This window comes from Oncorhynchus kisutch, linkage group LG23 (assembly GCF_002021735.2).
Source record: "Oncorhynchus kisutch isolate 150728-3 linkage group LG23, Okis_V2, whole genome shotgun sequence".
Lineage (NCBI taxonomy): Eukaryota > Metazoa > Chordata > Actinopteri > Salmoniformes > Salmonidae > Oncorhynchus > Oncorhynchus kisutch.
In genome coordinates this window covers 10,820,948-10,965,126 of record NC_034196.2, presented here as the reverse complement: position 1 = coordinate 10,965,126, position 144,179 = coordinate 10,820,948, and the positions used below count along the sequence as shown (strand labels likewise).

General features: G+C 41.8%; 7 protein-coding genes across 13 annotated transcripts; 4 read left to right on the top strand and 3 right to left on the bottom strand.

Moving 5' to 3' along the window:
- Nucleotides 1–81,945: 81,945 nt before the first annotated feature.
- On the bottom strand, nucleotides 81,946–95,630 carry gpat3 (glycerol-3-phosphate acyltransferase 3). Its single transcript, XM_020457370.2, is given in 14 exon segments — nucleotides 81,946–82,655; nucleotides 82,847–82,926; nucleotides 83,134–83,262; nucleotides 83,454–83,539; nucleotides 83,791–83,846; nucleotides 84,091–84,206; nucleotides 84,321–84,414; nucleotides 84,512–84,601; nucleotides 84,785–84,859; nucleotides 85,046–85,323; nucleotides 85,325–85,341; nucleotides 94,427–94,499; nucleotides 95,008–95,206; nucleotides 95,493–95,630. Coding segments are annotated over 13 exon segments (1,398 nt in total). The 5' UTR covers nucleotides 95,176–95,206; nucleotides 95,493–95,630; the 3' UTR covers nucleotides 81,946–82,519.
- Nucleotides 95,631–95,732: 102 nt separating this feature from the next.
- On the top strand, nucleotides 95,733–99,196 carry LOC109868184 (BRCA1-A complex subunit Abraxas 1). Its single transcript, XM_074933780.1, is given in 8 exon segments — nucleotides 95,733–95,819; nucleotides 97,632–97,799; nucleotides 97,801–97,829; nucleotides 97,957–98,076; nucleotides 98,202–98,286; nucleotides 98,409–98,514; nucleotides 98,621–98,734; nucleotides 98,737–99,196. Coding segments are annotated over 8 exon segments (1,128 nt in total). The 3' UTR covers nucleotides 99,156–99,196.
- Nucleotides 99,197–100,738: 1,542 nt separating this feature from the next.
- Nucleotides 100,739–106,877, bottom strand: mrps18c (mitochondrial ribosomal protein S18C). 5 transcript variants are annotated; one of them, XM_020457392.2, is made up of 7 exons: nucleotides 106,645–106,877; nucleotides 102,671–102,738; nucleotides 102,356–102,414; nucleotides 101,736–101,819; nucleotides 101,581–101,638; nucleotides 101,439–101,498; nucleotides 100,739–100,891 (listed from the first exon to the last, which is right to left on the bottom strand). In XM_020457392.2, the coding sequence occupies exons 2-7, from the start codon at nucleotides 102,729–102,731 to the stop codon at nucleotides 100,815–100,817; spliced, it is 399 nt and encodes a 132-aa protein (XP_020312981.1). In that variant the 5' UTR covers nucleotides 102,732–102,738; nucleotides 106,645–106,877; the 3' UTR covers nucleotides 100,739–100,814. The 5 variants fall into 5 exon arrangements, with proteins under 5 accessions (XP_020312981.1, XP_020312980.1, XP_020312982.1 ...); XM_020457391.2 differs by having other exon boundaries at nucleotides 106,348–106,845; XM_020457393.1 differs by having other exon boundaries at nucleotides 106,383–106,844.
- A 228-nt stretch (nucleotides 106,878–107,105) lies between these two features.
- Nucleotides 107,106–115,073, top strand: helq (helicase, POLQ like). Of its 2 annotated transcripts, XM_020457362.2 has the most exons (18): nucleotides 107,106–107,734; nucleotides 107,867–108,524; nucleotides 108,703–108,881; nucleotides 109,014–109,214; nucleotides 109,389–109,461; nucleotides 109,552–109,649; nucleotides 109,860–109,958; nucleotides 110,110–110,255; nucleotides 110,379–110,618; nucleotides 110,728–110,869; nucleotides 110,999–111,103; nucleotides 111,394–111,601; nucleotides 111,761–111,918; nucleotides 112,155–112,253; nucleotides 112,675–112,848; nucleotides 114,181–114,294; nucleotides 114,484–114,618; nucleotides 114,777–115,073. In XM_020457362.2, exons 1-18 carry the CDS (start codon nucleotides 107,552–107,554, stop codon nucleotides 114,858–114,860), a joined length of 3,096 nt encoding a protein of 1,031 aa, XP_020312951.1. In that variant the 5' UTR covers nucleotides 107,106–107,551; the 3' UTR covers nucleotides 114,861–115,073. The 2 variants fall into 2 exon arrangements, with proteins under 2 accessions (XP_020312951.1, XP_020312949.1); XM_020457360.2 differs by having other exon boundaries at nucleotides 107,107–107,734; nucleotides 108,703–109,214.
- Nucleotides 115,074–119,123: 4,050 nt separating this feature from the next.
- Nucleotides 119,124–128,569, top strand: hpse (heparanase). 2 transcript variants are annotated; one of them, XM_020457369.2, is made up of 12 exons: nucleotides 119,124–119,659; nucleotides 120,431–120,570; nucleotides 120,901–121,029; nucleotides 121,181–121,354; nucleotides 121,495–121,666; nucleotides 122,408–122,455; nucleotides 125,522–125,615; nucleotides 125,721–125,827; nucleotides 126,410–126,524; nucleotides 127,165–127,289; nucleotides 127,388–127,540; nucleotides 127,920–128,569. In XM_020457369.2, the coding sequence occupies exons 1-12, from the start codon at nucleotides 119,436–119,438 to the stop codon at nucleotides 128,077–128,079; spliced, it is 1,641 nt and encodes a 546-aa protein (XP_020312958.1). In that variant the 5' UTR covers nucleotides 119,124–119,435; the 3' UTR covers nucleotides 128,080–128,569. The 2 variants fall into 2 exon arrangements, with proteins under 2 accessions (XP_020312958.1, XP_031658932.1); XM_031803072.1 differs by having other exon boundaries at nucleotides 119,158–119,659; nucleotides 125,522–125,827.
- A 153-nt stretch (nucleotides 128,570–128,722) lies between these two features.
- LOC109868185 (myosin light chain 5-like) lies at nucleotides 128,723–133,888 on the bottom strand. Its single transcript, XM_020457628.1, is given in 5 exon segments — nucleotides 128,723–128,824; nucleotides 132,369–132,538; nucleotides 133,591–133,668; nucleotides 133,817–133,847; nucleotides 133,850–133,888. Coding segments are annotated over 5 exon segments (420 nt in total).
- Nucleotides 133,889–135,605: 1,717 nt separating this feature from the next.
- Nucleotides 135,606–142,143, top strand: btc (betacellulin, epidermal growth factor family member). The gene is made up of 6 exons (XM_020457386.2): nucleotides 135,606–135,858; nucleotides 136,725–136,829; nucleotides 138,580–138,706; nucleotides 139,296–139,442; nucleotides 139,969–140,120; nucleotides 140,840–142,143. Exons 1-5 carry the CDS (start codon nucleotides 135,819–135,821, stop codon nucleotides 140,114–140,116), a joined length of 567 nt encoding a protein of 188 aa, XP_020312975.1. The 5' UTR covers nucleotides 135,606–135,818; the 3' UTR covers nucleotides 140,117–140,120; nucleotides 140,840–142,143.
- The last annotated feature ends 2,036 nt before the right edge of the window (nucleotides 142,144–144,179 follow it).

Genomic DNA, 144,179 nt, shown 5'->3' with positions numbered 1-144,179 from the left:
GCTAACAGCTCCCTCAGTGGCAGCTTAGACTGCTAAAAGGCAATTCATCCCTGAGATTGAGAAATCTAATTAGGAGGAAATGCTTAGTGGAGAAATCCTTTCTGAGGATAATCCTGTTTGCTGGCATTAACATCCCAGCTGTGGCTGCTGTTTGCCCATTATGAGAGTGTGTGTGTGCATATGGGTGCATTTGAGTGTGTGTGTACGTGTATGTGTGTGCACTGATATGTCTTGTTTTTTTCAAGCAGCACTTGAATGCCTATGGGATGGATCCTCATCCCCAACACATCTGTTCACCTTATGGGTTCAGACACAGGCTAAGGCAGGAGGTGACCTCTACAGGACCAGGGTGTTCGTATCCCTAACAGCTATCTATCGCTGGTGTATTGACACAAGCAGGACATTCAAGAGTTTCAGGCCTGAACTTCACTTACGCTCTATGAGCTGCTGATATCATCTGTAAACATTGGAGGTGGGCCAAGTATGACTATAATTTGACCCAGAGTGGATATGAGAGGAGAAGAAGGGAAACGACAGGCTGGAACTTAGTGATATCTTGATATTGTTATTTTTGTCTTTGCCACATTCTCTCTACTCTAACCTGGATTTCATGCACATTGTCAAATATGATGAAAACAAAAACAGAAATATTACTGCTACATTACTCGAAGATATGTAACATGCTACTGCTACATTACTCAAGGATATGTAACATGCTACTGCTACATTATGCGAGGATATGTAACATGCTCCTGATACATTACTCGAGGATATGTAACATGCTCCTGATACATTACTCAAGATATATAACATGCTCCTGCTACATTACTTTAGGATATGTAACATACTACTGCTACATTACTTGAGGATATGTAACATGCTACTGCTACATTACTCGAGGATATGTAACATGCTACTGCTACATTACTTTAGGATATATAACATGCTGCTGTTACATTACTCAAGGATATGTAGCATGCTACTGATACATTACTCGAGGATATGTAACATGCTACTGATACATTACTATAGGATATGTAACATGCTACTGCTACAGTACATTACTTTAGGATATGTAACACATTACTGATACATTACTCAAGGATATGTAACATGCTACTGCTACATTACTCGAGGATATGTAACATGCTACTGCTACATTACTTTAGGATATATAACATGCTCCTGTTACATTACTCAAGGATATGTAACATGCTACTGATACATTACTCAAGGATATGTAACATGCTACTGCTACATTACTTTAGGATATCTAACATGCTACTGCTACATTACTCGAGGATATGTAACATGTTACTGCTACATTACTCGAGGATATGTAACATGCTACTGATACATTACTATAGGATATGTAACATGCTACTGCTACAGTACATTACTTTAGGATATGTAACACATTACCGATACATTACTCAAGGATATGTAACATGCTACTGCAACATTACTTGAGGATATGTAGCATGCTACTGATACATTACTCGAGGATATGTAACATGCTCCTGATACATTACTCAAGATATGTAACATGCTCCTGCTACATTACTCAAGGATATGTAGCATGCTACTGATACATTACTCAAGGATATGTAACATGCTTCAGATAGATTACTCGAGAAAATGTAGCATGCTACTGCTACATTACTCGAGGATATGTAACACGCTACTGCTACATTACTTTAGGATATGTAACACACTACTGCTACATTACTCAAGGATATGTAGCATGCTACTGATACATTACTCAAGATATTTAACATGCTACTGCTACATTACTATAGGATATGTAACATGTTACTGCTACATTACTTGAGGATATGTAGCATGCTACTGCTACATTACTCAAGGATATGTAACATGTTCCTGCTACATTACTTTAGGATATGTAACATGCTACTGCTACATTACTTTAGGATATGTAGCATGCTACTGCTACATTACTTGAGGGTATGTAACATGCTACTGCTACATTACTCAAGATATGTAACATGCTACTGCTACATTACTTTAGGATATGTAACATGCTCCTGATACATTACTCGAGAATATGTAGCATGCTACTGCTACATTACTCGAGGATATGTAACACGCTCCTGCTACATTACTTTAGGATATGTAACACGCTATTGCTACATTACTTTAGGATATGTAACACGCTAGTGATATATTACTTGAGGATATGTAACATGCTACTGATACATTACTTGAGGATATGTAACATGCTACTGATACATTACTCGAGGGTATGTAACATGCTACTGATACATTACTCGAGGATATGTAACATGCTACTGATACATTACTCGAGGATATGTAACATGCTACTGATACATTACTCAAGGATATGTAACATGCTTAAGCGTAACTTTGTGATATATATAAAAAAAGCTGTGGTATTATTGTGTTCACCATAAAACCAGGTGGCTAGTACCAGACCAGTTAGGGCAGACAGAGAGAGAGTATGTGTGTTGTGGCATGTGATGTGTGCAATGCCTCCCTGCCAGTAGCTTAGTGACACAGACATGCTCCCTACACACATGTTCAACAGCCTACAACAGCCTCTAAATGGCAGCCATTCATAAGCATCCCCAGGCTGGTCGGGAGAACATGGAGAAGTCTCACATTCACTTGAATGTGTGCTGAGCAGAGGGGGCTTATTGCAAAGTTACAGTCTGCTGTGCGTATGTGTGTGTGTGTGTGCGCCAGTAAATGTGTATGTTTTTTCCAGAAAAGGGGCAGCATGGGTAGAGGCAGAACCTCCCAAACTGAGACTTCTGGGAACCCCAGGCCCTATTCTCCCTATCCTCTCCATCTCTGTCAACATGGAGGACCCCTTACATAATTTCATTTACTACGTGAATGATTACATAGCTCATTGCCTGGCCATTGTCTCGCTGATGGATTTAATTAAGTTGGGATTATTCACGGCAGGTGATATTTAATGTTTGGGATGAGAGAGCAGGAAAGAGGGCCCATGGATGGGAGAAATCCACTGTAGTATCATCTACCGTCTAGCCAGTCAGAGGTTGCCGTTAAGATTAATGCACTTTGTGGACAGGGGTTGGAAAAGAAATGTCACCCCTGTTCTGGTTGTTAGCTTTTCCTTTTCTCTCTGAATTCTTTCCACATCATGGACTGCTGGTTCCCTTCCCATCCTGTCTGTTACTGTGTGGGGATGACTTATTTTAAGTTGGGAAGAAATAGATAGGTCAGAGGAAATAGAAGCCCTTTCACAGGTCCACATGGCACATGCTGCTCACACACCCACTGGAGCTAACCCACCGATCTTACCAGGTCACAATCAGATTGATCAGCTTCAGGCCTGGCTGGGCCCTCCACAACTGTATAGACGCGTTCAGGTTTGAACACAAACACAGTAGAGGTGGATCCCAGCTTTCTCTGCTCAGGGATTCCCTCGGCTTGTGCCTCATATGTTCCAAACACTACAGATCCTCCTCTGGGATGCCATCTTTGGCCTGGCAATGCTTCTGATTGTTATCTGGTAGAAAAAGCTTTGAATATGATTATCTGACCCGGGGCCTACTATCATTAACATTGTAATAGGGCATCTGTCAGTGTTGTGACCTGCTGCTCAGGGTTGGATGGCAGGCCCATGTCTTTCTCCCTGATTCTGGATTAGTTCATTAATTAACCCCGCTCCCCACGCTACACATTACACGCCACACGCCACACACGCGCAGAACTCATTACCTCCCCATTTGGAACCCCCAACACTGTCACCTGGAGCTCATAGCTCCAAATGTACAGAGGTGCAACCTGGCATAACCTGGCACAACCTGGTACAACCTGGTACAACCTGGTACAACTCGACACCGCGGCTTAATACAAGGCTGTACACCATAGGGGTATTGACCTTTTTTTATACCGTCCTCGCAACTAAATTAGTCAGCCATGTAAATCAGAAGAGTGCAATTCGAGCGACAACAAAACACCTGTCAGAGTCACGCATTCATTACCAGCCCTTTAATTGAAAGAGGTGGATCATAAAAGCACCTTATAATCAGCATAATAATTCACATTACGGGAAGTCATGAATATGCTGAGGGATAATGGTTTAACAGTGGCAGTAAGGATTATAATGAGGCAGCTTACACAAACTAGACTCTCACCCTCTCTCGTCTCTAGCGCCTGAGAACCAATGGCTATGTGCTGAATCACATGGCGGGATGGTGACGTGGCCTTCTGTTGACATAAGAGCTTTTTCCACAAATTAAATATTGTGTGTCAGTTGATTATATTCCCATATAAATAATTGGCGAGTCAGAAATGATCATTAAATCATTCTGGACTCTTTGTTGGTGTCCAAATGAGTTGTTTTCCATGGGCCATCTGTCAGTGCTATCACCTCTGTGACTAGCCTCTGACTCACAGAGACAACAACGCAGCATTGTAGACTCATGCAGTTTGGCACTACATCGAATCCCCCATCTCCATCACATATCACAACACAATTATACAGTGCCGTATGAAATATAGGTGATATAGGTGCTTTTTAATAGTCGTAAAGATACCATGTTTGTGGAGACAGGATATTCACATAGGCTATATGACCCGTTGCGAGTGATTGGCTTCTATTGTGCACAGCAAATTGGAAGGATACAGTGATTATATAAAACCTACTGTATATTGGCATAGTTATGCAGATGATGTTTTAACTAAGGGCTCTATTCAATCCGTATTGTGAAAGTTCAACGGTGGAGCGTGAATTACATTTTAAAGGCAAATGTTCTGCGTTAGCGGTGAACGTAGCGTACGTCGACTAAAATGGGAACTTGCCTTTCCATTTCTATCGCACTCCAGCGATACAGATTGAGCAGAGTCACTTCAACTGAGATGTTTCAGAATGTTTGAATCAAGTCAACACTGTTTTAACCTGACCAATGAGAAGAGGACAAAGAGAGGACATCCATTCCTAGTGTGTTTAAAGGAGGAACGGGACAGCGGACTGTCAACCGGACAGGCTGTGGAGAGAGAGAGAGCCAGGGCCAGGGGAGAGGAGAGGTGCCACACTGGATTACCTGAGAGATGGAACTTCAGTTAAGGTAAAGGGCAACAGAGAAAAAGTTCCCCTCACTGCACAAGAAAGAGAGTGGATACCAATTCCTGTTCCGGATTAATCTCAGAATAATTATTATGCATCTTGTATGTGAATAATTTTGAATGTGGAATAGGGGAGAGGAAGGATACATTTTGGGATTAATTCAGCCTCCAGGGCAGCCGACTGCATGCTGAGTTCCACGCCGGGGAGATGGAGGGAACCGGGAAACAGAGCATTTACAGAACAGTGGCTGAAAGATTAGAATATATGTGTGCATTTATATTGCCTTCTTTAGTGTCAGCTAAATTATTCATGTCATCCAGATCAATTCAGTCCCAATGTGTTTTCTGCCAGAGGTCATACATCTAACAGCGCTTTTCCTCTGCATTCATTTTATTTTAATATAGATCTCTTCCCTCCCTCCCGGCCGCCACCAGGCCAATAACGGGGAGCGGTATTTAAGCGACATACTGATGGCTTGACATTAATGTGTTGGTATACAGTATTTGTCATTGTTTTGCGGATCCACACGGTGATGTGTCGTTGGGTGGATGTAGACCTTAAGGGCTTTGAATTACCAGGGTATAGACATGATAATGTCAGATGTCAGGTAGGAGGTTGATTTACAAAAGGAAACATGGGAGGGGGGGGGGGGAGTATGTGATTTTTCTGGAGTGACTTTCCCTGGTGGGAAGACTGGCTGTTCATCCAGTGGGTGAGGTTTCACTAATGAGAAGCAGTAAAAGGTGTTGCAGAGGGAGACACATTTTCCAATGCACTTATAGTTACTGCTGCAGTTACATTATCCATGCTTAAATAGACAAACCATTAGAATACAATATCTTTGCAGAGCCAAAGCACCGTGGTAGCTCTATGTTTTATTCAGTTTATAAGAGACGCTTTGAGCTGTACCTTAAATGTCATCAATGATGTTATCATTAGACCATTGCAGTGGTAACTGTGCTGTGGCCTGATCCCTGGCCCATTCAGAGCAGGGATGCCTACCTTTACCTCTAAGCCTGTGCTTAACTATATGCCTTCAGATCTCCCTGGATGTGTTTGAATCAACTGTTAGTGTTGATTGAGCCTGCATCCCTCCCAACCTCCGACCCCTGTCCCACTCTCCCTACCCAGTCTATATCTCGGTGGACAGCCCATTCTGAGCCATACCCACACTCCTCTCTGGCCTAGACGTGCGTGCGTGGGTGTCCTCCAGGATGTGTCTGCTGACTGCTCTGTTCATTACTCTTGACCCCAGTTTGGTCATCAGTCACTTAGTAAAACAACCCAGGGATTGGACCTGACTGAGCTGCAACACGTCCAGGGCGCACATGCTTCACATCCAATCGACCCAGCACCGCTCCCAGGCAGACACCTGATAGAAAAACCTCCACAAATCACTCTCATCTGTCCACCTGACTTTACACCTGTTCCACCGCTTGATCTCTTTCTTTCTGTTCTTTTTCTGGGGCCCTTTTCCCTTTCCCTTCCACCTGTCTGAATCCCTCTACCTTGTCTTCTTTTTGTCTGTGTCTATGCAATGTTACTGGGTCCTATTGCACAACACCTAAACACTTAAACCTTTTTTTATTTTATTTTTATTTTTTTACCTTTATTTACAATGACGGCCAAGGAACAGTGTTAACTGCCTGTTAACTGTTAACTGCCTGTTAACTGTTAACTGCCTGTTAACTGTTAACTGCCTGTTCAGGGGCAGAACGACAGATTTGTACCTTGTCAGCTCGGGGGTTTGAACTTGCAACCTTCCGGTTACTAGTCCAACGCTCTAACCACTAGGCTACGCTGCCGCCCCAGCGTAGCCTAGTCAAACCTGTATCTTTACATGGTGTTATTACAGTGTAGGGACACATACACGTGACCCTGCATATTAAAAATGATAAATATCCAACTTGAAAAGTCCAAAGTAAACACGCGTGAATTATACCATTATGCTGTTTGTTGTGGTGTGAGCTGTTTATTTTAGGTCCTCTGGAGTTAGCCATGTAGCTAATACTGATCAGAAACAGAAACAGAAACAGGTTGAAAGGACACCTCATCGCGTCTCTTCTCTACACAAGAACAATTGTAAGACAAGAGGTTGTTTCTCTATAAATGCCTTTCCACTGTCTTATGCACAGTTCATTAAGGGGTTTAGTCAACCCAGAACGTTTGCCCTTTTACAGAATCACTCACTTCCAGGAAAGGATGTATTTTTTCTCCCCTCCCTCTTTCATCCAGATATCAAGGCCTCCAAGTGATAAATTCACAATTATTGATGGCTTCATATAAGCAGTGAACTTCTCCAATCGGCCCACATGGTAATTGTTACGGAAGTCATATGCATAAAATTAATTATACTGTGCAATAAGGGCCATAAATCAGTTCACTTTCAATTCACTGGAAAATGTTTCAAGGCACATGCTCTCCTCAGGGTTCAAGGTAAAATGAAAAGATCCCCCCCCCCCTTTTTTTAACCAAATCACGAAACTAATCTGGTTGAGAAGGATAAAAAGACTTGCCTTTTTTTTTACTGTGGTTTGTAATGGTGAAACACTTTAAAATAGCTTTTATCAGTAGAATTTATTTTTCTGTTATTGGGAAAATATGATTATATGATGCATTTTTCTCAGTATATTAAATGTTGTAGTCAGAACAGACGCCTCAGTACAAGTCTCTGTGGGCTTTTACCACACATAATACATCAATAATCTGAATGTAAACAAATGATACACTCGTGCTTTTTGTACCATAGATATTGCTATTAAAGGCAATTGTTATGTTTATTACGTTATGAACTGTGTGCACTATGTGTAATCTGGCATTCGCAGTATAATTATCATCCACGCTCTGTCAGAGTGTTTATTGATATTTAAGACAGGAGCATTTTCTCATATGAAGAGACTTCCTGCTCCCTGAGTCTCTTTATCTGAAGGGTCCTCAGTTCAAAAGGTTTCAAATAGGTGTGAGTGATGCGGGGCGCAGAGGGGAGGGGCGGGAGACTCCAGAGAGACTAATTTCAGTTAACAATTACACATGCTCAGTTCATTTATTTTTCATTGGATTATTATTTGATGTATTTATTTTAATGACACTGTGTAATTCAGTTCCTCTCAGTGCTCTAGCCGACTGCTAGCTCCAATTACCAGCCAGTCATTTATAACGCTGGGAGACTAACAGGGAGGTAATTGACCAGATGGAATGCCTAATGACTGGTTAGACAATTATTTCCCCAGCTAGTGAGATTTGTATTTTTGGTTACTTAATTAATTAAACAGCTTCCATTTCAACAGGTCTCTCATCTCAACCAGGAAGCTCGAGTTGATGGAGAAGTTGTGGGGTTATGACAAAGTCATCGTGGCATTGTGTTTGAACTGAAGTACATGCACACATCATTCTGACAAATAAATGAAACACAATTTATGTTTGTGTGGCTTTTATGAAAGCCTAGCCCTTTTAAAAATGAAAAATAAGTAGAACTTGAAAAACAATGTCATTCTAAGTGATTGTAAATGGATACACTCTAATGGTATAATGGTAAATTGTTATCAATTAAAATAGCCACTCATCACATAACAAAATACTTAGCTCCCAATATAAAGTCAAAAAGACCATTGCTATGGACACATTTCCTCCATGTAATGTATTTGCAACACGCAGGTCTCCCATCTGAGAAGTAAGAATATTGTTGTCTCTGTCTTTCATGTTTTACAATAATATTAGTTTAACTGGCTAAATGAGGCCATTAATGTGAGGCTTATCAGCTAACACAAACTCTAGAGTTTAGGCCTTCAGGACTGCAGCTGCTGGTATTTTAACGAGGTGTCAGAGTATGGAGTGCCTCAGCCCTGCTCCAAGTACAATTGAATTCAAAGAAATTCAACTGAGACATGAAACATACAGTATGAGTCTCAATCCTTTGACAAATATTTGACCAAAGGTCATCTCCTTGCCACTTCTTACTGAAGAATAGAGATGCCATTTTAAATAGTAGTTTGATTGTAACTCAAAGTTGACAGTATTTTGTTTGTATTTTTGTCATGAGATGTTACGTTGTTCCATTCTGTTCCATCCTTCCATTCTGGAATACTATTCTAATGCATTCTGGGAAATGTGTATTTAAAAAAAACTTTAATAACATGTAAGTGAATTATGAATTATTAACCTACAAAATAATATTTGTATGTTTCCAGACCACTGTAATAATTTAAAACTATTTTTAGGAGGATGAGTTAAAATGAGTTAAAAAGGATCAGATGTAGCCTATGGGGGGCTCCCGAGTTGCGCAGCGATCTAAGGCACTACATCTCAGTGCTAGAGGTGTCACTACAGACACCCTGGTTCAATTTCAGGCTGAATCATAACCGGCCGTGATTGGGAGTCCCATAGGGCAGCGCACAATTGGCCCAGCGTCACCCAGGTTTGGCGGGTATAGGCCGTCACCGTAAATTAAGTTCTTAACTGACTTCCCTATTTAAATCAAATGGGTTTTTTTAAAGAAAAAAAAAGAGATAAATTATCAATTAAAATTTCAGTGGTTTCATTGAATTCAATTAGACTTCCTTTAATTCAAATTCAATTCAAATACTGCTTCCTGTGGGGTGTGGCCAATTCATATTCAAGAATTGAATTAGCATTAAAGACCAATTCGCAGCTCAATACAGAATTGGTTCCAACCCTGGCAGAGACATTTAGAAGGTGCTTGAAGTTTAAATAGGGAACACACACACACACATATACATTATATATATATATATAGTACCAGTCAAAGGTTCCAGGGCTTTTCTTTATTTTTATTTTTTATTATTTTATTGTTGTATACATTGTAGAATAATAGTGAAGACAAATAACACATGGAATAATGTAGTAACCAAAAAAGTGTTAAACAAATCAAAATATATTTTATATTTGAGATTCTTTAAAAGTAGCCACACTTATCCTTGATGACAGCTTTTTACACTATTGGCATTCTCTAAACCAGCATCACAAGGTAGTCACCTGGAATGCATTTCAATTAACAGGTGTGCCTTGTAAAAAGTTAATTTGTTAGAATTTCTTTCCATCTTAATGTGTTTGAGCCAATCAGTTGTGTTGTTACAAGGTAAGGGTGGTATACAGAAGATAGCCCTATTTGGTAAAAGACCAAGTCCATATTATGTCAAGAACAGCTCAAATAATCAAAGATAAACAACAGTCCATCATTACTTCAAGACATGAAGGTCAGTCAATCCAGAACATTTCAACAACTTTGAATGTTTCTTCAAGTGCAGTCGCAAAAATCATCAAGAGCTAGGATGAAACTGGCTCTCATGAGGACCACCACAGGAAAGGAAGACCTAGAGTTACTTCTGCTGCAGAGGACAAGTTCATTAGAGTTACCAGCCTCAGAAATTGCAGCACAAATCAATGCTTCACAGAGTTCAAGTAACAGGCACATCTCAACATCAACTATTCAGAGGAGACTGCTTGAATCAGGCCTTCATGGTCAAATTGCTGCGAAGAAACCACGACTAAAGTACACCAACAATAAGAAGAGACTTGATTGGGCCAAGAAACATGAGCAAATACTCCGGTGGAAATCTGTCCTTTGGTCTGATGAGTCCAAATTTGAGATTTTTGGTTCCAACCGCCGTGTCTTTGTGAGACGCAAAGTAGGTGAACAGATGATCTCCGCATGTGTTGTCCCACGGTGAAGCATGGAGGAAGAGATGTGATGGTGTGGGGGTGCTTTGCTGGTGACACTGTCAGTGATTTATTTAGAATTCAAGGCACACTTTACCAGCATGGCTACTACAGCATTCTGCAGCGATACGCAATCCCATCTGGTTTGCGCTTAGTGGGACTACCATTTGTTTTTCAACAGGACAATGACCCAACACACCGTCAGGTTGTGTAAGGGCTATTTGACCAAGAAGGAGAGTGATGGAGTACTGCATAAGATGAACTGGCCTCCACATTCACCTGACCTCAACCCAATTGAGATAGTTTGGAATGAGTTGGACTGCAGAGTGACAGGAAAGCAGCTAACAAATGCTCAGCATATGTGGGAACTCCTTCAAGACTGTTGGAAATGCATTCCAGGTGAAGCTGGTTGATAGAATGCAAAGAGTGTGCAAAGCTTTCATCAAGGCAAAGGGTGGCTACTTTGAAGAATGTAACATATAAAATATACACTTTTTTGCTTACTAAAGGATAACATATGTCTAATTTAATAGTTTTGATGTCTTCACTATTATTCCAAAATGTAGAAAATAGTAAAAATTAAGAAAAACCCTGGAATGGGTAGGTGTTCTAAAACATTTGACCGGTAGTGTATATATACAGTTGAAGTTGAAAGTTTGCATACACTTAGATTAGAGTCATTAAAACTATTTTTTCAAACACTCCACAAATTTCTTGTTAACAAACTATAGTTTTGGCAAGTTGGTTAGGACATCTACTTTGTGCATGACACAAGTAATTTTTCCAACAATTGTTTATAGACAGATTATTTCCCTTATAATTCAATGTATCATAATTCCAGTGGGTCAGAAGTTTACATACACTAAGTTGACTGTGCCTTTAACAGCTTGGAAAATTCCAGAAAATTATGTCATGGCTTTAGAAGCTTCTGATAGGCTAATTGACATAATTTGAGTCAATTGGAGGTGTACATGTGGATGTATTTTAAGGCCTACCTTCAAACTCAGTGCCTCTTTGCTTGAAATCAAAATAAATCAGCCAAGACAATTCTAGACCTCCACAAGACTGGTTCATCCTTGGGAGCAATTTCCAAATGCCTGAAGGTACCACGTTCATCTGTACATCAGTCAGGAAGTTAAAGCGTGGTCGCAAATGTTTCTTCCAAATGGACAATGACCCCAAGCATACGTCCAACGTTGTGGCAAAATGGTATAAGGACAACAAAGTCAAGGTATTGGAGTGGCCATCACAAAGCCCTGACCTCAATCCCATAGAAAATGTGTGGACAGAACTGAAAAAGTGTGTGGGCACAAACCCACCGTCGCTGGACCAGACAGGACTGGCAAAAAGTGCTCTTCACTGATGAGTCGCGGTTTTGTCTCACCGGGGTGATGGTCAGATTTGCGTTTATTGTCGAAGGAATGAGCGTTACACCAAGGCCTGTACCCTGGAGCGGGATCGATTTGGAGGTGGAGAGTCCGTCATGGTCTGGGGCAGTGTGTCACAGCATCATCGGACTGAGCTTGTTGTCATTGCAGGCAATCTCAATGCTGTGCATTACAGGGAAGACATCCTCCTCCCTCATGTGATACCCTTCCTGCAGGCTCATCCTGACATGACCTTCCAGCATGACAATGCCACCAGCCATACTGCTCGTTTTGTGCGTGATTTTCTGCAAGAGAGGAATGTCAGTGTTCTACCATGGCCAGCAGAGAGCACGGATCTCAATCCCATTGAGCACGTCTGTGACCTGTTGGATCGGAGTGTGAGGGTTGGAGCCATTCCCCCCAGAAATGTTCGGGAACTTGTAGGGTGCCTTGGTAGAAGAGTGGGGTAACATCTCATAGCAAGAACTGGCAAATCTGGTGCAGTCCATGAGGAGGAGATGCACTGCAGTACTTAATGAAGCTGGTTGCCACACCAGATACTGACTGTTACTTTTGACTGACTGTTACCCCCCCTTTGTTCAGGGACACATTGTTCCATTTCTGTTAGTCACATGTCTGTGGAACCTGTTCAGTTTATGTCTCAGTTGTTGAATCTCGTTATGTTCATACAAATATTTACACGTTAAGTTTGTTGAAAATAAATGCAGTTGACAGTGAGAGGATGTTTTCTTTTTTTGCTCAGTTAATATATATTCTGTTTTTGCCATCCAATATGTAAAAAGTAGATAAATATTGTTTTGAGGGGCACTTTCACTGGGGGAGCACGTATGGGCAGGTGCTCTGACTTTTTGTAGATCCCTATCTGTGCACGCACCTGACTGACAGGCTTCCACGTATGGGAATCTCATAGGCCTCTATGGCTGCTCAGCTCTGAGAAAAGCAGGTGTTCAGGAATGGGATTTCTGAAGTTTAAAAAAAAATCTATTAATTGTTTGGAAGGGTAATTCAAGGTATCACTTAAGAAGGTGTTGTGATCATGAATAGCTTAACTACGGTAGGACATTTGCTCAGTGTGTGAAACTACATCCTATGACATCAACGGCATCATCCCCCCCCCCCCCCCCCCCCCCATCCATTATTAAACGTATTTATGGGCCACTTTGGATTAAATGTGTTGCCAACTTTGCTCCGTATGCTTCATAATCCTCTGACACAAGCATTTAAAGCTGGCTAAAGATCTTATAAACTCTTCCATTTTCTTAATGACACAATTTACCGGATTACTTCAAACCCTGTCATTCACTTCCCCTAGAAAGGAAACAAATGCCAAAGGATCTATAAAAGTACCCGTTTTTAAGGTGACACATTTCCGTCAAAATTGGATGATGCCTATCTAATGTAGATTGCCTAACAGAACGTGTGGCTCTGTTGTGTAGGGAGTGTGATTACGTGTTGGCCCTAAAGTGAGTCAAGTAAATCATGTCAATTCAAAAACTGCTTTGTTCCAATGATTCATGTGTGCCCTGATTTTATGGGGGATCTGTATGAAAAGTGAATGATGCCTTCTTTTATTATTGCATTCAAAATGTTTAGCATTTAACATGAATGTTAAAGCCGCTATTTAATCATACATGGCAGCTGTGTAATTTGTCATTTAATTCAGACACATGCAGGGCTGCTGTGTCAATACCACAGGGGCTGGGCTCCTACAAAAGGCATGAACACCTCATCACTTAAATGAAAACAACGAAATGAAGCAGCGATTTCTCCGAGTGATTGTCACATGGTTGATGTGGGCTGGTTGCACGGTGCAGCAACGAGGTGCACACCCTGTCAGGGACCCCCAATAACTGCAAGGTCTTCTAGAAGTTTTAGAAATGTAGACACGTTATATTGTTTGTCCTCAACTGAACAACATGTCTCTCTATCTGACGAAGACAGGCACATTGGATTAACCTGTCACACCACAGTCACTCAAATCTGGTGACTAATACTGTATGTGATGTCACACAAAACACAAAGCAAGCCAGAAAAATGTGTTTCTATGCAAACTACTGTGCTGAATAAGCAATAGGGATTTACCAGAAATGCAATTCAAAGAATGAGGATAAACTAGGGACCATTTAAGGGAATTGTGTGGATTGTGTGCGGTCTGCAAATCTGCACATCCATGCTGTGGTTATTACTACCGTCTTATATTGTTCTGAACCAAATGGCAACACTTGTTCCTATAAAACAGGCAGTTTTACACCATGTTGTCATAGTAAGCTTTTATTTGACTGCGATAACAGTGTTGGGAATTCATCAAAAGCATTTACAACTCTCAGTAACTCATGAATGTCTCTCGCCAGCTGCAGGGAAACCTGTTAAATAGTGCCCTGCTGTCAGCCAAGTTCCACTTCTCTAATATCGCAGGGTACAACACAACCATTTTGATCAAAGAGTTTTCTAAGTGGGAGAGGATAGGGCCGAGCTTCAATCCGATAGCGCTTTGTCTGTTATGCACCTTTTAAAGGGAATGTTACAGCATTAACGGAGACCGCATTCACGGTAAACTCTGCATATGTCGGCTCAATCGGAAATTACCTTTAAATGTCAAGCACTATAACGCGGATCTACCTCTAATCGGATTGAATCCTGGCCTAGGTCAGACACCATTCACAATAAAGACAGAGGAGAGAGCAGAGCAATAACAATAGATAAGAAATTACATCTAAAAACATTGTACGATTGTGGGAGGGTGATGCATAAGACAGGCTCAATGGTATGTGTACAATGATGCCTGACAGTAAATCTCAGTAAGATAAAAAATAATGTTTTTCCAAAAAAGGTCCGGTTGCCAGGACCACAAAAACAAATTCCATCTAGACACTGTTGCCCTAGAGCACACAAAACACTATACATACCTTGGCCTACACATCAGAGCGACAGGTAACTTCCACAAAGCTGTGAACGATCTGAGAGACATGACAAGAAGGGCCTTCTATGTCGTTGAAAGGAACACAAAATTCTACATACCAATTACGATCTGGCTAAAAATACTTGAATCACTTATAGAACCCATTGCCCTTTATGGTTATTACGGTCTGGGGTCCGCTCACCAACCAAAAATTCATACAATGGGACAAATACTAAATTGAGACCGCATGCAGCATAAACAACAAAAAACACCAAATAATGTAATAATATGCAGAGCAAAATTAGGCCAATACCATCTAATTATCAAAATCCATAAAAGAGATGTTAAATTCTACAACCACCTAAAAGGAAGTGATTCCCAAACCTTCCTTATCAAAGCCATCACCTACACAGAGAGTACACATTGGCAGAATACCTAACCACTGTGACACAAGAGAAAACAGGCTATGTGCACACTGCCCACAAAATGAGGTGGAAACTGAGCTGCACTTCCTAAACTTCTGGCAAATGTATGACCAAATTAGAGACACATATTCCCTCAGATTACACAGACCCACAACGAATTCGAAAACAAACCCAATTTTGATAAACTCACATATCTATTGGGTGAAATACCACATTGTGCCATGACAGCAGAAAGATTTGTGACCTGTTGCCAAGAGAAAAGGCCAACCAGTGAAGAATAAACATAATTGAAAATACAACCGATACTGTATTGACAGTGCCTTCGGAAAGTATTCAGACTCCTTGACTTTTTACACATTTTGTTATGTTTCAGCCTTGTTCTAAAATGTATTAAATAAATACAAATCCAGAGCAATCGACACACGATACCCCATAATGACAAAGCGAAAACAGAAATACCTTATTTACATAAGTATTCAGACTCTTTGCTATGAGACTCAAAATTTAGCTCAGGTGAATCCTGTTTCCATTGATCATCCTTGAGATGTTTCTACAACTTGATTGAAGTCCACCTGTGGTAAATCCAACTGATTGGACATGATTTGAAAAAGCACACACCTGTCTATATAAGGTCCCACAGTTGACAGTGCATGTCAGAGCAAATACCAAGCCATGAGGTCAAAGGAATTGTCCGTAGAGCTCCGAGAGAGGATTGCGTCGAGGCACAGCTCTGGGGAAGGGTATCAAAATTGTCTGCAGCATTAAAGGTCCCCAAGAACACAGTGGCCTCTATCATTCTTAAATTGAAGAAGTTTGGAACCACCAAAACTCTTCATTGAGCTGGCTCTCCAGCCAAACTGAGCAATCCGGGGAGAAGGGCCATGGTCAGGAAGGTGACCAAGAACCCGATGGTCACTCTGACAGAGCTCTAGATTTCCTTTGTGGGAGAAACTTCCAGAAGGACAACCATCTTTGCAGCACTCCACCAATCAGGCCTTTAAGGTGGATTGGCCAGACGGAAGGCACTCCTCAGTAAAAGGCACATGACAGCCCGCTTAGAGTTTGCCAAAAGGCACCTTAAGACTCTCAGACCATGAGAAACAAGATTCTCTGGTCTGATGAAACCAAGGTTGAACTCTTTGGCCTGAATGTCAAGCTTCACATCTGAAGGAAACCTGGCACCATCCCTACGGTGAAGCATGGTGGTAGCAGTATCATGCTGTGGGGAAGTTTTTCAGTGGCAGGGATTGGAAGACTAGTAAGGACCGAGGCATAGATGAATAGAGCAAAGTACAAAGAGATCCTTGATGAAAACCTGCTCCAGAGAGCTCAGGACCTCAGACTGGGGCAAAGGTTCACCTTCAAACAGGACAATGACTCTAAGCACACAGCTAAGACAACGTAGGAGTGGCTTCAGGACAAGTCTCTGAACGTCCTTGAGTGGCCCAGCCAGAGCCCGGACTTGAACCCGATCGAACATCTCTGGAGAGACCTGAAAATAGCTGTGCAGCAACGCTCCCCATCCAACCTGACAGAGCTTGAGAGGATCTGCAGAGAAGAATAAGTGAAACTCCCCAAATACAGGTGTGCCAAGCTTATAGCATCATACCCAAGAAGACTTAATGCTGTAATCGCTGCCAAAGGTGCTTCAACAAAGTACTGAGTAAAGGTTCTGAATACTTACGTAAATGTGATATTTAAATTTGTATTTGTAATAAATTTGCCAAATTGTATAAAAACATGTTTTTGCTTTGTCATTATAGGGTATTGTGTGTAGATTGATGAGAAAAAAAAACTATTTAATCAATTTTAGAATAAAGATGTAACGTAACAAAATGTTGAAAAAGCCAAGGGGTATAAATACTTTCAGATGGCACTGTGTGTTTATTTATTTTCCCTTTTGTACTTAAACTATTTGCACATAATATGACGTTTGAAATGTCTTTATTATTTTTGGAGTGTAATGCTTACTGTACATTTTCTATTGTTCATTTCACTTTTAATTGTCTATTTCACTTGCTTTGGCAAAGTAAACATATGTTTCCCATTTCAATAAACCCCTTAAATTTGAATGTAATTGAATTGAGAGAGAAATAAATAAATAAATATGTGGAGGTGGACATGCAGATGTCTTTACAGTATGGCTAATTTCCTTAATGAATGCCCTTGTCTCTGTGATCCGGTCATGGACCGCCCTCTCACCCTGTAACAGTGAATTGAGGGACCACCCAAGAGGACCTGCATGCAAGAGTCCAGGCGCGGTCCAAGGTTTCACAGGCAGGTACTGTACCCCTGTCAGGGGTTCAGAAGTTCATGCTCTGGCCAATAGTTAGCTAGCCATATTGACAGCTGGATATACTCTACTGGGGTGGCAGGGTAACCTAGTGGTTAGAGTGTTGGACTAATAACCAAAAGGTTGCATGTTCAAATCCCCGAGCTGACATGGTAGAAATCTGACGTTCTGCCCCTGAACAGGTAGTTAACCCACTGTTCCTAGGCCGTCATTGAAAATAAGAATTTGTTCTTAACTGACTTGCCTGGTAAAAAATAAACTGTCTGATCTGCTATCAACGCACTGTAACAATCTAAAAGGATGGATGGCAACAAGATGGGAAAATGATCAGTGAAGTAATACCTAATGCATGTTGTTTATGCCAAGAGTGTTTGCTTATTATTCTCATTTTGAAATTGTCAAGCTGCTAATGAGATGCAAGTTGGATGTTAACTGCTGTTATAAGCTGGAGATGGCGTACAATTCTGTGAAGAAAACATTTGCCTTTGTTTGTCTACACAAACAAACAGAATCATCTTGGAAAGAATAGTATATGATCAGATTATATATTCAGAGACTCAGACTCATTTGACACGTGGCCCTAATGTGACCCTTGGATTTTAATGGAGCATCAATGATTTGTCTAAATTATTCTGCCTCTTCCCAACACTCACAAATTGCCGAAACCAATGGAAATGATTGCCTGGCTGCCAGTACACAATGGCTTTTCTCTCTCGAAAAGGGAAGGAAACAGGCCAAATATGCACCAAAGCCAAGCTATTGGTGGAGCTACTCCAGAGGGCTATTAAAAACTTTTCAGTCAAATGCTGATTTGCCTGAGTGGATCACAACACCATAGAGAGCGGGGAAGAGAGAGAGAGGGAGAGAGAGAGAGAGCAAGAGCGAGTGAGAGGCAGGCAGCTTGGCCTCCCTGTTTGGCCACTCTAATTTCATGACTGGTTAACATTCATTACAGAGTGAATTCCCTTTCACTGATAGGATGGGGGCCAGGTGGGGGGTAATGTGGCAGAGGGAGGGACCGGCGGGGGGGGGGGGGGGGGGGGGGACAAAGGGGAAAAGGGTTTTATTAATGTGACCCTATTCATTACACAGTCTTAATTCAGCCAAAGAAATAACATACAATGTCTGAGAGCTCTAGAGACCAAGACTTCATTTAAAAGGCTACATCGATGGCCCTTGCTCATTCTACTGGTCTCTCTCTCTCTCTCTCTCTCTGTCTCTCTCTCTCTCTCTGTCTCTCTCTCTCTCTCTGTCTCTCTCTCTCTGTCTCTCTCTCTCTCTCTGTCTCTCTGTCTCTCTCTCTCTCTCTCTCTCTCTCTCTCTCTCTCGCTCTGTCTCTCGCTCTCTCTCTCTCTCTCTCTCTCTCTGTGTGTGTGTGTGCCTCACATTATGTGATTCTAATTTCATTATATAACCCCCCAGACGCAGTATAAATGCTGGAGGGTGTGTTTGTGTGTATGTGAGTAGGGAGTTAACTTGAGTGTGTGTGCGTGTGTGCATATGTGTGTGTATGCGTGTATGGATGTGTCCCCAGTCTCTGTGGGGGTGTGTCCAGTTGGAGGGGTGTCACAGGGGTACCCCGACATCTGCCTCTCCTTTGGACGACGGCGAACACAAAGGCCATCAAAGTGACAGAGGTTAAGTCAATCCACGACAGACCAGCTGCTCCCCCCCCCCCCCCACACACACAGCACACACACCATGCTTACCTATTCATACCCTGCCCACACACACACCCTCCTTAACCATTCATAGCCCTAAGCAGAACGCCCTCCAACCTGCTTGATGGATTGACCCTAATATCATTACCTTAAACATTTAACAAATTTTACAAAATCTCATTCCATCTACACACTTAAAATCATATACAGTAAGTCTCCTTGGCCTTAATTGATTTATCAAATTTGCTGCAATAGGATTTACATACAGTTCCATCTCACAAAGGAGGAGCCATGGATGAGAAAATCAATTATGCCCTAAACTGTTATCTGTTTAGTTAACCAAGGGGACGAGCCAAGCATGCATGTGTGTTAAATCAACTGCATGCAGGGGACATTGTAAATGGCAGGATAAGGAGAATAGAACTGGACTTTAACATGGACAAGCCCTCAGGGTTCTGACGCTCACCAACAGCATGTACTTTTAGAGGATTTATTCCCTATGAAGATGATGCTATATGCTGAAAATAAAATAACTACTATTCTTAAGCTTCTAGATTGTTTTATTAAAAGACTCCAACATTTAGATCACTCTCCAGATGATTTAAAAAATATTGTCTCTGCTGACAATGCTTTGTAGACATACCATATTAAAACAAATGACAGCATCCACTTGTAAATGAATCACAGTAAAGTAAGTTACAATATATTTCAGCCTACAGTACATACATTTTTTTTCCTCAGAACTATATATATTTTAAATGTTGTCTAATTAAAATAGCTTGAGGACTGTAGATTTCAGACTGAGTCTACAGTATAATCGCTATCTAACCTGTAATACCGCCACCTATGGGACACAGACATTCTCTTGTGAATGAGCATCCACTCCTCAATTATATTTATAGGATTTTTCTAGTAGTAACAACAGCATTAGATCTTCTTAAGTAATCAGAGTGGCAACATTTAATATCCTCCTGTTTTGTGTGAGTATCCGAAGCTCTATAAATAATTTGTGTTGCAGTTCACTTTACTTTACTGTCTCTCCTTGCCTAGAGAGAAACACCACATTAAATGAAAACTGGGAACATACACCCTGCTATATAAAAAATTACTGAATAACATTTAGATTTTTTTTTGTACAACAAATAGCTACGACAATTTTAGTCACAAATGATCAATCTGGCACTGCAGTTAACATATTCAACTCATTACTAGGTTTATCCCACAGTCGGCTCATCTAATGTGCATTTTAACCAGTGTCATACTATTGATTTATTGCACGTAATAAATTGTTTAAATTGATTTCAAATATCAAATGCTGTGTGCCACACACGCTCACTCATAGACTGAACGTTATACATTTTTTAGTTTTGGCACAGAAATTGTCATTGAAATATGAATTTAATAAAATGTCACATTTTGAGGAGAGAAAAATGAAGTGAATTTACAAGAACAATTGTCTATTAAAAGAATAATTGATTTTTGTCGCAACTTATCATTTGTCTAGAGATAATGTATCATGAGTCTGGAATCATACAAATATCAATCAGTGTTTTGCACAAAATCTATTACTGTTTGTCTCACTCTAAGAAGGTATTGTGTCCTCTCGTAATGTGAAATGCATCTGTGCCTGAATAGAATTCTACATTTATTTACCAGAGAAAGACAACACAAAAAAACATCATTATACTGTATATAGGATATAGGCTTTTTTGTCAACTCCCAAAAAAAACAAAGGCCGATAATTATAATTAACGAAGAATGAGACCAATGCCTCCTAAACACAAACATAACATTATACTGATTATGAATATCATTGGGATTTGTTTTCTATTGGCTAATGATGATGTGATTATGATATAGATTTTCCCTTCATTTAGGATCACTTTTATTGCGGCTCGTGTTTTACCTCTTTGCCAGATAATGGTGCTCGTTATTATAACACATGACCATCACCTACAGCAGGGTTCTGCAACTGCAAATGAAGTAACAGGGTTGATTTACTATAACAGGGTTGATGATTTCATCTTAAATCAGCCATGAATCCCCATGTGACAGGGGGAATGGAAGCTTGTTGTGTACAACAGGGAGTGGCAATCGAATGCAAGCTACAACAAAAACATGTCATTGTTAAAACCTTTGTAGCCTGTCTATCTATGAATAACAGGGTTGACCGTGTCATGCTCCACTCGCTTCGTTTCCCAACACAAAACACCGGAATACTGCCAAAAAGATGAGAACCAGCTCGTCCTGGTTTTACACTATGATTCGACGACCAGATGTTCAGTGTTTAAAAAAAAATATATATATATATTTTAAAAGGAATAGTTTCATCATATTAAATTGAGAGTTCAGTTCACATAACAAGGTTGACCTTCAAAATAAGTGGCAGACATCAATGAATCACCAATCACATTAAATAAATAATTGATGTTCAGGAATGACTTTGTCAAGGCAACAAAAATAACCAGGACATTACAATGATGGTTAAAACTTGGAGAAATGTTGGGGTTCAGTGGGTGCAAAGAGGGACGTGTAAAAATGTTGAATTTTGTCACTTTCGCAAGCCTCCATTCATTTAAAAAATCTGATGTATTAAATGATCCATGTGGTCTATATTAAAGAGCACTTCATTTCATGTAATATGCTTTTAAAATGCAATTTTGGTGCATAATATCTACTTAAAATGTCAAAGGGCACTATTTTCGTGGAATGACCATACTACTAGGGTACTACTAATATTTAGACCGACTACTACTCTAACGGTTGATAATAATAATCTGAAATGCAATCAAAACAATAGAATCATCCTTGTAATATAAATCATGCATAATACAATTAATACAATTAGATTTATCAATGAAGAAATCTCAGGCAGTTTATCACTCAAAGGCCAGGTTCACACAGTCAACTCATTTAACCTCTGTCACATATGAGATATTAGTTCCTTTAAATATTTGGTCACGCTCATAGATGACAGTAGTTTCCCGGTAACAAAGCGGTTCGTTGATGAGCTATCATTTAGCTGGCTGATCTGTAATCAGTCAGGAGCCACAACAACAACCTCGCTCACCAACCTCCCATTGGTTCTGTGAAGCTGGCAGGTGACACACAGGTCTCCATAGCAATGATCTTTATACCCAGAAAGTCATGAGATGACAGCATCTGACAGGATTGCATAATTGAAGGCCCGATCCATGGAAATCAATTAAGACGGAATGTCTAAATGGCCTATATGTTGACGTTCTTAACTCCTGTGGTCGTAATCGGGGTCTTTTCCCTTTTCTCAGATCTGGCTGTGTGACCCTATTGATAGGTCAAATCCTGTGACTGTATCTGTGACTGTTCCCACCAGGTCAACACTGTACGGTGGCTGTCTTCCACTGTTGACAATTGACATGCCATATTTCCCACATTAGCCATTCCAATAATGATTATAGGGACTGTTTCCTGGGAGTTGAAGAGCTGTCCATTAAATTAATATCACATGAGGGGAGGAGTATGTTGTGATACAGGCTGACCTCTGGAGATCGACTACAGTGGGTATCATAAGTATTCAACCCCCTTGATCTTTTCACATGTTGTTCTGTTAAAAAGTGAGATTGAAATAGTTTAAATTTAGATTTTTTTGTTGTTGTCATTTATACTTTATGTCAAATACTCCATAATGTCAAAATGAAAAGAACGTTCTAGATTTTTTTTAAACAAATGAATACAAATTCAATAACTAAAATATAGTTGTTGCATTAGTATTCACCCCCTTTGTTTAGGCAATGAAGCTTGTTGTGTACAACAGGGAGTGGCAATTGACAGCCTAGGAACAGTGGATTAACTGCCTGTTCAGGGGGAGAACTACAGATTTGTACCTTGTCAGCTCGGGGGGGTTTGAACTTGCAACCTTCCGGTTACTAGTCCAACACTCTAACCACTAGGCTACCCTGCCTCCCCATCTCTTTAAGCATGGCCACGTTTATAATTGTGCTGTGGATGATGCATTAAACCACCCAGACACATCAAAGATACAGTTGTCCTTGTAAACTGAGCTGCATGACAGGAAGGAAATTGCTCAGGAATGTCACCATGAGGGCATTGTTGCAACTCCACTAACATTGTAGTGATTCCACAATAATGACCTGAATGACAGAGTGAAAAGAAGATACAAATACACAGAAGAAAAGTATTCCAAAACATGCATCCTGTATGCATCAAGGCACTAAAGTAATACCGCAAAAAAAAACACAGCAAAGGTATACACTTTTTGGCCTAAATGCAAATCCCTATGTTTGGGGCAAAAAAATGCTTCACAGCGGCAAAGAATGGGGATAAAAAGACCTAAGGAAAAATCCTGAAGGAAAACCTGGTTATTTCTGCTTTCCACCAGTCTGCTTAACACGTTGCATTTCGAATCACATGACAGACAACTTTAGAATTTTAGCTAATTAGCAACTTTCTTGTTAGCTAACCCTAACCCCAACCTTAACCCTTTAACTACTTAACTTTAGCTAGCATGTTACCTAACCCTAACCTTAACCTTGCCCTAACCCCATAGTCACGGGAAGTAGTTTGGGGTTGGGGGTGCTGCAGCACCCCTACTCTCTGCGGCTATGCCTAACCCCAATCTTAATGTTAGCCACAACAAATTGGAATTCGTTATGAAGAAAATCATGTACTGGACACATGCGTTATGAAGAAAATCATGTACTGGACACAAATGCGTTATGAAGAAAATCATGTACTGGACACAAAATGCGATATGAAGAAAGTCGTGTGATGGACAAGAAAGAAATAGCTTTTTTGTGTGCCTGTCACAAATTTCAAATACTCTAAATAATTTGTGTCTATTTCATGATAATATGTGAATCTGTTGAGTCGATAGAATCAGACTATTTACCATCCTTCATGACATTCAGTATTTTCAGTAACCATGGCCAACTATGTCTGACCAGCAATACATGGATACAGTGTTAAACATTTACACTCATGGGAATTGGCCTATAAGGATAGGGATAAATGGAAATGTTTCTCGCATGAAAATGCATAAGCATGGTAGCAATTGAAAGGGAAACCTATTAGACCAAAGGTGAGGACACAACAGTTCACCTGACACTAAGACTGAATCCAAACATTACACTGTTGATGTTATGTGCATTTCACATTTACTGTACTTTTCTCAGAATTTGTTGATAACGATATCTGAAAATACTCTGGATACATTCAATAACATGATAAGAGTATTGCTGGAAAATGTGGGGTAGTTGCAAACATAAGACAAATAAATTACAAATATTTGAGTGAGATGTCTCACTGGTGTCTCCAAGTGGTCACACTATAAAAAGCTGTGCCGTTGAGGAACTAGAGCAAGGACACTTGTAGTTGTTTCGTTTGGAACACAGCCCGACAATCACACAATTATTGTTAAAATTATCAAATGCATTTGATTTGATGCGTTGCTGTTTACGCAAACAAAAATGGTCCATTATAAATCGCAATCTGGGTCAGGTGGGCATCATTTGAAAACCTGTTGTAGTGTCAACATGACTAGGTAATTTATAAAATACAATATTACAGTGTTAAGCTTTCACAAGGCAATTCAGAGAAACAGAGCCTGATGTTGCTGCTCATAGAAAGGAGTTATGGTTCAGGTGCGCGTGCTGCGGCGAAATTTCTTCAAAATAGACAAACACAGGCTCGTTCCATTCAGAACAACCCAGAGTATGACGCCATGTCATCTTGTAACTGTATATCAAACATAGTGATCCTAAACGTCGACACTGTATATGATGTGAGTTTTGTGATATGGAAATGTGAAGTATACATTTGGATTCAAGGGTCTTTGGCTTGCTTGTATGACATCAAAACGAAATCTATTCTAATCCTCAACGTCTCATTTTTTAAAATACATATTCCTCTTCATTTACAGCATTGCCTTTACTCAGACAGCAACCATAAAAATCATTATTTTACTAGGCAAGTCAGTTAGGAACTAATTCTTATTCACAATGACCACCTACACCAGCCAATTCTGGGCCAATTGTGCTCAGCCCTGTGGGACTCCCAATCACAGCCAGTTGTGATACAGTCTGGATTATGAACCAGGGTGCTTATTGTGCCATCTCTAACACTGAGATGCAGCGCCTTAGACTGCTGTGCCACTTGGGAGTGCAAATCGCCCATTTTCAAACCATATACAGGTACGAGTGTAAAGGGCTACCTGTTGCCCTAATATTGTTTTCTGTGCAGTAGATGTAATGTTGACTCATTCAGGGACAGATGTGATAATAAAACCACATCATGTTACACCAGGAAAAACATTTTTATCAGAGTTCCTTGAAATAAACAAAGTCCCCTCCATCGCCCCATGTCTACCTCCTTCTCTCCTCAGCAGCAGCCGATAGGCTGAGGAGAGTGAGCCGAAGAAAGTCACACTGAGTCTTCAAATATACTTCCCAAGCGGTTCCCTGACCACAGACACACTTTGATGTGGATGGATGTTCATCACGAGAGCATAGTCTAAAGCAAACACATCTGGCCAAACGAGACAAATAGAACAGGGCCCAGTTTCCCCAAAAGCATCTCAAGGCTAAGTTCACCGTTAGAACAATAGGATCCTAGGGTTTTTAGATGAACTTAGCCTTAAGAGGCTTTTGGGAAACTGGGCCAGGTCAACAACAAAGTTCATGGACAATTTTGTTATATAGAAAATAAATGGGGAGAAAACATTCCAATACTTATTTCATATTGGAAAACATTTTACACGTCTGAAGTTGTCCCTTCATCTTTCAAAGGCCTTTATAGTAAGCACGAAAGCCCAAGAGCTGGGCTCGCACCTGCCGCGCGTCATCCACAGTCATAGCCGTGGGAAGTAGGGGTGCTGAGGGTGCTGCAGCACCCCTTGAAAAATCTGATTTCAAATATATATATAAATAAATAGTTTATAAACATCTATACATATGTTCCTCACAAAAGTAGCACACTGGGTTTTTCCACTCAGTACCACCTACACTAAATAGGGGTGGCAGGTAGTCTAGTGGTTAGAGTGTTGGGACAGTAACTGAGAAGTTGCTGGATCGAATCCCTGAGCTGACAATGAAAAAATCTGTAATTTTACCCCTATGTAAGGTAGCTAACCCACTGTTCCCTGGGCGCTGAAGATGTGTGTGTGTGTGTGTGTGTGTGTGTGTGTGTGTGTGTGTGTGTGTGTGTGTGTGTGTGTGTGTGTGTGTGTGTGTGTGTGTGTGTGTGTGTGTGTGTGAGAGGGGGGGGTAGAAGACAATACAGTCTAGCTATAGGCAGGATGGGAGACCACTGTAGGTGGTTTGCATCCTTTTCCCTCCAGAGTGAAGTCAGTATGTCCAGCTACAGGTCAGATCTTTCATGAGGACGTTAATATCTCAGGGGGGTCACAGAAAACACTCGCTTGGAACACTTTCAAACAGAGGTCAGTCCTGCAATAATATTTTCCCCTTGTGACATTAGCCCATTCCCCGAGCGGAGAGGCCATCTGTAAGATGTAATTCCCAAGCTGAGTAAACTTCTCAGAAGAGAGAGGGGGAAAGTATGACGCGCAGAAAGAAAGGCTCTGATATCTTTCTCAATGTGGATAGCTGTGCTTGTGGTTGTGCAGTGTCACAGTTAGTCTGTATTTTTGTATAGCTTGATGTGTGTTAATACAGTGACATGCCATTTACATTTGTATTATAGTGCAACATGATACTGTAGCTAGGGGAATTAGTGTGTGTGTGTTTGTGGGTTTATCCACGGGCTCAGATTGTAGCTGAACTTGAGTGTCTGTTCAGCAGCCTCCTGATATTGTCCTCATCTCTCGTTTCTCAGCTGCTTGATCAAAACCCTCTGGTTTGGATGCTTGAGTAGAGATTAGCCCTCTCTCAGCAATGAGCTGCTCCTCAAGAGGCACACACTCATCACACACCCACAAACACACAGATTTTGAAACAGCCGACACATGGAGCCAAACCTTCTGCTTCAGTGGAACACATCAACTCTGTTATTCCTGCTTTTTATCTAAACATTTTTCATTGTAGGAATCAGTGTATCATTTGCCCTGAAACTGTTAACTCCACAAGCCAATAGCAGGAGAAGGAGTGAGGGGCTTTTAGAGAGGAATGTATCTGAAAGACTGACTTTTCCAGTGGAAGGAGGGGAGGGAGAGAGGGAGCAGCGAGCTGTGTGTTGTACGAGGGGTGTGAGAGAGTGTTTGATGTGGGAGGTCTCCCCCTCGTCCTGCTGGGCTGCTCCCTAAGACCTCTCATTAAGCGTGTCATCAAAGGCCCTCTAGCCAACCAATCATAACATTAGCGCTGACATTACCACACAGACACAAGTTTCCTCTGGGCTGTCCACAAACATGTCTGTGCTGAACGCTGAGTTGACCAAGTCATTCCTTCCTGCTGCAAGCGTAGGGGGCCATGCTATTCCTGCTATTCCCGCAGAACAGCAAGCCCTGGCCTGGCTGGTTCCCGGAGCTGCAGTCATATAAACACACTGACAGACATACACTATCACATGTACATTGAACTGACGCACCAGCTCACCACCAAACACACACAGTTATGCACGTGCTCATGCTGGCACACAAATGAGCTTAGATAGTCATCCATTCACAATGTACATACACCTGCACACACACATTTATAAATTGGGCTGTGTGGGCAGTGTTAGTGTGTTCTTTGCAGCATTGTCCTTGATTAAAGCAACAGTGACTGCACAGGGGATCAAGTGACAGGAGGAGTGCAGAGATGACTGTCCTCTCTCCTCCCCATATATTACCCTCCTCTCTCCATCGTCCTCTACCCCCCCCCCCCCCACCACCACACACTCCATCACGCGTGACCCCCATCTCCTGTCCCAAGGTCAATGGGTCTCCCGTGGCTACCTTGCTTTTAAGCCATCAGACACCCCCATGGGGCACATGAGGGAGATCTATCTGTGTCACCCTCCTCCAGGTGATCCCTGGGTAATGCACTGAAGGACATGAGTGCACCGATCAGCTCGGACCTACAAGGGGCTGCGCCACACTCCGACACACTCTCCACCCCCTTTTGGTGGGCAATTACAGGCAGGGCTCCCACCGCCATGGGAGAGGCAAACCAATTAGAGAGTGTATTTGCCGTTAAAGGACACTTCTACTGACAAACCTGGCCACAGGGTCGCATGTTTATTATGTCATCTGCTACCACACAGGGGCCATTATTACTGATAAGTGTCACCGTCTGGAGGTCATTGATGGAAATAGGATTCTGTTTTGGCCTCTGATTCTACATGCCCCCTGATTATGCCAATGGCTATCCTGAGTGGTTGATTAGGATCATTTGTCTGAGATTCATATTTGATTCTGGCCCATCACTTATCCCTTTAAAAGGGTATTAACAAATGTCCTGCAAACGTCATTGAAGGACGGACAGGAAAGACAAGAAAGGTCAGCGAGTGAGTGTTTTCCTCATAGTGTTCACATAAGCTCTTCACAGAAGATAGATAACATACATACATTAGAGTGTGTGGGTCTTGAAGGTATCTAGCTACACATCTCTGTCTTATCCCTCCAGGCTGTTGGCCAGAAGTCTATTTGAAAGACAAACCCAGTCTCAAAAGGGTTTGCGTTGTTTCCACACAGAACTCCCTGTGTGTGTGTGTGTGTGTGTGTGTGTGTTTGCGCTGCTCCAATGCACATTTAAAAGGTGATTAACCAGCAGGAGGTGTCCACCAGGGGAGCCATGAGTTTCACACCATTACCAGTCCTGTCTACATTAACTCTTTACTTACCAAAGATCTAATGATTATGAACTGCAGTTAATAGGAGTGAGGCATTCTTATTTTCTCTAGAGGATAGCAAGCAGTAATAACAGATTTGACTGCTTGTGGAAAATGCTGAACATTTGAGCCCAAACAGAGCAAGACACTTGGTCCTTTGGTTGGAAAGATTGGGAAGAAAGAGTTGGTTTAGAGCCACCAAATTAAGAGCATAGGGCCCTATTCACTGAGAGCAAAATTCAGACCTGAGTTACTCGAGTGTAAATTGAACTTTACTCCCTTTCTATGCACTTTTCTTTCCACTCCTATTCTGACCTTGAACTTAAGCATGGGGAGATGGCTAGTGCTCGTGAGGTACGGGTGTGTCTACAGATACGCTGTGTTCTGAAATCGACTTGATTCCCTAATAGTTCCACCACCTTTACGCGTGAGGAGACCATGAATAAGGTTGAGTGAACCTGCCGGTTCCAAGTGGAAAAAGCATCTACTTCATTTTTCCCTAAAGAAATAACAGCATTCTCCATGCAGTGTAGTTTACTAATTGATAAGAGCTACTGTAGGTTAATTAGTCCTTTGTTTAGAGAAGGGGATTGTAAATACACATAGCAATTGTTTTAGATGATTTGTCCTTATGATCCCTGGAGACGAATGTGAAACCAGTCACATGGAGCAAACTGAAAATGATATCAACATTACATGTATTGCGGCCCCTTTTCCACAGTGAAGTAGGCTATATAGTTGTGCCGTTATTCCGCATTTTAATTGAATGCCCTCATAATTTGAGGGGATGAAATTTGGAGACCCAAGCTATAGGCTTCTGTAGCGCTGAACCTGCTGAGTTGATTTAAAGTTTTAATTATATGCTCAGGCTTTTCTCAGTTTTATATTACAATTTGTATCATGTTAAATAATAGCCACTATCGGGAGCCACCGTCAGTAATAACCACATACATTTATAACTGTCACTTCAGTGTTAGTTTCCTTCCATTTCTAGCCTCCATTTTGCATTATCCATATTTTTCTTTCCTCTGTCACGACTGTGCTGTTGTTCCTGAGGGTCGATAGCCATACTGGATCATATTAGGCTGACATTAGGCTAACTTTTATTGCGTATCTGAATAGTTATGGAACTCAGATCACACATAGCACTTTAAACCTGGAGCCTGGCGCACGGTTCACGGTTCACGACCAGTGACGTCATTAGGCCTGGGCTTCCGGGGCTTCAGCAACATATCATTTTGGTCCAGTCCCAAGCCTTTTGATGGTCCAATAAATTTTTTCAGTCTTATATGTTTCCATAACCAACGACACTATATACTGCGCTGGTTAGATGTCTATGTCATCACTCAGCAAAATGCCTGTCACTCAAAGTCTGGAGCAAACCACAGAGCAAATATGGATATTCAGAACTTCTTCTGAAAGAGAGGCAAAAAAAGTGAGCAGGTTGAGCATGAGCAGGCAACAGTGAATGAGGTGGAGAGGGCAGAACAGCCAGAAAGTCAAAGTGCATCAGCAGCAGAGTTAGCCACAGGTTTGTGCAGGGTTGACAGCAGTGTAGGACGGCTCATAATAATTTCAGTAATGGAGTCAATAGAATGGTATCAAACACATTAAAGATGAAGTTTCCATGAGGTTGATACCATTCGATTGACTCTATTCCACCATTATAAGACGTCCTCCCCTCAGTAGCCTCCACTGGTTGACAGGTAGCTAACTTGCTAGTCTCCCTCAGCATAAAGGTTGGCTAACGCTAATACAGTTGCGTTAGCGCTCAACTTTCTTAAGCTATTGGGTGTCAGTCAGAGTTATTTAACAGTATATTTAGTGAATGGGCAAGCTATTGATGTTAAAATAAGTCAAGATACTAGGAAAAGTGTTTATTTCCAGCTAGTGTATTTGATGGGTTTCGTTTCTGTAGCTAGCTTGACTGACTAGCCACTTCGGTAGCTACTGGCTGGCTAGCTAGCTGAGAGATGAGAGAACATTTTCTGACTCAAGCACATAACTTCTTACAGTGACACAGTGCCCCCCAGTGGACTGAAGCTGAACTTTACTACAACTAGATATTTAAAAAATGAATCATAGCGGTCATAACCTATTCCATTCTACAGGTAAACATGTTTATTTCCATAGAGGCTATGTAGCTATTTGTAAAAAAAAATATTGGTGAAATTATTTAGTTGAGCTTTTATATATATTACTGTTTTTATTTACTTAGCTACTTACTTTTTCTATTGTTGTTGTTGTATTGTTGAAACTGGAAGTAAGCATCTCATTGCACTGTGTACTCCATGTACAGGTAACTGGCAAAATAAAGAAAACACCAACATAAAGTGTCTTAATAGGGCATTGGGCCTCTAGAACAGCTTCAATGAACCTTGGTATTGATTCTACATGTGCCTGGAACTCTTTTGGAGGGATGTGACACCATTCTTCCACAAGAAATTCCATAATTTGGTGTTTTGTTGATGGTGGTGGAAAACGCTGTCTCAGGCGCCGCTCCAGAATCTCCTATAAGTGTTCAATTGGGTTGAAATCTGGTGACTGAGACGGCCGTGGCATGTGGTTTTCAATAGTTTTCATGCTCATCAAACCATTCAGTGACCACTCATGCCCTGTGGATGGGGGCATAGCCATGGTAGCCAAAATAATGGCCTGCCCAACAGGGCAGCCCAATTGCTTAATTAATTCAGGAGCCACACCTGTGTGGAAGCATCTGCTTCCAATACACTTTGTATCCTTCATTCACTCAAGTGTTTCCATTATTTGGCAGTCACTGTTTTTTAATCATGTGTACAGTATATGACAAATAAACAAACTTGAAATTGAATTTAGAAGGGAAGGGTTAAATTGTAGGGGATTTTTTTTTGTTTGTTATTACAGTACATTGGCCCTTAAGTTATGTGTCCTCAAATGCTATGTAATCAAAAAATCGAATCAGATTCGCTGGTAGAACTGACTAAATTAAATTAATCAGAGGTCTTTATACTTATTATTTCTCATGTCTTTATATTCATATAGCCTAGGGGCTACGTTGCTTCTTATCTGTAATGCTTGGAGTTGGGTTGCTCTGTTATGCGGACACTTGAATCTTTCTTTAGGACACTTGAATTTTTCATTAGGACACTTGAATTTTTCTTTACAGATGAGTTGCCCTGGTCTTGTCAGTACTTTAAAATGAACTAATGACACGTTGCACCTGTACCTTGCTACCTTGCAGATGAGCCAAGGAGGAGGACAGATAAGAACAGTAGGCCAGTGGAGTACTTAGAACAGCAGCAGCCAGGGGCAACTGGTAGGGAAGAGGAGAAGGTTGATTTAGGTGACCCAGACACAGGCCCTACACAAGTATCCCCTTGGCCGTTTTGGATTGCAAAACTAAAGACAAACACCAGAATGTATTGTTACATACACCAGATAGGTACAGTGAAAAAGTTATGTTTTACAGTGTCAGCCATTGTTGTGCAGCACTTTAAAGTAAATTGCATTGCTCAAGGGCACATTAACACATTTTTCACCATTATCAACTGAGGTATTTGAACCAGCAACCTTCCAGTTAAAGGCCCAACATTGTAACCGCTAGGACACCTGCCACCCCAGTAGACAATGGAGAGAGACACCAGACAAGACACAAAGAAAGATGGAGCGAGAACAGAGGTGGCTTCAGAACACTGTAGACTGTATCACTTCAAGCTACTCTATAGATTCTAATAAGTTGTATTTATTTGCAGAAATTATAACAGGTGAATTACAGACAGTGAAAAAGTAAAACATGGTTTACAGGGGCCTAAGGCACAGCAGTCTAAGGCAGCAATGCATCGCAGTGCTTGAGGCGTCACTACATCGCAGTGCTTGAGGCGTCACTACAGACCTGGGTTTGATCCCAGGTTGTGTCGCCTGGGCCAATTGGAGGAGTGTTTGTCCGGGCGAGATGTTTTTGTGCCATTGTGCTCTAGCAACTCCTTGTGGCGGGCTGGGCGCATGCAAGCTGACTCTGGTCGCCAGCTGTACAGTGTTTCCTCCGACACATTGGTGTGGCTGGCTTCAGGGTTAAGAGAGCAGTGTGTTAAGAAGCAGTGCGACTTGGCATTTTAGTGTTTTGGAGGACGCATAGCTCTCGACCTTTGCCTCTCCGAGTCCATACGGGAGTTGCAGCGATGGGACAAGACTGTAACTACCAATTGGGGAGAAAAGTGGGTAAAAAGTATGACAACAAAAAACATGGCTTACAAAGAATTTGCAGGTGAGGTGAAAAAGCCTGTGAAATTATTATTATTATTTTTTTTTTACTTTTACACTTTTTACAACCAGGACAGGATAAGAGAGGAGGGTAGACAAGAGAGACAGCAACAGACAAGGGCAGACAAGAGAGACAGCAGCAGATGACACAGAGAAAGTGATGGAGAGAGGCAGAGGAGGGTTGAGAACACAGTAGACAGTATCAGTTAAAGCTGCTCTATAGATTCTAATTCAGTTTGGCTCATCGGACAGGTCAGAGTCTATGTTTGAATGTTGTTGAGAGTTTAAAGTCATGGTAGCTACTGTAATTGAGTACTGGCAGTGTCTGCTTTGGCAGGTGGGAAGGTGAAAGTTACATGAAAAATATCTAATCTCTCAATGTTCATCTCAAAGTGCACCAAATTCATGCATTTAGCCATTGAAATTCCTTTTTTTTCAGGGGGGTATGCCCCCGGACCCCCTTACTGGCTTTGGGCTAAGCCCCCAATGTCTTCAACTCCTAGAAACGCGCGTTGTTCACAATGACTGGACCATTATCATACAGTTCCATGATTAGTGAGGATTAGGGTAAATTTATAGCACTATTGTTCAACCCCTATTGTACACTTTTCCCCACCTTCCAATATCTCATGGATTGAACTTGAATACGACAACTTTCAGGATGAATCAAACCACTGTGTCACGCCCTGACCTGAGATATCTCTGTTTTCTTTATATTTTGGTTAGGTCAGGGTGTGACTAGGGTGGGTATGCTAGTTTTTGTATTGTCTAGGGTTTTTGTATATCTGAGTTTTTTGTAAATCTAGGTGAATTTGTATGTCTATGGTGGCCTGATATGGTTCCCAATCAGAGGCAGCTGTTTATCGTTGTCTCTGATTGGGGATCATATTTAGGTAGCCATTTCCCTTTTGTGTTTGTGGGATCTTGTCAATGTGTATTTGCCTGTCAGCACTCGTTTGTATAGCTTCACGGTTTGTTAGGTTGTTCAGTGTTTCATTCTTTTAAGAAATAAGAATGTACTCATACCACGCTGCAACTTGTTCCGATATTTATAACGGACATGACACATTGTATTTGTGATTCATCAATATATTTAGTATGCAAAGGCTGACCAAACCTTTTAATTTTTTTTATTCATACATACTTTCCTCACCAAATCAGCGTATTTTTCAATCTACCAGTTGGTGCTGAAAACAAAATGAATGTGCATATATTTAGATGGATTTCTGTATTCTGAACCCTCTCAATGTATTCTAGTGAGTCTGTCAACAAAATCCTAATTAAAGGTACACCATATTTGACTGAAAACTTCACAAGAAAATCTGTTGGCCAGCAAGTGGGACATTTTTCAGCCGTTGAATTAAATGCATTCAGTGCGTGCAAGTTAGCCACACCTGTAGAGCGTGCCTGCATTAGGTACAGGGCCTTTAATACATTGTAGAAGCACCTTTGGCAGCGACTACTTTGTGGGTAAGTCCACTATGACATTATGGGGTATTGTGCATAGGCCAGTGACAAAAAAAGATGAATGCAATCCATTTTAAATCAGGCTGTAACACAGAACAATGTGGAAAAAGTGAAGGGGTGTGAATACTTTCACTAAGTCTGAGTACCACCTATTGAAGTGCGTAGGAAAGGTGTGCATAAGAAAGGCATACATGTCCTCAGTCTGATACAGCCCCGGAGTGCATAGGCCCACTTACACTTACAGCACAGACTGTGTCTTTTAAATTCTCTGAACCACAGAATTATTACCTCACACATGGTTTCCTGTTTTGTCGGAAGTTGATGATCTGGGAGTTGTGAAGTGTACACATGGTTTATTTAGCTCCATTTTGCTCATGAGGCACAAAATACCCGTGGGGAGATGACAACTAGGACACACAAAACAGTAAAGGCTTTCACTATTGATCGTCAGAGACGAGCGCCTCGATTAAATACATAGTGCTGTTATAGCGCAATTGAAAATGCAAAGCTAATTTCCGATTGAGCTGACATATGCAGCGTCTACCATGAATGAGGTCTCCACATATGCGGGAACATACATTTCAATCGCACTATAGCGCAGATCTTCAGCGCTACGGATTGAACTGAGCCCTTAGTGCTATGGTTTCGCAAGTTCTAATATCCCAAAATACCTGAAATTGGTATTATTACTAACCCAGTTTTAGAAGGAACGGTCCCTCGTATCTCCAAGTGCAGGTTGTCCAGAGTGCAGAGGCTGGCTTCTTTCCTCCGTGGATTAGTATGTGTCTGAGGTAGGACAGACAGAGTGTGTAGGCTGGCTGACCCCCTGGCTGATCAGCATAAGGCCAGGACAACACTGCAGCTCTCTCCATTAGCATGCACTGACACCGCCACTGTTTAATGCACTCCTCCAGTTTATAAATGCCCAACGTGCGGTAAACATTTCTGCAGAGGAAGCACACAGGTCAGCCACACACAACTGCATGTCCCTCACATCGCCCTCCCTGGGAGGACAGGACGCATGCCCTGCCTTACTGCCCTGCCTTACTGCCCTGTCCTGCTGCCCTGTCCTGCCTGTCAAAGAAAACCAACCGGATGAAGCCAAGACCTATTGTTACTAGCATCTCAGCCCAGGCCTCAGACAGTTCTACAGGGTTTGTTGTGCAGTATTTGTTGATTTTTATGTTCAAGAACAGATTGATTATTACTTGTTTGATATGACCAACACCAATACCCCAGAGTCCTATATTGCCAAGGTTATTGGCTGGCTGGCTGGATGGAAACGTGCTAGTCTAATGGTTAAGAGCGTTGAGCCAGTAAACCAAAGGTTGCTGGTATGATTCCCCAAGCTGACTAGGTGAACAAATCTGTCAATGTGCTTTTGAGCAAGGCACTTAACCCTAAATGCTCCTGTAAGTTGCCCTGGATAAGAGCGTCTGGTAAAGATAAACGAATATGTGAACCGTAGTCTCATACACACTATGAGAGAGCTACACAGAGAAACATTCTTTATGTAGAAAGTGGGCAGTTTTTGGCGCTGGGAAGAACAATAACCAGGAGTGTTTTAACTCCATTAGTTCAACAGCATTTACTCTTTGATACAGCTACAAGCGCAACGGGCAGCTAATGGCTTTTTCATTGTAATCACCCCAAACGGAGCTAAGCACGTTGGGCCTGGAGAGCGACACATGAATCACCTAGCTAGTTCCTTTAGTCTGGGTAATTACAGCAAAGCAGGCAGCTTCATAACTGTTAGTGCCTTAGCAGCCTGGCTGGTAAATGATGCCTCAATTACAACCACAGATAGCCCCACTCTAAAGACAAGCCTGGTCCCAGTCCATGTTCGACTGCGAAGACATTACTTTCCCCAGTCTCACTTCTGTTGTACACATGATTTACAATGTGAGTAAATCCTTGTGTTATGAAAGGGGAGCGGGCGCTTTTTCATCTAATAACTGTAGCCTGCTTGTTAAAATTCACCACTTCCGTTATATATTAAAAACCCTGAACAAAAACCCTGAACTATTTAATGAATGAATCAATAGGTACTGTACAACAACACCCTCCTAACACCTAGTTTATCAACCCCCCTCCTACCAGCCCACTCCCATAGTCTCTAGTTGTGGCTGAGGGATGTCAGGGACATTGTCCCAGACTAATTTGTGCCTGTCAGAACCCGACCATATTTTATTCTACCCAATCAAAGAGAATATCATGAGGGACACTGGCAGACAACATGGTGGGAATGGAGGCTGGGGAAAAGCAATGCAATTTTCCACAGCATCTAAATCAAACACTGGACTCAGGTTATTCATCTCTATGGGAATGAAAACAAAATGGCCGCTGCCGGCACGGCTTTACACCGACGATTGTGCAGCCTCCCCTCACTGTTGAAAATTAGGCAAAGGACCAATTCAATCAAATCCACATTGCAGTATTTACACGGTACATCATAGATATATCCTCTTTCACTCTGTCAAATCAAATCTGAGAATGGTTCTGCAGGGAACTGTAAAAACAGTAAGCAATAGGATGACTTACTATGATGTTAAATAACTCATTTTGTTAATATTTTTCAATCGTGATTGAGAGATAGCACTGTAGACAGCCTTTCTGTGAAGTGAACCAAGCTCCAGCCTGCTGAATGAAATGAAATAACTACAAGAGAATGGCAACCTATGTTCAAAGCACTCTGTTAATGTAGCAGCCCAATCAATATCTGGAGAGCAATGAGAATACCAAGGTTGAGCCGAGCATGAGGTTTTTCATTTAACATCACTAAATGTATTTAGAGATGCAATTTCAACAATCAAAAAGGCATCGCTCGAAGTGATCTGTCAAGTCCATTTCAGCCTTGTCACTTTCACCTTTTCAGTAACGAAAAAAAAATGATTAAACACGAAATAAAGACACAATACATCCCTCTGTCTGGCATTCCTTTATTCGGTCTCTTATTCTCTCCTTTAAAGTAGACAGAGAACATCTCCACAAGGCTTTCTGTGTGATTAAGTGTTTCCAAAAATACACGCTGAAATATGGACAGTTTAAATGTCCTTGCTATTTGCTTCCTTTCAATGAAGGTGTCTGTCTGGAGCAGGCGGAGGTGCTGGGAGATTAATTGAGTCTTGGATGCCTTCTGTCCAATGTGGCTTCCAGGGTACACGGACCGAGGGGAGGCCCGGACGGGCCAAAGTAAAGAGGCTATCTCATTAATATATGATTAATAGGCCACTGGCCCGGTGATTAATTAGTGTTTGTGACAGTAAACTTTTAACAGGCCTCCATGTCTTCCCCTGGAATGCCCATTTGTCTATTTTAGTCACCCCCCCCCCCCTCATCCCCCTTCGACACACAGCCCTCCTGAAAGATCGAGCAACTTTGCATATTCTAGTCTTGTCCGATTTCATTCCGCTGCTCCCAGGAAGAACTAGCCAGGAATGAGGGCCCTCCTGCATGATTGATTGCTTAGCTTTTTTATTTGCAAGTTGGAAATCCTGGGAAGTTTTTTCAGCGCCTGCTTATTTCTTTACCCCTCTTCTTCTGTGTACTTGTTCCTCTCCGTCTTGAAGAGGTCCGGGGGCTCATTGATACAGGAATTTCTTCTGCCGCTGCTTTGGAATTGATTTGAGTCGCTGCTGTATAAGGTTGTACATTTTTCTCACAGTCCTCTTGTCCTGAATTTGCCTTACCCACGCTTACAGGCACAGAAGCAGGCATGCACGCAGGCACACGTACACACACACACACGCACGCTATTATGTGTTACGACGTGTTATAACTGTTATTACAAATCCCTGAGAGGAATGTTTATGCACAAATAGACATAGAAGGATCTGTTGAGTGAACGGTGTTGTGTGTGTCCTGTGCATGGTGATCTGTTTTTACTGTGATCTGTCACAGGGTAGCAGGACTGCTTGTGTGTGTGGAGACATATGGTCATTAACAGTTAATATTTCTCAGAGCAGAGAAAGCCACAGATGGCCTCCCTGTTTCACAATGCCTGGAACTTCCTCCTCTCCTCCATCCCTCATAAAAGTGACCCAAAAACACTGTTCTCTGCAGAGCCATAAAAACAAGTGTAAATGATTCACTTTGATTGCTGTTCACGCCAAATTAAGAGTTTGCCATTAACTGTGGCCACAGCGTCAGAGAAGCAGCTGCAGGCTTTACTCAGGCCAAAGCCATCTGACAATACTGCGGAGGGTTCTCAGACGTGCTCAAAGTCGCCCCAAACACTGCACAGTGTAGATACTATCCGTAGATAAACACTGAATCGTAACGTTCTGATCATAACATTTTTCTTTTCCAATTGAACTGATAATAGAAGGTTATCACAAACAAAGCTCTCTCTGTTTCTCTATTTCCCAAGACCAGAATATCTTTTGCCCCCTCTTTGGCTGGGAATATCAACGTTAGGAGAAGGTAGAATTAATCAGAATATATGGCTTTTAATATAAAAGCGTATCATCCCTTCTATCTTTGTTATTAAGTTTGCAGAGTGGAGAGATGCAGCAGGGGATCAGAGGGTGAGTGCACGGCCACCTGTATAGTCCGCCTTGCTGTAGCACTCCTATACAATATAAAGCCTTTTCTGGGAATTTGTTCAAAAAGACGCAGAGTTTTCATCATGGCCGTGGAGTGGAGTAACTTTTCCTTAGATTATCTTCATCGTTGATAATCTCTTTAACTACAGGGGTGAGCCGCTACACCTGAACTTCTCTATCCAGGGCTGTTGCAATATCGCTCGATAGCCAGGCCACTAATCCCATCATGCCTTGGGAGGACTTGGCGTGCTCTTCTGTCTGCTCTCTCTCCCCTCGTGCCTCGCCTCTACCTCTCCTCTGGTATTAAAACAGAAAGGGGAGGAAAACTGATTTAGAGTAGATCCATTTCATTTCAATAACCTGCATGATCCTAGCCCTTTTCCTTTCAGGGTTGACAGGTCAGAGATCAGAGTTCGCAGGGGAATTCTCAGGGATCGGAGGAGGATGCCATGTAATGGCCTAGCAATGCATAGAGTTACATTTTAGGCTCTTCAAAGAGAAAACTATAAGGTAGAGTATTCAGGTATTTCAAACAGCATAAGGGTATTCCCAGGCAAGGTGAATGTAATGCAGTCAATGCATACCAGGATGTTTATACTTCTTTCGAAAGGTGTACAGGAAATGAAAGTGGGATATTTTCTCATCATGCATCCTAAATAAGGGCTGGTAGAAAATAATGGGGAGTTAATCAGATCAGCAGCACTCTAATTCACTGGGTATCGATCAGTCTGATTCCTAATGGGACTTTAGACCTATTATGTGTGTGTGTGTGTGTGTGTGTGTGTGTGATTTCTAATTAAACCTATTTTGAATTACCCATGATCTTACTGGAGGAGGACATGTCCATTTTGTGCTTTCTATAACCACCACCATCCCAGCCTGTTTGTGTGTATCAAATCAAATGTTATTGGTCACATACACATGTTTAGCAGATGTTATTGCGGGTGTAGCGTAATTCTTGTGTTTCTAGCTCCAACAGTGCAGTAATATCTAACAATTCACAAGAATACACACAAACCTAAAAGTAAAAAAAATTGAATTAAGGAATATATAAATATTATAATGAGCAATGTTGGAGTGGCCACAAAGTATGTACAGTCGGAAGTTTACATGAACCTGAGCCAAATACATTTAAACTCAGTTTTTCACAATTCCTGACATTTAATCCTAGTAAAAAATCCCTGTGTTAGAATCACCACTTTATTTTAAGAATGTGAAATGTCATAATAATAGTAGAGAGAATTATTTATTTCAGCTTTTATTTATTTCATCACATTCCCAGTGGGTCAGACGTTTACATACACTCAATTAGTATTTGGTAGCATTGCCTTTAAATTATTTAACTTGTGTCAAACATTTCGAGCCTTCCACAAGCTTCCCACAAGTTGGGTGTAACTGAGTTAGGTTTGTAGGCCTCCTTGCTCGCACACACGTTCAGTTCTGCCCACAAATTTTCTATGGGATTGAGGTCAGGGATTGGTGATGGCCACTCCAATGCCTTGACTTTGTTGTCCTTAAGCCATTTTGCCACAACTTTGGAAATATGCTTGGGGTCATTGTCCATTTGGAAGATCCATTTGCGACCAAGCTTTAACTTCCTGACTGATGTCTTGAGATGTTGCTTCAATATATCCACATAATTTTCCATCCTCATTATGCCGTCTATTTTGTGAAGTGCACCAGTCCCTCCTGCAGCAAAGAACCCCCACAACATGATGCTGCCACTCCCGTGCCTCATGGTTGGGATGGTGTTCTTCGGCTTGCAAGCCTCCCCCTTTTTCCTCCAAACATAGCGATGGTCATTATGGCCAAACAGTTCTATTTTTGTTTCATCAGACCAGAGGAAATTTCCCCATGTGCAGTCGCAAACCGTAGTCTGTCTTTTATTATGGCGGTTTTGGAGCAGTGGCTTCTTCCTTGCTGAGCGGCCTTTAAGGTTATGTCGATTTAGGACTCGTTTTACTGTGGATATAGATACTTTTCTACCTGTTTCCTCCAGCATCTTCACAAGGTCCTTGGTCCTGCTGTTGTTCTAGGATTGATTTGAACTTATCGCACCAAAGTAAATTCATCTCTAGGAGACAGAACGCGTCTCCTTCCTGAGCGGTATTACGGCTGCGTGGTCCCATGGTGTTTATACTTGCGTACTATTGTTTGTACAGATGAACGTGGTACCGTCAGGCGTTTGGAAATTGCTCCCAAGGATGAACCAGACTTGCGGAGGACTATAATTTTTTGGGCTGATTTCTTTTGATTTCCCCATGATGTCAAGCAAACAGGAACTGAGTTTGAAGGTAGGCCTTGAAATACATCCAGAGATACACCTACAATTGACTCAAGTGATGTCAATTAGCCCATCAGAAGCTTCTAAAGCCATGACATCATTTTCTGGAATTTTCCAAGCTGTTTAAAGGCACAGTCAACTTAGTGTGTGTAAACTTCCGACCCACTGGAATTGTGATGAAGTGAATTATAAGTGAAGTAATCTGTCTGTAAATAATTGTTGGAAAAATTACTTGTGTCATGCACAAAGTAGATGTCCTAACCGACTTGCCAAAACTATAGTTTGTTAACAAGAAATGTGTGGTGTGGTTTTAAAACAAGTTTTAATGACTCCAACCTGTAAGGGTTTTCTTCTGACGAAGAGGAGTAGCATGAAGGATCGGAGGACCAAAACGCAGCGTGGTAAGTGTTCATGTTTTTTAATGAATAACGAACACTGGACAAAACAATAAACGCGAAGTAAATCAAACCGAAACAGTCCCGTGTGACACAGACACTAACACGGAAAATAAACACCCACAACTCAAAAGTGAAACCAGGCTCCCTAAGTATGATTCTCAATCAGGGACAACGATTGACAGCTGCCTCTGATTGAGAACAATACTAGGTCGAACACAGAAATCCCAAATTATAGAATCATAGACAATCCACCCAACTCACGCCCTGACCTTACTAAAACAAAGACATAACAAAGGAACTAAGGTCAGAACGTGACACAACCTAAGTGTATGTAAACTTCCAACTTCAACTGTATGTCTGTGTGTGTGCTTGGGGCGTGATTGCATGTGTGTTTGTTTATATGCATGTAGTGGCTTTGGGAGAGGGAAGGAGTGACATAAATCATCAAATTCAAGGCAGCTGTTGGCTAATTAATGAATAGGAAATTGCTGAGCACCTCTCCCTTCCCTGCATGTTCCCTGATTCTCTGTCAATATTCTGTCCCTGTACTGATGATGGTTATTATATAAACAGAACGGTATTCTGACCAATTGAATAACATTTGCTACAGTGAGGATCCACAATCGAGCAGCCTCCTCGACTAACATTTTATTAGAGTTTAAGCGCTGAAGCTTTCTGACTGTAATATCATCTCATTGTGCTTCTCCTCTCCTGCATTGGCATCCACTGCCTCCCTTGTGAACCCCATGACAAAGAGAAGTCAAAAGTGTTAGCACAATTGTCTTTCTTTTAAAGGAATAGCTGTACTAATTTCCCATTTAGCGAGGTCAATATAACGGGACCGAGTCCATTTGTGTTTGAAGCACAACTACTAAAACAGATATTATGTCCGCAATATCTTGTATGAAGTTCAAAGTAATCACCATTGTAGCTTTTATGATTCGATATACAGGCTAGTGATTGTATTAGTCTACACCCTGTACAGGAATGACTTGCTCTGTTCTGTCCTATAAAATAAAGTAGTGGTTCCCGTTTTTCTGCTAGTTTGTTTTTGACATAAATACATTCCATACGGCTTTCTTCATTTGACAAAACTTTCATTTGGGTTGTTTACTGTGTCGGCGTTAAAACACGGCAGGAGAAAAACAACTTTTGAAATGGGTTTCCTTTCTTAAATGAAAAGAGGAGGATGGAAGCTGGAAAAGAGGAGGGCGGAAGCTGGGTTTTTAATAATACACTTGACATCAGAGCAACATAATACAAGTCTGAATTAAATGGCCCCAGCCTCTTGCTTACTTTTATTAGGAAGCCTGAGATTGCATTGTTCTATCCCTGACATCATATTGCATCTCTGCTTTATTTCTGCATGGGATGGGGTTGTTCACCACAGTCCATGCAAATCAAAAGCCTTGATTTATGCACCTATCCCGTGGCGAATGGAACATTAAATTTAATTTTGCTGCTGTGGAGCGACGCTTCCACCTTGCTCAGGCGTTGACACGGTGAACCGGGCCTGCTGTGGCACAGGAATTCATTACTACTTCCACAATATGCGAAAGCAGCATTTGAATGAAACATTTGTCTCTTGTCAGAACAGTGTAGCATCTACTCTCTCTATACAGATATATTCAAAATCGAAGGAGGAAAAAGGGCCTCATACTTGACTAACAAAGCAGTGCGGTGCGTCACGGTGGCACATTCAAATGAGGCCCGTTGGATGTGAGTAGCAGAGCAATCTGTTTCTGCCCCTGATCTCCCATTACTGCTTCGTAATGTCGGGAAGAAATGGCACCAAACACAGTAATGAAACATGTTTTTCCCCTTGGCTACTTTAACTACTATATGCCTCAATTTTGCACCCAAGAGCCAATGCAAATGCAATGCAAAGCTATTTACAGAACAGGGAACAAGAACTTTTTTGTAGTAGTGGTATGAACATTCCTTTTGATAGTCAACTAACAATTCATTGATCTGATTGTGAGATGATTTGATTGCAGCCTGCTATCTGTCCGCGTTTTTGTTTTTGAATTGATAACAACGTGACACATGTTATTTTACCGCATTGACGAGATGAGAATATGATGATGAACAACAGATTTTTTGTTGTCAGCGTTGGGTTTAATTCAGTTGAGTCTGATCGTCTGGAGCTGGTGTGCGCTGTGTGTCTAGGGCCACCGGTGGCGTACGGATAACTTGCCAGTCTCACTGCTACAGATAGGTACCCAGAGGGAGCATGATATTGAACAAGTGGCTCCCCGCATACATACGTACGTACGGAAAACGTTCATTGGGCCACCAATCACCTGAGGGTCTCTAACGGCCGTTTCAGGGGATTGAGTAGTGCTACAAGGACTCCCGAGTCAAAACAGGCGGCAACATCCCACCACTGCCCTATGGTGAGCTGAGCTGCTGGACAGACAGATTACAGCCTCATAGCAGTGGATGTGGAAGCAGTGAGGTCGGGTGATTACATGGCCAGTGTGGTGTGGCCGACTGTGACCTTGTGAGAAAGTAAATCCCCCATGCAGGCACACCCATGGTTGTTGACTTCAAGGGTGCGCTGAATATTCTGATTGACTACTCTACCTCTTCCACTCTTGCTGACTGGGGTTCCGCCTCAACAGCCACTCTGATGGCAGCACAAAGACAAGAACACAACAGGAGGCATAGCGAGATTCACTACTCAATACACCCCAGCTGGTAAGATAGTGTTAATTTAATATAGAACAAAAAAGAAAGTGAAAAGTTTCAACAGTAGAACTTAGAACTATTTTACAATAATTATATTTGTAAAAATCCTTTTGAGATTACCCCCCAAAAACTAGAACGTTGTAATCTACCCCCGGGTAAATGAAAACGAAATGTTCATTATGTCCAAATCATTTGGGCATAAATTAGGCCTACAGTAGTTATAATGCTAAAATATATTTTGAGTAATGTACAGTGTTGTTCATTCTATCCCTTGTTAGAACAATGTATAATTGTCCAACGAATCTCCTGTTAGAACAATGTGTCCGCCGGTGAGGATGAGTCTCTTTCCCTGTTCTTCAGTCACTGCAGTATTGAGATGACTCCAGGTCCCCTGGGCCCTTCCCCAGCTAAAGTGAGAAGCCGATGCCCAGATGCAAATGACTTTCCAAGGTCCTTGTGAATGCTCATTAACTTTCAGCAGGCATAAGTCCTAACTTTATTATTGACTGCACAGAATACACAATCCACCGACCTCTGCCACCTGCAACTAAATCTCTCCCCACCGATCCATCGCACTGATTTCTGCTACGGGCCAGAAAACTAGAGCCAGCAGTTTAGTCACCTTAAGTGTTTACATGCCTCCCTCACCCTGCCTGCTGCTCATACATGAATACAAGCCCTATACCGCCACATTACAACTTAGCTGTACAATATCTCCCTTCCAGTCAGTCTCCCTTCAGCACATTTTTGCAGAAATACTTGCTTTTTAGATTGATTTAATTATGAAATCTATAAAGGACAGGGACACCAATATAGCACATTTCTTTGAAGTGCATAATGGAGAAAGCACACATATCAATCAACATTCAAAGCCAGATTATGACTTGTCATATTACTTTGGTTCATAACAGTTCTAAAGAATGATGATCCCAGGATGAGTGCCATTCAAAGACACATCAGGAAGTAGGTTTATTTATTCTGCACTAGCCGTCCATTCCGTTCAGCCGCCTATACCTGTTTCATCAAATATTTACCGAAAGCTGAACGAATTCTCAGCCTGCCATTACATATCTCCTGGTCGGACTGAGTCGAAGTTTGGATCTCACCAAGCCCAACGCTTATGCAGATGAGGCACGGTGAATCAACATATTAAAAGCAGCTGACATTTGTCCTGATATATTGAATCGTTAGCGCGACAGAATCACTTAAGCAGGATCCACTAACATCAAGTTTCCTCTCGTTATTGACCCCCACAGGCCAAGCCTGACAAGTGGAACTGCAGCAAAGTTCATTAATAATGTGAAATAAATCAATTGGCCTGGAAATAGTGGAAAAGGTGCAGACTGCAGTGAGGATGTCTCAATTGCAAGCACGGTGATCTTGACCCGATGCATATACTCCTCGTAAACTCTGATGGAGCATGATTGTCATGTTTAAGAATGTCTGCACTCTGCCTGCATTCACCACTACATGCATCTTAGTGATTTTCAGGCTATTTGCTGTATAGGCCTATGTGAAGTCCATGTTCAAAACAATATAACTGAACATTCAATTATATTATACAATATATGTGACATTATATCATTTTCAACAGAGTATATTTGAAATCTTTCCTTTGGTTCCATAGAATAAGCAAACCCACTGCTTTACCTAGCTACCTACAGTCCAAATACACCCCTTCGGGAGAAGATGGACAGGCCAGACCAGAGAAGAAGAAAACACTCTTCTGTCACTGAAATAATTCAAGATTAATTGACAGGTTTTCAAAGTGGGTTAGACTGAGTTACTAAAGTGGCAGACCAGTACAGTGAAATTGATAGCCCTTACAGAACTTAATATTTGGTGTGTTTCTGGGGGGTGGGGTCATTTCTCAGGACATGTGGTTTCTCCAGAGACAGAACATAAACAGAGACTCTCACAATATGAAGACAAATAAACCTTGCTCGCCTCGAAACCAACCAAAGAGCAGTTTAGAATTCCATATAGTCATCAATCATTTCCCTGCCTGCGTTGCCCAGTTATTATTGTAATGATTCTCTTAGGAAAGATATACGAATGTCACTTTAAAGAATATATATCTACAGTACCACTTGAATGAACCACAAGACCAAGGTCTGGAGTTAACATTCAAACAAATCAAACCCACTTTTATAAAAGCTAAATCATTTTGTTACGATTGTGCCATATTTGGTAAGGCTTACTTTCAAAGAACTCAGCCTCCTAGCTCAGGCATTTTTCTTGTTAATCTTTTTATAAAATTTATTAAATGAGAATATAAATTGAGCCTCCAATCTCCCATTGAATTAGTTAATATCAAAATGAAGTGTATTTTGTTCTGTTAGATTTCTTCTCTTTAAGATTACATTTTTGAATGATGATTACTCTGTTAGTATGTTAGTTTGAAGTTATTTTGTCACTGAAAAAGTGACACACTCATTTTTGCGGCCTGTCTGTCTCCGTCTCTCATTTCTTCATTATTCCTCACTCCATCGATTCCTTTTCTTCATCAACTGCCTACACGGCAACCAGACCTCTCACACCTTGGTAACGATCGGCGTGGCAATGGCAGGCGGAAGTGCAGTGTCAGCCAATCAGGACGTCCTTCAGCAGCCGCCGCTGTCACATTGGGATAGGTCAGACCTGCTGACAGAGGAGGGAAAAAACGGATCTCTTAATTTGCTATTTTCACCTGAAAAAGGATCAAACTTCAGCTCAGCCAAATGAGGAGGCATACCATTAATCAGCGTGCAGTAAGAAATTACAAATTGATTGTTACATGCAGATTATAGCAATATTTCAAGTGATGTTGCACGAGTCATGTACTGTATATCTACTTACGTGTACAAGGCATCCACATTACTGAATAGACACATTTCTTATGTAATTTTTACAAACATAGTTCTCCACTATGCCACCTGGTGGATCATGGAAAGTTTTTTGTTCTCATGAGGATACATTGCAGACTTGAAGCAACATAGCAAATGTAAATCTGGGTCACTCAAAGTAGTAGGATATTTTACGTTTGGCATGGTTACATAAGACAGAGGGTTACTTAAGGCAGAAACAAAAAGATGGTGGTTGGTCAGGGTGGATTGGTGGGCGTATAATGTACATGTCTAGCAACCCAAAGGTTGTGTGTTTGAATCTTATGACAGACAACTTTAGCAACTTGTTATGGCTGCAATCCCTATATCGGGATAAGTGTCATCAACAACCGCCGAATAGCATGTAAATATTACTATAAATATTTAGATTCATGAAATCACAAGTGCAATATAGGAAAACACAGCTTAGCCTTTTGTTAATCCACCTGTCGTGTCAGATTTTGAAATGATGCTTTACAGCGAAAGCAATCCAAGCGTTTGTGTAAGTTTATCGATCGCACGATAAAACATTAAGTACACTTAGCATCAGGAAGCTCGGTCACGAAAATCAGAAAAGCAATCAAATTAATCGTTTACCTTTGATGATCTTCGGATGTTTTCACTCACGAGACTCCCAGTTACACAACAAATGTTCCTTTTGTTCCATAAAGATTATTTTTAGATCCAAAATACCTCAGTTTGTTTGTCGCGTTATGTTCAGAAGTCCACAGGAAAGAGCGGTCATGACAACGCAGACAAATTCCAAATAGTTTCCATAATGTCCACAGAAACATGTCAAACGTTTTTTATAATCAATCCTCAGGTTGTTTTTAAAATATACAGTGGGGCAAAAAAGTATTTAGTCAGCCACCAATTGTGCAAGTTCTCCCACTTAAAAAGATGAGAGAGGCCTGTAATTTTCATCATAGGTACACTTCAACTATGACAGACAAAATGAGAAAAAAAATCCCAAAAATCACATTGTAGGATTTTTAATGAATTTATTTGCAAATGATGGTGGAAAATAAGTATTTGGTCAATAACAAAAGTTTATCTCAATACTTTGTTATATACCCTTTGTTGGCTTGCGACTCTACGTCTTACAGGAACGCGCTCTCCGGCCAAGCACACACACTGTCGTGGATGCAAGGTCCGATCACTTCTGACACCAATGTAATGAAACAGCAGGGAGCAGGTCTCGAACCCTCGAACTTCGAGCCCGAGGTCCGGCGCGCTATCGACTGTGCCGCAAAAGCATGCTCGAACGGCAGGGTCGATTTCCTTGCTTATAAACCCAGGGTCGTTACAATATAATCGATAATATATCAACTGCAAAACTTTGCAACTACTTACTACTTTTGATCTACTTTGCAACTACTTGTTACGAAACTTTCCCCTAACCCTAACCTTAACCCTTTAACCTAAATCCTAACCCTAACCCTAACCTTAACCCTTTAACCAAAGTCCTAAACTTAACCCTAACCTTAACCTTAACTCCTAGAGCTAACGTTAGCCAGCTAGCTGACGTTAGTGTTGGCCACCTATCCACCTAGCTAACGTTAGCCACAACAAATTTAAATTTGTAATATATTAAACGTTTAGCAAATTTGTTACAGATTGTACATTTAGCAAATGACATATTGTGACATATTGTGTGAATTGAAATTCACAACATTTTGTATGAATTGCAACAAATCAGATGAATTCAGATGAATATCAGATGAATTTGTAACATATCATACAAAATGATATGTTATGAATTACAATCCACAAATTAATACATACCATACGAAACGTAACATACTATAGTAAATGTAGAGTCTTGGATTTACGTACAGAATAATAAGAAATGCTCTGAGACCACATTGCTGTACCAGGACTTGATGCAACCGGTCGGGATGCTCTCAATGGTGAAGCAGTAGTATTTGGAGAGGACCCGGTGTGGCATGCCAAATTTCTTCAGCCGCTTTAGGAAGTAGAGACGCTGTTGCACCCTCTTGACAAAAGTTGTAGTGTTGTTGGTCCATGTCAAGTCCTCGGTGATGAGGACACCGATGAACTTGAAAGTGCTGACTCTCTCTACCTGGTGCTATGTAGCCTACTATATCATGCTGTATTTCAATTGTCTGCTTTCCCTCTCTTCTAATGAGGTTATGTTATTGGCCTTTGAGTGGTTCTGGTATAAAATCAAACCATTTGATCAATTGCATAATGGTAATTATATTATATTCGAAGATAATTGAATTGCTCTACACCAAGAAGTGGATAAATCCTGCTGGCTCAGCTCTCCTCTGTCCTACCTCAGCTCTTATGGCTTTGATCGAAGTCATTTTGACCACGAGCCGTAGTGGTACCTTGCCTACAGGGTGCAACTCATTTGCTAATTGAAAAGTGATTGACAAATCAGGTCCCATTGCCCCATGCCTGGGAATCCCCATTGCCAATTTACAGACCTATGTCTATGGGAAGACGGTAATTCTATCAAACAGACTGTCTGTCTTACATTTGGTATTTCTAGAACAGAACAGAGCTCCTCAGAAGCAACCAAATCCTTCATTGTAATTCCCTCTGGAAGTCCCGTCCCGCCCTGTGGCTGAAATGTCTTCTGTCAGTGCCTCTGAAGGTGAGCAATAACAAATCTCCAGCCTAATGGCCAGTGAATTAAGCCTTCAGGCAGTATAGACAGCCAGGGGGAGAATGGAGGTGAATGGATGCTCTAGCTGAACAGGGAACTCAGGGTAGGCCCAATCCCCTATTACGGCCTCTTCCTCCTAGCCCCACATCACCTGTCAGATAGACTGGTCCCCAATCGACAGAGACAAACCCTGTGACAGCAGCAGGGGGAAAAGCGGGGTGCAGCATCAAAGCCCCACGCTCCCCAGGGGGACCCCTCTGGAGCCTGTCTGATAGTTGTCACTAGTTACAGAGAGAGCTCTACTTGATTAGGGAGAGTGGATCTTAATCTTTAAAAAACTAGAGAAGCCACAAGTAATCAGGAACCCTATGCACCCACCGCTGATCGAAAGAAACGGACAGGAGAGAAGAGCGAAAAAGAAGAGACAAAAGTGAGACTTTATGGAGAAGAGACGGGGGAGATTAAATAGTGGCGTGCTGGCTATTGTCATGTGGTGGTTAGGCGTGCACATTGCATGGCAGAGAGCAACACTTTTTCTACATGGCACCACAAAGTCGATGAGTTAGCCAGAGTTCTAGGGTTCCAAATGAAGGGTTGATGGATGTTCTTAGGCTTCGTGTGATGACTAATAAAAGCCATTCGCCGTGTTATTTACAATAATCCACGGGTTCTCATGCCTTATTGCGTAAATAATGTGGAAGATGTTCTACATGCCAGGGGTGTTTGGGTGAAAAGGCAGAAAAAATATAAACAAATGTGTGGAAGCCTTTGCCCCTCCCCCACCTTCTTATTGCACTCTCACCCTTGACCTCTCTCTATTTAACCCAGCCTGTGAGTATGAAGAAAAGGCCAACCTTACTGCTGTGAAACAGGTTGCTGTTATCTCAAAATAATACGTCCACATCAGCTTCCCTTCACTCTCCCGTTCAAATTAAGTATCTGAAATTATCCTGATTATCGTTACAGGGAGGTACTTGTCCCTGATTGAATGACAGTATTTACGGTCAATTTAGCAGCATGCTCTTATCAATGTAGGCTTTACATAGCCCCCGTTTTAAAAGACCTAAATAGCTGGAAAATACACGACAACTCAATTGTGAAGATGGGTGGTAGAGAATGAAGCAGCAATCTGGGTAAATGTCTGCTTACAATAGATACACTTGTTATGGTGCCTGGCTGCTGCTGTTCTGCTGCTGGGCTGGGGTCTGATAATAGGCTGGACAGTGGTGGAAAATGTACCCAATTCTCATACTTGAGTCAAAGTAAAGATACCTTAATAGAAAATGACTCAAGTAAAAGTGAAATTCACCCAGTAAAATACTACTTGAGTAAAATATTTGGTTTTATATATACTTAAGTATCAAAAGTAAAAGTATAAATCATTTCATATTCCTTATATTAAGCAAACCTGGTGGCACCATTTTTATTTTATTTAGGGACATAATTCAGACATAATTTACAAACAAAGCATTTGTGTTTAGTGAGTCCGCCAGATCAGAGGCTGTAGGGATGACCAGGGATGTTCTCTGTTTAGTGAGTCCGCCAGATCAGAGGCTGTAGGGATGGCCAGGGATGTTCTCTGTTTAGTGAGTCCACCAGATCAGAGGCTATAGGAATGACCAGGGATGTTCTCTGTTTAGTGAGTCCACCAGATCAGAGGCTGTATGGATGACCAGGGATGTTCTCTGTTTAGTGAGTCCACCAGATCAGAGGCTGTAGGGATGACCAGGGATGTTCTCTGTTTAGTGAGTCCACCAGATCAGAGGCTGTAGGGATGACCAGGGATGTTCTCTGTTTAGTGAGTCCACCAGATCAGAGGCTATAGGGATGACCAGGGATGTTCTCTGTTTAGTGAGTCCACCAGATCAGAGGCTGTAGGGATGACCAGGGATGTTCTCTGTTTAGTGAGTCCACCAGATCAGAGGCTGTATGGATGACCAGGGATGTTCTCTTGATAAGTGTGTGAATTGGACCTGTCCTGTTAAGCAATTAAAATGTATCGAGTACTTTTGGCTGTCAGGGAAAATGTATGGAGTAAAAAGTACATTATTTTCTTAGGATTGTAATGAAGTAAAAGTAAAATGAGTCAAAAATATAAATGGTAAAGTAAAGTACAGACACCCCAAAAAATGACTTACGTAGTACTTTAAAGTATTTTTACTTAAGGACTTTACACCACTGGGGCTGGATAAGGGTATGCTACTGGTGGTTAAACAAATGCTTTGCACAGCATCTCATTGTTGAGAAAAGGGGATCAGGATAACCTATATATATATATATATATATATATATATATATATATATATATATATATATATATATATATATATATATATATATATATATATATATATTTATTGCATGTCAGCTATTTATTGTGAAATTACAACATCAATGCAAGGATCAGTGTAAATGTATGTTATTCTGTTTTGGCTAATAAATTAAAAAAAGTCTCCATTCACTATACTTAAATTTAAACATGTAGAGGAGACTGGGGGCAATTGTAACATGTTTAGTCTTTTATCAATTATCATATTATCATAGACACATGTAATGATTTTGCAAGAAGTACAACAATTTCTATCTACGTAACCAATATTTACAGTAACACCTGTTTGTGGTTCCTCTCAAAACATTTGAATAGTCTGATGGTGACCAAATTATTATATCTGTTTACAACGCCTTTGGCACTCTCCAGGACACCAAGCATATTTTGTTTTTGTATAATTCATGTATAATTCATGCAATCCTAAAATCAAAATCACTTAATTTTTCAAAATAATTTGTCCTCTTTTTTTAACACTGCGTTACAATTGCCTCCAACCCAGCAGCCATGACAAAACCTCATGTGCCAAGCAAAAGACAATAAGTGACACGTGTCAGTCATGTGAATGCTTAGCCAACATACTATATAGCGATGAGAATTATGCTAGTTTGAATTCTTAGACATTAACGCTCAGGACAGTACATGAAAAATACAAACAGTGGGAAACTTTCACCCCCCCCCCCCCCCCAAAAAAAATAACATTTGTCCATAAATGTGTAAATAGTGAGATATTTTGCAGAAACTTTTCAAGCAAGGAAATAATCTAAATGGGCATGTACTGAGAGAATTTCTTCACTCGAGTTTGTTTCTGTTGGGAGAAATTCAAGGTCCCACAATTGCCCCTAAAATTGTCCCTGGTCTCGCTATGAATGATGAGTTTCTAGTTGTAAAATAAAAAAACAGTCATGATTCAAATGTATTTTAAGCATTAGGGAAGCATATCAAATCAAATCTAATCTAATTTTATTTGTCACAAGCTTCTTAAAAAACAGGTGTGGACTAACAGTGAAATGTTTACTTTATGGGTCTTTCCCAACAATTCAGAGAGAAAGAAAATAGAGAAATAATAGAAAAGTAGAATACATAATAATAAAAGTAATTATAGGTAAACAATGAGTAACGCTAACTAACGCTAAAGTGTCAGATAATCATCACATACGCTGCTGCTACTGTTTACTAAAAAAAGTTAGTGCAATAAGAGTCAATGCAGATAGACTGGGTAGCTATTTTATTTAACTAACTATTTAGCAGTCTTATGGCTCGGGGGTTCAGGGTCCTGTTGGTTCCAGACTTGGTACATTGGTACCACCTGCTGTGCGGTAGCAGAGAGTACAGTCTATGACTTGGGTGGCTGGAGTCTTTGAAAATGTTTAGGGGCCTTCGTCTGACACCGCCTGGTATAGAGGTCCTGGATGGCAGGGAGCTTAGGTCCCTGTGATATTCTGGGCAGTCAGCACTACCCTCTGTAGCGTATTGCAGTTGAATGCCAAGCAGTTGCCATACCAAGCGGTGATGCAGCCAGTCAAGATGCTGTCAAGGGTGCAGCTGTAGAACTTTTTGAGAATCTGAGGGCCCATGCTAAATCTTTTCAGCCTCCTGTGGAGGAAGAGGTGTTGCCATGCCCTCTCTCAGACTGTGTTGGTGTGTTTGGACCATGATAGATCCTTAGTGATGTGGACACCGAGGAACATGAAGCTCTCGACCCGCTCCACTACAGCCCAGTCAAATGTGAATGGGGCGTGCTTGGCCTTGCCCTCCGTTCCCTGTAGTCCACGATTCAGCTGCTTTGTCTTGCTGACATTGAGGGAGAGATTGTTGTCCTGGCACCGCACTGCCAGGTCTCTAACCTCCTCTCTAACCTCTAACCTCCTCTCTAACCTCCTCTCATCGTCGTCGGTGATCAGGCCTACCACAGTCATGTCGTCTGCATACTTAATGATGGTGTTGGAGTCGTGCACGGCCATGCAGTCGTGGGTGAACAAGGAGTACAGGAGGGGACTAAGCACGTTCCACTGAGGGTCTGCATGGCGGATGTGTTGTTGCCTACCCTCACCACCTGGGGGAGTCCCGTCAGGAAGTCCAGGATCTAGTTGCAGAGGGAGGTGTTCAGTCCCAGGGTCCATAGCGTAGTGATGAGTTTGGAAGGCACTATGGTGTTAAATGCTGAGCTGTAATCAATTAGCAGCATTCTCACGTAGGTGTTTATTTTGTTCAAGTGGGAAAGGGCTGTGTGGTGTGCAAGAGAAGCATCATCTGTGGATCTGTTGGGGCAGTATGCGAATTGTAGTGGTCCCATGGTGGCTGGAACGATGTGTTGATGTGAGCCATGACCAGCCTTTCAAAGGTTTTCATGGCTACAGATGTGAATGCTACAGGGTGATAGTCATTTAGACAGGTTACTTGGCATTCTTGGGCACAGGGACTATGGTGGTCTGCTTAAAACATGTAGGTATTACAGACTAGGTCAGGGAGAGGTTGAAAATGTCAGTGAAGACACATGCCAGCTGGCCGGCCCATGCTCTGAGCACCTGTCCTGGTAGTCCGGCCTTGTCCTGGTAGTCCGGCCTGTTTAAAGGTCTTACTCACACTGGCTACGGAGTGCGTGATCACACAGTCGCCCGGAACAGCTGGTGCTCTCACGCACGGCTCAGTGTTGCTTGCATCGGAGCGAGCATAGAAGGCATTTAGCTCGTCTGGTAAGCTTGTGTCACTGGGCAGCTCGCGACTGGGTTTCCATTTGTAATCCATGATAGTTTGCAAGCCCTGCCACATCCGACAAGCATCAGAGCCAGAGTAGTAGGATTCGATCTTAGTCCTGTATTGCCGCTTTGTCTGTTTAATCGACACTGCCATTCAGTTCTGGCGATGTATAGAAAAACCAGCTTGAATATTATCAATGTCTTTGTTAAGCAAAGTTTCCGAGAAACATAGGATATTACAGTTCTTCAGGTTCTGTCTCGAATGGAGCTCGTCCAGTTTGTTCTCCAGTAATTGTACATTCAACAATAGAAAAGTGGTCAGAGATGGATTATTTACTTGCCTTACATACCATACCACCATAAAAGACAATCCTCTTTCTTTCTCTCTTTCTTCTCATTGCATCTCTTTCATAGGGTTTTCATAGCTGTACTTCTCTCCCAAAAACAAAAGATAACTTGGCCATACCTTCAAAGTGTCCTCAGGGGTATCTAGATAATGGGACATGCTGGACCTACCACACACAGGACCACAAGTAGGGGGGACTGAGAGCCCTGCCACTGCTGCGATGCAGCAAGGTGCCTCTGAAAAGAAAACAGGCGAGACCCAGGCATCAACAGGCCTCTGTTTATCAAAGCAGGTGCTGCAGGCCTGAATGTGGCCGCCTCAACATCTGTTTATAATAAAAACTCCAGGACTCTATCAACTATGTACGTACATAAATGATGTGGAAATACAAACATTCAAATTTAAACTCAAACGAAAGCTATTCTGGGCATTAAAACTAAATTGACTAAAAGCTGTGAAATGCTATGTTTGGCTTTTAAAATCTAGTCAAGCATTGCACATTAGAATTTGGATTATTGTGGTTTTGAGAGAGAGACAAAAGCTAAATTAACAATTCAAAATACCTACCCACCTAGTTCCTGAGTAATGTAATAATCTGAACTATGGAATGCCTTTGACCGGCAGCACGATCATGAATATCACTTTCCTCTGTTTAATAATGCAAATGTGAGACAACATCTATATCCATCACTCACATGTTTGACTGAGGTAAAAATATAAACTGTTGCTTTTGGCACCATCCTAGCCCAGCCATAAACCCCTGTTAGTGCTGTTTCCCCGTTCTCTTTTGGTGGCAACAGGGAAGGAATCCATCTTCCGTGGCAATGAATGTGGCAATGAATCCATCTTACGGGCCTGCCCATCTGCCCAGAGCAGCGTCTATTGGCAACCATTCCAAAATGCTGCATATTGCTAATGTGACATTGAACAATAAATGGATGAAATGCTACTCCTTCACAAACTGCTCCAACCCATCATAGCCTCACACACACAAAATTGCTCCAAAGCCAAAGAAACTGGCCAATAATAGACAGGTGAGTTAATCGAACAACTACCACCACATAAAAATGCTCATATTAGTCGGACTGGAAATATAATCCAAGGGAACACTCTCATCAAAAGATTTGCCAACCACACACGAGTAACTCTTTGGATGCTTTGAAGGAAAAAGCAATAGTGTTCTAGGGTTGAATATCTGGGCGGCTGGGCCGGTCCCGGGCCTCCTGTGGGTCAGGCTGTTTTCTCTCTACACACAGGGCACCGCTGCACTCCCCCGCACCAGCCAGTCTGACGTGAGCTCACTGTGCGCCGTTTATTTGTGCTGCGTCGTGTGCGGCAGCCAAATCTCCTCTCTCATTCAACATGGTCTGGTCTGCTACTTTTTCCTGTTTTGGGTTGGATTTTCTGTTTAGCTATTCCCTCAGAGAGAATCTTGCCCTCTCTCCATATAGGATTGAGTGCTTGTTTGAGGTTGAGCACATATTTGTAAATCTAGAATGCTTATGAAAGACAAGAGGTCTTGGGTTAAAAAAGCAAGTCCAAATGTCAACCCAGTACAATAAGGAGCTTGCATGCTTCATGGACAAAATGGTCCACATTTTATGTGCTCTTTATTGCCTCTTCAAAACCTAATCAAAAGGTAGACTGGACATGGGAATTAATGTATTAGCCTACCCGTAAACTGCGGTCACTGTACAAACAGTGGCCATTCAAAATGACCACAGTAACAGAGATGCTGAGTCTTATTAGGAAAGTGTCAAATGACCTGTTGAAATGCGCCTCTACGTGAGTTACAGTATCTCTGATTCAATAGCTACTTCACAGCACTTTCCTCCCTGGTCCTCCCAGGCGGCAGCAGCCAGAGGCAGCAGGTCAAGGGTCAGGGGGTTATCATCATCCTCTACTTTCCCTAATTACAGGAAGAGAGAGAGAGGGGAGTTTAGCCTGATGCTGCTGCAGCGTTTCCCTGCATCGTCCTGATGGGAGCAGCGTGGCAGCAGTTCAAAATCCTGTTATGGAAATATTTAATATTTAATACATCGATTAACATTAACAACTCGGGCAGAACTGTTTCAACAATTCCATTATTATTTGATATCTCTCCATAGAGCGATAATGGGTGATATAATGAAAGGTGGATCTCTATTTCAACCTTGAAGGGGTTGGGCAAAGTGCCAGTAATGAAGATGTATTAAACCTTAATGTAGCTTAATGTAGCAGGTGTCATATATATAATGTCCAGAAGCTCTTTCGAAAGCATTATATTCATCTCTACTACCTTAAAAGCCACTAAATCTTCTGCGCTAAGTTAGTCTGGCTATGATTCTCCTCCTATTAATCGATAGAAAAATTGTTAACACACCTTCACTGGGATCCATTAGAGTGTCCCTGGGTAATAAATGTACCCATGGTGCTCAGATGGGGGGGGGGGGGGCAAACTGCCTGCTGCACTCAGGTTAATGGCCAAAGTTGAGGGAAGTGACCACTAAATCTGCAAGGACACCAGATTCACACTGGCTGCCGAGCTTCTAGCACTGGCAAATGACGATGCCTAAGAGCTCAGTGCTAATCAATTGTTTCTGTGGGAGAGGAGGGCGAGAGAGGGAGGCCATGCAGGCTGCTCTATGAGGGAGAAGAGAATAGTAGTGAGAGAGAGAGAGAGAGAGAGAGAGAGAGAGAGAGAGAGAGAGAGAAAGAGAGAGAGAGAGAGAGAGAAAGAGAGAGAGGAAAATGGAGGTGGTCATACTGAGAGACTGTAAAGGGGGGGGCATGCGGTAAGTATGATTCATTTAACCTCAGTTTGCGTCCATACGAGGCAGTTTCATATAGGTTCAGATTTTGTATTGATACAAAGGCCATTTATCACTGTTGACAGCCTGGCATTGGGAGAATTGCTTTGATGTAATGTTTCAGTACTCTTGAGAATGACCTCTCAGACCTTTTAGAGAGAACATTACAAACTGTTACTCACAAAATGTACTTGTAAAATTCATCCCCTTACATATTTCCCACTCTGTCAATGAGTCACATTGAGATCTAATGATCAGTGGGCTTCTGTGGAAAGGAGGAAATAGATGCCATCTGGAAAGATTTTCACCCACCACAACCAAGGCCAAAGTAAGCCATGAAAAACTCAATATACACACTCTTTATAACACATTTTCAGAGCCATTTTCCATAGTATTTCCCTGCAAGCCTGACACTTTCTGGAATCCAACCAGCTGCCATATAACCCTGTCCAGTTATAGTGCATCTCCAATGCTATAACTTAGCATCATCCCATAATGTAATTCAGTTAACCTGCAGAGAGAGAGAGGGAGACAAGCCAAGGAATATCTCTGAGACCTCTTAGCAAAGCTATTATTATTGGGATGAGTCAACTTCGATGCATCGCGCTGTAAAAAGACCCAGAGAAGAATGTAAATGGCTCTCCCCTTTCCACACAGAACAGTGGAGACCGGGCCAGCCGCTTTACTTTAGCCACACTTCCAGCTGCTGTGAAAATGAGATCAGTTGGAAAGTGTATGTGACAGGGGCTAATTAAGTCACATGATGCAGCCAAACCTGACCGGAGGAGAGAGAAAACACCAGAGGCAATTGCATTCACTTGATCTCGTAATGTGGCCCATCAGAACTACTAATTCAATTGCACATCCATTCTGCCAACTCCTCACCATTAAGCACACATTTAATTGCATCCATAAAGCTTTTAATATGAGGCACACAAAGCAGGGGGACATGACACCACCCACACCACTGCCCATCCACAAACAGCTGTCCTGTTCCTGTCTCGCCCCCCGGCAGTCACCACGGTGATAGTGGCCTGCATAGAGTTTTAGGGGGGACTCGGGGTGTGTATGTGTGTGACAGCAGGGGGGTGTCATCGGACAGCCCAATCCTGTTAGTAATACATCATTATTAGATGAGCGTTTAGGGCCCATTTCACGGTTGTAATTCAAAGGAGGGGAGGTTAGATATCGCCCTGGCACAGGAAGAGACGAGAGCTGTAATTTGAGCCTGACAACCCCGGCTATTGTTGTGGCACCATACCCACTGCTCGTAAGGAATGTCTTATCTTTCAGCCAGGCGAGAGCTTAGCGCTGCTACACAAAGACTTCCTGATAAGGGGACAAGCACAGAGAACTGAGAGAGGAGGAGAGAAGGAGAGTGGAGGAGAAGAAAGGAGGAGGAGGAGGAGGAGGAGGAGAAGGAGGGGTGATAACATCCCCTGTTCAGGCAGGGACCGTATTCTTGACAAGAAAGAAGACATATATAAAAGTCAAACAAAGCTCCCGAGGAGACAGACCATCAATACCCAGAGATGTACACAATCATTATCGTCCCCAAACAAAAGGCTGGTGTCAATTGCACCAGTGTTATAGAGCAGTTTCTCAAATTAAAACCTTGTCTGAAACCGCATCTGATGGCAACAACTATTTAGTGGCCATATTTTATGGGCCAGACCAATGAAAAGCAATAACTGTTTGATTTCATGTATCTACTCTTGCCAGCTGCAAGGGAAAGGCTCTTAATAGGAGCTGTCGATCAATGTCAGCGTCGGGGCTGAGGGAGCGAGAGGCTGACTGTAATAAACATGAAGGGGAGATAACACCAGGCAGGCAGGCACAGAGAGACAGGGCCCTGCTGTCTGCTACTGATCACAGCCTTGTTAACCTACACCACAACTGTCCCGTTTGTCATCTTATTTTGTAACACTCATCATTTGTCACGCCCGATGGTTATCAGGGGGCTGCTCTCTCTTGTTGCTCTTAGCAACCACTCTGTTTCTCCTCTGAAAGGAGCAAGGTGTAATATAGGGAGGGAGAGGATAGGAAGATGGAGACGTGTAAATAATGTGCATTATCTCTGAAACAATAGGTCTGAGCTGATGTCACATATTGGTTTATGAGGTGTCTGTATGTGTGATTTGTGTTATTCTAATGAAAGTCTCTAGGTGTTGGTGATTGGACATATTGGACATCTGTTGACTCAAGATTCAAGATGGCTGGTGTCGATGTTCAGACAGACCTGTGCTTTCTGTCGACTCAAGATTCAAGATGGCTGGTGTCGATGTTCAGACAGATCTGTGCTTTCTGTTGACTTGCAAGTTATTGCTTATATCATTATTGCTCCTTTAACATTTCTCTCCTTGTGGATTTATTGGAGGTACTGGGTAAGTAATGTACCAATGCATCCATCACTACAGACAACTAACACCTCACTGGGCACAAACTGGTTGAATCAATGTTATTTCAATGCAATTTCTCAACATATTGTGACGTGGAATCTACATAGAAAATACATTAGATTTGAGAACAAAAAATCATCAAAATCAACTGTTGTTTTTTGAGGGTCAAATTTCAACCACAGGATTATATCATCATGGTAACCAAATTTTAATATAGACAAACCTTGTATAAAATATGTAGGACTTTTTCCTTCAAAACAATGTCAGATCTCCACTATCAGAAAAAAAAACTACAGGCTGGGCAGTAGCTCCTACTGGAAAACAGATCCATCTACAGCTACCTCTCAGTCTCCCATCCAGGGTTTTAACCAAGCCCCATCCTAATTAGCTATGATTTTTGTTACTGACTATTACCAATGTGCTACTGTGAGAATGATTGCTGATAGAGCTCCACTTCAAAACTAACTAGATTCACTGTTGCTATCGAAGTCATTCCAAAGGGTAGGTTTAACAGAGCAAATGAAATGGGAACTTTATCAGTCATATAAAGTCATCAACAGCTATAGTTTCAGTTCAACCCGGGATTCAACTAATCATAGACAAAACAAGAGGCCTAGGGTTTCAAGCTTGGTTGATTTGAAATGTAATGATATTTAGTTATATTGAATTGTTTTTGGTTGTAAACACAGCCAAATATCAATATCTTATTTTATTTTTATTTTTTGTTGCTCTTACAGCACCTGGTATTCCCAGGCGGTCTCCCGTCCCAGTACTAACCAGTCATGTTCAGGGTGGCATGGCCACAAGCATATTTGTTTTAACACGATTCCCTCCCCAAATGAAGTCCCTCCCCAAATGAAGTGGGAGAAGGTTAAGTCACACACGACCACCTACTTATTATCACACTGCTCCAGAACAACAGCAAAGGACCTTGTGAAGATGTTGGAGGAAACAGGTACAAAAGTATCAATATCCACAGTAAAATGAGTCCTATATCGACATAACCTGAAAGGCCGCTCAGCAAGGAAGAAGCCACTGTTCCAAAACCGCCATAAAAAACTACGGTTTGCAACTGCACATGGGGACAAAGATCGTACTATTTGGAGAAATGTCCTCTGGTCTGATGAAACAAAAATAGAACTGTTTGGCCATAATGACCATCGTTATGTTTGGAGGAAAATGGGAGAGGCTTGCAAGCTGAAGAACACCATCCCAACCGTGAAGTACGGGGGTGGAACCATCATGTTGTGGGGGTGCTTTGCTGCAGGAGGGACTGGTGCACTTCACAAAAAAGACGGCATCATGAGGTAGGAACATTTTGTGGATATATTTAAGCAACATCTCAAGACATCAGTCAGGAAGTTAAAGCTTGGTCGCAAATGGATCTTCCAAATGGACAATGACCCCAAGCATACTTCCACAGTTGTGGCAAAATGGCTTAAGGACAACAAAGTCAAGGTATTCGAGGGGCCATCACAAAGCCCTGACTTCAACTGTACATCTCCTTCAAATGTTGATATTTGGTTGTGTTGACAACCAAACACAAATTCAATATCCCTTTTGAATTTCAATAAATACTCAATTAACTTGTCAACAAGTTATATGTTGGATTCACGTCTCCAACTCAACCATAAATGAAAGTTAAAGAATGGGATTAAGCCAGTGGCTCAGATGGAACTATTCAAGCAGTAGATACATCTCATTTAAATGTTGAGATTTGGTTCCATTGTCAACAAAACATAATTCAATATTACTTTTGCAATAAAGTAATAGACATCCATGGCCACATTTTGAGGTTACTGTAAATATAAATGTCTTCTTATGTAATCATATAAAGTGTGCATGTTCAAGATAGCATGTGTAGGTCATTGCAGGTCGGTGGAGATCTTCACAATCCCTGTAATAATCTGTGCAGAATCTCGAACAGCATTGATCACTTTCACCATGTACATTTAATGCAATCCAGATCATTTGGTTCTGCTATTTAGATGAAGCACAACGATAAAATATTAATCAGTTACATAAATCAACAAAATATCTAACATTGAATTTCCATTTGAAATTAGTTTTGCTTTTAAATGGTTGAATTCGCATTGATAGACATTTGGGTGACAACTATACCAAAACCTTTTTCTATTGGACTTTGGTTCTGCTTTTAGATGGTTAAAAGCATAGTGATAACACATTGGAAATTCAACTAACTTTTGCTCTTTTTGAGTGTGTGATCATAGGTTGTGATCTCATTGATCAACGTCTCAACCAAATATTAACCAATTATCAGTGGGTGTGCCCACTGAGACAATGCCTGTACTAATGATACTAATTCTAACAATTCATTTCCACATGGAAGGGATATGTGTGTGTTCGTGTGTATTTTGGGGAATCCACTTTTCCTCCATCCCTGCACTCTTCCTCTGCAACCTCTGACCTCTGTTGGTTAGAGCAGAGAGGTACTAGCTTGGTGGATAATCATGCAGCAATGTTCAGGGTGCAGTTTTAATCTTTACAAAAAACCTTCACCCCAGTCCCCCATCCCATCCCACAGGAGGAGATTAAATGCTTCTTCACATTAGTAATGTCAGCACAAAATGATTATCTTTTCTGAATAATTTATCCCAGCCCTCTATAATTTCCTTATCTCTCCTTTTTTGCCTCTTTTACTGTGCAGGAGACGGTAAATGGCTGTTAGTCTTCAGAAAACCTATGGATCGCCGTTTCCATCAATCAATTAAAAAACACTTACCTTACACTCAACATGATTTATATCTTGTTAATAGAATTGTCTCACTATATCCCTATATTATTATACCCTTAATTCCATTAGCTATTTGCTTAATGCTCTTTTTAAGGCTGACCTCCAAGAAGAGAGATAGGAGGATTAGTCTAATATTGGCCAGAGAACAGGGCCTCTTTCTGGGAATGGTGTAGGTCGGGGCTGGTAGAGGGCTTTGGATGCCGGCCCACTCTTCACTAGCCTCCTCACCAGAAATACTGTAGTCTACTGTAGCTCATGTACAAAAGTCACTGAACCTCAAAGGGCAGATCCACTAGGAATCACATTTACTGTATGACATTCAATTATTACAACCCCCTTCAGTGAACAAGACTGGTTCCCCTATTTCACATGTTGCATCATGGACTGTGGATAACATGCTGAGGTATGCAGAATGTCTATCAGTCAATAGAGATGCTATTACATGATCTAAATGTAACTATGGTGTAACAAGAAACATATATAATGATAACTGAATCCCTATCAATAGATATTTGCGGACGAAAATCTGGCGAGCATCCTTTTTCAACATAAACGACTTGACAATAACGTTTCCAGACTCTTAGCTACATGGCTGGCAGCTACACTGTTCACCTCCACGGGGTCTACTATGAGCAGTGCTAACGTATCATTTAGTCAGATGCCCTTGGCAGTTGCATGTAAGATACGTTTTAAATATTCATCATGCATTGCCCTACAGACCCTTTACCGTCCTCTGCCCAATACCTCAGGGGCCCAGTAGCGCCGCCTTAAAAAAAGGATGAGTTAAAAAACTACCAGCAAGTGTCATCAAATAATCAATCATCTGTCTCCACCTTGATTGCACTCATCTATTACTTCAACATGTTGCATAACATTTCAATACATTAGGAGAGAATTAATAGGGGCCGCATGGCGGTTGGGTTCCTTTGGTTTTACAGGAAGCAGCTCAGTACCAGATGAATTCAGTGGCCCAGCTAATGAGGATCAGACTGTATCTCACAACCTTTGATACCCAACTGCCCGTCAGCCAATAGCAAACAACAAAGTCCCTCCACCTTCCGGAGGGGGAAAGAGACAGTGGAATGAAAGAGAGAGAGAGAACTTAAGTATCACAGGTCATTGATAGTGTATGCTACTTGTCAGTGGTCTGAGAGTTATTGATATACAGATCTGCATTGGTGGCGAAAGATCTGAAAGATATCATAACAGTTTCACCCAGCCAAAATCTAACTGTATTTAACTGTATACAGTCATATACAGATGTAGGATCTTAATTTGAGCCAGTTTGCTACAGCAGGAAAATAATCCTGCAGCAACAGGAAATATGAATTATTTTCTGGATTATACTTAATGGACATTTTTGTAGGGGCTGATACATTTTTCGCAAGGGAAAATCAAAACTGAAATTTGAAAGTGGAAATGATAAAATTCCAAAGCCTTTTTAAACCTCAAATACACGACAAACGTTACATTTCATGCATTGCAAGTTCTCCTGCAACAGGGTGATCAAATGAAGATCATACACCTGTAAAATAAGAGTAATGCAGAGCACATGATGGCACAGTGAACATTTAATCCTGCAGGTTTATTTTGTCTAAATGATATTATACTGTAGCTATAGATCACAATTCCCACAAAGATAGTCTTCCTGAACAGTGGGGTTTGGGGTATCTAACCATCCAGCCTGAGGTTCCGATCAGTACAGTAACAACAGAGCCAGAGGCACCCTGTGGCATGGCTGAGGCTGAGAGGGCCAGGGTTCCCAGACTACAGCACAGCCAAAGCCCCGGCCAAGCTCTGGTCCACTTATTAAATTAGTCTAAATCTTTATGGCATGATCAATAGCAATGTGTTTATTTTCCTGCGCAGTGTTATTCATTAGAAATTCAAAGAGCCTTAAAGAGGCTCATTAGGGTGTGATTTGCCAGGGCGGCCTGAGATGTATGGGTCCTTTGTGAGGGAGGCAAAAGGCCAGGGAGACAGGGGAGGGCAGATGGCTTTCACAGGACAGGCTAAATATAGAGCGCCTCGACCGAGACGTCTCTCTCTGTTCAGCTTGTGTGGCTCATGGTCCCCCACAGGTTCTGAGAGAGAAACATGGACACACACGTATGCACATGGAGACATTAGAGACGCAACATGAACACACTTATAGAGATACAAGCAGGTATATGCACAGACACATGCATGATATATTTACATATGTAGGAACTTAATTTGACCAATATCGTCACAACAAAATAATCCTGCAGCAACAGGATTTTAACATTTAGTCCATTAACACTTTTCCGCTGATGCAATTTTGCTTGATTGGTGATTAGGCTATTAGCTGGCCAAAAATATGTTACATGAAAAGTGCAATACTGTTAATATAACCGTGTGTTTGTGCAGGTTTCCAGTGAATATATGCCTTTCCTGCAGAACAGGAAAATTCTTAGAGTGATCAAATTAAAATCCTACTTATGTACAGCTACACACACATGCTCACACTGTTTTTGTATATGCAGGACTTATTGTATAGAAGCAGTTGACATAGGAGTGAAGCACACTGCATTGAATTTCTCAAGTTATATTTGTGTGTTTTGTTATTATTAATAATAATAATAGATTTAATTGTGTGTGTAACCAAAATAACTATTGTAATTTAACCAAATGTATTTTCCTCAGGTTCAAATGATGTCAGGCATAATACTAGATATGATATTATAGTTACAGTTAGCATATATCCGTGTATCTTGGAAAGAGTGGGAGGGACCATTCATCTAGTGTCATGCAAAACAAAGCTAGTTTGACATTATCACATTATTGAGTTAACATTATTTGGTGTACAGTCGCCAGTCCTTCAGATAATTCAATCTAAATTGAATGAAAGTGCTCAGACCTGATCCGACTGAGGAGATGGAACATTAATTGACATTTGCTGAAGCCAAACAAAGGACACCAAAGCAGTAATGCTTCGTTAAAGACGTTAAAACCACAGAGATTAACTGTCCGTTTCTATCCCTTATTGTTTTGAAAATGAGTTAAACGAGTCATCTATCTGGAGAATGAAGAAGGACGTACGAGGCTGACCATTCCTCTGGATTTATGGGAATTCATTTAAATCAATATTCTCTCGTATGATTAGAGTAGTATCACGGTAAACCTCATTTATACAAAAACAGAATTGAAAGAGATACACTCTGTCATAGAGTATAGGGGAGTGGTTAGGTTCCCTTGTTTTGTCTGACCTCTCTCCAGTCGCAGGCTGCTATAGATATTAAGAAATCCCAGTGCTCCCTCACCAACTGATTTTAAAGACAGCATGATTGTGGGGGTTTGGGATGAGGGGTTAAACTGGTAAGAGCATGTTTGCTAAGCCATTTGAAGCACATTCTCGTATGGGCGGCGGCAGAGATGGGGTCTGCGGAGGGAGGCACATTTTCCCCCTTTCCCTTTCCATTTCAGTGCACCTGAGTGCATTGATGGGATGACCTGGACTTGATCTTTGAGGGCAACATGCCTGATGGTTCCTGCAGATTGATAAATTGATTCAAAACTATTACCATGGTAAAAAAGCAATAAGGTCATAAAAATTGCATCGGTCCAGCTAGATAAGTAAATCCCAGGCATTTTGGGGAGACGGGAGCTCGGGACAGGAGGAGCAGGCCGGGCATGAGGTGGAATGAGAGAGCGAGAAATGACTTTGAAGAGCTCATCATCTTCAATCTATTTTTCCTGCCTCTGCTCCATGCCGCCGCATAGAGGCACTTCATTACAGGGGAATAACTGTACACAGCAGGCAGAGCTCTGGCCAGCCTCCTGCTCCCCCGGGCCCCCGGGGGGCTCTAGCTGGTTAATACCTCATCACTGGCTTCATTGAACGCTTTAATCTGCGCTCCTGTGATCAATAGAATCCCGCTGTAAATTAAAAGAACCATTTCGTGTAATCAACCCTGTTAATGCCCATTCTGAAAACCATTATTTGTGGAAGGTATTTAGGGGCAAATTGTCACTGTGACATGCCCCCCCCCCCCCCTGCCTACAAACACACGCAGTCACCCCCCAGACCCCGGCCACCCACGCTGACTGACAAAGATTATCGAAGTACAAGGTTTAGAAGGACAGGCAACACGGTGGACAGGGAGGTTTGCGTGTTGGGGGAAGAGGGGTTCAGAGGGATGGGATGGTGAGGACAGGCAAGAGGACACAGAGGTAGAAAGAAGAAAAGAGAGTGGGAGGACAGAGTAGGTTGGGAGAGAGTAGAAATGGAGTGGGATGGTTATATGTGAGAAAGGAGAGAGAGTGGGAGATGGAAGAGAGGATAGATAAGTTAGGAAGGAGGGGACGTGCCCCGCCTCCTCGTGGCTCCCGACACATACACACCCGATGGGGAAGAAAATGAAATTTTCCAGCCCGCTATTTCTGCAGCAAATTCAATTACTGTAGGCGCTTGTACAAAGAGCTGTGACTTCTCTGGGCCTGAGATTGGAAAAAGCTGATGGCTGATGACAGTGAATAACAGGACAGGCTTTGACAGGACAGGTAAAATGGTGGAAAAGGGACCGAGAATATATTGCTCTGGTATGGACAGATGGACAGATGGTAAAACGGTGAAGTACAGGGGAGGTGATGGTAAAATGATAGTGAATAAGGGATATGTATCATTGGGAATATATAGTTTAAAACAGTCTAACAGTCATGAAATACTATATCAAACAACAGCCTGTAAGGGTAAGTAGTTTCAGGACAAAATAAGTTATTTCTTATCTCTTGCTGCAATATAGTGAGACGCTATATGAAATAGCACATAGCTCATGTTAGCCATGATAAATCCATAGTGTATTCTGTGTTGTGGTTCACGGCGACTATCACCATTACACAATTAGTCATCCTCCATCACCCTCCTCTTAAAGGGATACTTTGGCATTTTGGAAATGAGGCCCTTTATCTACTTCCTCAGAGTCAGATGAACCCGTGTATACCATGTATATGTCTGTGCATGCAGTTTGAAGGAAGTTCCTAACAAGCACTAGCTCAATGACTTCCAGGATGTGCACTAATGCATGCTAGCAGATACCCATAGACTTCCAGTCATTGCAATAATGCTAGTTAGTTTCTTCAACCAATGCAATCTCTAACTTCCTTCCAACTGGACACAAAGACATACAAATGGTATCCACAAGTTCATCCGACTCTGGGGAAGTAGATAAAGGGCATCACTCCCAAAATCCGGAAGTATCCGGAAGTATGAGATAAACACACCTGAAATGATGGAACGCACCCACGCAGACACACATGTAGACGCGGACGCACACAGACGCACCAACAGCGCAATAAAGTTCATTTGAACCCAATGATTTCATAGTGAGTTTCATGGTGTAGTATTGCACAGAATTAAAATGATATTTTTCCTGAACCAAGGGGTTGACTACCTTGCCGTTTGTGGATTTTTTTTGGGGGGGGACGGTAGTTCATGAAGCTCAACTGCACAATATCGAAAACCCATTGACGTGGTCTCAAGCTTTGTCTAGCTTGGCTAGCTACTGGAAAATTAGTAGCCGGTCGCGTAAATCCTGATCGCCTGCTCCTCCTTCCCTTTGTGCTCCAGTTTAATTTCTCTTTTTTCAGCAACAAAGCCCTTGGAATTATCCACAAGGAAGAGGGGATCTATAGCATTTGATTCCAATTCCAACAAAACCCTAAGGGGGACTTCATAAGCACCGCAGCCTCTCATGTTTCACATGCAGACAGACAGAGACGGGAGAGAAAAGCTATTAAAGTTGTATCTTAAAAGGTCAATAACATTCGGTGTAATGACTCTGACTATTTAATCCAAATGTATGGGTCTGCCGCTAAGCCCTTTCCTGACATTGATAGACTTGAGTGGCAGTGAAGGATCCCCCTGTCAAAACAGCCCTGGCTGAGAGGTAATGAGAAACGCCACTTGAGCGTAAATTCTCAGCGGCCCTTAACGATACGATAGGTGTCACAAAAGGCATTGTTTCTCCTCCTAATCAGTGGGATTGTCTGTCTTCAAGTGGTATGTCATGTCGTGTGTGTGTGTGTGTGTGTGTGTGTGTGTGTGTGTGTGTGTGTGTGTGTGTGTGTGTGTGTGTGTGTGTGTGTGTGTGTGTGTGTGTGTGTGTGTGTGTGTGTGTGTGTGTGTGTGTGTGTGTGTGTGTGTGTGTGTGTGTGTGTGTGTAAGGGAGGGTGAGTGGCGTTGCGTTTTGGAGATGGGCGGATATGTAACTGTGTCTGTCCAGACCAGAATCTTCGGTGATATCATCTCTCCCTCTCCCGGACATCTAATGTGATATTTGCTCTTGCCGTGGCCCCAAAATCCGGTGTCAAGCCAAGCATCTCATCTGCAATGTAAGACAATTTCCTCACATCTGAAAAGACACTGTCTCCAGTCAATACACTATAAATTGCTCTTGGAAATAAGATCATCTTAACTAAACGCTATCCGCTCTCCTCCCGGGGTTCAGAGGGTAATCCCACCGTTTTTTAATCATTTGTATGTTTTGTTGTTTGGTAGATCTACCCAGCACTTATAATGTCTCATAGGCGAGCCCATCAATCAGATTGGTCGTGACAGAAATCTCCTGCCACAATATTACAGGTTATTAAAAGGATGATGGGAAGGTGGTGTGTTTGTGTTGGCTGAAGCCTCTTTTCTCATTTTTCGAGTGCCGGGAAGGTGCATAAACTAGCAATTCATCCTCACCCTCCCCGTCAACAAGTGTAGCAACCCCCCAGTCCCCCCTACTACTCCCCCAGTCACTCCCTCTGCTGATGAAACACTGTTCATCTCATACTCTACACACAACAACTGCCAGACAACCAGCCAGTCAGCCAGCCAGACAACCAGCCAGCCAGTCAGCCAGCCAGCCAGCCAGCCAGACAACCAGCCAGTCAGCCAGAGCCAACCAGTTAGTCAGGTAACCAGCCAGCCAGATAACAAGCCTACCATCTGGCCACAAGTCATTCAGCCTCAGAGCATAATACCCGCCAACCAGCCCACCAACTCGCCAGTCAGAAAACCAGTCAAACCAGACAGCCATTTCAGGCTGAAAAAATAAACATTCATATTCCAAAATCAGCAATCAACAGTTGTTAATTATTTGATCAGATGTTCCTAATGAAATGTATTGACCTCAACCCTGCAACATATGATAAAGCCAGTTGAGTGCAGACATTGTCAAAAGTGATTCTGTAGAGACAGGAATTTAGAGGGCAACCCCAAAGCACAGACAAAACGAAGAGTCTGTGTGTGTGTTAGACAGTAAAGCTGAAGAACACAGCAAAACATGATTTACGTCTTTCCCAAGGCTCTGATCAAAGTCTGAGAGCAAGTGTGCTGGTTTACTGGCTGCCTTTTCCCTCTCAGGCGGCATCGTCTTAATGAAATGGGATTTTACTGGTTATCTTTCCAACAAAAAAAAAACACAGTTTAGGAAACGCAAGTGTTTTTTTCACAATTGAATCTGTAATAAAACAGGAAGATGAAAAAAGTTGCATTATTTTTCAGATCTGACATAGCTTCCTCCTGCTGCGGGACCTCAGAGACATTATAACATTTGACCTTTATGTATCAGAAGCTCCAAAATGTTTAATTAAAGCATTTGAAAATATGACTGAGAGATGAGAGATGAAATGTTGAAATGTTGACGGGTGAAATTGTTGATTCATATTCGATGAAATCAGCTGTGACGACATCTTTAAGGACGTGTTCTCTGCCCACACAGACAGGGCTAAAGAGAAATGAAATGAATTGAAACCATAGATGGTATAAATGATATATAGGCAATAAATCCCTTAGAAGATTTATGATATAAGCTTTGATTAGTGCTTTGCAAAACACTGCTTTGATTAGTTAGCGCTAAGAAGAGAGAAAATGAATGTCTTTATTTGAATTGAAATAAAGTCTTATCATTTGGTATTTAAATAAGACAAATGGTGACAAGTATAAAGTAATGACTCTGTCTTTATGCTGGCCTTGTGTTAATAGGACTTTTATCTCTGTTCAGGATATTAATAACAGAATACTGTGGGAATTAATCCTTTTGATCATTAAGAGTTCAGAGATGAATGAATGGAGCAGTGGGGCAAGTCGTTATAAAGGGTTAGGAAGGGCCCAGTAGTCATTAATAACATAGTATTAATACCTCTGTGATGTCTTGTTGATAATGTTCAACCATTTAATGTTCATATTATCAGCAAATGGCAAATAAATGGCCCCGTTAAAGACAAAAACAAAACAATGTATTATTCCTCTGAGGTGTTGACTATCCTCTCTGTCCTGTAAGAACACAGCTTTACCAGACCCCTTGTAATATACAGCCTACCTTCCAGCCAAGCCAACCCCTCTCCTCTGATAGATTTATTTCAAAAGAGCAAAGTGGGGCGATGCCACCAGCGTTACGGTGACCCCATACATCACGCCTCGTGTGAGCACATATTAAGTGCTTTTCTCATCCCCCCCCGCCCATTAAAAGTAAATAATCCGCAAAGAATGAGGCATTTGTTAAGGAGGCATCCTATTCCTCATACGTGACAGGTATCTGTTTATACACACAGCCGGGCAGGTGTGCAGGGAGGAAGGGAGGCACAGGGGAATGGTGATGTGAACTGCTACAGGGAGAGGAAGAGGATACGCATTCATGTCCAGATCTACTCTGGCTTCGCACACTGCTTCTCATGTACTGTAGGTAGAGGACCAAAGGGATTTTGTCCCCCAGGTCCCTGGTCAAACCATCCAAAGCATTGCTCATTGACATGGAATAATGTCTGACTAGACAATATACAGAGAAGGTCACAGATCCTTGCTTCGCTTAATGGCAATTAAAAGGTTAAAGATTTTGTGTCCATATTATGGTGATGATGCCCTCCACCATAGGCATCAGCGCCTGTAAAGCACCTTCATCCATCCTCAGCACATAAACCAGGTTCTATTTACTTGCAAGACATCCGACTTAACAGGCATAATAAAAGGTAGAGGAGACACAATATTAAGTTCATTAAGTGAATTATTTTCGATAATGAGCAGAAAGCGGAGAAAGAAAGAGGAACCAATTACTAATTAAGTCCCATCATCACATTAGAATGAATGAACATTATGCGGCTACACCGCTTTCATGTTGTTGCATATTTATTACGCTAAATTAATTTAATATCCCCCATATAAATCATGCAAATTTATGAACTGAAGGTTTCATTTATTGCAGCATATTAAGTCATGTTCCATGTAGGAGGTGGCGTGGAAATGAGGCAATACCCAAGGTTAGCCAGCGTTATTTATGGCCTCCCTGTCAATTAATACTAAGCTGGCTTTTATTGCACTTAAATGTGCTGTAGAGGAAGGTGAGGGCATTGACAAAGATCATCAGACAGACAGACGCTAGAGGCTACACATTGGGTGCGTTCCTCTGCCCAGGCGTTGCCAACGCCAGGATAGGTATTTTACGTGTCAGCTAACCACATCACATGTTAATTAAAGCAATCTGTCGGTCGATGACACAGTCGATGACGTGGTGGCACATTGGTTGATGCATGCAACGTCTGAGCAGGGGGTCGTGACCATAGTCTTCAACACACACAGACGACTCTCACATGGACCAACAACATCCGGGTCATTACAGTGGCCTCATCTGCAATATCTGCATTTGTTTGATAGGTTTGGCTATTTGGTTAGATAAATCAAATCAAATCAAAGTGTATTTGTCACGTGCGCCGAATACAACAGGTGTAGACCTTACAATGAAATGCTTACTTACAGGCTCTAACCAATAGTGCAAAAAAGGTATTAGATGAACAATAGGTAAGTAAAGAAATAAAAACAACAGTAAAAAGACAGTGAAAAATAACAGCAGTGAGGCTACATACAGATTAGGTTAGTCGGGCTGATTGAGGTAGTAGATATGTAGATATGGTTAAAGTGACTATGCATATATGATAAACAGAGAGTAGCGATTACCTGTTCAGGAGTCTTATGGCTTGGGGGTAAAAACTGTTGAGAAGCCTTTTTGTCCTAGACTTGGCTCTCCGGTACCGCTTTCCATGCGGTAGTAGAGAGAACAGTCTATGACTGGGGTGGCTTGGGTCTTTGACAATTTTTAGGGCCTTCCTCTGACACCGCCTGGTGTAGAGGTACTGGATGGCAGGCAGCTTAGCCCCAGTGATGTACTGGGCCGTAGGCACTACCCTCTGTAGTGCCTTGCGGTCAGAGGCCGAGCAATTGCCGTTCCAGGCAGTGATGCAACCTCTCGATGTTGCAGCTGTAGAACCAATTGAGGATCTGAGGACCCATGCCAAATCTTTTTAGTGTCCTGAGGGGGAATAGGCTTTTTCGTGCCCTTGTCACAACTGTCTTGGTGTTGGTGATGTGGACACCAAGAAACTTGAAGCTCTCAACCTGCTCCACTACAGCCCCGTCGATGAGAATGGGGCGTGCTCTGTAGTCCACAATCATCTCCTTAGTCTTGATTACGTTGAGGGATAGGTTGTTATTCTGACACCACCCGGCCAGGTCTCTGACCTCCTCCCTATAGGCTGTCTCGTCATTGTCGGTGATCACTGTTGTGTCGTCTGCAAACTTAATGATGGTGTTGGAGTCGTGCCTGGCCATGCAGTCGTGGGTGAACAGGGAGTACAGGAGGGGACTGAGCATGCACCCCTGGGGGGTTCCAGTGTTGAGGATCAGCGTGGCAGATGTGTTGCTCCCTACCCTCACTACTTGGGGGCGGCCCGTCAGGAAGTCCAGGATCCAGTTGCAGAGGGAGGTGTTTAGTCCCAGGATCCTTAGCTTAGTGATGAGCTTTGAGGGTAGTATGGTGTTGAACGCTGAGCTGTAGTCAATGAATAGCATTCTCACATAGGTGTTCCTTTTGTCCAGGTGGGAAAAGGCAGTGTGGAGTGCAAAAGAGATTGCATCATCTGTAGATCTGTTTGGGCGGTATGCAAATTGGAGTGGGTCTAGGGTTTCTGGGATAATGGTGTTGATGTGAGCCATCACCAGCACTTCATGGCTGTAGACGTGAGTGCTGCGGGTCTGTAGTCATTTAGGCAGGTTGCCTTTGTATTTCTTGGGCACAGGGACTATGGTGGTCTGCTTGAAACATGTTGGTATTGCATTGCGTTTACTTGATAGCTACCTACACACATAGCTAGCTAGAACAAAGTGTTAATAAGACGTGTTGAAAATGTCAGTGAAAACACATGTCAGATAGAAGGGCTTTAGACATAGGCCTCAATAACATTTCAAACTGTTGTAAAAATGATACTTTAAAAAAAGTATACCATTTAAAAATGGTAATTAACATTTAACTGAACCATGACTGTGATAGATTAGGCCCTATATATAACTGAACCATAACTGTGATAGATTAGGCCCTATATATAACTGAACCATGACTGTGATAGATTAGGCCCTATATATAACTGAACCATAACTGTGATAGATTAGGCCCTATATTTAACTGAACCATGACTGTGATAGATTAGGCCCTACATTTAACTGAACCACGACTGTGATAGATTAGGCCCTACATTTAACTGAACCACGACTGTGATAGATTAGGCCCTACATTTAACTGAACCACGACTGTGATAGATTAGGCCCTACATTTAACTGAACCACGACTGTGATAGATTAGGCCCTACATTTAACTGAACCACGACTGTGATAGATTAGGCCCTACATTTAACTGAACCACAACTGTGATAGATTAGGCCCTACATTTACCTGAACCACGACGGTGATAGATTAGGCCCTACATTTAACTGAACCACGACTGTGATAGATTAGGCCCTACATTTAACTGAACCACGACTGTGATGGATTAGGCCCTACATTTAACTGAACCACAACTGTGATAGATTAGGCCCTACATTTAACTGAACCACGACGGTGATAGATTAGGCCCTACATTTAACTGAACCACGACTGTGATAGATTAGGCCCTACATTTAACTGAACCACGACTGTGATAGATTAGGCCCTACATTTAACTGAACCATAACGGTGATCGATTAGGCCCTACATTTAACTGAACCATGACCGGGATACATTATCTACAGACATAGGGTGAAAACATTTGGACAGTATAAAATCACATTATAAGTGAGTTATGGTCCATTATAGATGAGGTTATATAGTTTTTAGATAATCAAGAGATTGAAAATGATATCCGTGGCATAAATAAACATGTGGATAGTGACACAATATAGGAGAGTAATGTAACTCACAGGTCACAGTGTTTCCTGTGACCCATCCATGCGCTGCAGGGATTCACATATAAATAATGGACGCAGACAATCTATCGGCAGCTGTATCATCTGAGAGAGAAACCTCCGTCATGCTATTAGATGAGCTAATGTGGAATGAAAAGCACACAATGACTTAGAGGGGATAGCAGCACAGGGTTAAACGCTGAGCAAATTAAATCCACAGAAAATCTGTGTTCCTCCTGCCTGTGTCTGGAACTTTTAAACATGAAAGGATTCTTTAAAACGCTCCTTTTAAATGGCTGTCCTGTTGAGTGAGACCCCTGACACACCATCGGCAGGGTGAACATGATTGCCGTGGTTCTCTGTGGAATATTCAAACGGTGCTTTATAAAGCCGGGAGTATGGGTCATAACACTGTGATTGTTCCTAACTACTGCAGGTGCTGTGCACAGGCAGGGTCATATCTCAGTCGTTAACGAATCTCTGGAGCGGCCCTGTGCCGTTAGAGTGATGCGGACGGCACATTCCCTGCAATTTAGTACCAGTAACTGATGAGGGTCACGCCAGGTCACTTTCAATTTCCACTCGGAGAGGAGAAAAATGGAAACAACTCATTTGCACAAATTTGAATAATTCGCTCACTCAAAAAAGAAAAAAAAATGAAGAAGAAAATATGCTGGGATGATGAGTGAGAAAGAGAGGATAAAGAAAGAACAAAGAAGGGGAAGGAGGACACTGTTGCACCTTGCACAATAATGATCCACAGCGCCTTGGATCGGCTTGCATAAAGACTAATGATGAATATGACAGAGGATATGAATCCAGATGCAGGAATAAAGCATCCCTTTCTCTCTGCAGTCTCACATGGGAGTCTCCGTAGTGAGCTTTTAAACTTCTCATAAATGTATTAAGATTGCACCGGGCCATGAAACAGCTGTAGACAATTAATCTTCTGCAAATCTTATCTGAGGAATTGGTTTCTGCAAAGTAACATCTGCTGCTAGAGGTGATTATTCATGGGCAACGCACATCCGCCACACTTTTATGCATAGGGCACGATCATTGCCATTGAAGTAAAAATTTATAGTTTTCCCTGTTCAGTAAAAATAACATTCAGCAGCATTAAAACGTCATCCATCAACATTGTCCTGGGGCCCCTGGCCATCCAAGGCAGAGAAATTAAAAAGTATTCATTTTGCTTAGAAGTTATAAAGCGTGCTGCTCCGCTGAGCTGATATTTGCAGCACTGCTTTAAAGAATAACATTTCAGCAGTGGAGTTGTGGTACTGGAGGAAAAAGAGAGCTGAATTCTCCCAAACCCCTGAGAGACCTTTATGAGAGATTCTTTATGAACATAAGAGGCATGCAGGGTCACATTCTGTAAGTCTACAGTTTTATTATATGCTCAATTAAATATTAATTTTCTGTGACTATAATAATTGTTTATATCAGGGGAAAATGTCATTCACACAATTGCTGGGATGGAAAAGATTAAAATAGTAGTTTTCGGAGGACTAGCCCTTTTTCTGATTTCTGTTGTTGTTCATTTGCTGTTTTTCCTACTGTAGCTATGCAGCTATGTGCAATCCCGCTAGCTATTATTACATTGTGTTTATTTGTAAAGGAATAACTAAGTTGCATTACTGCATGCATAGAGATCCCAAGGCACCATCGTTATTTTCTCCCTATTAATTCCATCCTCATTGTGTCTTCTTCATTTCCCAACTGTCGCCATCTCACAGATAGCAATATTATTTACAATATAGACAGTCGCCTGGAGCCAAGCCAAATGCAATCTTAATAGGAATTTGATCATCGGTAACTTTGGCTGCGTGTCAATTAGTTTGTTTTTTAACACAGCAAAGCAAACAATATGTCCTCCCTCAATTCTTTTGACTAGTTTTGACTTTTTGGGGAATACAAAGGGAAAGGTAGAGACGTCTGTGAAAGGTTACACACACAAATACAAAATGTCCAGAGGAATTGGGAATTGCCTACATCAAGTGTATATGAATACAGTAGATGCTGCTTGTCAAAGTGAATTAAATCTAGTTTAGGATCAGATCCAGAATCAGGTCTAAATCTACTTCTGAATACTGGTCTACCATAGGCCATGACGCTTGTAGGTACACAAAGGCTCTGTACGTCCATGTATTCCATAACACAGTCATTCATCAAAGGCACTCAATTATTCCCTGCAAATCAAAGCCCTCTCGCTCTGCGCCATGCCTGCAATGGAAAAGCCATCTGAGAAGTGTGAAGAGTTCCGTCAGACTGAGCTACCTGCCTGGTCGTCGGTCCACATTACAGCTCTGTGGAGGAGATGATGTTTAAACCTGAACATGTATTGTTCACTGTGACATGCTCAATTCATCATTAGTTGTGAAAGAGAGAACGGATGAGTACACTTTCAATTTAGTTCCATTGCTTTCTTCATTCATCATATCCTCCCTCATCATCCATCATCCCCCGCCCCTTTGATTTGTACGAAAACACACTTTCATAAATGTAACGCAATTAATCATCAAGGCTAAGATAATTTTATATTAACGGAGCAATACATTTATATGATTATTTCTTTGATGAACTTGCGCCACAGTGAGTTTCATTGAATCCCATTCTTAGATAAGATCATCTCCTTTACTCAGTGAGCATGAAAGTGAGGGGTGTCGAATCTGGTTCTTTGGTATCATTTCTTTCTAGGTTTATGTACATTTCCCAGAGAACGGCATCGGTCTGCATTCAGCACCCACTGGCCATGCCTTTTATCCTCTTATAACAAGTCCTAAGAAATTGAAAAAGTTACTGCAATAGATAGGAGGTGACCTGGAAACAAAAGCAATCAAAGGGAGGGGAGACGCAGAGAGCCACTGCCAGCCTCCACCACGCTCCACGTTCAAGGTGAAATTCTGCTACTCTGTCAATAAAAGAAGAAACACCTTTTGAGGCACAGGGCCGAGGGCAAAGTGTAGTCTGCAATTACACACCTTCATGTACCTCACCAAAGGACATTTTTCATGTAGCTCACCGATTTTTTTGTTTCCCTCCCAACACAATGCATTTTCTAGTTTGTCAAAACAGAGGGAAAAAGGGGTCTGTGGACTCTCTAATCTGTGTTGTAGGCTGTGAGGAAAATGAGTGGCCTCTAACAAAACTTGCCTTCACTGTGAAAGCGTTTTAAACTTTCTATTCATGGTCATGATATTGCTGTAAGATTACATATTTTCCTTACACAATATGGATATACTACTGTACAAATGATCGTACAACAAAATAAAAGTCCCTCAAGCCAACCATACAATCTAGTCGAAAAGATTCCTTTCAGCATTTGATGATAACTAGATAAGAGCATAATTATTTCTCAAACAAAATTATCTTGAATTTAACCACAAATCAATCAGCTCTCCACTTGAAGAACTTCAGACTCCATTGTAGCTCAATCAAAAAAAAATCAATGTGGACCAATTATAGCCTGTTTCATTAGTGTATGCAAATCAGGCAGGATCTTGAAAGAGCCGGTCTTATATTTCCCCCTCCTGGCCACCAAGTCACTTTATAGGGGGAATGAACACACACACACACATTCTCATGCACACTCACACACTAAAAACAGAAAATGGAAATTCTTGAAACTTTGCAACAAACTTTGTTGGAGATGTTTTCTTTTCATACTTTGTTTTGTGCCGTTTGTTGAGAACCAGCATGGTGACAACGCTGCGTGTCTGTCTATGGGAGGCTTGCTTTGACCTGCGTTAATCCTGATTTGGTCCTGGCTATAGTGTGACATGTCATAGCATCACGTTCACCCTGTGACAGGAGCTACAGTCCAGTCTGGGGCCATGCCTGGGAACGGCAGACACACTGCTCACAGAATTGAAGCATCGCACACTTGTCTCATTGTATTATTTATCTGCCAAACAGACAGATATCCTTCATCCCGTTCCAATTGTAGCTCTGTTTTATAGTCAGGCATTCGCTGGAGCTGTGAACCAAAAAAAAAACTGAAAAAATGTTTTTTTTTGCAACAAAACATATAATATTTGATAACTATCAGTCTGATTCATTATGTGACGAAATAAAGCAGGTACTGGATCAATGGTCATTTTCTTTCCCTTTCTTATGAAGTCAAGTGATTAACTAAGCGCACATTAAATTGGCTTGTTGCTGAATAATTACAGAACTCAGAAGAGATTCACAGTGTCATTGGATGAGATGTATGCAGTGGTAGATAGCTCATCCTGAGCCTCTCTCTGACTGATCTCTCTCAGTCAAAAGCACACAATCGGACGAAGTGGGATTGAAGCTACGGAGGACTGCGGGTGGAAGGACAGACAGCACAGGTTACCTATTCACACACCTCCCCTCCAGCTCATCAGGACACGCTGTACATCCATGTACCTGACTTTTGTCTTTTGACTAAGCCCAAAACGCACAAAGGGGAAACTTGTGATGAAATTGATGCAATAACATTAGGGAGGCAGAGAACCAAAAAAATAACTATTTTTTTTATTGAGGTGCATCGTGGGGCTGTAGAATGAATAGTCTTTCCTGACATTCTTTTCAATGCCTCTATATTGATTTCTGTCTGTGTACATTGAACCTCAACATCACATACATTAGCCTAGGAGTTCCACTCGAAGCATAGAAGGGATGGCAGAACAATGTTTTGAAAGACATTAAGCCCTAACTAATGGCAGGTCTTAGACAGAGCCAGAGTCATCTACCCTCCTGACTGGTCAAGATGCTCAGTTCCAGGCAAACTGTGATTTAAAACGATGTCCTCCATGAACTACATTCTCTGGGGGAAATGATTCAATTTGGCAATTTATTCATATTTACTGAGTGTACCTGCATTACATTTGTATAGATCACTTTGGAGTAAAAGTGAAATGGAGAAAATCGAATCAACATATTGAGACATACCGGGCAGTTGTATGGAGTCTCCAGTCATACAGGCCCCGCAGGGGTCACTCCCATGCCTTTTATGATGTCCCTTTGAAATCTATCTGAATCACATTAAATTGGATATAAAGATGTGCAGACACATACATCACAGTAAATGGTGTGGTGGAGCATCGCTCGCCAAGAGTCCCACCTCAACAATCGGGTTATAAAATCGGCTTTAGATCCGATTAATAATTCACAATCCTGTTAGAAGAGAACAAACATTTCTGTTCAAGCAATTTAAGTTGCGGGATTGTTATTATAGCCGGGTGCTTGAGCCGGGCTGGGAGATGGTCTCGGTGTGGGTCTGCGACCGAGGAGAGGCTGTGAAATTTAAGCTGGCTCCAGCTCACCGTGTGCGGAAGAATAACTCAATGCTATTTCACAGTCTCTGCTTTCTTTATTAAAGCACCGTCACAGTAAACATGTCTTACCCACGCTTATCTCTGCAGCCATTTGATTTGGGATCAAGAGTACGCCCTTGTCCCAAAAGGATGACCTTGGTTAGATGATAGTTGTTCTATTGTTAGACGTATACAGGATCTTAGTCAAATAAGCCTGTTATATTACCACACAGTTAACAATCACTCCCATCTTCCTTTCACAAAGTAACAGAACCGGAATGTCGTATTTTTACACACCAAGACCTCAGCTTATTTAGTCATCATTGTCATTAATATGAACATTTTACAACAGTTGTATAAAAAAATGTATGAAATGAAATATTTGTTTCTGCCGATTTGTGTTTTGTAAGAGTTTTTGGAGTGTAAATCTAAAAACAAAGCTGGTACACCAAATACAGTTTTAATCAGCCGTGATCTAACATGATTCCCACACCCCATTCTATTCAACTTAATAGCAGCAGCATTTCTTTTTTTTAATTCAAACTTTGGATTGTAAATGAGCTGTTGATATTTAGTAAAGGTAGTGAGATCTTTTTGTGTGAGTGGATCCTTCCGATCATGGACAGAGTAAGAGTTGGTGACGTGATTGTTATTTGTTTGAAAAACCTGACTCCTAGTGTTTTATATACGACATTACAAGCTGAATTGTACAACTAGCTCCAGACAGACACAACCTCTAATTAGCCTCTATAGGCGTTTCCATTATACCTATACATCTAATCTTTTCAGATATACACAAATGCTTAAGGGTTAGGCCAGGGGAATGGTTTTCAGGGCTGGGCCAAAATGTAGATTTAATAACATTTAAGATATTAAGTAAAGCAACAATAAGCCCTGTCTTAAAATAAATAAATCAGACTTTGATCAAAGCACCTCCAAAACATGAATGTATATATTGTTTATATGGGGTTAGGGGTTGCATTGTACGGAGCATAATGTAACATAAGAGGCACAAACTGTACAGAGTAATATTAATACTAGTACAAACTCTGAGTCAATGTAAACACATTCTTTGATTAAGGTGAGTTTAGTTAGATGGCAATCAGAAAACATAGCATTACTGTAACATTAGAGATGATTTTATACCATAGTACTACTTGCAGTGAAGTTTGAAATGTTTATGGCTCTATAACATATGTAATTGCGCAGTCTTTTAAAATAAGGCATTTCATGCATTAAAAGTTGATACGTGTTGTGTATCAGATTCAGATATCAATCTATACTCTATTCACCACACAACTATGATGAATACAAAACAAATGCCTTTGTTTTGGAATAAATCCAGTCCATATGCATTGTAGTGTGTAAAATACTTTGTCCACAGTGTTAATTCCAGAGTCATTGTCTCCTGGTGGTCTCTGTGTGAGGCTCTTGGGAGTTTCTACCTTTCTTCCCCATAACCATACTGCTGTACATCTTCTGTTGCTGCTCTTTAAATTCCTCTTTCACCTTGGCTCTCTTCAAACTCCCATCCCTGTAGAGAGACACAGAGGAGACTGAAGGTCACCTAACACTGCTGACAATAACCTTTTACAACCCATTATTGTGGAATAGTGTGGTTCACAGCACATTTTCTTCTGATTCCAGAACTCTATTACGATAGAATGGCATGTTTTAGAAGGATGTTCAGTGAGATTCAAGCACGTTTACGGAACGTTTCCTTACCATGCCATGTCCAATAGCCCTCCCTGATGTGCGATAGCGGACTTCACTCTGTTGGCAAACTGGGCCGCATCTTCCCCTTCCTGTCCAAAACGGCAATGAAGAGGGACATGATGAATAAACATATAGAGAGGTCTTTGAGGGATCTTATGTATGTCTATGGCCATGGGGGTACGAGGTGTGTGCACTCTGTAAGGGTTTGTGAAGAAAACACTACATCCAAGTCCAATCTGTTGGTCATGGGAGGGAGTAGCTGGCAGTAATACAGCATACACAGTGTGACAACCTACCCGCCTGGTCATGGGGGGCAGGTACCACACGTTGACCACGATGGCCCAGCTGGTCATCATTCTCAGCAGGTAGTTCACCATGTTGTACTTGGCACTGTTCCAGAAGGCATCTCCAAAACGAGGGTCATACTAACAGGGAAGGACAGTTGAACAATTATAAATCAAAAGGCTGAGACAAAGTCAACACGTAACAAGGCCAATATGGTGTCAACTTGATGATGTATTCATATAATAAGTGTTCAGTGACATGCTGCTTGATGGGAGGAGCAGAGGTTAGAGAACACAAGGGGATTTCAGACATTCAGATTAGAGGCCAGTACCTTGATTGCGACTGGGTATATAGTCCCTCCAATCTCAAAGCTTCCCTTCTTGAACATCATGACCGATGTGTTGTTGATGCAGGTTCCTTGTAAGAGGGAACAGACATAGTCACGAGACCACCACAACCACAGTGTCCAGTGGTGTTAGGCTCTACTTCAATTCAACTCAGTCAATTCAGGAAGTAAACTGCAATCCCTTATCGAAAAGTAATGAGGAAAATTGGAATTTGAGTTTACCTCGTGCATTGACTGAATTGAAATGGAATTGACCCCAATCACAACTTCTCTCCAGACTGCAGCAGAGGAAAGACCTGACAGTCCAAGTATAGAGACTTACCCTCAGGGAAGATCAAGATGGGTAGATTGGTTTTAGCTGCAACATGAGCCCTCAATCTGGGAGAGGATGGATGGGGGCAGATCAATAACCAGGACAACACTAATCATGATGAAAACAATATATAGCAGATAGGATGATTGAGTGGCTGTAATGGCAATGTACTGTATATCGTCATACAATCAATATATATGCACCATCAACATCGGCATGCGATTCATTTACTTTTCAGAAGAAACTGAGTAAATGTTTAGATGAAAAAGACATATCCTGCTGTCTTTTCCCATTTACTTGCTGTCTCACCTACTAGTAACAGCATTTCGGTCTCTCATCTCCGACCTCTCGAACCAGACGTGGGGGCAGGACCTCACCATTGACCTCTGGATGACCCCCATCAGCCCACCGTGACTTTGACCCACCTGGGAATAATACCAGACACAGAGAGCATGACAACTCTAGCCTGCTAAGAACCAAAAGTGATGGATGAGATATCAAATATCAGTGATATGTTGACCAATGTTTATGTTACCCACCATAGCGTAGCATCCATCATTGGCCAAAATGACAATGTCAATAGGCGAGGTGTGGTTTGCTACGCATATTCCTCCTTTTTGTGGTTTATTCTCTCTGTCAAAAATAAGCATTTATTTCAATGACATCGAAAAATGTTGATACCAACATTACTTCCTAAATGTATTTCTAAGTAGTTTGTCTGGATACTAACTTGTTGTGGTATTGAATGGTGGCAGAGAGACCTCTGGCACAGATCCTGTAGCACATCAGATGGACTAATTCACTGAGCCAGTTCTTCAATCTAGAACACAAGAGCAATGTACGGTAACAGCCAAAGGATATTCTATTTTCTCGAGCAATATACCCACTCTCGAGCTAGCCGGCTCGTTGAGAGATAGGAACATTCAATCTTTCTATCACCACAATTTATGAAAGTTCTACAACGTACTCATAAAAACTCAGTAGCGTACCACATCGTAGTTACCTCTTGTTAGGTAGAAATCCCACCAAGGTTGTCCCAATCACCAGCCAGGTCAACCCAATGATTGCCAGGGTTATCCTAAATGGAAGAAGGGATCACATGTTGAAAAAGAGTCTATAGAAATGGAAACGTATACCATTCTACTATGGATCACATCATATTGAGTACATGATCGGTTGACATAAACTGAATTGAACTGAACTGAAATGGGTAGGACACTGGCAGGATGAGGTCAAGAGGTCAAGAAGGGCAGGTCAGACCCACCTGAGAGGGAAAAGGACACAGTAACGTATGATCACGCCCAGTCCCCAGATGATGGTGAGTCGCAGGCTGATGTAGTGGAAGTTGTGGTTGGTGCGGGTCAGGAGGTTCCAAGAGACCAGCTCCTCAGACGAGAAGCGCTGAGTCACCTGGTCGTCCACAATGCTCTCCAGGCCCTTTATGTAGAAGTAGAACGAGTCGCTCAGCGCAAACTCTCCCCTCGATATGGACTGGGTACGATACCGACGCAGCTCCCCCATCTCCTGTTCCATGGAGCCCCCCCTCCCTCTGGATGAGTCCTGGCCAAAGAAGAGGAGATTATTAACGTTTACAGTACGTTATACCTGTGGGTTTAGTCCATACCTAGCGATTTAGGACATAAAATAGAGAGGTGTAAGGAAGGGCAAGGATAGTATAAGTGTACCTACTGATTGTAGTACCTAACTATCTATGATATCCCAGAGAGAGGGTAAAGCTGATGAGGAATGGAGGACTGTTGTGGCATAGCTGATCAGTACGAGGCCTGTCAGTACCAGGTACCACTGAGAGCACAGAGTAGAGAGCTCCCATTCCTTTTCTTCAGACACAGCAGCACTGTATTTTGCCCAGCTTCAGTAAAACACTTCCCTTGTGCCATGATTATACAGTAATACAAGCTTAATTATTATGTTCACAGACATTGAGTTATAGACGACAGGAGCAAACATGGTGGATTTTGTAATCTTTGCTAAACGATTTGCTAAATCTTATTGCACAACATCACGGTGGTGACTTGTCCTTCCTGTGTTTCATAAAAAATACAAATAAAAGACCTCTGTACTTTTTGAAGTTTCCTGTCACATCTGATTTACAATACCAATGTTTGTGACCAACAGATGGCTGAGTGTTAATTCAACAACATTGGAATTCGAGATAAATAATTTATAGACACCACAAAAAGTCCCCAGTATAAAGCCTGACACAAAACTGATCTATTGGAATCTTCAATGTGGTTCTAAAATAGCATGTGATATACATGCCCATTAAGTATAAGTATTTAACACAATATAGGGCAAATGGTATCATAAAGTTTGCAGAGGATGGTGAAGTGACATCTTTCAAATGCTTATTTCCAGAAAAAGCAGATGACGGTGGCACACAGTATTTCACAGCATATGGGTCGAAGGTTAGGCTACACAGAGAGAGAGTGAGTTTTCTGCCTGAAGTTACGCAATCCGCAATTGCATCATCAGAGTGGGACAGGGCTGCTCCAATCTACACCCACACCAATCACAAGCCCCTACACTGACACACAGTCACATATGCAGGGTATACTCCTTCCAGACCGAGCTGAATTCAATCCCTCATACTACAGAACACTTTGTTATGAGAGCAGAATTAGGGTTGCAATGCTACCGGTAATTTACGAAAGCTGCCGGAATTTTGGCTAATTGACTGAAAATCTGTCAATCTATCGCAACTTTGGTCAATTATACTTGAATAATTAAAAAAATGTATTCATAGTATAAATGTTTTATATTCATGTCCATATACAGTACCAGTCAAAAGTTTAGACACACCCACTCATTCAAGGGTTTTACTATTTTCTACATGTAGAATAATAGTGAAGACATCAAAAATCTGAAATAACACACATGGAATCATGCAGTAAGCAAAAAAGCATTAAACAAATCAAAACATATTTTATATTCTTCAATGTAGCCACCCTTTGCCTTGATGACAGCTTTGCGCACTCTTGGCATTCTCTCAACCAGCTGCATGAGGTAGTCACCTAGAATGCATTTAAATTAAAACCTGTGCCTTTAAGTTACTTTGTGGAATTTCTTTCCTTAACGCGTTTGAGCCAATCAGTTGACAGCTTTGCACACTCTTGGCATTCTCTCAACCAGCTTCACCTGGAATGCTTTTCCATAAGACTTGAAGGAGTTCCCACATATGCTGAGCACTTGTTGGCTGCTTTTCCTTCACTCTGCAGTCCAACTAATCCAAAACCATCTCAATTGGGTTGAGGTTGGGTGATTGTGGAGGCCAGGTCATGTGACGCAGCACTCCATCCCTCTTCTTCTTGGTCAAAAAGCGGACTCCAATCAAGTTGTAGAAACATCAAGGATGATCAATGGAAACAGGATGCACCTGAGCTCAATTTCAAATCTCATAGAAAAGGGTCTGAACACTTGTGTAAAAAAAACTGTTTTTTGCTTTGAAATTATGGGGTATTGTTTGTAGATTGATGAGGGGGGAAAAGTAATTCAATCCATTTTAGAATAAGGCTGTAACTTAACAAAATTTAGAAAAAGTCATGGGGTCTGAATACTCTCTGAATGCACTGTAAAACCCATCATCAGAGATGTTAAAGGCCAATCATGGTCAATCCGTCGTCTGCATTGGCCGTGTAGCATTTACTGTGAGGGGATTCATACCTCTTGCACTTCGCGGGGCAGCGCAGAGCTGTTGAGTAGAGCTGATGAGATGGAAGTTGTCAAGGAAGCGAGTTTGAGTTTATACAGGACCATCCCGCCTTCACAATTGTGTAACACTCTCCATATGGAGCCTCCAACCACATTTTTGGATCAAGCATAAATTGGCTGCAGGTGTGGTTCAACTTTGAGCACCATTCGGCATATCTCTTGAAGGTTTTCGCATTCAGCTCCAACAAGACACTTTCTGAGCACTTATTCAATGTGCAAGTATGCATGGGAGGTTTTGTTCAAATCAGGGGTGCTGTCAAGAAGTGATTGCTCTGCTACAAACCATCAGAATTCAACTCAACTTACTGGATGTACAGTGCCTTGCGAAAGTATTCGGCCCCCTTGAACTTTGCGACCTTTTGCCACATTTCAGGCTTCAAACATAAAGATATAAAACTGTATTTTTTTGTGAAGAATCAACAACAAGTGGGACACAATCATGAAGTGGAACGACATTTATTGGATATTTCAAACTTTTTTAACAAATCAAAAACTGAAAAATTGGGCGTGCAAAATTATTCAGCGCCTTTACTTTCAGTGCAGCAAACTCTCTCCAGAAGTTCAGTGAGGATCTCTGAATGATCCAATGTTCACCTAAATGACTAATGATGATAAATACAATCCACCTGTGTGTAATCAAGTCTCCGTATAAATGCACCTGCACTGTGATCAGAGTCTCAGAGGTCCGTTAAAAGCGCAGAGAGCATCATGAAGAACAAGGAACACACCAGGCAGGTCCGAGATACTGTTGTGAAGAAGTTTAAAGCCAGATATGGATACAAAAATATTTCCCAAGCTTTAAACATCCCAAGGAGCACTGTGCAAGCGATAATATTGAAATGGAAGGAGTATCAGACCACTGCAAATCTACCAAGACCTGGCCATCCCTCTAAACTTTCAGCTCATACAAGGAGAAGACTGATCAGAGATGCAGCCAAGAGGCCCATGATCACTCTGGATGAACTGCAGAGATCTACAGCTGAGGTGGGAGACTCTGTCCATAGGACAACAATCAGTCATATATTGCACAAATCTGGCCTTTATGGAAGAGTGGCAAGAAGAAAGCCATTTCTTAAAGATATCCATAAAAAGTGTTGTTTAAAGTTTGCCACAAGCCACCTGGGAGACACACCAAACTGTGGAAGAAGGTGCTCTGGTCAGATGAAACCAAAATTTAACTTTTTGGCAACAATGCAAAACGTTATGTTTGGCGTAAAAGCAACACAGCTCATCACCCTAAACACACCATCCCCACTGTCAAACATGGTGGTGGCAGCATCATGGTTTGGGCCTGCTTTTCTTCAGCAGGGACAGGGAAGATGGTTAAAATTGATGGGAAGATGGATGGAGCCAAATACAGGACCATTCTGGAAGAAAACCTGATGGAGTCTGCAAAAGACCTGAGACTGGGATGGACTTTTGTCTTCCAACAAGACAATGATACAAAACATAAAGCAAAATCTACAATGGAATGGTTCAAAAATAAACATATCCAGGTGTTAGAATGGCCAAGTCAAAGTCCAGACCTGAATCCAATCGAGAATCTGTGGAAAGAACTGAAAACTGCTGTTCACAAATGCTCTCCATCCAACCTCACTGAGCTCGAGCTGTTTTGCAAGGAGGAATGGGAAAAAATTTGTAATCGGAAAAAAGCTGTAATCGCAGCAAAAGGTGGCGCTACAAAGTATTAACTTAAGGGGGCTGAATAATTTTGCACGCCCAATTTTTCAGTTTTTCATGTTAAAGATAGGGCTGATTGCTGCCCCCTTTGGGGGGATTGCGTGCCCATAGTAAACAGAAAGAAAATCTGTCAAAAATTGCTAATATATGCATATAAAAAATATTATTGAATAGAAAACACTCTAAAGCTTCTAAAACCGTTTAAATTATGTCTGTATGTAAAGCAGAACTCCCAGGGCACTAATTCTCCCAAACTCTCTCTTGTCATCATAAAAGTTGGCCCAACTTTGACGTCATCGCCCCCACCCTTCCCAAGCACCTACAGTCCTGGGAACAGTTTATATGTCTTCAGCGCGATGTCTGCTTTCAATGGGGCTTCTCATTGTGAGAATCGCGCGCTCACGAGAGTTTTGGTGGGCCGAAACCTTTCGGTCACGCGAAAAAACAGGTTACTCTCATGCGCGCTCTGCTCCGGTGATGTCTTTCTTCCAAGATTGATTAAACGATGCGTGTGTTTCTGTTCGTCCTCAGAATTGCTGTGACGCTATATAACATGCTAACGCTGTGTTCTGAACATAGTTTGACAAGTTTAGTCGACATATAATATGTAATTTCGACGTTTTGGTGCGCACCCACTTGACTTTTTGGCTGCATTTCAACCGAAATATGTCGTGTTTGATAACCGAAAGACAGACTTCAAAACTAAAGCTGTTTTTGGTAAGTATAAACCCGTCCAGGTCTTCTGATGGAAGAACAGCAAAGGTAAGGGAATATTTATGTGTTAAATTTGGGTTTCTGTGGACTCCAAGATAGAGGAGCCAAAATGCTAATTCCTGAGCGCCGACTCATATTATAGCCTAGTGAACGAAATCTGTAACGTTAAAAATAAATGTAACACAGCGATTGCATTTAGAAGAAGTGTATCTTTCTATATATATATATGTAGAACATGCATATTTAGTCTAAGTTTATGTTGTGTATTCCATGTTAGCTGACGGCATCTGCCGGAGCTATCGTCATTTCTCCGGACATTTGAGTAGCATTTTTTGAACAATGCGTCATTGTAAACAGAGATTTATGGACTTATATAGCATATTATTGAAAAAAACATAAATGTACTGTGTAACATGTTATATTACTGTCATCTGATGAAGATTTCAAAAGGTTAGTGAAATTATTTTTCTTTTAATCCTGCGTTTGGTGATTGCATATTTTGTTCAATTTGGCTATGGAAATTAGCTGTGTCTTCGGTGGTGGTTTGACATAAATATGTGCTATGTTTTCGCCGTAAAACATTTTAGAAATCTGACTTGCTGGCTAGATAAACAAGTTGTTTATCTTTCATTTGAGCTATTGGACTTGTTAATGTGTGGAGGTTAAATATTTGTAAGAATATTTTTTGCGTTCCATGCGCCACATTCCAGCTGACGGTGGGAGGGCTGGTTCCCAGTTGGGAACCAAGATCCTCAACAGTTTGAAATATCCAATAAATGTCGTTCCACTTCATGATTGTGTCCCACTTGTTGTTGATTCTTCACAAAAAATACAGTTTTATATCTTTATGTTTGAAGCCTGAAATGTGGCAAAAGGTCGCAAAGTTCAAGGGGGCCGAATACTTTCGCAAGGCACTGTACAGTTGAAGTCGGAAGTTTACATACACCTTAGCCAACTACATTTAAACTCAGTTTTTCACTATTTCTGACATTTAATCCTAGTAGAAATTCCCTGTCTTAGGTCAGTTAGGATCACCACTTTATTTTAAGAATGTGAAATGTCAGAATAATAGTAGAGAGAATGATTTATTTAAGCTTTTATTTCTTTCATCACATTCCCAGTGGGTCAGAAGTTTACATACACTCAATTAGTATTTGGTAGCATTGCCTTTAAATTGTTTTGACTTCGGTCAAACGTTTAGGGTAGCCTTCCACAAGCTTCCCACAATAAGTTGGGTGAATTTTGGCAAATTCCTCCTGACAGAGCTGGTGTAACGGAGTCAGATTTGTAGGCCTCCTTACTTGCATACGCTTTTTCAGTTCTGCCCACAACTTTTCTATAGGATTGAGGTCAGGGCTTTGTGATGGCCACTCCAATACCTTGACTTTGTTGTCCTTAAGCCATTTTGCCACAACTTTGGAAGTATGCCTGGGGTCATTGTCCATTTGGAAGACCCATTTGTGACCAAGCTTTAACAAGACTGATGTCTTGAGATGTTGCTTCAATATATCCACATAATTTTCCATCCTCATGATGCCATCTATTTTGTGAAGTGTACTAGTCCCTCCTGCAGAAAAGTACCCCCACAACATGATGCTGCCACCCCCATGCTTCACGGTTGGGATGGTATTCTTCGGCTTGCAAGCCTCCCAATTTTCCTCCTCACATAACAATGGTCATTATGGCCAAACAGTTCTATTTTTATTTCATCAGACCAGAGGACATTTCTCCAGCAAGTATGATCTTTGTCCCCATGTGCAGTTGCAAACCGCAGTCTGGCTTTTTTATGGTGGTTTTGGAGCAGTGGTTTCTTCCTTGCTGAGCGGCCGTTCAGGTTATGTCGATATAGGACTTGTTTTACTGTGGATATAGATACTTTTGTACCTGTTTCGCGCCAAAGTACGTTCATCTCTAGGAGACGTGAACGTGTCTCCTTCCTGAGCGGTGTATGACGGCTGTGTGGTCCCATGGTGTTTATACTTGCGTACTATTGTTTGTACAGATGAACGTGGTACCTTCAGGCATTTGAAAATTGCTCCCAAGGATGAATCAGACTTGTGGAGGTCTACAATGATTTTTTTCTGAGGTCTTGGCTGATTTCTTTTGATTTTCCCATGATGTCAAGCAAAGAGGTACTGAGTTTGAAGGTAGGCCTTGAAATACATCCACAGGTACACATCCAAATGACTCAAATTATGTCAATTAGCCTATTAGAAGCTTCTAAAGCCATGACATAATTTTCTGGAATTTTCCAAGCTGTTTAAAGGCACGGTCAATTTAGAGTATGTAAACTTCCGAGCCACTGGAATTGTGATACAGTTAATTCTAAGTGAAATAATCTGTCTGTAAATAATTGTTGGAAAAATTATGTGTGTCATGTACAAAGTAGATGTCCTAACTGACTTGCCAAAACTGTAGTTTGTTAACAAGACATTTGTGGAGTGTTTGAAAAAAATAGTTTTAGTGACTCCAACCTAAGTGTTGGAATCACACCATGGGAGTGCTTAGGCAAGAGGCCTGCAGGCATACATATACATACATATACCCATAGTATATACCCGTAGTATATACATATACCCATAGTATATACTGTCTATGCACACTAGGTAAGACCTGGGTGGACCACCCCCTGTATTTTGGTTAGTGCACCAGGTGGTGCTAGTTAGGTAAGTAGTGGGTAGGCAGGTAAGGTAGGAGAGGGTAGGTTAGGTAAGTAGTGGGTAGGCAGGTAAGGTAGGAGAGGGGGCTTTGATATTTACTTTCTTTGCTTTGGTTCCATCCAGCCCCTTTTCCCCAAAATGACCGTGTGACAGAATAAATTCCCTGTAAACGGTAATTCTCTCCCTTTTGTCATCATTACTCGCACCTACAGTCCCATACCTCTTTCACGCCACGGGGAGTTGAGTTGTAGCAGGGTGTTGCGTTCCCTCTTCCTAACCTTCCGACTTCAACTGTATAATAGCATTATACCTGTGTAATTAATCATTACTACAGGGTTATTCACATTTCAGTTAGGGGCAAATACAGACCAAAAGGTATTGATTCAAATGGTGACATTCAGCATAGCGAAGAAAACAGAAAATAATTAATTCGCGCAAAAGTTAACGAAGAACATAAAGATGACAGTTTTATAGCCATCCACAATAAGTTACACAGACAGGGTCTCACCGCTCTGGCGCTGTGCATCCTTTCCAACTACTTCAGAGCTCTGCTCTCACAGGGGGAAAAACTGCTGCTCCGAATTAGCTCCATTCATTAAAATCCCAATTTAACCAACCCCGTCTACTTTTTGTGACGACCTGGACCTACCTTTTGGTTTTCAAGTATTGAAACCAAAACCAAAAGTATTTTCATAAACATGAAAAGGTGAATGTAAGAAGCGTCTCATCATTTCAAATAGGTTATATGTTTTGCTAAACAGCATATAAACACTAAATAGGTCAGGAGCCAGACAGGGAGCCTAAGAAGCAACGAAAATCAATTATTTGGGCTTTATTATTTCAATTATTTCAAGGCTATAGCCTACAAAGAAATACATTGTGAGGCATTTGCGAGTGCGGCCCTAGGCTGGTAGGGACATAAACGCTCAGCATTTAAACAACATTTCATTGTATTGAATCATTATATCATCCGTCTATAAATTGTGCATATAGGCTGTAACTTACTTAGAATTATATAGAAATTAAACGAAAAATGCTTTAAGGCTCAGTGAGTGCCTTTGAATTTGAGTTTGGCCAGAGTCTGTGGCTTCAGGCTCATGAAATGGTGCCTGGAGAGCAGGCCAACAGCAGAGAATACCCTCTCCTCGCTTGCAGAGCCACTGGGGATGCTAAACACCCTTCGGTTTTTCTTCCCCTAAAGGTTTTTTTGGCAAAATAACACAATCAAAACAGAAAGCTCCTTGAAGGTGGGAATATGCCAGGCCTATTGGGCCAAAATCAAATATGGTCTATAGTATAGATAATTAAACAAAAATGAACTAAACTTTGAAGATATCAGATTTTTTTGTTTATAATTTTTTTGCTACAATGACACACTTAGTTAGCTACCCACCTTGTTCCTTTCTTTTAGCATGTGCACATAGTAAGTACCCCATCATGCTATCAGGATATGTGTCTTTTCAGATTCCACAATGATTCTTTAGTTGTGGACACTACATCACCGCACTCCCACTCTTGATCTTGGTCCTCATCTTTGTTAGTCACCTTGATTTTGCACCTGTGTGTTTTATCAGTTTCTTTAGCGAACTCCATGACAGTAGGTAAAGCAAGGGGCTATAGGAACACACAAGTAGACTACAAATGCATGCTGGGCAGAGCACGCCCCGAGCTCGTGAAGTGAGCGCTACTGGAGTGAAATTGGAGCGGCCGAGAAGGCCGACGCTCCAGCCTTTGGGAATCTCGCTCCGCGCTCCAGTCAAATTGGGCATGTTCTGCTCCAGCTCCACTCACATACTCTTCTCCAGACCAGTCCAAACCTCAGCATGAACTCATTGATGGGTAATGAGTGTAAAGTCACTCACCAAAGGGTAGAGGAGCAGGCACTGGCAGAGTGGATCGTTCCCTGTGTCCTCTCTCGATCCGCAGGGTGGCCCACTGCCCAGAGAACAGAGTTATTTTCAGTTGACCTCTCACACAATGCTTTCTACATATTGCCTTTTAATTGCCTAACTGCCCTTGCGTGGCCCACTTTGCACATTAACTATGTCTGTCTGCTCTAAAGGTCCAGGGAGCAACATGAATACAATCCTACACAATAATAGTGAATATAGCCTACAGTAGCCTGAATTTGATCAGATTAATAGATTTACAAAAATTCTTTTGGTTTTCATAAATCATCTGTTTTCCAACAAATAATATTCCTTTACCTGAACAAAATCACATATTTCGCCATTACATGCTATTCACGGTTATGTTTGATGAAAATGTTTTAGAATAAAATAATACATTGTGAGCTATTGTGGAATTCCAGAATTTGAGCTCTTCCAGAATTTCCAGCAGTTTACATTTTGGTCAGTAAGCAGACGCTCTTATCCAGAACCATTTCCATTGGTGGGCGCATACATTTTTTTCATACTTTTTCGTCGAGTTTTCGTACAGTTACCTCCAGTATTTTGACCAGGATCTGAATGTAGACAGAAGTGACCCCCAGGGAGAGGCCAAACATGGCAGGTATCATGATGAACCCTATCATCACGGAGAACCACACCTGCAGCAACACAACCGCTATACTCCACAGGTCCTCCATCCCTCCCTCACACAGATCTGTCATCCACTTGTATGGCACATTGGGGTCAAGTTACCTGCAGAACAGACACAACAAATAGCTACTCACTTCAAATAAGCATTGCATTCTGGTTGTAGACAGGAGAATACATTGACTGCATACGTTTTGTCGGCCCATTTTCAGAAAAGTATAACTGGGCCCTATGTAAACATGGTTTTGAAACAGGATATCAACACCGCCTAGTTACAGCCAAGCCAAGAAAGAACCACTTGAAATAGTTTACTACGCTACTGAGCCTACCATATCCGAGTTGGACTGCAGAACATGAAACGTTTCAAAATGTATCAAGAGTAATAGCAAACCTTGGAAGACCTCTACGTTGTCTTAGAGAGTTTTCCATTCTGTACCTCCCTGAAACGGTAGCTAGTAGTCAGACAGAGGACTGTACGCAAAGTTCTCCTGTACAAATAAAACCCCTCCCCCACTGGCGAGTTTCTTGAAAGAAGTTGACCTTTCGTGCACATTCAGCTGCGCAGCAAGAGTGCATGCCATTGCAGAGGATATGCGCTGTTTTTACGCAGCCTTCCTTGACAACGGGAGGCATGGCGGACTCAAACTCCTCTGTTCGCATCTCCGGATTTGTTCTTGGTTCATTAATGTTTCACCACTTTAACAGTGATTCTGATGTGGTAAGTAGTTAGCTAGATACATATTATAATTCATGATTGGAAAAATATACATTAGCTGTGCACCTATTAATCAGGTTCGTCTACAGAAAATATGGGCAACTAACGTTATATCGTTAGCTAACTTTTTCTAGCGCCACAACAGATAGGTCTGACCACATAGCCCACTTATTCAGATGCTGGTTATCGCCAGGTTGTTTATTATATTTAACTCACCTTAGACATGTATGTGCCTCATTACATTTTACAGGAAGGTCTTATTCCTGGGGAGAGCAAAGCTGAAGCGAGAAGCAACATCACTGATTCTCAAATCGACAGTTTGAGCATTACAATAAGTGGGTCATCAGCTGTGCACTTGAATCATCACAATGTCATCTTGGCTACAGTGTGAACTGACTGTTATCTCACCGTAGTTTCTGTTCCAGACTTTCAGAAACAGAAACGTCCTGTCGCAAGCTCAATAGGTAAACTGCATAAGATGAAAGGTTTCTTAAAATTGTGATTCAGCTGTGTGTGTATTGCAACAGTATTTTGATAATTTCTGCTAGCAGCATTTCACTTCCAATAATAGTGTTTTTCTCCCCGCCCCAAGCGTCTATAATAGTATAGGGGAGGTGAACCAGAATTTTATTCAGCCTCTTCCTATTTAATAATAATGTATTCAACTTCTATAGCGCTTTCAATAATAGAAATCTCAAAGTGCTTCATAAGGGGGAAAAAAACAAACAAGCAATGTAATCATGACAGGTCAAGTCAACCAATTGCTGCCAAGTCTTTGAAAGCTGCATCCTCTGCAGATGTAGAGGGTCAGTTCATTCATGGCTTGAGCGCACTGAGGTACTACTGCATGCCTGAGCATAGGGAACTGGTCAGAAGATGGTAGATGATGCTGGTGGTGGAGTCTGCTGATGATCTTGTGGAGGGCAAGTCAGGGAACCAACCAACCTGCACCATATAGACACTGGACTTCTCTTCTTCCACTCTGTGTAGTGTAGCATCCACTTGGGTGATGCCTCAGCAGCTCTGGGCGGCAGAATGCTCACTAGACAAAGTTCAGAATAGTAGCCAGTCGTCCTGACTATGAGCCTCTGCCTCAGCACTGTATTCCTCCATCTCCCATTCCTGTTACACTTCAAGCGACTCCTCACATGATCTCAAAAGATCAGTAACTGGCAGCCAGGTGAAATAAAAAAAAAAGGTGGTACAGTGCATTCGGAAAGTATTCAGACCCCTTTACTTTTTCACATTTTGTTAAGCTACAGCCTTGTTCTAAAATTGATAGAATTGTTTTTCCCCCCTCAATCTAAACACAATACCGCATTAATGACAACGCAAAAACAAGTTGACATTTTTGCAAATTTGTATTTGTTTTTTAAAATTTGTAATACATTTGCGAACATTTCTAAGCCTGTTTTCACTTTGTCATTATAGGGTATTGTGTGTAGATTGCTGAGATAAAATAAAAAAAATCTATAATGAATTTTTTTTATTTTTTAGAATAAGGCTGTAACATAACAAAATGTGGAAAAGTCCAGGGGTCTGAATACTTTCCGAAGGCACTGTACGTGTCCAAATAAATGTTTCTAAAAAAACATTAGCCAGCTAACTAGTCAAGCGAAAAAAATGTTTACCTGTCAGACAATGTGCAAATCCGTGGCTCAAAACCACCAGATGTACAATAAAAAGTAATTGTCATTAAAAAAAATATGTTGATTCTGAAAGCAAATTAAATATGTACAAATGAACAGGAGCTCTCTGTCTATGCTGCTACCAGGGCAACTATCAACTTCAACTTTATTTGACTTTCCTATCCAGGAGAATGTGATTGGTTGGTATAAACAGCAGAGATACACAGATCAACAAATGACCTTCAGAGAGCAAGTAATCCATGAGAACCTGAAAAGAGCAGTCTCCAATCAGGAGCTGATGTTTCTGCTACTGACACCCAGTGAGGTCACATCATCAGGCTCCACTCACAAACTGGGAGTATGTAGTCTACAGATCACATTGCAGGTCAGTACATTCACATTGTGATATCCTTCACACTGTTTTTAATGAAACTGTTAGTGTTTTGTCATGGGATCTTTAGTGAGCGATTGTATGTTTTTAAGGTCTAAACTCTGTTGCACTGTCTGAGTAGTCAATACCGCAGCGTTCCTGTCCGGGTCAGCAACCTAGGTTTGTTGGAACAGCAGGACTACTGGAGACTGTCTGCATCTTGTTCATCAGTCAACTACAACCGTGCTGTTTGAAAACACAGGTACTAGCTTTGCTGACCCCTGGGCCTTGGCATTAGGTACTATTGACTTTGAAAAATGTAATCTGAGTGTGTTTGTCTGGTACCTGTATGACTAGTCTTACACTTCTCTATTTTGCTTTGTGTAGATATAGATTATTCTCCTTGGATGGATCCCTGCAAGAGGTGGATGAGATTAATGAAATGAACAACTCCTTGCAAGGCAAACTGAAGGTAAGTTGAACGGATAATGTAATGGATAATGAAAACAGAAATGTAAAAATGTACAAATGACTATGTACAACCATTGGTAAACATGATGGCGTCACCTGGGATTTCGGTTTATTTCTCTTCAGGTGGCATGTAAGAAAGTGGAGGAGAGTGAGCGATTGGTCGAGGAGCTGCTTGCAGATGTTTCGTCTCTAAGGACTGTCAGTGAGAGGAAACAAGAGCAGAAAAAAAGTATGACCAACTTCTGCTGTTCTATTTATCAATTCTTGATTTGTTATTTTATCTTACTTTTGAGTGTGTTAAGCATGTTTTACTTACTTTGTGTTCCCCAACTCAGCAGATGGAGACTCCACTCCAGCCCAGTCTCAGGAGAATGTACTGCTCTGTGAGGCCATTAAGACACTGTTCCCTGGGGCAGCACAGGCTCTAACCTTCCAGGGGTTCCCATGCCTGAGTTCTGCTGCAACACTGACCATGACATAGACATCACCACAACACTGCCTTTGATCCTGACTCATACAGTCCCCAAAGCCAGGAAGGGGAGGCTTGGTAGAGGCGGAGGGACGTCCTGGAGAAAACGTCCCCTTTGGGAATCATCTGACACGCCCAAGAGGAGGAAAAACATGCTGGAGGAGACTGAGGGGTCTTCATTGTCTGTCAGTGGGCCAGAGACTGAGGATGATTTGATACCAGCCAATCAAAACAGAAATAATTTAGACATGTCTAACAGAGGACAAAAATGTACCACTCAAATTATTACTTTGCATAAGTGTATGGAGTATAGGAAAATCTGTGACATTCCCCTCTCAATTACTGAAAACGTATATTTAGGGATGCCTTCAATTTGCTTATTTTGGGGGGTAACATTTTAAATGTAAGAACTGTCCTTGAAATAAAGTGATATACAGTACCAGTCAAGTTGACACCTACTCATTCCAGGGTTTTATTTGTACGATTTTCTACATTGTAGAATAATAGTGAAGCCATCAAAACTATGAAATAACACACGGAGTCATGTAATCAGTGTTAAATCAAAATATATTTTGAGATTCTTCAAAGCAGCCACCCTTTTCCTTGAGCTATGCAGATGACTCTTTGCATTCTCTCAACCAGCTGCATGAGGTAGTCACCTGGAATGCATTTAAATTAACAGGTGTGCCTTTAAGTTAATTTGTGGAATTTCTTTCCTTAATGCCTTTGAGCCAATCAGTTGTGTTGAGATGGTAGGGGTGGTATACAAAAGAGCCATAATATGGACTTGGTCTTTTACCAAATAGAACAGCTCAAATAAGGTAATGAACTGTTTCTCTTTGCTTAAGACATGGTCAGTCAATGCAGAAAATTAAGAACTTTGAACATTTCTTCAAGTGCAGTCACAAAAACCAAGTGCTATGATGAAACTGGCTCTCGAGGACTGCCACAGGAAAGGAAGACCCAGAGTTCTCTGCTGCAGAGAATACGTTCAGAGTTAAACGCACTGCAGATTGCAGCCAAAATAAATGCTTCAGAGTTCAAGACACAACATCAACTGTTCAGAGGAGACTGCATGAATCAGGCCTTCATGGTTGATTGCTGCAAAGAAAACACTACTAAAAAGGACACCAATAAGGAGACTTGCTTAGGCCAAGAAACACGAGCAATGGACATTAGACCAGTGGAAATCTGTCCTTTGGTCTGAAGAGTCCAAATTTGAGATTGTTGGGTCCAACCGCCGTGACGTTGTGAGACGCAAAGTAGGTGAACGGATGATCTCTGCATGTGGATCCCACGTGAAGCATGGAGGTGTGATGGTGCTTTGCTGGCAATTTATTTAGAATTCAAGGCACAGTTAACCAGCATGGCTACCGCAGCGATACACCATCCCATCCGGTTTGTGCTTAGTGGGACAATCATTGTTTTACAACAGGACAATAAAGCAAAACACACCTCCAGGCTGGGTAAGGGCTATTTGACCAAGTAGAGCAATGGAGTTCAACATCAGATGACCTGGCCTCAACCCAATTGAGATGGTTTGGACCAGAGTGAAGGAAAAGCAGCCAACAAGTGCTCAGCATATGTGGGAACTCCTTCAAGACTGTTGGAAAAGCATTCCTCGTGAAGGAGGTTGAGAGAACGCCAAGTGTGCGCAAAGCTGTCAAGGCAAAGGGTGGCTACTTTGAAGAATCAAAAATAGTTTGATTTTTAACACTTTTTTTTGTTAACACATGATTCCATGTGCTATTTCTAGTTGATGTCTTCACTATTATTCTACAATGTAGAAAAGTGCAAATAAAGAAAAACCCTTGAATGAGCAGGTGTCCAAACTTGACTGGTACTGTATACAAAATAGTTAAAGCTGTAATTGAACTTGTACAGAATTGCATAAAATTATTTTCACATGTGTAGTGAGTTACGACTATTGGTCTCATAACTCAACCCAAGCATGACGGCTCAAAGACGAGACTAACAAGCAATCTTCCACATTGAAACATGTTTTAATACACAATTACAGTATCTATGCTAGACTAGCTCCACAATACAGGCGGACACAGTTACTCCAAGTGCCGGATGTCACAGATGTTTGGATCTTTCATAAAATGTGGGTCCTTGTGGGTTACAGACATGAATCCTGTGAAGGAAAATATTACCAGTATTTATTATAGGAAGGACTGGATGATCAAAACATGGTCATTTTGAGCCAGACCAGTCTGTAGCACACAATGTATTACAAATCCTCTGGTCAGTAGTGATAGATGGCACATTGAAGTTTCCAAAGAGAAACTATTACAGAGCAACCTCGATTTGATCATATTGTTCACACATTTTCTCATGTGGCGTTGTTCACTCTTTCTGTGCTTGTAGTTGATCCCACAACTTTATTTCATTACAGAGAAAATTGCCATCACTTGCCATTGACTACAATGCATTATGAAAATGTGTCTAAAGTATTTTAAGAAAACACTCCAAACCAACTCATATTACATCAGAATCCCATGTCTCTGCACTCAATTTTGTAGAAATAATTTTACTGTCCCATAAATCCATATCGGCATATTTTTATTGTGGACATTGTTTTCAAATTTAGTGCAAAGACATCATTCAGAATGGGATTCTGAGTGAATGAGTTGGTTTGGAGTGTACAGTCAATAATAAAAGTGTGTGATTTGAGGGCATACCCATCGAATGAGCTTTCTTTATGGCTTTGGCGATCTCCCGCTGTTTCTTACCACATAGACCTAGAAAGGAATAAACACCTTGATACGACAGCCTCTGCTCTGATATGTACATTTTCAGCACTTTTCCTGACCAAGTACTCACCTGTTATGTGCCTGCCGTAAACTCTTCCTGTGTGTGGGGATATAAACTGGGATAGCAGCTATTGGAAAGAAGTTTGGAGAAAAATTTGGCAAATTATAAATAAACATGGGATATTTGCGCATCACAGCACTTAATACAGTAGTCTAATGACAGACCTGAACATTCTTGAAGTCCACTGTGATGTTACAGAGAATACAGCCCTTCTGTGGTTGTTTGTATGGATTCTCCATCTGTAAAGGCTGGGGAGATAAACATTTACGTAAATCCATACAACAAATGTAGTTGTCATAGACCTTGTAGTCAAATGACATATAGCTTCAAATCAAGTTGGGGGGGAAAAAAAAGGTAATAATTCTCTTGACATGTGGAGGAATGTTACTCCTTGATCTAGACCTTCTCATGAATCCAATGCATGGATGCAGTGAGTGTATATTTTGTAATTGAAAGATGATTTCTCGCTGATGTGATAGCACACTTCTAATCGTTTCCAAAAACACATCGCAAGGATTACTGACGTTCGTAAACGTTACAACAGAATGTCGGTATTTGCAGTTCATTGATCCAGCTGTTTTCTATGCGGGATGGAGTGAGCCTCTAAACCTGGGTATACCGTTCTCGAGAGCTATCCCTGAGCACTAAGGGTAAATATAAATCAAGTTCTATTTGCATTTAAAAAGGTAATCCTGGATCCATTTAGTCTATTGATAACGTTTTACTAGTGCACTCTTCGAAAGGTAGCTAGCTAACGTTAATAGGTGGCTTTAAAATGGCTTACCATGTCATCGTTCTTCTGGACTACATTAGACGAGCCTGACAGACTTCTGAGACATTGTTCTGTGATAAAAAGTAAAGCAGACATTAACTCACATAAAAAAATTGAGGTTGCTCTGGCCAGCTAGATAGATAAACGACACATGTGGTTAGCTAGTTAATGATGGATGGCATAGCTAGAGGTTAACTAACGCTAGCTAACGTTAACCTATTAGCTAAATGGATAGCTATCTTAGTGATTATAAACGTCAGTATAATCATGCTTGTATCACTAGCAATGCAATTCATTCAAAACATAAACATTGAACATCATTCTTACGTGTGCCTCCAAGCTGTGAAAATGAGAATTGTAAAGATCGAAAGCTTCGGACAGCAAACATTTTTGACCTGCGAAGGAAAGATCCGGATGTTATTTGACGTAATCTTCTTCTATGAGATTTAACAGCGGTTGACATCCAATTTGTTGCATTACCGCCATCTACTAGACTGGAGTACAACTCCCTTATACTTTACTTGGAACATATTTTTTTTTATTTCACCTTTATTTAACCAGGTAGGCTAGTTGAGAACAAGTTCTCATTTGCAACTGCGACCTGGCCAAGATAAAGCATAGCAGTGTGAGCAGACAACAAAGAGTTACACATGGAGTAAACAATTAACAAGTCAATAACACAGTAGAAAACAAAGGGGGAGTCTATATACAATGTGTGCAAAAGGCATGAGGTAGGCAAATAATTACAATTTTGCAGATTAACACTGAAGTGATGAATGATCAGATGGTCATGTACAGGTAGAGATATTGGTGTGCAAAAGAGCAGAAAAGTAAATAAATAAAAACAGTATGGGGATGAGGCAGGTGAAAAAGGGTGGGCTATTTACTAATAGACTATGTACAGCTGCAGCGATCGGTTAGCTGCTCAGATAGCTGATGTTTGAAGTTGGTGAGGGAGATAAGTCTCCAACCTCAGCGATTTTTGCAATTCGATCCAGTCACAGGCAGCAGAGTACTGGAACGAAAGGCAGCCAAATGAGGTGTTGGCTTTAGGGATGATCAGTGAGATACACCTGCTGGAGCGCGTGCTACGGATGGGTGTTGCCATCTTGACCAGTGAGCTGAGATAAGGCGGAGCTTTACCTAGCATGGACTTGTAGATGACCTGGAGCCAGTGGGTCTGGCGACGAATATGTAGCGAGGGCCAGCCGACTAGAGCATACAAGTCGCAGTGGTGGGTGGTATAAGGTGCTTTAGTGACAAAACGGATGGCACTGTGATAGCAAACTGGATGCAGTCTGAGTAGAGTGTTGGAAGCCATTTTGTAGATGACATCGCCGAAGTCGAGGATCGGTAGGATAGTCAGTTTTACTAGGGTAAGCTTGGCGGCGTGAGTGAAGGAGGCTTTGTTGCGGAATAGAAAGCCGACTCTTGATTTGATTTTCGATTGGGGATGTTTGATATGAGTCTGGAAGGAGAGTTTGCAGTCTAGCCAGACACCTAGGTACTTATAGACGTCCACATATTCTAGGTCGGAACCATCCAGGGTGGTGATGCTAGTCGGGCATGCGGGTGCAGGCAGCGACCGGTTGAAAAGCATGCATTTGGTTTTACTAGCATTTAAGAGCAGTTGGAGGCCACGGAAGGAGTGTTGTATGGCATTGAAGCTTGTTTGGAGGTTAGATAGCACAGTGTCCAAAGACGGGCCGAAAGTATATAGAATGGTGTCGTCTGCGTAGAGGTGGATCAGGGAATCGCCCGCAGCAAGAGCAACATCATTGATATACACAGAGAAAAGAGTCGGCCCGAGAATTGAACCCTGTGGCACCCCCATAGAGACTGCCAGAGGACCGGACAGCATGCCCTCCGATTTGACACACTGAACTCTGTCTGCAAAGTAATTGGTGAACCAGGCAAGGCAGTCATCCGAAAAACCGAGGCTACTGAGTCTGCCGATAAGAATATGGTGATTGACAGAGTCGAAAGCCTTGGCAAGGTCGATGAAGACGGCTGCACAGTACTGTCTTTTATCGATGGCGGTTATGATATCGTTTAGTACCTTGAGTGTGGCTGAGGTGCACCCATGACCGGCTCGGAAACCAGATTGCACAGCGGAGAAGGTACGGTGGGATTCGAGATGGTCAGTGACCTGTTTGTTGACTTGGCTTTCGAAGACCTTAGATAGGCAGGGCAGGATGGATATAGGTCTGTAACAGTTTGGGTCCAGGGTGTTTGAAGAGGGGGATGACTGCGGCAGCTTTCCAATCCTTGGGGATCTCAGACGATATGAAAGAGAGGTTGAACAGGCTGGTAATAGGGGTTGCGACAATGGTGTCAGATAGTTTCAGGAATAGAGGGTCCAGATTGTCAAGCCCAGCTGATTTGTACGGGTCCAGGTTTTGCAGCTCTTTCAGAACATCTGCTATCTGGATTTGGGTAAAGGAGAACCTGGAGAGGCTTGGGCGAGGAGCTGCGGGGGGGGCGGAGCTGTTGGCTGAGGTTGAAGTAGCCAGGCGGAAGGCATGGCCAGCCGTTGAGAAATGCTTATTGAAGTTTTCGATAATCATGGATTTATCAGTGGTGACCGTGTTACCTAGCCTCAGTGCAGTGGGCAGCTGGGAGGAGGTGCTCTTGTTCTCCATGGACTTCACAGTGTCCCAGAACTTTTTGGAGTTGGAGCTACAGGATGCAAACTTCTGCCTGAAGAAGCTGGCCTTAGCTTTCCTGACTGACTGCGTGTATTGGTTCCGGACTTCCCTGAACAGTTGCATATCACGGGGACTATTCGATGCTATTGCAGTCCGCCACAGGATGTTTTTGTGCTGGTCGAGGGCAGTCAGGTCTGGGGTGAACCAAGGGCTGTATCTGTTCTTAGTTCTGCATTTTTTGAACGGAGCATGCTTATCTAAAATGGTGAGGAAGTTACTTTTAAAGAATGACCAGGCATCCTCAACTGACGGGATGAGGTCAATGTCCTTCCAGGATACCCGGGCCAGGTCGATTAGAAAGGCCTGCTCACAGAAGTGTTTTAGGGAGCGTTTGACAGTGATGACATAATGTACTAAATAAATACCTTACCATCTAACACTATACTTACTAATTTCAAAATTATATAAAATAAAATTAACACCACCCTACTCCAAAATTTGTATATATTTATTCCTACCTCATGCCATCACCCTGAAAGGATGGGACATCACCACTTAACACATCATGTAACTCTTACACACCCAAATACCTCTCAGCAGCTGCAACCACAATTTTCGGAGACTTCCGATCCATCCCTGCAGTATAATTAATAACCACTGCTATAAAAGCTAAAAATCCAATCTTAATGAAACATAGGGATAGGCCAAAAAGTTATCTACTGGTAGATCTCTACTATTCTCACCACCTCTCCCCCTTAACCAATCTTCTCCTTCACTGCCTCAGCATATGACAACTTCTGCTCTACTCTAACCCTGGAAACCTCAAACTGCCTCTCTCGCACGGTACATGTCTGACCCCCAGCGCAATGAGCACCCCTACAATTAACACATTCCACTACTTTCCCCAATACTACACATTCCTTTGTCTCATGCCCTTCTGCACATTCCTCACACATTGGACCCTCCCTCCTACACACTGCTGCCACATGCCCATAAGCTTGACACCTGTAACATCTTAATGTACTCGGCACATACGCTCGTACAGGATAACTTACATATCCTAACTTCACTTTGTCAGGCAAAAGACTCTACTTCAAAACTCAAAAGAACAGACAATGACTCGTTTCCCCACCCTGTCTGCGTCGCTTCAAACGACGAGATCACATACACCGGGAATATTTGCCCTCAGCTGGTCAACGTTTATATCTACTGCTACCCCAGTTAACCCTCCTTTCATTGGTGCCTTTTTCTTGAGATCGAAACACTTCACTTACCCCCATTCGTTTTACTTGGAGCGCATTCGTCCTCAGCAGAAACACAAACAATTATCACTAGACCACTTCAAGTTACACTCACCGATTCCACATGACCCAACTCTTTTTTTCACCCACCGTGAAAACGCAATTGGATCAGCCGAAAGGCAAGAGTCCACTTTTTCCACAAACTTAACTCCCACTGTCAGACTCTTCTTCAATCTGATCCTCGGTGCATACCTCGGTCTCCGATAACTTTACCGCACCTACCACCTCCGATACTTCACCCTAATTCACTTCAATTACTCCCGTCTTCAGCTCCCTCTGCTTACACTATCTACCATTCTTCTATGACAAACAATATCCCTTTTTTTCCGCAATTTGTCCGATTCAAACTCACCCTCTTCTTCCCTCACTCTCTTAGACCTCTACTCTCTTTTCTCCTCCATTCCTCCTCTGTTTGTCTCGGTATTGCTTTCCACATGCGAATAATTAACACGAAACATTACCCCATAGAGGCACAAACCCCTCTCTGTCGACCAGCGAGTAACGTTGAAAAATCGAAATTGTAGAGCCAAAATTGAGCTCTGTCTATTTGACGTAATTTCCTGTTCACGTTTATATGTTGGCCCATGATCAAACGTTCCTCCCAAAATTAATGTATTTTCGAAGTGATAGTTTGTACAATTTCCACATATCAAATCTAAAACTCCCATAGAATATAATGAGTCTAATATTCAAATACAGTACGGCACATATAGACTGATTGTATCAATAGGTCGGAAAAAAGTTCCGTTCTCCACCCGACTCAATTCATAGTTACAATCTTTACTCGTCTCTGATTGGCTAATACGTTAGACTCATGTTTACAAATTCATAGTTGTGGTCTGTATTGTATGTATCCGGTTAGTTACGCTTCAAAATGTATTCTCTAATTTATATTTTGAGTTCTCGGTTGTTAAAGACGATTTGATAGTAAGCCTAGTGTTAACCATGTCTAGTCAATTTAGCTACTTTAAGTTAACGAAAAACGGTTGAGTTTGCTCACTTAACATTTAGCGTGAAGTTAGCAAACGTTAACGTCAGCTATCTATTTTTTTTCAAGATAGCTTGCCAACTCACTCAGTCAGCCAATTTGACTCAGTAGCAAATTAATTGAGGAGCTCACCCTGTCAGCCAACATGGTTGTATTGTATTTACTAACGTTACTTAGCTAGTAGCTCGCTAGCATGTCAACATAGCTGGAATGCTACTAGTGTTTGCTTAGGCTAACGTCAGTGAGGTGTCCGACAGAGTCAGGTTTGACAATGAGTGCCGAAATCAAAGTAAGACGACAGTCCTCGAGGAAGCGGTCCAGAGATAGACGAATAAGTCATCTCACGCCCGCAAGGAAAAGGACCAGTGCTTCTGGACGACAATGTCCTGACAACACGGGACAGATAGAGCTTTCCAGAGCTTTGGACAAATCCATGGATGCAACGTTCAGTGAGGTGGGTAGCTAGCTAATATCACAATGGTGTATTATACACTTCTTGTGGTCTGATGATTTTACTGTAATTTCAACATGATATTGAGTGAGTTACAAGTGCATTTATTGTTGCTTAACGTTGGTTTTTTTGCAGTACTGCAGTGACCCTGAGGACTTATTTGGGGACTATGACAGCATTGTAAGCGACAGCTCTTTCCTGGCAAAGCTCGATAGAGTGGGGCAGAACATGAGACAGCATGACATTGACCATACAACCAGCAGCAGATGCCCGGTGATTCTGCTTGCTGGGAACCCTGACTTCACTTCACTGAAGTCTTCAACAGACAACTGTCCGAAACAATCATGTGATGACTCAATGACAGAATCATTCCTGGAGGGCTTCACAGATGATGCTTTCCTAGACATGCCAAGCTCACAACTCGCTTTTCTACAAGATCCCCAAACAGCAGACAGGAACTGCTGTACAGATGAGGACAAAACCTCCATGCCTATGAGACATCCTGAGAAGTCTGTCAGCACTGAAGAAAGAAATGAGAGGCATATCGCCCCCAAGGCAAGGAAGAGCGTGTCCGATCATCTGAAGAGAGCTATGATGGCTAATGCAGCAACTCCTTCTAGTGTCTCCCGGACTGCAGTGCAGAAGGAGGCCGTAGTTACAGAGGAGATCAGTGTTGCCATGCAGGCTATGGAATCTGTCTCCATGGCGACAACAGACCTTGGGCCTTTCTTTGGTCTTCCCACCAAAGTGAAGGAGCTGATATGCAATCTCAAAGGAATCAAAGATTTATATGGTGAATGGATTTCTATTCCTTTTCCCTGTCTAATTGCATGTCCTCACTAGTTCTGCATCAACTTTAACATGGCTATGTTTTCAAAGTGTCTGGTTGTCTTGCTAAGTGTGAGTAATTTGAGCTCTTGCCCTGCTTCATATTAGAGTATCATCAATAACAATGCTCTCTTATATTTCAGAATGGCAGAAAACTTGTCTAAACCTGGACTCAGTTCAGCAGAGGAGAAACCTCATCTACTCTCTTCCCACCAGTGGTGGGAAGACTTTGGTGGCTGAGATTCTTATCCTCAAAGAGCTTCTGTGCAGAAAGAAGGATGCCCTTTTCATCCTGCCTTACGTATCTCTAGTGCAGGAGAAGGTATTGTGGTCATTGTTTTGTTTACGAAATGTATATAATTCCTCTTTCATCCAACTGTACAAAGGAATTATAATTAAACATTTTTGTATGTCAATGGCAAATCTGAGCACTGTGTTTTGCATGCATTCCCAGGTTCGAGGGTTGGCCAGTTTTGGCCTGGAGCTAGACTTCATGGTGGAGGAGTATGCTGGCAGTAAGGGCAGGTTCCCTCCAGTGAAGGGAAGGGGCAAGAGGTCCCTGTACATTGCCACTATAGAGAAGGCACACGGCCTGGTAAACTCTCTCATAGAGACCAACAGACTGGACAATGTGGGGCTGGTGGTTGTGGATGAGGTATGCAAATATCTTATTACATTGACATCTGAGATGTTATCATTACAAAACATAGAATAGCCACTCACTAGACACAAACAATGTATATGTTGATGCCTTGTGTATTGGACACAATCAATTATATTGTACTGTAGTATCCAATTATTTATGCCACTCCATTTCTCTTCTTATTAGCTCCACATGTTGGGTGATGGTAGCAGAGGAGCTATCATTGAGATGACTCTAGCCAAAGTGCTCTATATCAGTAGTAAGTGTGACTGCTATTTTACTCTCATCATATTCATGGTGAAGGAAGATGTTTTGAAAATGTGTGGGAAACTGATTTTCTTCTTTACAGAATCAACTCAGATCATTGGAATGAGTGCTACTCTGGGCAATCTCCAAGATATACAGAAGTTTCTGAAGGCAGAGAGCTACACTAATGACTTCAGACCGGTATGATATTCCCTAACCACAGGCTTGATCTACGCAATGCTATTTGATCCTCTGGTATGCCTCCTTGTTTGTGAGAGTCCATATACAACATGAAAATCGCCAACGTATTCCTTGAAAGCTTAGTTAAAACCAATAGAAGCTGCACTGCGTTGCAGCACTGTTTTCTCCATTGTCTCTGATGGTTGGCCACTGATAGCCATGGTGTTTCAGGTTGAGCTGAAGGAGTATGTGAAACTGAAGGACAGCATATACGAGGTGGACCCCAAGGAGGAGGAGTGCTTCAGATTCTCTCGGGTCCTGAACTTTAAGGTATAATCGTCCATTTGATTTGAAGAGCCATCATTTATATATATATATATTTGAAGATATACTGGACTCCAGTGCCAGGCAGTCAGCTTTTGAAGGTGGACTCACATTGTATTTGAAGTCTTAGCACCTGTCTAATTATTTTGTTTTCCAGTACTCCAGTGCCATGCAGAAGATCGATCAGGATCATATTGTTGCCTTGGTGACTGAGGTCATTCCAAGCCAGTCTTGCCTTGTTTTCTGTCCCACCAAGAAGAACTGTGAGAACGTGGCTGGGATGATATGCAAGTACCTGAAAGAGTAAAAAAAAGACATCTTTATATTTCTCTTCTCTGTACTCCAAATCATGGTCAGTCGGTCCAGTGGTTGTGATTGTGTGGATTGTGATTGATACAACATGCCACTTCTTCTTGAATTCTCCAGGGACTTTATCCAACACAAGCAGGCAGAGAAGGCTGTGTTGCTGGGGGAGCTGAGGAGCAGTGGGAATGGCTGCCTGTGTCCGGTGCTCAAGAAGACTGTGCCGTACGGCCTGGCTTACCACCACAGTGGGTTGACCAGTGAAGAGAGGAAGCTGGTGGAGGAGGCCTACTCTGCAGGGGTTCTCTGTCTCCTCACCTGCACTTCTACGCTGGCTGCAGGGATCAACCTACCTGCTCGGAGGCAAGTCAAAGCAAGGAAGCATAACCTGTCTGAACAGAAGTTGCATTTCTGTGTTAGATAGCGACATTTATTGTAGACTTGATTGGATCCATCATTGTGTTTGGACCAGAGTGATTCTGCGTTCTCCATACGTGGCGGCAGACTTCCTGAAGAGGAGCCAGTACAAGCAAATGGTGGGGAGGGCTGGACGGGCCGGGATAGACACTCATGGAGAGAGCATCCTCATTCTACAGGACAAAGACAAAGTCTTGGTAAATAACAGCTACAACCATAACAGTAAACCTATGCATGTAGTGACATCCGGTCCTTTATGTTTCCACGCTCTGACATTTTATAGCAGATCCTGTCCATTGATCCTGTCCACCTTTTTGTATTTTCAGGCCAAGAAGCTTGTATCCGCGCCAATGGAAATCTGCAAAAGCAATCTAATGCATAGCGACGGAAAGGGTGTCCTGAGTCTCATCCTATCCGTCATTGGATTAAATGTATTTCTGAAAAATATCCATAAGTGAATTACAGAAAAATCCAGTTCCCTTTTTAAAATGTCTCTTTTTAGCAAAGAACTTACCGGTCACATACACGTGTTTAGCAGATGTTTTTGCTGGTGTTGTGTTTCTAGCTCTGACAGTGCAGTAATCTCTAATAAATAATATCTTAACAATTTCACAACATATACCTAATACACACAAATCGAAGTAAAGGAATGGAATCAAGAATATATTAATGAATAAATTGATGATACTGTTTTTGCCGGTTTTCTTTTGTCTCCCTTCAGATCACGAACAGCTTAGAGCAGATCAGGGACTTCATGAGTGGCACGTTGCTGTCTGTCCAGGAGAAACAGGTGTGCTTGGAGAGGAGCCTGTGGGAGGTGACACAGGAGTGTGTTGAGCTGCTTAAAGAGAAAGGCCTCGTCACCGTTTCCACAGAGCCACAAGATGGGTCCCTGCAAGTCACCAAGCTAGGAAGAGCTACTTACAAAGGTGAACTACTCTCAAACTCACCAGAACTGGTGTTAATTTCATTTCTATTACCATACAAGGAAATTGTTCATAGTAATCCATTTAAATCCTGTTACAGAGACATTTCTTTTCTATGAGTCAATGCTACAGTGTTTAGTGTATCTGACCTCTCCTCCTCAGGCTCAGTGGATCTGACCTACTGTGACCTCCTGTATAGAGACCTGTCTAAAGGCCTGGAGAGCCTGATGCTGAACAGTTTCCTCCACCTCATCTACCTGGTCACACCCTATGACATGGTCTCCCAGTGTAAGCCTGACTGGATGGTCTACTTCAGACAGGTTAGAGCCCAGGTCTTATGTACTTCTTGGTTGTCTTTGTTAGTTAAATGTAGATTGGTAGGTAAAATACCTCAAATAACAATTTTGTTTTTATGCTTTTCTGGTGTGTTTAATGAAAATATCTAATAATGAAGTACATTTTGTATATATAATATTGTTTTGTGCAATAGTTTGTCTTCTGCAGTATTTAGTACAACAATTATTGTGTAAGAGTTTGTTTTGCTTATCAATTCCAGTTCACATTGTTATCAGCTGCAGAGCAAAAGATGTGTGCAGCAGTTGGTGTGTCTGAAAGTTTTGTTGCTAGAAAGGCTGCTGGACAGAATGTCAAGAAGGTAAGAGTATTGAGGAAGCATGGCATGATAGTGTCATATTTTCACAGTTCCTTAGGTTGAGAGACTATCATTGGATTAAGGTATTATGGGTTTATACTTGAGTACCTTGGCTTAAAAATAACATTATGTTCATCTCTAGATTAATCCAGTTTTTTTTGTAGCTTTTTTCTCCTTTTAACCCCTAGATGGAAGGCAGACTTAACTAATTTAAGTCATGAAGATAATGAACCCTAAATATCTTGTGATGTGAATTCAAATCTGCTCTCTACATCTGCTCTCTACTACTGATCATTCATGTAATAAATGTAGCAACAATGCAGTGAGCCAGTTCTGTGCCATTCTGTTGTACTGTGCTGTCCTTGCCATAGAAGTAGGAATAATTCTACTTCCTTGGTCCTTCCCAAATGCTCTGTTCCCCCAGAATGTTGACCAGGTAGTGGTGAGTCGGCTGTACCTGGCCCTGGTACTGCAGTCCCTGCTGAAGGAGACTGACCTGTGGAGCGTGGCTGACAGGTTCCAGCTCAGCCGGGGCTTGATCCAGACACTACTCAGCTCTTCCTCAGTATTCTGCTCCTGCGTGCTGCACTTCACCGAGGTAGCTGCCAGCATAGATGTCATATATGATATTATTGGGTCCCGTCCAAAGAGAGCCACATCCTAGACTCTTAGCAGTGTTTCACAGAGGTGCCCTGAAAAGACAAAAGCTTTGTTACTTCAGTCCTCCATTTTTACATTTTAGTCATTTAGCAAACACTGTTATCCAGACCGACTTACAAATCAAATTGTATTTGTCACATGCGCCGAATACAACAGCTGTAGACCTTACAGTGAAATGCCTGGTTACAAGACATTAACCAACAATGCAGTTTTAAGAAAAATACATAAAACATAAGAAATAAAGTAACAAATTAAAGAGCAGCAGTAAAATAATAATAGCGAGGCTATATAGAGGGGGGTACCGGTACAGAGTCAATGTGCGGGGGCACCGGTTATCGAGGTAATATGTACATGTAGGTAGAGTTATTAAAGTGACTTATGCATGGATAATAACAGAGTTGCTTGATCTTCAGTAGTCTTATGGCTTGGGGGTAGAAGCTATTTAGAAGCCTTTTGGACCTAGACTTGGCACTCCGGTACCGCTTGCCGTGCGGTAGCAGAGAGAACAGTCTATGACTAGGGTGGCTGGAGTGTTTGAACATTTTTAGGGCCTTCCTCTGACATCGCCTGGTATAGAGGTCCTGGATGGCAGAAAGCTTGGCCATAGTGATGTACTAGGCCGTACGCTCTACCCTCTGTAGTGCCTTGCGGTCGGAGAACGAGCAGTCGCCATTGTAGAATGGCGCCGGAGAGGATGGCTGACGTTTTACGTGCTCCCAACCAACTGTGCTATTTTGTTAGTTATGTTTGTTTTTATTGCTTGCTATAATTTTCTTTTTAAGGAGTCCGACGGTAAGGATATACTGCTTTCCTGGGAACAAATCCCTGTCATTTGCGTAAAGAAAAGACTGAGGAAAAGGGGGCGGAGATCGGGCTGCCATCTGATAATTCATAGGCGAGCGAGTAAACTGCAGTCAGTTCTATTGGCCAACGTGCAATCATTGGAAAATAAAATCGATGGCCTACGATCAAGATTATCCTACCAACGGGACATTAAAAACTGTAATATCTTATGTTTCACCGAGTCGTGGCTGAACAACTCTGTGACTACCTGACTAACGGTTAAGTGCCTTGCTCAAGGGTGCATTGACAGATTTTTCACCTAGTTGGCTCGGGGATTCGAACCAGCAACCTTTCGGTTACTGGCCCAACTCTCTTAACGTCTAGACTACCTGCCGCCCACTACTGAGAATAGCTCCTAAGTTGTATATTCTTTTTCTTTCTCTTTTGACCCCAGTGATCTCACTGTGCCCTCTCTCTGTGTTATCAGGAGCTGGAAGAGTTCTGGCCCTTCAAAGCTCTCCTGACTGAGCTTACCCGCAGGCTGACCTACTGTGTCCAGGCCGAGCTCATCCCTCTCATGGAGGTAGCAGGAGTCATGGAGGTCAGACTTTTTTTTTTTTTTAGGCATTCTAGCATCATGATAATGTCCTACCTGGCAACAAAAGGTCCATAAAAACATATCCACATCTTGGTATCCAGTCATAAGAGCTATTGTCCTAGCCAAAGTTTTCTGGCATTGTTCCAGATGTTTTTTGCATGCTTGTAACCCCTTTTTATCTGCTTTTGACAGAGAAGAGCCAAGCAGCTGTACAATGCTGGATATAAGACACTGGCTCATCTGGCCAACGCTGACCCAAACGTTCTCGCCAAGACTGTGGAGAACCTCTTCAAGAAGCAAGCTAATCAGATTGTTGCTTCGGCAAAAGTATGTCCGTTGTCAAATGCCTAGTATACGTACAGTTGTGCTGCTGTTTCCTTCCTGAATACAAACAAGGGTTGTAGAAAATTGGATTGAGATGTGACTTGCATTTGCAGAAGTTGTACTCTGTTTGATCATTGTCCTCCTGTGGCGTCTGTTTTCAGATGCTGCTGAATGAGAAAGCTGATGCCCTTCAGGAGGAGATGGATGACTTATTGATGATGCCTCTTGATCTCCTCTCTTTGTAAAATGTTGCTGCAGTAGATTTATTGTGTGAAGAATACTTTTATTTTGCTTGGTGTGTTAATACTTTTTAGTGGTGTATCATTGTTTGTCGGAGTGATATTATAAAATGTATTTTTGGGATGTGGAAGATTTCTTTCTTTTTTTTCTTTTCTTTTTTTGATCCCATAGAGATGAATAAAATGCTTCTGTGAGCATCAAAATCATGAAAGAATTCACACTCTGTGATTTAATTGGTCACTTTTATATAACAGCATGTGAATAATTTGACTGGCTTCCAAATGCTTGACCCAATATCAGTGAGTAGTGGGACATAGTAAAGTAGTTATTGTAACCCTAATTTCTTGACTTATTTATCTATAACCTTCACCTTCTCTTGGTTCTATGATAAAGAAGCAGGTTACAATTAAGTTATTTTCTATAGTTTAATCTTTTCAAGTAGTAGCAGCAGCGGCGGCAAGTTCTACAACAGGTTCAGTGGAAAGTCGTCATTCAGGGCAGGTGGGGAAGAGACCCACCTGTTTTGAGCCCCACCTATTTAGCCTGTTTTGCATGTTATTTTGGCATTAATACGTGTCACATATCAGTTTGCAAACAATGTATAAAATAATTTAGTTAATAAAGCCGCATACAAACATGGCCTCTTTTTTTTTTCTTGAGTAAGGCAGCTCCAAAATGCAGGTGTTTCAGCCTTTTTCAATGCGTTCTGTGGTGTTGGGGCAGCCAGCAGCAAATATGAAGCGTAGGGGTTGGTAATGTTCTCTAGTTCTGCTGTGATTGGCTCAGTGTTCTGTCACTCATGGGGACACTACTTCATTGCAAAATCTAAGGGTATATCTTGAAAATTCAAGCCCCTTGGATGCTGCCATGGAGTTATATTAGAAGTGCCCATCCAAGAAGGCTCAAGGTCATTGACCAGAGATAAAATTATGTGAAATCAAGTTATATCTACAATAGCTTTGATTGGACAGATCATGTCAACATCATACTTTCAAAATCTTAGCTAGCAGTCATCATCATAAATCAAGTCGACAATCTACTGGCAAATCCTTGTCATATGAAGAGAGATAATGAAGAGAAATTATAAATAAAATGTATCGGTGCTCATCGGCCATTGGACATAGTTGGAAATTCCAAATTCAACAATGACTGGTTTGGAAGCAATCAGTGGCTAACTGCAAGCATTGAAAAGCAATCACTAGCCTGGTATTCGGTGGAGTGGGTGTGTGGACCCAAGTCTGGGTTTAAGGGTCTCTTTTCCAAGCTTTAAAGGATAAACATTCAACATTGGCCATGCTGTCAATCCAGCATGACCTGCTGCGCTCAAAACAACTGGAAACTCAGAAATATGACTTCAGTGAGTTCAAGACAACTGGGAACTCTCGCGGAAAAAAATGAACTCCGCCTGGGAAAATAAGTTTTGAATGGTCATCCAACTCGGAATTGCAAGTCGGGAACTTGGGCCTCTTTCTAGAGCTCCAAACTGAAGATCACTGACATCAAATCACTTTTTCGTCTTTTGAGCTTCTAGTCATGAAATCTATGCAGCCTACTCAATCACTTTTTATAGCTACTGTTTACAGGCCTCCTGGGCCATATACTGCGTTCTTCACTGAGTTCCCTGAATTCCTATCCGACCTTGTAGTCATAGCAGATAATATTCTAATTTTTGGTGATTTTAATATTCACATGGAAAAGTCCACAGACCCACTCCAAAAGGCTTTTGGAGCCATCATCGACTCAGTGGGTTTCGTCCAACATGTCTCTGGACCTACACACTGTCACAGTCATACTCTGGACCTAGTTTTGTCCCATGGAATAAATGTTGTGGATCTTAATGTGTTTCCTCATAATCCTGGACTATCGGACCACCATTTTATTACATTTGCAATTGCAACAAATAATCTGCTCAGACCCCAACCAAGGAGCATCATAAGTCGTGCTATAAATTCATAGACAACACAAAGATTCCTTGATGCCCTTCCAGACTCCCTCTGCCTACCCAAGGACGTCAGAGGACAAAAATCAGTTAACCACCTAACTGAGGAACTCAATTTAACATTGCGCAATACCCTAGATGCAGTTGCACCCCTAAAAACTAAAAACATTTGTCATAAGAAACTAGCTCCCTGGTATACAGAAAATACCCGAGTTCTGAAGCGGGGCTTCCAGACAATTGTAACGGAAATGGCGCCACACCAAACTGGAAGTCTTCCAACTAGCTTGGAAAGACAGTCCCGTGCAGTATCGAAGAGCCCGATCATCCTATTTTTCAACTTAACTGAGGAAAATAAGAACAATCCGAAATGTATTTTTGATACTGTCGCAAAGCTAACTAAAAAGCAGCATTCCCCAAGTGAGGATGGCTTTCACTTCAGCAGTAATAAATTCATGAACTTCTTTGAGGAAAAGATCATGATCATTAGAAAGCAAATTACGGACTCCTCTTTAAATCTGCGTATTCCTCCAAAGCTCAGTTGTCCTGAGTCTGCACAACTCTGCCAGGACCTAGGATCAAGAGAGACACTCAAGTGTTTTAGTACTATATCTCTTGACACAATGATGAAAATAATCATGGCCTCTAAACCTTCAAGCTGCATACTGGACCCTATTCCAACTAAACTACTGAAAGAGCTGCTTCCTGTACTTGGCCCTCCTATGTTGAACATAATAAACGGCTCTCTATCCACCGGATGTGTACCAAACTCACTAAAAGTGGCAGTAATAAAGCCTCTCTTGAAAAAGCCCAACCTTGACCCAGAAAATATTTAAAAAACTATCGGCCTATATTGAATCTTCCATTCCTCTCCAAAATGTTAGAAAAAGCTTTTGAAAAAATTCAAGCAACTCACTGCCTTCCTGAAGACAAACCATGTATACGAAATGCTTCAGTCTGGTTTTAGACCCCATCATAGCACTGAGATTGCACATGTGAAGGTGGTAAATGACCTTTTAATGGCATCAGACCGAGGCTCTGCATCTGTCCTCGTGCTCCTAGACCTTAGTGCTGCTTTTGATACCATCGATCACCACATTCTTTTGGAGAGATTGGAAACCCAAATTGGTCTACACGGACAAGTGCTGGCCTGGTTTAGATCTTATCTGTCGGAAAGATATCAGTTTGTTTCTGTGAATGATTTGTCCTCTGACAAATCAACTGTAAATTTCGGGGTTCCTCAAGGTTCCATTTTAGGACCACCATTGTTCTCACTATATATTTTACCTCTTGGGGATGTCATTTGAAAACATAATGTTAACTTTCACTGATATACGGATGACACACTGTACATTTCAATGAAACATGGTGAAGCCCCGAAATTGCCCTCGCTAGAAGCCTGTGTTTCAGACATAAGGAAGTGGATGGCTGCAAACGTTCTACTTTTAAACTCGGACAAAACAGAGATGCTTGTTCTAGGTCCATAGAAACAAAGAGATCTTCTGTTGAATCTGACAATAAATCTTGATGGTTGTACAGTCGTATCAAATAAAACTGTGAAGGACCTCGGCATTACTCTGGACCCTAATCTCTCTTTTGACAAACATATCAAGACTGTTTCAAGGACAGCTTTTTTCCATCTACGTAACATTGCAAAAATCAGAAACTGTCTGGCCAAAAATGATGCAGAAAAATTAATCCTTGCTTTTGTTACATCTAGGTTAGACGACTGCAATGCTTTACTTTCCGGCTTCCAGAATAAAGCACTAAATAAACTTCAGTTAGTGCTAAATACGGCTGCTAGAATCCTGACTAGAACCCAAAAATCTGATCATATTACTCCAGTGCTAGCCTCCCTACACTGGCTTCCTGTCAAGGCAAGGGCTGATTTCTTATCTGCTCGTCGTCCCCTTATGCCATTGTTTATACATCTCAATTGTCATTAGAAACCACAGTTGTTTAAGCAAGCCAGCCATATCAGCCATGTTTTTTTAAAGGCAGTAAATGAGGCTGAATGAACTGTTTCACTGCCAGACAAGGCTCCGCTGATAGACCGGTGTACCGGTGGAAAAGTGTTGGGACTGCTGCTAAAATCGCCACTGAACATGTAGGTTACTTCTCCATCACTTCACTTATCACACATCTCTCACAAGCAGGTGAGTATGGAAATGTATTTTTCGCAATAAGAATCCCAAGCGATGCAAAAATAAAAATCTCAAATGACATAACATATATTTCTTATTTCAAAATCATCCCGGCCTTCTGTGTTGAGACCGCCCCCACACGATCATGGCCAAGCCTAGTTAACGATGCTATATTGTGGCAGCCTATCACACGCAAGCTTCTGCATTCGTACTTTGTTGTTTTGCATGCACTGCCGATAGAAAAAAATGCTTTGTTTTCTCTCGTTTGGATGAGGACCACACCAAGGACTTTTCTGGACCAGGCAAAACTCAGATTCCGCTCAACAATTGAATCCGACCATAACTGCATACCAATTTACTAATGACAATGATGGATTTACACCGATCGACGCATTTATTGGGATAGTGAAGGAATGCGAGCACCAGTAGATTTGGGTTGTAATTGTCCTTCACATTGCGATATAAATTAGAGTTGAGCCGACTGTGCGTCTAGCCATTTCATGATGTCAGGAATATCAATCTTAGCATTTGTGATGATATCTATTCTATCGTATGGATATTATGTCGTATCAAGTGTCGAGTCTGCGAGGGATGAGTGGAATTTTGAGTCCGTAAATCTGAATGTGGACCTCTCTCGAGTACTCAAGAAAGTGAATGAACGTTTTTTGTCTGTTGCCATAGACGCGAGTCTAGTCGCTGAAGAGAAGTTCATGTACCTTTTAACGTGAGTAAGGCAAGCATTAACGTTTCTATTTTTGACCGGTGGTGTAAAGTACTTAAGTAAAATACTTGAAAGTACTACTTAAGTAGTTTTGAGGGGTATCTGTACTTTACTATGTATATTTTTGACAACTTTTACTCCTCTACATTCCTAAAGAAAATAATGTACTTTTTACTCCATACATTTTCCCCGACACCCAAAAGGACTTGTTATACATCCCGAATGCTTAGCAGGACAGGAAAATGGTCAGATTCACGCACTCATAAAGAGAACACACAAACGCGTCTGCCCCTGGCTATCCGTAAATAAAGAAAACATCGTGACGTCTGTTTTGCTTAATATAAACGTGAAATGATGATTATACTTTTACTTTGAAACTTGAGTATATTTTATCAGTTGCATTTACCTTTGATACATAAGTATATTTAAAACCAAATACTTTTAGTAGTATTTTGCTGGGGGACTTTCACTTTCACTTGTTCTATTATGGTATCTTTACTTTTACACAAGTATGACAATTCGCTACTTTTTCCACCACTGTCTTTGGCACAATTGTAATTGTGTGTGTTTTATCAAATTATTACCATTAGTAAAAAAAAAAATGTTGACGACTATATTAGAATCAGCCAGGGTCTTATTTTTTATGTTGTTTTCAGTTACTTACTATAAGTTGTTTCTGTCTTTAGCCTAACAGAAAAACAGTTAAGAGACCAGCGCTACGTAATCTTATGAAACTCCATAAATACTGAACTAAACCTTATTTCATTCCACAAGGTCTCCAAAGCTGAGGACATTGGCAAAAGCTTTGACTCCAGCATTTCTGAGATTTGGAGGGACAAGACAAGATTTCATGACCTTCAACCCAACATTTTTACATTCAAACGAGAATCACAAAAACTCTGTGTTTGATGCAGGTAAAAATGGCATACATTGTTACTCATTTCGACTGTGAGTCACATTACACCACAGACATTGTCAGGCATAATGTCATATCTATACATTTCAATAGCAGCTATTTTGATGTGTGTGGTTTGACTGTGGTCACTTGACTCCTCAGCATGATTCCTGTTTGGCATTGAGAGATAGAACAGTACGTTGATTCACACAGAGTCAGCTTGAATGCACGCAGTAAACCAGGCAGATCTCAAGCAATGCCATTAGTTTGAGGTAGATCTTAGGTCATCAGCTTCTGAGTGACTCACAGCCACTTGGTGTCTGGTTCCTGTTTGCTAATCTGCTGTCAGATGACATATGTGAAAGGCTGGAGCTGCCTCCACTACTGGAAAAGAGGCTGAAGCAGGAATGGACTCTACAGGAAATACTTCTCGACAAGGAGGACTTGCAGAGGAAGTATAGGAGTGTAAAGTTCACAGGTATGAACCGTGGTCATGAAGGTAGCATCAGTCTAGCTCACAACACACTGGCTCTTTTGTTTAGCTGTTATCTTGGAACCACCCCATTTCACTTGAGCAAATTCACAGAAAGAAGAATACAACATTTAAAATGTATTTTTTCCCCTGACAGAGTGTGCAGTGGATCTGCTCTACTCTTTTACCAACTGCTCTGGATTAGACCTCATCTTTGGGCTCAACGAGCTGCTCAGGACCTCTGGGAACTCCTGGGACAGCAGCAATGCCAGGACCCTCCTACAGTACTGTGAATCTAAACAGTACAGCATGTCCTGGGAGCTGGGCAATGGTAATAATTTTGAGGCCCCCAGTATTTACAGTGTTCTACTAACTAAGCCATCTTGCATTGTGTTAATGAAACAGGGAATTCTCAACTAAATGATGTAGGTATTGTAAGGTTGGTAGAACAAAAATCTTGTCTCCCTTTAGAGCCCAACAGCTATGAGAAGAAGGCAGGGATCAGGGTGGATGGATATCAGCTCGGCCAAGATTTTGTTCAACTCCGCAAGATTCTGCAGGAATCCAAACTTTACCATAACACTGGACTCTATGGACCAGACATTAGCCAACCCCGGGACCACCGGAGAGACTTACTGGAGGGGTGAGAGTTGGTCCCTTTATGTAGCCTATATATAAAGTAGTCCCAATATAGTCCTAATGGACAGGCTGTTGTACTAACTAAAGTAATAGTATTGGAAGTCTCCTCAATCAATGTAAGAAGCATCTTGACACCAAAAGGTTGTTGCTAACTAGAAAACTACTAAAGGAATTGAATTAAAATAGGATTCTACAATTGAATTACGACATGTGACCTGCATACCTTTGTTCATCAAGGTTAAATATCACTTCCACTGTAGTGGGAGACTAACCTCTTGTTTGTATAGTTCATGGGTGTTTTCTGTCATTTCACAGCTGTAGTTTGTTACTGCTTCTCTCCTTTATATCCACCTACTGTATGTCTATACCCAAGTAAGGCTGTGGTTCAAACCCTAAAGGGATATTTCGGGATTTTGACAATGAGGTATTCACGGGTTCATCTGAATCTGGAGAAGGAGATAAAGGGCCTCATTACCAAAATCCCAAAGTATCCCTTTAACTGTTAATCATTACTCCAACTCAATCATCTCTTATCGAAAAGGCACAAAGTATTCCAAACATATCCTGGCTCTTTCCCCTATTGGGAAACTGCTTTATTTGTACAGTCTATGGGACAAACTCTCATCCCTCAACTGTGTCTCCTGTGGTCTGAGGGCAGGTTAACGTCAGATCAATAGATTCTTCTTACATAACCACCAATCATGTGGGATATGTTGAACAATCGTATCCCATTTACTTTTCATAGGTTCTTGGAGAGTGGGGCAGAAGCAATTGATGCATGCACCTGGCACCAGTAAGTTGAACTGTCCCCTGTGTAGCATACAAACACAATTTTATTTGTCACATACACATGGTTAGCAGATGTTAATGTGAGTGTAATGCTTGTGCTTCTAGTTCCGACAATGCAGTAATAACCAACGAGTAATCTAACCTAACAATTTCACAACAACTACTTTATACACACAAGTGTAAAGGGATGAATAATATGTACATAAAGATATATGAATGAGTGATGGTACAGAACAGCATAGGCAAGATGCAGTAGATGGTATCGAGTACAGTATATACATATGAGATGAGTAATGTAGGGTATGTAAACATTATATTGAGTGGCATTGTTTAAAGTGGCTAGTGATACATTTTTTCCATCCATTTTTCCATTATTAAAGTGGCTGGAGTTGAGTCAGTATGTTGGCAGCAGCCACTCAATGTCAGTGGTGGCTGTTTAACAGTCTGATGGCCTTGAGAGATAGAAGCTGTTTTTCAGTCTCTCGGTCCCTGCTTTGATGCACCTGTACTGACCTCACCTTCTGGATGATAGCGGGGTGAAAAGGCAGTGGCTCGGGTGGTTGTTGTCCTTGATGATCTTTATGGCCTTCCTTTGACACCGGGTGGTGTAGGTGTCCCGGAGGGCAGGTAGTTTGCTCCCGGTGATGCGTTGTCCATCACTACCCTCTGGAGAGCCTTACGGTTGTGGACGAAGCAGTTGCCGTACCAGGCAGTGATACAGCCCAACAGGATGCTCTCGATTGTGCATCTGTAGAAGTTTGTGAGTGCTTTTGGTGACAAGCTGAATTTCTTCAGCCTCCTGAGGTTGAAGAGGCGCTGTTGCGCCTTCTTCACCAGGCTGTCTGTGTGGGTGGACCAATTCAGCTTGTCCGTGATGTGTATGCCAAGGAACTTAAAGCTTACTACCCTCTCCACTACTGTCCCGTCAATATGGATAGGGGGGTGCTCCCTCTGCTGTTTCCTGAAGTCTACGATCATCTCGTTTTGTTGACGTTGAGTGTGAGGTTATTGTCCTGACACCACACTCCGAGGGCCGCCATCTCGTCGTTGTTGGTAATCAAGCCTACCACTGTAGTGTCATCTGCAAACTTGATGATTGAGTTGGAGACGTGCATGGCGACGCAGTCGTGGGTGAACAGGGAGTACAGGAGAAGGCTCAGAACTCACTCTCGTGGGGCCCCAGTGTTAAGGATCAGCGGGGTGTAGATGTTGTTACCTACCCTCACCACCTGGGGGCGGCCCGCCAGGAAGTCCAGTACCCAGTTGCACAGGGCGGGGTCGAGACCCAGGGTCTCGAGCTTGATGATGAGTTTGGAGGGTACTATGGTGTTAAATGCTGAGCTGTAGTCGATGAACAGCATTTTCACATAGGTATTTCTCTTGTCCAGATAGGTTAGGGCAGTGTGGTTGGCGATTGCGTCTTCTGTGGACCTATTGGGGCGGTAAGCAAATTGGAGTGGGTCTAGGGTGTCAGGTAGGGTGGAGGTGATATGGTCCTTGACTAGTCTCTCAAAGCACTTCATGATGACGGAAGTGAGTGCTACTGGGCGTTTAGCTCAGTTACCTTAGCTTTCTTGGGAACAGGAACAATGGTGGCCCTCTTGAAGCATGTGGGAACAGCAGACTGGGATAAGGATTGATTGAATATGTCCGTAAACACACCAGCCAGCTGGTCTGCGCATGCTTTGAGGACGCGGCTGGGGATGCCGTCTGGGCCTGCAGCCTTGCGAGAGTTAATACGTTTAAATGTTTTACTCATGTCGGCTGCAGTGAAGGAGAGTCCATAGGTTTTGGCCGTGTCACTGGCACTGTATTGTCCTCAAAGAGAGCAAAGAAGTTGTTTAGTCTGTCTGGGAGCAAGACATCCTGGTCCGTGACGGGGCTGGTTTTCTTTTTGTAATCTGTGATTGATTGTAGACCCTGCCACATACCTCTTGTGTCTGAGCCGTTGAATTGCGACTCTACTTTGTCTCTATACTGACACTTAGCTTGTTTGATTGCCTTGCGGAGGGAATAGCTACACTGTTTGTATTCAGTCATGTTTCCGGTCACCTTGACCTGATTAAAAACAGTGGTTCGCGCATTCAGTTTCAAGCGAATGCTGCCATCAATCCACGGTTTCTGGTTTGGGAATGTTTTAATAGTTGCTGTGGGTACGACATCACCAATGCACTTGCTAATAAACTTGTTCACCAAATCAGCGTATTCGTCAATGTTGTTGTTTGATGCAATGCGGAACATATCCCAATCCACGTGATCGAAGCAATCTTGAAGCGTGGAATCAGATTGGTCGGACCAGCGATGAACAGACCTGAGCGCGGGAGCTTCCTGTTTTAGTCTCTGTCTATAGGCAGGGAGCAACAAAATGGAGTCGTGGTCAGCTTTTCTGGAAGGAAGACGGGGGAGAGAAGTTAGAAGTTAGATCTAGGGTTTTACCAGCCCTGGTAGCACAATCAATATGCTGATAGAATTTAGGGAGTCTTGTTTTCAGATTAGCCTTGTTAAAATCCCCAGCTGCAATGAATGCAGCCTCAGGATGTGTGGTTTCCAGTTTACATAGAGTCAAATAAAGTTTGTTCAGGGCCATCGATGTGTCTGCTTGGGGCTGTGATTTATTACTTGGCTCATCGCGCTCTAGCGACTCCTTGTAGCGGGCCGGGCGCCTGCAGGCTGACTTCGGTCTTCAGTTGAACGGTGTTTCCTCTGACACATTGGTGCGCCTGGCTTCCAGGTTAAGCGGGCAGGTGTTAAGAAGCGCGGTTTGACGGGTCACGCATGACTCGACCTTCGCCTCCCGAGCCTGTTGGGGAGTTGCAGCGATGAGACAAGATTGAATTTGGGGTGAAAAGGGGTCAAACTAAATAACAATTAAAAAAATACAAATAAATGATGTGGAAACAACGTTGATTCAACCCCCCCCCCCCCCCCCCCCGCCCGGTGTTGTGTGTGTGTCAGATGAGAGATATGGTCTACACACCATATAATCTGAAAATGTGATTTTATTCTTAGTGATTCTGTTGTGTTTGATAGGAAGTTATACTCATCCTTGATTGCTCTGCCCTTCTGTTAGTTATTATGTCAATGGAAGAGACACGTCTCTAGAAGATTTCCTAGACCCTGAGGTGCTAAACACGTTGGCCTTAAAAACACATGAAGTCATGGAGGTAATGAAGAAAAAGTTAACAAATGTACATGTTTATAAATGTACTATGAATGTATTGCAGTTCAGTAAGGACTTTAAATGGTTCTTCTGTTTCGTGTGTCCTCAGACCATTGAGCTGATCTCCCCTGGGAAGAAGGTGTGGCTTGGAGAGACTAGTTCTGCCTATGGAGGCGGGGCTAAGGGCCTGTCTGACACATTTGTTGCTGGATTCATGTGAGTGTGTGTATGTTGGTGTTGATCAGGATATAGATCGACCCAGTCAGTATCACACCCTGATACCATCTGATCATTTTCTTCTGGATTACTCTGGAGGTTGTAACAGTCAGGCTGGTCTCGCTTGCCAGACTCATGGTGCTCCACTGTGGGAAGAGAGACTACAGACCTACAGCCTTGCAGCCTCATTACATTGGCTGTAGTTGAGTCAATTGTGTTGTTAGTCTACTCTCATGGAAGGGAATCTCTGCTATTCCAGAACATGTGGTTTTCATTGAATTTACAGGTCACCTGTGAGCCTCATGATCAGCCTTTCAACCATGCCCTGTTCCAGGAAGACTTACAATAGTAGTCTCACATGCAAAAAAATGAAAGGAATGCCACATGATGTATCCAACATTGACTTAATCAAGTGTGAGGGCAGTAGGTTCTTACGAAGGATTACATATTGCATTCTCATTGAATAAGGTTGCTTGAATCTAAATCAGATAATATGTGTCAGAATCTCATTCTTTGCAACAAAAACGTTATAATGTAATAAAGTACTGTATGTGGTGTAAAATAAATGTTTAATGATTACAGGTGGCTGGATAAACTGGGCCTGGGTGCGAAGCTCGGATTGGATGTTCTCATCAGACAGGTTTTGATTGGATCTGGGACTTACCACCTGGTAGATGAGAACCTGGATCCACTTCCTGTAAGAGAAATTCCTGTTTATTCTCCTCTGTATTCTGAATTCCTGAAAAAAACATCATTGATCCAAGTATTTGTTGATTGTGACAATAGTTTGTCTATACTATGAATTGTCCCATTTCTATATACGGTCAGGTCCATAATTATTGGCACCCTTGATAAAGATGAGCAAAAAATGGCCTTATCAAATAAATAATACAAATACAGCTCAATTTGTGAATATTTTTCTCAGAGAAATATATATATATACAGTATATGGTTTTTAACAAGTAATAAAAAAATCTATGAAATATTTTTTTTAATTGACACCCCTGTTTTCAATCATCCGGAACCTTACCCTTGCAAGGATAACGGCACTGAGCCGTTTTCTAAAATGTTTTATGAGATTGGAGAACCCATTGGGAAGGACTTTTGACCATTCTTCCATACAGAATCTTTCCAGATCCTACATATCCTTAGTCTGCACTGATGGACTTTTCTCTTCAATTCAAACCATAGGTTTTCAATGGGGTTCAATTCCGGAGACTGAGATGGCCATTGCAAAATGTTGATAGTCTTTTTGCTCATCTTTATCAAAGGTGACAATAATTTTGGACCTGACTGCATAGTCATTTATCTAGTTTATGGCTGTATCACTTTGGCAGGATTACTGGCTATCAGTTCTGTACAAGAGGCTTGTTGGACCAGAGGTGCTGAGTATAGAAGCCTTTTCCATTTTGGGAAAGACGAAAAGAGTACGGGTCTACCTGCACTGCACTAACAAGAAAAGGTATTCCACAATCCAGCTGTATTTCAGATGAAGCCACAACTTGTGTTTGTATGTGAGACAACCATCCTGACTGTTCCTCGATGTTCTCTCTTCTACAGCACAAGCTACAAAAGTGGAGCAGTTACATTGTTTGCTCTGAACCTGAGTAAGGGCCCTGCGAGGATCTCTGTGCCTGTTACAATCTCTAACAGTACCGGCGAGGCCTTCGTTCTACAGTCTGAACAGCCTGGCGAGGAGGGACTCTACTCCAAGTAGGCTACCAGTAACCTTTATTCTCATCAATTTTTTATTTTACCTTTATTTAACCAGGCAAGTCGGTTAAGAACAAATTCTTATTTTCAATGAGGGCCTAGGAACAGTGGGTTAACTGCCTGTTCAGGGGCAGAACGACAGATTTGTACCTTGTCAGCTCGGGGGTTTGAACTTGCAACCTTCCGGTTATTAGTCCAACCCTCTAACCACTAGGCTACCCTGCCGCCCCAATGGGGCCACTAACCTTAAGTTTGTCGCTTTTCATTATTACAGTTCAAGGAAGTGTTTGCTTTTGTCTTGCCTTGTAATATTGTCAGTGTAAAGGATGCCGTACTACTAAAAATAGAAAGGAGACTAACAGTGTGCTGTGATCTCCAGGTCTGTGAAACTCAACGGAGAGGTGTTGAAGATGGTGGATGAAAGAACACTTCCATCGCTCCAGGGAACTCTTCTTCCTGCAGGAGAACATCTCAGACTCCCTGGTTATTCCTTTGCCTTCTATGTCCTCAGCGAGGCCCAGGCGCTGGCCTGCCGATGACCCCAATTGGAGAGGAGGACTGGAGAAGATGGAGGTAAACTCACTGTCTAAACTAAGAGAAGGAAATATTGTACTTGACTATTGCACTAAACACAGCTGTATGACTTTGCCAAAGAATGTAAACCAAGTAAATGTGGTGAAATGATTTGATCGTCTTTGGAAATAACTATTCATCTACATGTATTACATTTTGGTATATTTTTCAACATGTATAAATAGTCTTAGTACATTGTGAGTAGTTTTTTTTTAAGTTTCAGTCTGTGTCACTTAAATGCAATACTTGTTGTACGTAAATTATGTTTCATATTTGATGCCAAAAACGTTAGACTTTGGTTACTTGATTTTCTACTCAGTAATGTTAAGTAGTTGAATTGTGCAATTTTCTATTTTGGTACACTGGGATACAAGTCTTTTATAAACTTTTTGTGTGTGATATATTTGTACAACATAATTTGGATGAGAAAATAAATACAGTAATGAATTCACAGCATGTAATGCTTTACATGGTTTATATTTTTGGGTTTTATATTCTCAGTATATACATATTTAACTTTGGCTATATCCGAGAGAGGCAGCAATGCAGCGTGTTATTCACATTTCAAACAGATCAACCAGTAGCACCACCAGCACTAACATAGATCCTTTACTCCTCCTGTTCCTCTCCGCGTGTGATGATGTAACAGAGGGATTTGTAGTCCAGGTTTCCTGCTGGGTCGAAGGTAGACGATTGGAACATCTGTTTAACCTGAAAGGTTTGCAGACAAAATGTCTGTACAGTATCCGGGTTTTCATCTCTTAGATACAGTTGAACTCGGAAGTTTACATTCACTTAGGTTTGAGTCATTAAAACTTGTTTTTCAACCACTCCACAAATTTCTTGTTAATAAACTATAGTTTTGACAAGTCGGTTAGGACATCTACTTTGTGCATGACCCAAGTAATTTTTCCAATAATTGTTTACAAACAGATTATTTCACTTATAATTCACTGTGTCACAATTCCAGTGGGTCAGAAGTTTACATACACTAAGTTGACATTGCCTTTAAACAGCTTGGACAATTCCAGAAAATGATGTCATGGCTATAGAAGCTTCTGATAGGCTAATTGACATAATTTGAGTCAATTTGAGTTGTACCTGTGGATGTATTTCAAGGCCTACCTTCAAACTCAGTGCCTCTTTGCTTGACATCATGGGAAAATCAAAATAAATCAGCCAAGACCTCAGAAAACAAATTGTAGACCTCCACAAGTCTGGTTCATCCTTGGGAGCATTAGTATGCAAGTATAAACACCATGGGACCACGCAGCCGTCATACCGCTCAGGAAGGAGATGCGTTCTGTCTCCTAGAGATGTACGTACTTTGGTGCGAAAAGTGCAAATCAATCCCAGAACAACAGCAAAGGACCTTGTGAAGATGCTGGAGGAAACTGCTCAAAAAAATAAAGGGAACACTTAAACAACACAATGTAACTCCAAGTCAGTCACACTTCTGTGAAATCAAACTGTCCACTTAGGAAGCAACACTGATTGACAATAAATTTCACATGCTGTTGTACAACTGGAATAGACAACAGGTGGAAATTATAGGCAATTAGCAAGACACCCCCAATAAAGTAGTGGTTCTGCAGGTGGCAACCACAGACCACTTCTCAGTTCCTATGCTTCCTGGATGATGTTTTGGTCACTTTTGAATGCTGGCGGTGCTTTCACTCTAGTGGTAGCATGAGACGGAGTCTACAACCCACACAAGTGGCTTTGGTAGTGCAGCTCATCCAGGATGGCACATCAATGTGAGCTGTGGCAAGAATGTTTGCTGTGTCTGTCAGCATAGTGTCCAGAGCATGGAGGCGCTACCAGGAGACAGGCCAGTACATCAGGAGACGTGGAGGAGGCCGTAGGAGGGCAACAACCCAGCAGCAGGACCGCTACCTCCGCCTTTGTGCAAGGAGGAGCACTGCCAGAGCCCTGCAAAATGACCTCCAGCAGGCCACAAATGTGCATGTGTCTGCTCAAAGGGTCAGAAACAGACTCCATGAGGGTGGTATGAGGGCCCGACATCCACAGGTGGGGGTTGAGCTTACAGCCCAACACTGTGCAGGACGTTTGGCATTTGCCAGAGAACACCAAGATTGGCAAATTCGCCACTGGCGCCCTGTGCTCTTCACAGATGAAAGCAGGTTCACACTGAGCACGTGACAGACGTGACAGAGTCTGGAGACGCCGTGGAGAACGTTCTGCTGCCTGCAACATCCTCCAGCATGACCGGTTTGGCGGTGGGTCAGTCATGGTGTGGGGTGGCATTTCTTTGGGGGGCCGCACAGCCCTCCATGTGCTCGCCAGAGGTAGCCTGACTGCCATTAGGTACCGAGATGAGATCCTCAGACCCCTTGTGAGACCATATGCTGGTGCGGTTGGCCCTGGGTTCCTCCTAATGCAAGACAATGCTAGACCTCATGTGGCTGGAGTGTGTCAGCAGTTCCTGCAAGAGGAAGGCATTGATGCTATGGACTGGTCCGCCCGTTCCCCAGACCTGAATCCAATTGAGCACATCTGGGACATCATGTCTTGCTCCATCCACCAGGTGTCCTTTGACAGCTCTTTGGTCTTGGCCATAGTGGAGTTTGGAGGGTGACTGTTTGAGGTTGTGGACAGGTGTCTTTTATACCGATAACAAGTTCAAACAGGTGCCATTAATACAGGTAACGAGTGGAGGACAGAGAAGCCTCTTAAAGAAGAATATATTTTCTTTGACAGCCAAAAGTACTTGTTACATTTTGAATAATTAGCAGGACAGGAAAATAGTCAAATTCACGCACGTATCAACCGAACATCCCTGACCTGGACATCTCTGTGAGAGCTAGAAATCTTGCTTGTTTGTAGGTGACCAAATACTTATTTTCCACCATAATTTGCAAATAAATTCATAAAAAATCCTACAATGTGATTTTCTGGATTTTTTTCTCATTTTGTCTGTCATAGTTGAAGTGTACCTATGATGACAATTACAGGCCTCTCTCATCTTTTTAAGTGGGAGAACTTGCACAATTGGTGGCTGACTAAATACTTTTTTGCCCCACTGTACATGGCATCACGAGGAAGGAAAATTATGTGGATATATTGAAGCAACATTTCAAGACATCAGTCAGGAAGTTAAAGCTTGGTCGCAAATGTGTCTTCCAAATGGACAATGACCCCAAGCATACTTCCAAAATTGTGGAAAATGGCTTAATGACATCAAAGTCAAGGTATTGGATTGGCCATTACAAAGCCCTGACCTCATCCTATAGAAAATGTGTGGGCAGAACTGAAACCTGACTCAGTTACACCAGCTCCGTCAGGAGGAATGTGCCAAAATTCACCCAACTTATTGTGGGAAGCTTGTGGAAGGCTACCTGAAACTTTTAACCCAAGTTAATCAATTTTAAGGCAATGCTACCAAATACTAATTGAATGTATGTAAACTTCCAACCCACTGGGAATGTGATGAAAGAAATAAAAGCTGAAATAAATCATTCTCTCTACTATTATTCTGACATTTCACATTCTTAAAATAAAGTGGTGATCCTAACTGACCTAAGACAGGGATTTTTTTTACTAGGATTAAATGTCAGGAATTGTGAAAAACAGAGTTTAAATGTATTTGGCTAAGGTGTATGTAAACTTCAGACTTCAACTGTACCTGAGCTGCTAATGAATCTGATTTTTCAAAGAAGGCAGCCAGTTACTGTTCCGTTGAACGTTAGAATGGTCCAAATTAGTGACTTAAGTGACTTTGAGCGTGGTATGATTGTCGATGCCAGATCCAGTATCTCAGAAATGGCAGCCCAAAAGTAACTGTAATTGCTCAAATATACTTAAGTATCAAAAGTAAAATTAAAAGTGTAAATCATTTCTAATTCCTTATCTTACGCAAACCAGATGGCACCATTTTCTTGTTTTTAAAATGTACGGAAATCCAGGGGCACACTCCAACACTCAGACATAATTTGCAAATTAAGTATGTGTGTTTAGTGAGTCCGCCAGATCAGAGGCAGTAGGGATGACCAGGGATGTTCGGTTGATACGTGCGTGAATTTGACTATTTTCCTGTCCTGCTAATTATTTCAAAATGTAACAAGTACTTTTGGCTGTCAAAGAAAATATATTGAGTAAAAAGTAAAATATTTTCTTTAGGAATGTGGTGAAGTAAAAGTAGTCAAAAATGTAAATAGTAATGTACAGATACATTAAAGTACTACTTAAGTAGTCTTTGGGGTATGTTTACTTAACTACTTTACACTATGTGTACATAACCCTTAGTGTTAGGATTGAACATTCTGAAGGTGTTGAGAATTATCTCTTCTGGATCTGTTCCATGTAGCTTCTCTCCAAACAGGTTGAGGAACATGGTGAAGTTGATGGCACTACAAGCCTCTTTGAGCATGTCTTCTAGCTCATTGTTCTTCACATTCAGCTTACCTGGAGGATAGTTGAGATATCAAGCATCACCACCATTCAAACAACCATTAGCTGTTTTACAGTAAGTGAGCATTAGTGATGTCGGGCACTGATGCTGAGCGATTAGGCCTAGCTTGCAGTCGGTGTACCATTTCATCCCAAAGGTGTTCAATGGGGTTGAGGTCAGGGCTCTGTGCAGGCCAGTCAAGTTCTTCCACACTGATCTCGACAAACCATTTCTGTATGGACTTCACTTTGTGCACTGGGGCATTGTCATGCTCAAAACAGGAAAGGGCCTTCCCCCAACTGTTGCCACAAAATTAGAAGCACAGAGTCATCTAGAATGTAATCGTATGCTGTAGCGTTAAGATTTCCCTTCACTGGAACTAAGGGGCCTAGGCCGAACCATGAATAACAGCCCCAGACTATTATGCTTCCCCCACCAAACTTTACAGTTGGCACTAAGCATTGCGTCAGGTAGTGTTCTCCTGGCATCTGCCAAACCCAGATTCATCTGTCGGACTGCCAGATTGTGAAGCCTGATTTATCACTCCAGAGAACACCTTTCCACTGATCGAGAGTCCAATGTTGGCAAGCTTTACACTACTCCAGCCGACGCTTGGCATTGCGTATGGTGATCTTAGGCTTGTTTGCGGCTGCTCGGCCATGGAAACCCATTTCATGAAGCTCCCGATGAACAGTTCTTGTGCTGACGTTGCTTCCAGAGGCAGTTTGGAACTTGGTAGTGAGTGTTGCAACTGAGGGCAGACGATTTTTCAGCACTTGGTCGTCCCATTCTGTGAGCTTGTATGGCCTACCACTTCGCGGCTAGACATTTCCACTTCACAATAACAGCACTTACAGTTGACCGGGGCAGCTCTAGCAGGGAATTTGACAAAAGTCACTGAGCTCTTCAGTACAGGCCATTCTACTGCCAATGTTAGTCTATGGCTGTGTGCTCGATTGTATACACCTGTCAGAAACTGGTGTGGCTGAAACATCCAAACCCACTAATTTGAAGGTGTGTCCACATACGTTTGGCAATTGAAATAGTGTATCATTGAAATACTGACCAGGAGATTCATAGGTATCCTTCAGATCTTCTTTGTCAATAAACCCATCTCTGTCCTGGTCGATAAGTGTGAACACCTAGCCCAGGGAAAGAAAAGGCTTACAGATTTTTTTATGAAAAGAATACAATTTTTGTCCTTACTCACTATGGTTGGGAACATTGTTGTGCTTCCTCATAACATGACATGATGAACCACATGATATTTGTTATCATGTGTGAGCTCAATTCTTTAAACTCCTGGATCTGTGTCTGCTGGAGAACATGGAGAAGACATTGGAGGATGCTCTCTGGGCTCTCATGGCATCCAATTCCTTCTTGGTCTTTCTGCTGGCCTAAAGAGAGGTATTTGTTTAGTTTTGTTAAGTGTTCATTACCATGTATTAATAGGGCACACAAGCAAAATAAACCCTCAGCATTTCTTCTATGTATGCTTTAAGTTGTAATACAAATGTCATTGTTTTTAATTATGTACAATTGTCTTACTTTTCCGCAAACAATTCAAATGTGCAATAACAGAACTCAAACAACAGTCTTGACACACTCAATATTTTTGTCTCTGCAGAAGTGATGCTGTTACTCCAGTGAATGGGCCAAAGTGATGAGAGGAGACAGCTTAAATACAACATCTGTCTGTAAAACAGAAACCCCAAAATTGGTTTAGGGATGACTGCTGCCGTGTAGCAGGTCCCACAGGGGAAAAGGCTGCTCTACTCCCTTCATTCTTTATTGTAGTGCTTCATATGGGATTTATATGGGGTGTGAAATGATCATGGGGTGTGACATTATAATTTAAGATGAATTATCCAATGGTACTGTACATTTTGTACGAGTCAATGAGCAGGACCTACAATGAGAACTTTCGCTGTCGTATTAGTAGAATGAACACCGAATGTATGATTGCTTTGTGCAACTCAGAAGATGAGAGATATTTGAGATGGCCCATACAGTATCATCCATATGGGAACATAGTGGGTAAATACTACCTTCATGAAAAAGACCGCAGCAACAGCATAACGTGGCCACCATGTGGTGCTATAACTTTGTCTGGGAATAGGCTGCTACTCCACAGCAGGCAAACTGTCAGGAGGCTGACAGTCACTGCATTATTTTTGCCTACTATCATTTGAGATGACCTAGTTATCAACATACCATTATCGTGAGTAATGGGACAAATGACAGGCAATGTGCTTTGACACTTTTGATCAAACTCTTGGATAGTTATTGGCAAGGCTTCCGCTATCAAGGAACCAGCTACATCTGGAATTGTGCCTTTGCTGGATACATTACTTTTACCCCTGTATAGGATTTCCTATTTCCACTACATTTTGCCTGGTATTGCAGCGCTGATGTCCATAGACGAACTATTCCTGAGTTCACATTTTAGCAGAGGGCTCATTGTGCACTGAGTAGGCCTCGATAGAGAGTGGGCTGAAAGTGAGAAAGAGCACACATAGGTAGACCTGGGCAGACTCACATTGCCTGAATAGTGAGGCCTGCACGCCAATAAACACAAACAAACTCTCTGACCACAGTTCTAGACTTGCCCACAGTCTCATTAGCCGGCGCCGTCTGCCGTTTACCAACAGTTCACAGTAGAGGTCACTAAAATGTGCTGATGCAGGTAAAACGATGAATATTTTAGTTAAAAATCCATAAAATGTGCATTATGCAAATATATGCAAGTGCTATATTTGTATATGCAAATTTCATGGGATGCACCTTGAAATATTCTTCAATTGTTTACGTTTTTGCTAACAGGACAACCATCTTGGTAAAGGTGCATCATATCTTCAAATTATGTTCTAAAGAACTGTCATGTGTTTTAATGACAGTATATGAATAACTTGTTGCATTAGGTTATGCGCACATCAAACGGATTGCACCTTAATTGATAGCCTAGTAGCCAATCTCCAGTTTGAGCTGCATGCCATAATGAAACTGCACTGGTAGAGTGCACTCGCACATACATGATTAGGTGGGCGTGGCACTATTAGGTTCAGGTTCCATTTCACCCATTCAAACCTCTAGCCTGCTCAGTATCTCTTGCCCGTGTAGTTCACCGGTACGCGATCACGCATTTAGGAACCACATTATTCGTGAGTCGGGAAGCAGGGTATCCTACTAAACAGAGGATATAATAGTGAACTTGTTGACCGGATTTTATATAAGAAACGAAATCTACGTTTACCTATTTATCCACCCGGAGTAGTATATTCGTTGCTCACGGACATGGCAAAGGCATGCAAACTGTATGTCGGAATAGTCACAGGTAAGAGGCACCGTTCTGTGTTGCAGTTGAATAACTCTTCAACCTCACACTAACTTTATTTACTCATTGTATCTGAATATAATTGCCTATAATCTGGTTAATAACTGACTTAGTACTGTTTTACAACATCTATCTCAAGATTGTATGTCCTTTGATATTTATATCTTTCAGGTATTATTACAAATATCTTTCTTATATTACCCCACTAGTTTTCGTTTATTCAAACTATAACTTTGGAATATGTAATGTAGTCCCGTGTAGCACAGTTAGTAGAGCATGGCTTTTGCAACGCCGGGGTTATAGGTGCGATTCCCACGGGGACTAGTATAAAGAAAATGTCACTCTGCTAACGTCTGCTAAATGACTAAAATATAAATCATCTTATGTGCCTGTCTACACTGTGATTGACAGCAGCAATTAGCATGCTGGTGTGACAGATGATCAACAAATGATCCACCACTCCATAGCCCTCTATTAGCAAATAGAGTTCCCCAATGCACATCGCAACAATATCCAAACCAATAACATAGACTATCAATAACCACATCTATTTGCTTCATAGATACAGTAGCTTTATTCCCCATTTATTCCCCACATTTGTATCATGGCAGGATTTTGTTGTCCTGAATATTCTGAAACACTAACAGTGTTGTTGGATTGAATGCAAGACTACCTTTAGTAAGGTTATCACAGTGTTGGGAATCCCAGAAACCCCAAAACCCAAGCTGGGGGTATTACTGTCAAACATTAAGTTCCACAACCTTTGCTCTGTCCTTAACTTTCAGATTCTAAAGTAATTTAATTGTATGGATTTGACTTGATGTTTGGGCATTGTGTGACCAGCTCTGTTTGTTTTCTGGTTGTAGCTTTGGCCCTGTGCAAATGCTCTCTGGCTGAATGGAATGCAACTGAGGAGCCGGCCAACAAGAATGTGTCCCGCTATCACCAAGGCAACACAAACAACTTCACAGGTATATTGCCCCCCCCCTCCCCCGAGAAACATAAACTTATGGAGGGATAATCATGCCATGAAAGTTTGTTTGAAGTTTGATCAAGGCATCTATAAAAGTATTTCTTACCATCTGACATGCACATGTGTTAACGTGTTTGAGTTACTCAGGTTTAGAAGCAACCTGTTGGATTAGAATAGGAAGGTGTTTGTGATTACATACACGGTACATTTTGTAGAGAGACTAAGTGCCCTTGAAAAACATTCTTATACTCAGTATTCCTGCTCTGTCGTTAAATTGAAGGCCATACTCCAGGACTGCGTCATTCACACAGCGGTTCATTCAAACAGTTGGAATATCAAATGCTTCTCCACCCAGCCCTTTAGTATCAGGAGGAGGTGTCATGTACCAGCCCCAACAGAGACCATAGTGCAAATAAAAGCCTTCTTGCCACCAGTGACCATGCAGTCATTGACTGTGCAGTCATTACCTTTCCTGTGAGTGGTATTGTGAAATGTAGCACCAGCTTTGTATGTGCACTGGGTTCGGTTCCTCACTGCTAATTAGATGTGCACTCTATAGACGGCAGGCTGACATCAGGTGTCAATTGAAGCAGCCTTGGTTAGGGCCTCCACTATTCAGGATTTGTCAATTGCTGTTTGATGATAATCCTCACAACTAAGAGGTCCAATCAACTACTGATCGTACCATTGTATTTACCCACATGGAGTGATACAGTGAAGTTTATTTTGTCAGGGGGAGGTGGGGGTCGTTCCTGATTATCTCTCTGCAATGTACTATTCTTCTTATGTTCAGTTTACATTTGTTAAATGTTTTGTATTTCACCTTTATTTAACTAGGCAAGTCAGTTAAAGAAAAAACATATTGTTTACAATGACAGTCTACCCCGGCCAAACCCTAACCCGATGACACTGGGCCAATTGTGCGCTGCCCTATGGGACTCGCAATCCCAGCCGGTTGTGATACATCCTGGAATCGAACCAGGGTCGGTAGTGAAACCTCTAGCACTGAGATACAATGCCTTAGACCACTGTGCCACTCTGCGCCATACTTATTCCTGGGAAATATGGTGTGATGACTGGCTGCACATACAGCTACTCAGTTAAATACCTAGATCAATTTACACCTGCTGTTCCTTTGTAACCAGATCTGCACCTATTCAATATTTAGGTCATTTTAAAGGCATGCTCTCATGTTTCACACTACAATTGGGGCTTTCTCCCTCTCTGTCATGTTAACTAAGCCTCATTATTATTTTACCCACCCAATGACTCACTGGAAGGGAATAGAGGAGAATAAAATAGTGAAATAAGGTTTCCATTCTCTTTACTATAGTGGTCAGAATGTTCTGTTTGTGTGTTTCTACACAGCTATTAAATTAGGCTGAGGAGGATATCAGTTGCTTTTTACTTTGACAGAATTTCATTAGTTATAAATCTGTAATTGACACATTATTATCCTCAATCACACCAGTCTTGCCCCAGTGGTCAGTTCAGTTCCTGGTCCTTCCTCAGATCATGATGCCAGGAGCCTATTTATATGACAAGTCACACTGGCCCCCCGGAGTCAGGTTACTAAGGGAAAACAGGGGCCTCATGACAAGTTTGAAAGGGGCCTCTCACTTCAAACTTGTATCTTATTCTACATCACCTTTCAATGCAATCTTTTTTGTCAGAAGGATATTATATATCAAAATAGTGACTTTATAATCCCCCTTTCCCCTGTATTTGTCTCTTTGCGCTTGCCGTAGACTCAATAGAAACTGCAACTCAAGCCAAATGGAGCGGGCATTTCACCAAATGTCCAAAGGAGTTCAGGAATTACTGTATCCATGGGTCGTGCCGCTTTGTGAAGGAACAGAACACTCCTTCGTGCAGGTAAATCAACTCACCCGACCCTTACTGTGGGCCCCAATCATTTATCTGTACATATCCAAGGCAGACGGTCTCAAGCCAAGAACATGCTGCGTACTCAACATTCACTGCAGTGAAAACATGTTTAATTTGTATCTATTTTGATTACTGTAGCAGAATTTTTGCCCGTTATTATTACAAGTATGAAGTTCATGTTCCTGATAAAGAGGTTCTGTTTTTACTTTCATGTCTGACAAGTAACACTGAAATCCCTCGTTGACCCTACTGAATGTGCTGACCTTGTTTACTGTGACCCTGCACAGAACACATGCACTTAAACTAAAAACAACAAAGGCAGACAGATGTATGATTGGTGTCATATGGTCTGACTGCATTTCATCAAGCATCTCAAGAATCACAATCACACCAGTTCATTAAGAACAGCTCGAATAGCTGATCTGACAGACCAGCATCTGCTTGTTTTCTCATAGCCCAGGCGCTTCAAGTTATTTCGTAGTTTTTCTTTCGGGCAACAAGAAATAGGAACAATAAAGCAAACTTGTTGTGCACATTTGAATCGCAGCAGGTGAATTGTGTGTTTGCTCTGTCTCAGATGTGAAAAAGGGTACATTGGGTCCAGGTGTGAGTATGTTGATTTGGCCTGGCGTATAGGAGACCAGAGGCAGATCATCATAGCCTGTGTGATAGCAGCATTGGTCTTCCTCATACTGCTCATCATATTCATCTGCATCTGTGCACAGTGAGTAAAATACACATTCTTTAAGTATCAAAACAGACAGATTTACTTTATGTTGCGACCTTCCTGTCCGAGGGAGTGTGTGTGTGTGTGTGTGTGTGTGTGAGAGAGAGAGAGAGTGGGAAAGATGAACATACAGCTTCATCACCTCACAGCCTGTCATACTAGCCCTGGGATGGGATGTAAGGAATCTGTGTGTATCCCATGAATGGCCAAGTTTTAATGAAACGCTTTTGTGGCCATGTTACCTTTGGTTTTCCATCAAGCTGTATGTATCTGCCCTGCTCTCCCCTCTCATTTTTTTTTTTTACCCAAAAGAGAGACAGAGTGCCAGGTGTTGTATCAGTTTAATAAAAGAGTCTTGTGTGCTTAAAGAAAATACCGTACATAACTAAACTCTGTGATACTGCGAGAATGTTTTTGGTGAATAGCTCATGTGAGAGTCAGGACAGATGATGCCATCACATAAGTAAATGATGTCATCACAAATTGGAATGGGTTACTTTCTAATATTCTTTTTCTGTCTCAGTCGACATAAACTTTGCAGGCGGAAGAGGAGAAGAAAAGAGGAGACGAGGAATGGAACAGAGAAGCTCAATATGATTATGATGAACACAAATGGCACGCATGAAGCATCATCAGATTCAGTAGAAACCTCAAACATCAATGCAATATGATGCGGTATGTACTGTATCTCTGAGTTTCCAAGACATCTTGGATGTTTTTCTGACCTTTGATGCCCCTTTAACATCATTATCCTCAGTTTGTTCTCTTGTTGTGCCAAGACACACAGCATCTCCAGCTGTTCTGATTCCAGTGGTATTGTAAAAGACAATTCAAAAACTGACTAGACTCCTCTTATTGCTGTTGGAAGGTGATATTCCCCAGTTGGATCAAGCCAAGCATCACATTCTAATTCAGCTCACAACTGAAGGGAGGCCCTGAAGGGGAATAAAGCCTGGTGCTTGGCACTGCCTAAGCCCATCCTTGAACACATTGATACATATTACACAGACAGAGAAGGAGAGCATTACACAATGTTTCCACACCCTATATAGTCCAGATACTAAGGGTGACTTAGTATCTGAATTTGGCTGTAACAGTCAGATCAAAGCAGACGTGCAGCTGGTTCCTCACTATGCCTGCCTGGCTGCCTGCCCCTACAAAAGGTAATATGAACACACACGGACCTAAGAAGACTCGGGGCATAGTGATGGATGTGGAGCTGTTAAAGTGGTGTTCAGAGGCTGGGTCTGACAAGGAATCTGGGGTCATTTTAAACATGCTATCCATCTCTCTTTTAACTGCTTATTCAGTGCTTATACAAAAGCTGCTCTGTAATTGTGTGGCAAAAACAAATTTCACTTCTACAGTAACAACTGTCGCTTTTTATCTTCCAGCGACGGGGTCTATAAATGGTGTTCTCCTGCCGGACGGGATGATGGCCTTGGTTATGAGTGAACGTTGGAAAGAGAGGGTGCTTTAACGTCACTGAGGAGATACACAAGCCTGTACTCTCCAGCTGCTTTTCACTGCCGACCATAGTCTACAATATGGACAGTATGGACTCTGTTCTGTGCAGAAATATAGTACAACACAGAGAGACTGTCACCATGAATCCACAGAGATCGATCAACTCAAAACAGTATCTCCCTGTGCGTTCTGTAAATGTGATAATGTGATGAAGTTGCCCTTTATAGACTAAAATTATGCAAACAAAATGTGAATGGTCATCAAATCACAGTAAGTTAGAGTTAAACCTTTTTTAAAGTTTATGTATCATGGACACTGAGCTCTGAAGGAGTAGGCCTTTTTATGGACTGTAACCACCTCTTATTTGGGCATAGATGTAATGATTAACATGTATTCAAGCTAAAAGTCCAGGTATGTTTACCCGTGGATGTGGCGTGTTATAATGATGACTCATGGCATGTATGTGGGACGGATTATACTATGTCTAATGCAGGTAAATGATCAATATAATAATTAGCTGGGTGCTTACATTTGCTCTATTGTACATGTGTATTGGATTTTTCTATATATATTTTTTTGCATATCCCACTCCCCCTGAGAGTGGGGTCACAGCCAGGGATCCACCATTATTGACAGAATCCCTGGAGCAATTAGGGTTAAGTGCCTTGCTCAAGAGCATATCAGCAGATTGTTCACCTAGTTGGCTCGGGGATTTGAACCAGTGACCTTTCGGTTACTGGCCCAACATTCTTAACTGCTAGGCTACCTGCCGACCCTGATGTCACCTTATGTAACACACTGTGGTCCATTTGACATTCCTTGAACACATGCTATTATAATGATGTTAATATTGTTATTAAGCTCTAATAGTTTCCAGCAACTGATGTATATACATACTGTATATTGTTACATGTAATCAATGCAGAGACTCCTTCTATGGGCCAGGGTTGATGTTACTGACTTAAGTTGGAGGGTGCCCAAATGTGGGTGAGAAGGATACAACGATAACTTGTAGTGAGCGCATTTGATCTTTATATTTCGAGACATGTAGTCTCCTTGCTACCAGAACAACCCTGCCTGTGTGTTCATTTGTGCAGCTGTAAAGTAGTCCACTGTTGAAGAAGATTTTGGGGTTTTCTCAGCATCCCAGAGTTTCACAGCGTGGATGCAGCCCTTCGCTTCTTCAGCTATGCAAAAGTAAAAAATTTCCATTAAAACATTTATTTGTGCAGATATGTTATTTTATCATGTTATTTTGGGAGACTTTGACGAATATCGTTCTAAAGTCCATGTGTGTGAGTTAATGATGATGATTTTTTTAATAGTCAAAGGAGCTCTGAACAACAAGCCTGTGACCTAAAGTTCTGTATATCCCATGATGTGCCTCGGTAGAGTTTCTTCCTCCTGACACCCTGGTCCTGACACCCTGGTCCTGACACCCTGGTCCTGACACCCTGGTCCTGACACCCTGGTCCTGACAACCTGGTCCTGACACCCTGGTCCTGACACCCTGGTCCTGACACCCTAGTGTAATACGGTACCATCCCACCGACTTGATTGCACTTCCCTCTGTGTAGGTGCTGTTGTGCTGCCACCATTTCTTTTCTCTGCCTCGACTGGCCCAGTTCTCACCACTTTCCTACTGTCCCTCAGCTGATAAAGAGATCAGATAAGAACCCTGCTGTGTCTGGAAGGGTTTCTAAGTCCTCTGAAGTTTCGGCCGGCCCAGTCGGCAAGTTCCCTCCCATGCCAACTAAAACTAGGCAGAGCAGAACAAAGTATGCTGTTGGATAGACCTCTGGTTTCACCCGGTCTATAAATAGTTTCCCCTGGCCTAGTGTAAGTATGTGATCACAGAACGATAGGAATCCAGCAGCCACATGGGAAGGGTCATGTGACTGAGGACTGCTCCATGGCTGGGCTCTCGGGATTACAGCAGAGCCACGTTGTAATACTGTTCAATCCCAACAAATCAATAGGTTTTAAGACTTACTGCAGTACAGTACCTGAACTGTACAGGATTTGTTTCACTTGTTTGGACATGGAACTCCCATGTATTCATTTTGTTATCACAGATTACAATAATTTGTTATTTTTAAACACAAAGTCTCAAACAATACAGAACATACACCTGACAGGATAATAGAAACGTGGAAGCCTTAAGTAGCCTACAGTACTCTTCTTTAATGGACAAACAACCTCTCTCCTGGTTTGGTTGTTACGAGCACATGGTGAACTTTATCTCCTGACATTGCGGCATTGTTCAAAGTGTTCTGTGAAATGGCAGCTGTGAAATGTGGGACGCTTTCTATACAATAATGGGTGTGTCTCAGGAAGAAGCAGATAAGAAACTTGACTAATAAATTATATCACATCATCCACCATTTACTGATCTTAGTCAGTGGCCAGGTAAATACAAACGGCAAAACGAAATATCTCCATTTACGCTGTATGGCCATTGTGACCCCTGACCAGTGTTATAAACCTTTTTTGTTTATAGTATTCACATTTCTATTAAGTGGTCTTAGCATGATAGTCCTGAGGTGTAATTGTCTCTTCCTCTGCCTGTCTGTTACACCACTAACTCATTGGGAAGTGGTTACATACAGTATATGCCATAAGATACCATCTTTTATCTTACACTCCTCTATCTACAGTTGAAGTCGGAAGTTTACATACACTTAGGTTGGAATCATTAAAACGTGTTTTTTAACCACTCCACAAATGTCTTGTTAACAAACTATAGTTTTGGCAAGTCAGTTAAGACATCTACTTTGGCTAATAGGCTAATTGACATCATTTGAGCCAATTGGAGGTGTATCTGAGAATGTATTTCGATGTCTACCTTCAAACTCAGTGCCTCTTTGCTTGACATCATGAGAAAATCAAAAGAAATCAGCCAAGACCTCAGAAAAGAAATGTAAGACCTCCACAAGTCTGGTTCATCCTTGGGAGCAATTTCCAAATGCCTGAAGGTACCACGTTCATCTTCACAAACAATAGTATGCAAGTATAAACACCATGGGACCACGCAGCCGTCATACCGCTCAGGAAGGAGACGTGTTTTGTCTCCTAGAGATGTACGTACTTTGGTGCGAAAAATGCAAATCAATCCCAGAACAACAGCAAAGGACCTTGTGAAGATGCTGGAGGAAACAGGTACAAAAGTATCTATATCCACTGTAAAACGAGTCCAAAAATCGGCATAACCTGAAAGGCCGCTCAGCAAGGAAGAAGCCACTGCTCCAAAACCACCATAAAAAAGCC

Excerpts from the sequence above, each read along its gene's own strand:
- mrps18c (XM_020457391.2), bottom strand. Across the intron at positions 101,499-101,580 it reads TTACGGCAGGCACATAACAG|GTCTATGTGGTAAGAAACAG; the intron begins GTGAGTACTTGG and ends ATTCCTTTCTAG. Across the intron at positions 100,892-101,438 it reads AAAGAAAGCTCATTCGATGG|GATTCATGTCTGTAACCCAC; the intron begins GTATGCCCTCAA and ends TTTCCTTCACAG.
- btc (XM_020457386.2), top strand. The coding sequence starts at position 135,819 with ATGGCAAAGGCATGCAAACTGTATGTCGGAATAGTCACAG. Across the intron at positions 136,830-138,579 it reads CAACACAAACAACTTCACAG|ACTCAATAGAAACTGCAACT; the intron begins GTATATTGCCCC and ends CGCTTGCCGTAG. Across the intron at positions 138,707-139,295 it reads CAGAACACTCCTTCGTGCAG|ATGTGAAAAAGGGTACATTG; the intron begins GTAAATCAACTC and ends GCTCTGTCTCAG.
- hpse (XM_031803072.1), top strand. The coding sequence starts at position 119,436 with ATGATGTCAGGAATATCAATCTTAGCATTTGTGATGATATCTATTCTA. Across the intron at positions 120,571-120,900 it reads AAACTCTGTGTTTGATGCAG|ATGACATATGTGAAAGGCTG; the intron begins GTAAAAATGGCA and ends ATCTGCTGTCAG. Across the intron at positions 122,456-125,521 it reads GATGCATGCACCTGGCACCA|TTATTATGTCAATGGAAGAG; the intron begins GTAAGTTGAACT and ends CCCTTCTGTTAG.
- helq (XM_020457360.2), top strand. The coding sequence starts at position 107,552 with ATGAGTGCCGAAATCAAAGTAAGACGACAGTCCTCGAGGAAGCGGTCC. Across the intron at positions 107,735-107,866 it reads TGGATGCAACGTTCAGTGAG|TACTGCAGTGACCCTGAGGA; the intron begins GTGGGTAGCTAG and ends GTTTTTTTGCAG. Across the intron at positions 108,525-108,702 it reads AGGAATCAAAGATTTATATG|AATGGCAGAAAACTTGTCTA; the intron begins GTGAATGGATTT and ends CTTATATTTCAG.